General features: G+C 34.2%; 6 protein-coding genes, 1 long non-coding RNA gene and 1 other non-coding gene across 11 annotated transcripts; 2 read left to right on the forward strand and 6 right to left on the reverse strand.

Moving 5' to 3' along the window:
* Nucleotides 1-682: 682 nt before the first annotated feature.
* LOC122303654 (serine/threonine-protein kinase SAPK2-like) lies at nucleotides 683-3,915 on the reverse strand. The gene is made up of 9 exons (XM_043115523.1): nucleotides 3,423-3,915; nucleotides 3,208-3,282; nucleotides 2,357-2,458; nucleotides 2,170-2,223; nucleotides 1,966-2,058; nucleotides 1,777-1,869; nucleotides 1,546-1,650; nucleotides 1,344-1,442; nucleotides 683-1,265 (listed from the first exon to the last, which is right to left on the reverse strand). Exons 1-9 carry the CDS (start codon nucleotides 3,540-3,542, stop codon nucleotides 981-983), a joined length of 1,026 nt encoding a protein of 341 aa, XP_042971457.1. The 5' UTR covers nucleotides 3,543-3,915; the 3' UTR covers nucleotides 683-980.
* Nucleotides 3,916-24,674: 20,759 nt separating this feature from the next.
* LOC122303655 (lanC-like protein GCL1) lies at nucleotides 24,675-28,575 on the reverse strand. The gene is given in 6 exon segments (XM_043115524.1): nucleotides 24,675-25,195; nucleotides 25,292-25,762; nucleotides 27,422-27,533; nucleotides 27,962-28,016; nucleotides 28,019-28,148; nucleotides 28,259-28,575. Coding segments are annotated over 6 exon segments (1,266 nt in total). The 5' UTR covers nucleotides 28,415-28,575; the 3' UTR covers nucleotides 24,675-24,853.
* A 24,202-nt stretch (nucleotides 28,576-52,777) lies between these two features.
* LOC122305623 lies at nucleotides 52,778-53,646 on the forward strand. Its single transcript, XR_006241176.1, has 2 exons — nucleotides 52,778-53,225; nucleotides 53,321-53,646. It is a non-coding gene; the product is annotated as an uncharacterized LOC122305623 (long non-coding RNA).
* Nucleotides 53,647-54,328: 682 nt separating this feature from the next.
* LOC122305713 (protein FAR1-RELATED SEQUENCE 6-like) lies at nucleotides 54,329-58,139 on the reverse strand. Of its 2 annotated transcripts, XM_043118274.1 has the most exons (3): nucleotides 55,747-58,139; nucleotides 55,519-55,656; nucleotides 54,329-55,417 (listed from the first exon to the last, which is right to left on the reverse strand). In XM_043118274.1, the coding sequence occupies exons 1-3, from the start codon at nucleotides 57,223-57,225 to the stop codon at nucleotides 55,388-55,390; spliced, it is 1,647 nt and encodes a 548-aa protein (XP_042974208.1). In that variant the 5' UTR covers nucleotides 57,226-58,139; the 3' UTR covers nucleotides 54,329-55,387. The 2 variants fall into 2 exon arrangements, with proteins under 2 accessions (XP_042974208.1, XP_042974207.1); XM_043118273.1 differs by lacking the exon at nucleotides 54,329-55,417 and having other exon boundaries at nucleotides 55,468-55,656.
* A 3,554-nt stretch (nucleotides 58,140-61,693) lies between these two features.
* Nucleotides 61,694-64,463, reverse strand: LOC122303657 (putative WEB family protein At1g65010, chloroplastic). 2 transcript variants are annotated; one of them, XM_043115525.1, is made up of 2 exons: nucleotides 64,021-64,463; nucleotides 61,694-63,763 (listed from the first exon to the last, which is right to left on the reverse strand). In XM_043115525.1, the coding sequence occupies exon 2, from the start codon at nucleotides 63,740-63,742 to the stop codon at nucleotides 61,892-61,894; it is 1,851 nt and encodes a 616-aa protein (XP_042971459.1). In that variant the 5' UTR covers nucleotides 63,743-63,763; nucleotides 64,021-64,463; the 3' UTR covers nucleotides 61,694-61,891. The 2 variants fall into 2 exon arrangements, with proteins under 2 accessions (XP_042971459.1, XP_042971460.1); XM_043115526.1 differs by having other exon boundaries at nucleotides 61,694-63,887.
* A 15,079-nt stretch (nucleotides 64,464-79,542) lies between these two features.
* LOC122303658 (histone H3.3) lies at nucleotides 79,543-81,209 on the reverse strand. The gene is made up of 5 exons (XM_043115527.1): nucleotides 81,121-81,209; nucleotides 80,569-80,640; nucleotides 80,397-80,473; nucleotides 80,204-80,294; nucleotides 79,543-80,109 (listed from the first exon to the last, which is right to left on the reverse strand). The coding sequence occupies exons 2-5, from the start codon at nucleotides 80,638-80,640 to the stop codon at nucleotides 79,939-79,941; spliced, it is 411 nt and encodes a 136-aa protein (XP_042971461.1). The 5' UTR covers nucleotides 81,121-81,209; the 3' UTR covers nucleotides 79,543-79,938.
* A 4,337-nt stretch (nucleotides 81,210-85,546) lies between these two features.
* Nucleotides 85,547-92,929, reverse strand: LOC122303659 (protein SCAI-like). Of its 2 annotated transcripts, XM_043115529.1 has the most exons (9): nucleotides 92,239-92,923; nucleotides 90,737-90,943; nucleotides 90,373-90,615; nucleotides 89,611-89,677; nucleotides 89,330-89,521; nucleotides 89,076-89,167; nucleotides 86,985-87,167; nucleotides 86,762-86,898; nucleotides 85,547-86,187 (listed from the first exon to the last, which is right to left on the reverse strand). In XM_043115529.1, the coding sequence occupies exons 1-9, from the start codon at nucleotides 92,734-92,736 to the stop codon at nucleotides 86,001-86,003; spliced, it is 1,806 nt and encodes a 601-aa protein (XP_042971463.1). In that variant the 5' UTR covers nucleotides 92,737-92,923; the 3' UTR covers nucleotides 85,547-86,000. The 2 variants fall into 2 exon arrangements, 1 of the variants encoding a protein (XP_042971463.1); XR_006240786.1 differs by lacking the exon at nucleotides 85,547-86,187 and having other exon boundaries at nucleotides 89,072-89,167; nucleotides 92,239-92,929.
* A 15,971-nt stretch (nucleotides 92,930-108,900) lies between these two features.
* Nucleotides 108,901-109,008, forward strand: LOC122305916. Its single transcript, XR_006241348.1, has one exon. It is a non-coding gene; the product is annotated as a small nucleolar RNA R71 (small nucleolar RNA).
* The last annotated feature ends 35,171 nt before the right edge of the window (nucleotides 109,009-144,179 follow it).

Raw genomic sequence — 144,179 nt, forward strand, 5'->3', positions numbered from 1 at the left:
GAGTTTTGTAAAAATAAAGAAAAGATCAATTGAATAAAAATATTATAAAATTTATATATTATTAAAATATAATTTTATAATATGATTTTTATTTTGAGATTTGAAAAAATTAAATCGTTTTTTTTTATTTTGTATAGAAGTTTGGAAAATTTGAATTGATTTAGTAATGATTATATGAGAAAGTTAAAAATTAAAAATTAAAAAATAATTATACTTGTGATATTTGGATGTTGAGATATGATAAAAACATTTTACAATCCAAACAAGCATTAATACAAAATTCTTTTTTGTTCCCCTCTTTTTACTCAAAAAAGTACAATAGAACAGATAAACAAAATAATCAGAAACAATAATAAAAGTAATGCTAACTACAAATTTACGGTATACAAGTTTTCTTTTTAAGAAAATGTAAGATGAGCAATGCTACTCAACCTCTTCGGGTCAATTTTTACTTATCATGTTTTTTTAATTTTTTAATATTTTTTTAAATTATTTTGAATTTATTTTTTTAAAATTAATTGAATTATTTTATTCATTATTTATATATTAAATATTTGATAAAAGAAAAAAATCAAAAAAATTGTGGTGTGCGGAAGTTGTGTATCGTTTTTTTGCATATATATATAACTCATTTTCCTTTAGCCAACTTATATTCCCTTCGTGTGGACAAAAGAGAGAACCATTTGAACTAGAACTCTTGGCAACAAGTCACAGATGCTGCCAAACACAACTTAGATATATATAGCGAAAAACAGAACTGAAATAGTTACAAATTTAAACAGGAAAGAAAAAGTGGATAGCTTTGATCATGCTCTTTACATCTAGAGAGAAAGACAGCCAGCCTCCATGGACAGCCTTCAACATCATCCTCCATACAGAGAATCTGATTCCCCTTTAACGTGAAAAAAAGTGCCCCATCTCAAGCGCTTTTCACTCATGAACTTGACCTCCAAAGATGCATAATACAAACAAGCTACCAATCACAATGCGCAGACAAAATCACCGCTTGTCTCCATATCGTCTGTGTCACCATCTGCTTCTAGTTCATCAAAATCCATGCTGCCTCCAACAATATTCCCACCAACTTTGGGACCCAAACCTGGGTTCCTAGCCTCTTGAATTATTGACAGTATTTCTTCAATACTTTGGGATGACTCACTTTCTCCATTATTACAATGCAAGCCGCTTTCATTTTCTTCCATGAACTCTACTGCCAAGTCCTTCAAGAACCAGGGATGTTTCTTAATTTCTGGGATGGTTATTCTCTGCACAAAATGCAAATTAAATCATCAGCAAGAGGGGAGAATTATACATGAAGGACTAAAACATTGATCTGTTAATACCTTTTCAGGGTTAGCTACGAAGATTCGAGATAGAAGATGTCTGCATTCCGTGGATATACGAATATACTCTGGAATTGAATAGTGGACGCTAAGAATCCTCTGCCATAAAGCATGCAGTTAGCATATTATTTTTTCAAAACACAGCAAGGATGCATCTGGGATGGATGATCAACTAAAATACTTGGTATCAAATTAAACTAACCTGAAGGGTTTTTCTGAAATTACTTGGATCTTCAGGATCTTCAAAGGGATAAGATCCAACCAGCATCACATATAGGGTTACCCCACAAGACCAAACATCTGCAATCTATGTATTTTCAAGGACGAAAAAGTTATCACGAATCCATGATCATTAATCTAGTGACTAGAGTTGATAAAGCGAAAACGACGAAAACTCTAGAAATAAAGATCATCAAAAAGGAATAAAATTTACTTTCCCGTCGTATTCTTTCTTTGACAGGACCTCCGGTGCAATATAAGCCGGTGTTCCGACGGTAGATTTGGGTTGAGAATGTAATACAGATGACTGCGAAATGAGATACGTAGAATTTTTTAGTATCTTGGTTTAATGAGATTCTAATTATTCGATCACTGAAAATTTAAAAATCAGTTAGTTCACTGCCTTGGAATAGCCAAAGTCACATATTTTAAGACGCGGAGCCGAACTATCATCTAGAAGTGTGTTTTCCAGCTTCAAATCTCTATGACAAATTTCCTGGAAAAAAATTAGAAGAAAAGAAAATGCAAGAAACATATTATATTCTATTCAACAAGAGGTACTGCAAAGTTCATATTTTTCAAAACATAAAAGGTAAAAGAATAGTACCATCGAATGGCAGTAACTCACTCCCGAAATAAGCTGTTGAAAGAAATATCTTGCCTGATACAATCAAACATAAAGAAACATCAAATAATAACAAAACTTGCAAATACCATGCATGGAGCTAGAAATCCAAATTATAAAGAAATATCGATCTTCTCCTATCCTGCATATTCATTCCATAATGAATTACCTCATCCTCGCTGAATCTACCAGCATTACATATTCTGTCAAATAGTTCTCCTCCAGCAGCATATTCCATGACTATGGCTAAATGAGTTGGCGTTATCTGCACCTGCAACAAAAAAGGCTCTAATTAAGTTGACTAATGCTACTAAACATCGACCCAATTTTCATCATCCCAATTTTCTCGTATATTTTTTTTTTTTTTCCCTTATGGTATGAATTATACGTACTGCAGAATTTATTGTAGTTTATTAGATACTAAAGTAGTTGGGCATGCACTTGGTGCCAAGTGTATTAATTGCGAGGTATCTATCGACTGGTTATATATTATATGTTCCACGCACCAAACGTAAAGTGGGTGGGCCATTGGAAATGTGCCTAAGAACTCAATTATTATCAAGTCAATATGTGTGTGTGTGTGTGTATATGTATGTATGTGTGTATGTATGCATGCCAGTCTTTCGTTTCATGTCTTGCTTGAAAACTCAATAATTACGTAAATTCGTGAGTATTCGTTGTTTAGCAATGAAAACATGCATTAATGGGAATTGATCTAATACTTATTGAAGGGAAAAAAAAAAAAAAACAGATGCGTAATTCAAGATTAAAAAACAAATATCAGCGTATGCATGATTGTTCTCTAGCTAGGCACACATCACCATGTCAAGAGTATAAGCTTCTGTTCCAAATTAGGTTCTGCAATGTTAAAAGATGATAATATACATCCTAGAAAAACTCTCTCAGTTGAACTACAGGGAATAATCCTGATTAATGAGCAACCCAGATGTAGATATTTTAAAGGAAAAATGGCAAATCATAAACTGTACTGTTAAACAGTAATTATATAATTATATATACCTCCTTGAATCTTATTATATTTGGATGCTTCAAGGATCTGTGATTCACTATCTCCCTCTGTACATGCTCATCAATCTGCCCAACCAAGAGAATTTACGTGAAGAAACCAGAAACCCATTTCAAAACTCACAAAAGCAGATACATATATAGTACAGTAGAAAGCTTGTAAACAACGAGCACTTTGGTTTTCCAAAACAAAGATCAAAAGCCAACACCTTTTGGCCTCTCTCAATATACTTGACAGCGTAGAGCTCACGACTCCATTTATCCCTGACCAGCTTTGCCACCCCGAAGTTCCCTGACCCAATCTCCTTCAGTATCTCATATCGCTCCATTTTTAATTATCTTTTTCTTTTCAAAGAAACCTCTCTCTGTCTGTGTTATCTTTCACTCTCTTTCTCTTTGTTTGCTTCGAGAATCTTCATGATTTCAAATTTTCAAGGCTTCCATTGCTTAAAAAGCTGCAGAGACGATTGTCCTGGCCCGACTCCTTCGGAACTTTCAAATAAAGTCTTCAGAAGCGATCGAGGGACAAGGAGGACCAGTGAGCATACGTGGTTTAATGCTAGAGGCCAGATTTTCCAGCGGAACTCAATGATAACTGTGAGTCCTTATCTTCTGTCCCGCGTCTGCCGAAAGCTGTGTATAAATGACGCTTAAGATGTCAAGCAATGGCTGTATTGGTAATTAAGAACAAATTTCGTTGACAGAAGTTCGGTCACTTTTGCATACTAAAGAGCGGAGCTAAAGCGAGTATTTAAGGTGTAATACTCTCACATCTGTGGAATTTTTGGACATGTCCCTTTGATGGCCATCTCATCTGTACCGCACATTAATTTTATCTATTCAAACATCCTACATGATATTTTAAAATTTTAAAAATATCTTTTTAAATAAATAATAATAAATAGTATATAAACAATAAAAATCTAATATAAACAGTATATAAATAGTACATAAACAGTATACGAATAGTACAATCTGATATAAATAGTGAGTAAATAGTGTATGACCCGTTAGTAAACAATAGATAATTCGACTATCTTTATTAAATAGTGAGACCTACACTTTTTTTAAATCTTAAAATTTAAAAATTATCTCATCTTATTTTAATATTTAAATATATATTTTTTTATATAAACTATTTTATCTCATATTAATTTATTATTATTTAAAATATCTAATCTTATTACTATTTAAAATATCTTATCTTATTTAATAATATAAACTGTGTATATAAATGAGACTAAATTGAAAACAAAAGACCAAACAAAAGAGGTTATAATGACGGAAGGTAGCACAGAAAAGCGCCGTGGACGGTGGGGAGGAAAGGACACAGAGAGAAAAGTGGGTGCAATTTGTTGGTGGTCTCCACTTGGACTGTGATCTGCAGTTTTCGAACCCGTGGCCACGACCCGGACCACTCACTCTCAAGGTCGCTCATCCTTCTCGCAAAGCGTGCAATGCAAGCTAATGAACGATTTATGAAGGGATAAAATCAGAGAGGTTACGTGCATTGTATGCTCTGTGCTTTTGTATTCGTATAATATAATTTTTTAATATTAATTTTATTTTAAAATTTAAAAAAAATAAATTATTTATTATATTTTATATAAAAATTTTAAAAAATTATAATTATTAAATAAAATAAGATGAGATAATTTAATTTTTATTAATCAAACTAACCCTTAATCTCTTCAGATTTATTCCGTGTGACTGTTTGCATGGACAGTATATCACTTGTTTTTTTTTTTTTTAAGAAAAAAATAGAAATCTTTATTGATAGACTTCATCAAATGAATGGAAGAATACAAGATCGACTTCTGTTGGAAATATTTTCATAATTATATATATTATTATGAAATTATTAATAATATGTTGGGATTTATGTTTTGAAGTTATGAATTATTTTAGAAAGAAAAAAGTTATGAAAAATATATGAGGGTTATATTATTTTGGGTCTATACATATAGCATAAGCCATTCACTGGCGAGGTGGTATTAATGTCTCATTCAAATGAGTAATTTTTGTTGATTTATGTAGAGCCTGCTCCACGTAGATCATGGAATGTGGCCATCATCTAGGCGCTCATGCGCAAATCACTGCAACGCGTCAAGTGGCACAATGTTAGAATTCCATACTTTGTGGCCCACGGCCAAGCTACCAACCATGCCAGGACGAGTCATGATGGGCTCATGGCTAATAACCTAACACTGCCACAACCATACCTTAACACGCATGAGGCGCCCAACGAGGCTGTTGGCCGTGAGCCCAGAACGAAGGCTAGCATGCACATGCCCAGTGAGGTTAGTGACCATGCGCAGCCTAGCGCATGGCCAGACATGCACACGCCCATGCGCTGTAGGCTAAGTGTAATACCTCTTATTTACGTATATTTTTATTAATTAATTATTTAAATTATTATAATTAGTAGTTTTCTTATTTTAAATTAAACGTGTTTCTCTTTGTATTATTTTATGATTTTTAAGTTGTGAGATTTGAATAATCTACTTTCTTGATATTAATAATTATTTAGTATTTAAATTACTATCTAACTTGAATTATTTTATTGTTGGGTTTTAATTATTTTATTTTATTAATATTGAGTTGTAATATTTTTATTTGACTTTTATTTATTTTATTGTGCTCTTTATTTTAAATTAGTCTATTATTGAATTTTATTATTTTATTTAACTCGCCGTTTTAAAATTTATTTTTGTTAGATCAGTTTTGAGATCCTGAGTTGAAAAGACTGGATCTCATTTCTTTCCATTCCTTTTTCTTTTTCCTCTTTTCTTTTTGCCTTTTCTTTTTCCATTCCTTTTTCTTTTTCCTCCCCTGCTTCTTTCCTCCTGGATGAGCCACCCTCCCCCTCTCCCTTCATCACCGGCCTCCTAGCAACCCAAAACCACCAATCCCCAGTTCCGATCCGCCACTTGTGAAACTCAACCATCACATTTTTCGATTTGGACATTTTGGCCTTCAACCGCAGCCACCCACGGCCAACCACCACTACCATTAGCTTCACCAACACCTCTAAGCCCTACCCTAGTCTTCCCTAGTCTCCGTTTGTCTCCGTTCAAATTTGGGTGTTTTGAGACCCACGGCCATAGTGCATTTTGCACTGTAACGTTGATTTGCACCACCTTTTGCACTTCCATGATCTTCCAAAAATTATATTATAGCACTGTAAGTATTTTTCCTAAGAACTTTGAGATTTAATTATATTTTTGCGCTAATTTTTATTTACTATGAATTGGTTGGTTGTGCCAGACTAAATTCGAGGAGTTGGGGATCGGATGGATTGGAGGATGGAGTTGTTTGTGTGATTGGTTGGCTGTTGATTATTTGTGTTGTGTCTTGTACATTTCATAAGTGTACATATGTTCATGTTTGTAAAGAAAAATTGGGTTTTCTCATAATTGCATATATGTTCATGTGTTGGAAATGAAACTAGGTTTTCATATATAAATAGATTTTTGGGTGTGTGTATACCATAACCCCAAGCTGAAATGAGGTATTATCTAGGTGGAGCTCCTCTAGTCACTCAGGAGCGGAATATACTGTATAATGTCTCCTGGGTTATCACTGGGTGACAACAGGCTTGGACGATACAGTAACGTTATCGTGCCTACTCCGTGGCTCCTCTACTAGCAGGGGCTAAAGGATGCCTGGTCATGGTACGCGCTAGACGCAGAGTTGGGTGTCACTCGTTACGAAATCATATGCATAGTTGTTACCTGCAGTGTGGCGATGAGAGTCAGAGTGTGCGGATAATCCCTAGGGAGGATCGTGGTACATGCGGTAAAATTGGATAATTGGTTTTGATAATTGGATAATGTGCAATTTTCTGGAAAAGTTGCGAGTTTTGGTTAAAGGACATGTGAATCATTTTCTAGAAAAATTATGAATTTTCTATGTGGGTCATTTTTTAGAAAAATTGCGAGATTTGATTAATAGAATTATGTTGACCATTTTCTAGGAAAATGGTGGATTTTATGTTGGATAATTTTTTGAAAAAATAATGGATGTTTTATTGTATTGGTTATGTTTTGGGCCAAAATGAGATTTTGGTGTGCATTGGAAAATATTCATTTTCAGGAAAATGATTTTTGGGTCTCATACATAATCCATCATATGCATGCATGTTTGTTGGTTGCATCTATATATTTTATCTCGTGAGTTATTTGGATTATTACTTACCTGCGGTACCATTCCGTGGTACCATAGATTTTGATGAAGATGAGGATGCGGCTCCACCGAAGGGGTGATCAGGGATTACTTTCTCGTGGGTTGGGATTTATGTCCCACTTTTGATTATTATATTTTGGCTTAATTATATTTTTCATTGGATAATTGTAATACTTTTGTAACGCTTGTATTTAAATGAATTTGTATTTAAAAATTATTGTACTTCGTTGACTGACTTTAATTATTTCACTGCATTTTCATTGTACACTTTTTACTTCTGCACACACTTGACACTTAGCAATGGGATGCGTGACCTATGTTGTTATCATCCCGACGCCTCAATTTTCACGTGTCCGTACGTGAGAGTTGGCGGCGTCACAGATGATATTAGAGTTGTTCGACTCTGGATAAAACTACATGTCTCATAGGTGCAATACTAGAAAATTTTAAAGTTTTAATTTGAAATTATTTTATTTATTTAATTTGAATTGTTTTTATTTAATTTGATTCGGTTTAATTTGATTTGAATTTATTTTATTTTATTTTATTTAAATTGAATTGAAATTATGTTATTTTAGTTATGGAATTTATTTTATTTTGTTTTAATTTTTTTTGTCCGGAATTGAAATTGGGGTTAAGGGTTACACTATGGTAGGAAGATGATACTATCGAGAAACCATTGTTAGGTATGAATGTTTAGTGTAATAGACTTGAACTTTTATTGACTTGGGTCGTTTTTATAATATCGAGACTTGGAGGGAATGGTATAGTTTAGGCGATCTCTAGAGTAGAAACTAAAGTTATAACTAAGAAGGGGAATAGTTTTAAATTAATTAAGATACTTGAGTTTTAGATTCTGTAGAGTTTATAGAATGAGTTTATAGAATAGGAGGGTATAAGTTCGATAAACTTCAAGGATACATTTATGAGAATTTCATTTAAGGTTTGAGGCCCTATAGATTTCATGAATCAAGATTATGGGATTTATGGTGGTAGGTTCAACAAGCATTTGAGGGATTAATTAAATTGGAAGTTTTAGATTTTGCTGACTCAGATAAGCAATTTGGTAACGATTAGGGCTTTAGAATTTACAAGCTTTATAAGTTGAATGTTATAGATTTAAGGCCATCGATCTTGAGGATTTCAGAAAATGAATCTTATATATTTTAAGGTTTTAGAGTTGCTGGCTTGAAGGACTAATTGTACTAAGATCTGGTTTTTTAGCTTTGCAGACTTGGTATGCTAGCTTGATTTGTTCTTGAGGTTGATTAGGATGTAACCATTAAATGAGGTTGATCAAAGTTGAGTTATTGATATGGAAAATTTTCTGAAGAGTATTTCTTTGATGATTAAAGGTAATGATCTAGTTTGTGTATTACTTTTTTTAGGATTGAAGATGTTGATCTACTTCAGAAAATGATTATTTTAACTCGAGGTCGTAGTAGGAGGTTTAGGATTTGATCCATATCATTTTCAAGGATAATACATGGTGTAGATTTAAGAAATGATTCTTGTAGACTTCAAGGATATAGGTCCAAATGATGGAAATGGAAGTGATGGATCACTTGCACTTTTGGTGGAGTATTGATTTTGGATAGGATGCATGAGATCAACACGTAGTAGTTGCGAGTGTGTACGGATTTTGGAGAGTACAGGTCCTTGTTTCATTTTTGGCAGATGTGGTTTTGGTAGGTGCTGAGGTGGATTCGATGTGATAGTATTAGATTCAAGGGATCTTAGTTTTGGATTTTTGGCCAGTCGATTGAAGTGTTCAGTCAAAGCGTGATACTCAATGAAGTGATGGTTGGCAATAGTTGTTGTAAATGTCTTCAGAAATTAGTTGTGAATTGAGGTCGTATAGGAATTTAAATTTTTGGAGGCTATACTTTTCTTTGGAGATCGAGCGTCTAGTTGGGAGAATTATGGACATTATTATTTAACTTGAAGAGAATTTGTTGGGTCACCATGTGTGGTGTATGATAAAATCTTGGAAGTTGAAACTTAGGCATCGACGGTGGATAGCCTAACCATATTTATGAGGTAATAAAGTATTAGGATCCATAAGTGTTGTACATTAGTTTTGGTGGATTGAAGATTTGAGCAGTACGGCCTGCCCTAATGTTTAATTGTGTTGTGTGATTGAAAGAATTAATTGTATTAATACTAGAGCTTATGAGAGTATAAGCAGGTGGGCGAGTTACCAAGAGGGCTTCGATAATTTTTTGGTGAAGTCAATGGTGGTTCGTAGTGAGTTTAGTCATCGTCAAGTTAGATGATATTCATAATTTAGGTGATGAGCTTTTGGGTTTAGGTTGTTGGGTAGAAGTTGATAGGCGCTCTTTTTGGTTGGTCGGGATGGGTTCGAGCCTTTTAGGGATGTTCTTTATCTTAGATGAGACGAGCATATATTGAGATGTTGATACTTGTTTGCAAGTTGGGATGTTGAGGTTGATTGATATTGGTTTCTATCAATGATCATGAAGTTATTTTGTGGAATATTAATTTTGATTAAGTCAGCGAGAGCCAATTGAGGAATATGAGTGATAATTTATGAGCGAGTATGATGGAATCGCCTATAGGAGTGGACTTGGGAGAGCATTACTCATGCTTGTTTGGGAGTTGTTGATGGTATGTTCTTCTCAAGTGTGTTCGAAGTTGTATCTGGTAACTTGCCTTGACGTTAATGTTTAACCTTACAAATTTCAAGGACAAATTTTATTTTAAGCGGGGAGGATCTGATATCCCATATTTATATGTATTTTTATTAAATTATTATAATTAGTAGTTCTCTTATTTTAAATCAAACGTGTCTCTCGTTGTATTGTTTTGTGATTTTTAAGTTATGAAATTTGAATAATGTACTTTTTTATATTAGTAATTATTTCGAATTTAAATTGCTCTCTAGCTTGAATTATTTTATTGTTGAGTTTTAATTATTTTATTTTTTTAATATTGAGTTGTAGTATTTTTATTTGAATTTTATTTGTTTTATTGTACTCTTTATTTTAAATTAGTCTATTGTTGGATTTTATTCTTTTAGTTTACTAAATCACTGCATTTAAATTATTTTATTTAACTCGTCATTTTAAAATTTATTTTCGTTGGATCAGTTTTGAGACCCTGAGTTGAAATGGCTGGATCTCATTTATTTCCCTTCCGTTTTCTTTTTTCTCTTTTTCTTTTTCCCTCTCCCTTTTTCTTTTATCTTTCTTCTTTTTCCTCCCCTGCTCTTTCCTCCCGTGCGAGCCAAGCTCCTTTCTCCCTTTGTCCATTTCTTCGTCTGCCCAATGCGCGCATGCACCACCCGTGTGCCTCACTGCCCCTCCTATCTCTTTCCCCTTTGGCCGACGACCTCACCCACCCATTTTCAGCCCTCCAAACACCGCCGTTAAGCCCAAAATCATGTGCACTACCAAGCTGCAGCCCAAAATCATCCCCGCACAGACATCGCGCCACCACCAGCCACCATTTCTTTACCACATTATCACCGGCCTCCCAGAAACCCAAACCACCTATCCCCAGCTCAAATCTGCCACCGGTGAAACTCAACCATCACATTTTTCGATTTGGACTTTTTGGCCTTCAACCGCCGCCTATGTTGCCACCCACGACCAACCACCACTACCATTAGCTTCACCAATACCTCTAAGCCATACCCTACCTAGTCTTCATTTGTCTCCATTCAAATTTGGTTGTTTTAAGACCTACGACCATAGTGCATTTTGCACTATGACGTTGCTTTGCCGCCGCCTTTTGCACATCCGTGATCCTCTGAAAATTATATTATAGCGCTATAAGTAATTTTCTAAAGAACTTTTGAGATTTAATTATATTACTCTTATTTACTATGAATTGGTTGGCTGTGCCGGACTGAGTCTGAGAAGTCGGGAGTTGTTTGTATGATTGGTTGGCTGTTGATTATTTGTGCCGTGTCTTGTACATTTCATAAGAGCACGCATGTTCATGTTTGTAAATGAAAACTAGGTTTTCGCATAATTGCATGCATGTTCATGTATTGTAAATGAAATTGGATTTTCATGTGTAATTAGATTTTTGGGTGCGTGTGTACCACGACCCCAAGCTGAGATATGGTATTATCTCGTTGGATCTCATCTAGTCACTCGGGAGTGGAATATATTGAGTAACGTCATCTGGGTTATCGCTGGATGACAACGGGCTCAAATGATATGCTAATGCTATCGTGCTGACTCTGTGACCCCTCTGCTGGCAGGGGCTAAAGGATGTCTGATCACGGTATGCACTGGGTGCAGAGTTAGGTATCGCTCGTTACGAAATCACATGCGTGGTCATTACCTGTGATATGGTGATGAGAGCCAGAGTGTGCATATGATCCCGAAGGGAGATCGTGGTGCATACGTAAAATTGGGTAATTGGTTTTGATAATTGGATAATGGATCATTTTATGAAAAAATGGCGAGTTTTGGTTAGAGAACATATGAACTATTTTCTTGGAAAATTGTGGATTTTCTATGTGGGCCATTTTCTGGAAAATGATGAGATTTGATTAATGAAATTATGTGGACCATTTTCTGGAAAAATTGAAAATTTTATGTTGGGTCATTTTCTAGAAAAATTTTGGATGTTTTAATGGACTGTTTATGTTTTGGGCCAAAATGAGATTTTGGCGTGCGTTGAAAAATTCATTTTCTGGGAAAATGATTTTTGTGTCTCATGCATAATGCTTCATATGCATGCATGTTTGTTGGTTGCATCTATATATTTTATCTCTTGAGTTGTTTGGATTATTACTTACATGCGGTATCATTCCATGATACCGTAAATTTTCATGGAAATGAGGATGCGGCTCTGCCAGAGGGGTGATCGGGGATCACTTTCTCTTGTGTTGTGATTTATGTCCCGCTTTTGGTTATTATATTTTAGTTTAATTATATTTTTCATCGGATAATTGTAATACTTTTGTAATGTTTATATTTAAGGGAATTTATATTTAAAAATTTGGGTACTTAATTGACTGACTTTAATTATTCCGCTGCGTTTTTGTTGTTCATTTTTTGCTTGTGCACACACTTGACACTTAACGATGGGATACGTGACCCGTGTTGTTATCATCTCGACGCCTCGATTTTCACGTGTCCGTACATAGGAGTTGGGGGCATCACACCAGGCCAACGCCTAGGCTTTACTTAGGCCATTCTGTGCCATTAGCAGCAGCCGCAACAGCATGCCCTAGCTAGGCCCTTGCCTGAGTGATGGAGATGCAAAAAGGGTCATTCGTAATGCCAGTAGAAGGGCTAGGGTGGTTGCATTGGGGTACATACATGGCTCGGGTGATGTGGTGATGGGCGCCCAAGACAAGAGCAATTAGGGGAGTTTCAAGTGTTGGCCAATTCCTTAATTTTAGGGGTTGGATGACAAGATGACAAGGTTGGATGACAAAATGACAAATCCCTTAATTTTAGAGTAGTTGGTGCCGGCCATATGTCCTTTAAATTAGGGATTTATTTATTTTAATTTGTTTAAGTTCATTTCCTTTTTTAGGCACTTGATTTTATTTCCTTAAACTTAGGAGTTTATGTATGTTAAGATCTAGATCTAGTGTGGCATAAACCCTAGAGGACTACTATATATAAGTTTCGGCCATTGCATTATTGATAATAATTATTATGTTTTCTTTCAATGGATGAGAATTTTCTCTTTCAAAACTTTAGAAAGTTAAATACTAGCCCGAGTTAGTCTTAATTTTCACAAATGAACTAATTTGGATCTTTATATTGTCTTGAGGTAACCCTAGATCTAGCCATCCAACATGCCAAATACAAGTGAGTGAGAGTGAGGCTTCCATCACTAGGTCGTGCCAAGCCAGCACCAGCACCAGCAGTCGAATGCCCAGGCCACCAGCCTAGGCCGTGCCATGCCAACCGGGCCATGGCCCATGTTGTGGGTCAACCTAGGCCACCATGGACCAAGCCATGCCAAGAGCCATGTGGGGCCCATCCAAGGCCTGTTTGCATGGGATCACTCTAGGGTTTCTTTTTATGCTTTCACTATAAATAAGGCACTTAGCCATTTCATTTGTACCTTTTGACAATTTTCTTTTTGGAACGCTTGGGATTGTTCTTGAGGTCTATTTCAATGCCTTTCCGCTTGGGATCTTTTGGATGTAATTCGTGAATCCCAATAAGAGGATTAACACCATGCAATTCGTGAATAGGTGTTGTCCATTTATCTATCTTTGTTTCATCACTTTACAATTCTTGAATAGATGTTGATTCAATTATCAATCTTATGAGGTTTATTCATTCAATCTTCCATTGTTGATCTTTATTTTCCATTCTTGTTCATATATTTTCTCTTTGATTTTATAAACACTTTCATCTTCCCATCTCCCAATCATAAATCATGCACAACACATTCACACATCCATAGATTTATAATTCTCACATGTCATAGCCTAGATCTATAATTTCATATCCATTCCATACATTTTCTTACTTACCAAACACATATTTAGCCTCCATAAGACCCAAGTCCATATCATATCACTTCCATAAAGCCATAAAACCCTAGATCTAGCCTAGATCTTGTTCTCCAACAAGCCTAGCCGTATAGTCCATTATCCATAAGGATTCCTATATTTTAGGAAACCCTAACCCTAGCCTCCATACTCCAATCCCTAAATTTTAGGGTTATTACTAGAATCACTCATTTCCACCAAAAACCCTCCTCATCTTACCTTATCCAATCCCTAAACTCAAGGAACAACCCTAAGCTCATTCAAACACCACCAATTCCTCCTTCCAAACCCTAGCAACCCATCCTAGACTCCAACCCTAATCCATCACTTCCCAATTTCGTAATTCCCCTTAGCCACCACCCAAAACCCTAGCTACAATTCACCATACCAACCCTAAGCATCATCCAAGTGATGCCAACATCAAGGGCAACCTTCAAGTCATTCCACATTGTATCAAACACACCAAATCATCACTTAAATTACCCTACTACTACATCATCATCATCACTTCCATCACTCAAATACTAAACCTTCATCAATCTAGGCCTTCATTGCCACACAAGTCCAAGGTCAAGCAAGTTGGATAAGCACAATCGGTCATCATCACAACAAGGCGAGCTTGTGGACCTTAATATTTAGGACCTAGACTGAGGTCCCTAACACACAGGCGTGAGGCGCTGCAATGCATAGAAAAAATAAAATTCCCAAATCGCGCCAATTGGGACTCAAACTTGGGTAAGTTGGATGGAGGGAAGCAACATGACCATCAGACTAAGTCTAACTTTTGCATCATTTGATGACAAGTACGATAAATATACCGGTTCGTATCAGATTATAGAAAATAAAAAGTTACAACTTTTTCTTCACATTCTTTGGCCCTTTATAAATAGACCCATTGGCCTACAAATTGTATAGTCACAAAAAGGATAAAAGGCAATTTAGAAATTCTTTCTCACTCAAAAGTCTTCATTTCTTCAAAACTTATCATTAGGATCTGTTCATTTTGTAGAGAACAGATTTCTAATTTCTTGGTTAAATAATAAAATTTGAAGATATTCGAGATCTAATTTCGTGTGTGCATTACGCAGTTAAACAAATAAACTTGTTCTGGACTTCATTGTATCTTAGAAATAAATTCGCTTGTAACCCGTGTGCATACCATTATTAATGGGGGTGAATGTTGTCTTAAGGAAAGCAACATTGTAACACGCCTTGAAGCAGACTTTTCCTCACTATTTATTGTTTCGCAACCCCTTTTGCACCAACACTTTCCTCCAATTCAATAACATCCTCCACATATTTCAAAGCATTTTTAGCTAACCCATAAGTTGTAAATGTTAGCATTTCGTCTCACATGTTGGTGTACTCCAGTTATCAAAGTGTAACAAAGCTTGCTTAGCATCCCAAATGATAACCCCCGAGCTGTGTAGTTGAGAGTTAATTTGATTAAGGCTGCTAATGACTTGGAAAACATCCCCTTCCACTATTATCTCCCTCAAGCCAATGTCTCCTGCAAATATAACAGCCTGCATGCTTCTTAAGATTCTGTAGCAAAAGGATCAAGGAACATCTCCCTTTGCATACATTTTATGGCCACCACCTTACCTTCATAATCTCTTATAAAATTCCCTATGCCCACCCTAACAAGTTCTTTGTTAATTGCTGCATTCCAATTCACCTTATAGAATCCCTCAGGATGAGGCTCCCAACTACAGTGTGTGCTATCCTTGGTTGCTTCATAGCAATTGTTCTCTGTATAAGCTTTTTGATAGTATATGAGCAATTGCTTGGGTGCTCCATAACCACGGTAGGGTGAAGAAAATTGTTTTGAAAAATAAAAATGTTCCTCCACTACCATATTTTCTTAGCTACCATAACAAAATCTTCCAAAAGTTCTTAATTAAAACAACCCACCATAGCAACAAACATATTCAAAAAACATGTTGTAGATAAGACACACTACTGTATCTTTTTTGGATAGAGACACCATACGTCCTTGGCTGCAAGGCAATCCCATATGGCATGCTTAACTGATCTTCTTCTCTCAAAAAAATGGGGCAATCAGGGGAATCAACCACTCTCTTCTTAAAAAGGTTTGCATTTGTAGGTAAAGATTCCAAGCAGGTTGTCCATATAAAAACTTTTGCCGCATTTAGGATATTAAGCTTCCATAGTATTGACCAAAATTTTTTTTTTAGGATTCGAACTAGATCCCTGCCCTTTTGCAATTCCCAACATATCACTACACAAGTGATAAGCACTCCTAACATAAAAGTTACCATTCTTTAAACATCTCCATATAATTTGGTTTGGACAGTTGAAGGTACTTAATGGAATTCTTTTGATAACCTCTGCTTCATTACCAGAAAAAATAACTTTTATCAGTAGGATATTCACCACTTAGTCTCTAGTTCAATAAGTGCTACAACACAGTCATTAGCATCCAACACATTAACAGAACTTTGGATTCGAAAGAAGATGGTTGAGGAATATATCTGATCTTCCAAATTCTCACATGTTGGCCATTGCCAATCCTCCAAATGGTTCCTTCTTCCACTAGATTTTTAGCTATATACATGCTTCTCCAAATAAAAGAGGGATTGGATCCAAGTTTTGCTTCAAAAAAAGAAGTGTTAGGGAAACATTTCAGTTTTAAGATCTTGCTAGGAAGAGCCTCTGGTCTCTACAATAACCCCCAACCTTGTTTTGCAAGTAAAACCATATTGAAACTCTCCAATTCTCTAAATCTCAATCCACCTACAAACTTTGTTTTCTCCATTTAACTCCATGAAACCCAATGAATTTTTCCTTCACTTTGGTTTTGATTCCACCATAAATTAATTATGATACTAGAAATTATCCATAATTTGATTGGTTTCACTTTGTAGAGATCATGGAAGATTGAATACCCCCATGCAGTAAGTGGGAAGAGCTTGAACCATGGCCTTCAACAAAACTTCCTTTCCAGCTTATGAAATGAACTTTGTTTTTTAATTACTAATTCTACTCCTCATTTTGTCCAAAATACTGCTGAAAGCTTTTGTTCGAGATCTACCTATAAGAGCAAGCAGACAAGATATTTTTCATATGAAGTGAGGACCTCACACCTACTATGCTCAGAATAATTCTCTTACTCTCCTCATTTTTGTTGTTGCTTAAATGAATATAAGTCTTTTCTTTATTGAGTCTTTCTCCAGATGCTTGTTCATAAGTAGTTAGAATATCAATCAATCTGCTCCACTCCAAAGCATTAGATTTGTAAAACAACAAGCTGTCATCTGCAAAAAATAAGTGGTTAACAAAAATTTTGCCACTAGCTATTGGAATACCAGAGATAGATTTGGTTGCCTCAAATTGATTAAGAAGTGCACTCAAGGCTTCTGAGCATAGAATGAACATGTATGGTAAAAATGAATCACCTTTCCTTATTCCCTTTGTTGCTTGGGAAGAAGCTTGTAGAGAGCCATTTATAAGGATATAGTATGAAATGAAGTTAATGCATCTCATGATTGAGTACACCCATTTTAAATGAAAACCCATCTTGATCATCACTACTTTTATGAATTTCCATTCCACCATATCATAGGCATTGCTCATATCAAGCTTTAAGGCCATAAAACCATATTTTCCTTTGATTCTCTTATTCATAGAGTGCATAGCTTCATAAGCAACTATAACATTATCCATAATTAACCTACAAGGGACAAAGTTGCTCTAGGTGGGAGATATAACCTCTTGCAACACTCCTTTCAGTCGATTGGCCAACACCTTGGAGATGATCTTATAAAAAACATTGCAAAGAGATATTGGTCTGAAATCATAAACCTACTTGGAACTCTCCTTCGCTTGGAATAAGTACTATATGAGTTTCATTGATCTGTCTTATATCACCACTTGAGTTGAGAAATCAAGAAAAACTCTACATACCTCCTGTCCAACTGTGCTCTAGTGTGTTTAACAAAAAGTTGTAGGAAAACCATCCGATCTAGGAGAACTTAATGGGTTCATATGAAAAATTGCCTCTTTTACTTCTTCTGCTGTAAATTTCTTGGTCAAGAGTCTGTTCATATCTTCAGCAACTTTTGGAACCATTGGCTTGAGACAGTTGTGTATGTTAATAGGGTTTGAAGATAAAAATAACTCCTAATAAAATTTTGTAAACAACTCTGCAATTTCTTCAAAAGATTGAGCCATTGATCCATCTTCCCTCTCAATTCTTTTAATGGAGTTAGCCTTCCTCCTTTGATTTGCACATGAGTGAAAGTATTTAGTGTTCCTATCACCTTCTTGCGACCATCTTTGTTTAGCTCTTTGCTTCCATCTACTATTCTCTTCTTCCAACAATACAACTACTTCCATTTGTTTCTGCTTGATGTACTCCACATGCTCTCTTGTATTAATGCCTTGCAAATTCTAGATTTCGTTCAACTTACTAAGTATGGCTCCCTTTACATTATTGGCACCCTTTTTACTCCATGTGATAGGTGAAGCCTTACAGTTTTGGAGGCCTTTTTTTAACTAACACTAACTTCGAGTGAGAATATGTCTATTTTTTCCAGTTGTCTTCAATAATTTTTTGCACTCTTCTCTCTTTTCCCAACTAACTTCATACCTGAATAACTTCTCTTTATTAAAAATACCAGGCCTTTCATTCTTCATTTCAACTAACAATGGGCTATGGTCTGAAGTACTTTGTGCAGGGGGAGTAGTGACATTGGTGGATTCAAACATTGTTGCCCATGAACTATTCCTGAAAGCTCTATCCAACCTCTCTTTAGTGAACATATGACCTTCTCTATTGTTGTTCCAAGTAAATTTTTTGCCTTGAAAACCCAAATCACTTAAGCCACAATCCTCCACAACTGTTTTAAACTTCTCAATTTGTTGATAAGGCCTTAAAGCTTATCCAAAATTTTCATGCTGATGTAGTATTTCATTGAAGCCCACCCCCCCCCCCCCCCAACGCAGAGCCATGCTCTGTCATCATTAAGTTTCAGTAGATTAAGCATCCTCCAACTTTCATCACTTAATGCAGTGTTAGGATTCCCATAGAAGCCTGTCACCATAAACTGTTGTCCATCATCTTCTCTAGATATAGCTATTGAAATGTGGTTTTGTGAATAGGATTCCAAGCAAGCATTGCTTGAACTATTCAATATTAAAGCCAAGCCACCACTTAAACCCCTACTATCCACCACAAAACTATTATCAAACCCCAACTTGTTTCTCACATACTCCACCTTATTCCTTTTACATTTTTTTTCCATAAGGAAAATAAAATTTGGGCATTTAGCTTTCATTCACAGGAGAAGTTCATGAACTATCTAGGAGTTCCTAAGCCCCCATCAGTTTCAGCCTAGACAAATTGTGGGTGCTGGTGGCACAAATGTGTGGAATCCAAACCGCATGATAAGCCTTTATTACTTTATCTGACCGCACCATTCATCATCTATTCTCCCACATATCACATATTAAGGGTGACTTCTATTTACTATATCCTTAGAAAGCCACATCAATTATCCGTGATTGGACAAATATTCTTGCCACAATTAATTACTTAAACTAAATACATAAAACATGTATCGATCAACACTAAACTTTTATTAAGTACTTTATCTAAAGGTTATTCCTAAGGTTTTCCTTATTTATCTTATCAGTGACTTTACAAATGGTCATTAATTTGGAAAATTCCCTATAACTCCATTAATCTAAGCATTCCCAAAACTTCCTAAGTTATGTATATTAACCATGTGGTTACTTTACTCAAATATTTTCAACTCCATTCTAGACACATGTACTCTGAATTTCTCCATAAACAATCCGTTCGTCATTGGATCCGCTACCATCTCAGTTGAGAAAACAAAATTAACATTAACCCCACCTCTTCCACTATATTTAAAATATAATGATACTTTGTTTTTCCTTAGAACTCTATGCTCTACTTGTTATTAACGAGAAGGTAGACAGATTATTGCAAAGACATCGTCTAGTTTAGTGGATGTATCCAAACTTAAACTTTCAATAAAGTGTTTCATCTGAACCGCATTACTCACTTTAGTGTTGTAAGCAATATACTCTACTTCCATTGTGGACTTAACAACACAACCTTTTACTTAACCAAGAAATTGTTGTACCACTAAATAAAAATATATATATATATATATCCACTTGTAGATTTTCTATCATCTACATCACTTCTAAAATCAGCATACTATAGCCAATCAATTCTAAATTAAAGACTCTAAAGCTTGTAAATACCTTAATATATGTTTTACTACTTGTCAATGCTCCGTACCTATATTAGATCGATATTTACTTACCAAATCTACTGCATGACAAATATCAAGTCCCATAATTGTCATTGCATACATGAGGCTTCTTACAGCTTGAGGATAAAGAATTTTAAGCATTTCTCTTGTTTTCTCTTCATGTTTTGGACACATACCTTTACTCAAAGTATGGACCATTTCAAACTTGTGTACTTCAGGATTTACAATTCTTCAACCAAATATTTTTAAATTCCTATTTCTTGAGATTTTTATGCCAAGAACATATGTAGTCTCACCCATGTCTTTTATTTCAAATTTAGATATCATAAACTCTTTTATTTTATCTATTATATCAAAACAATTACTCGCTAACAATATGTCATCAACGTATAATGATAATATTGTTATTTTATTTTCATGTTTACATATATATACACATTGATCTAGCTAGTTAACTCATTTCATATCCAATTTTCAAAATTGTTTGGTGAAACTTCTAGTACCATTGTCTCGAATACTGTTTAAGTATATGCAGTGATTTCTTTAAAATTATACAATGATTTCTTTAAACCGTAGACTTTTTAGTCATGCCCTTCAATTTTAAATCATTATGGTTGAATCATAAAGATGTCCTCTTTTAATTCACCATTAAAAAAAGTTGTTTTTACAGCTAGCTGATGTAATTTCAAATTCATTTTTGCAACTATAGACATGATTATCCTCACGGATAAAAACTTCTTCATAGTCAAATATGTATCCCCAAACCCTAAACCTAGTTGTTGAGTCAATCATTTGGCCACTAATCTTATTTTATATCTTTCTAAACTTCCATTACCATTAAATTTCTTTATGAGAACCTACTTCCAACCATTAGCTCTTCTGCCCTTTGGAAGTTTTGCTAACTCCCAAATATTATTTTTATTTATCATTCATAATTCAGCTTTCATGAATTTAAGCCATTTATTTAAATCGACACTATTGATTGCTTCAGAAAAATTTTCAGAGTCATCTTCTAAATTCTCGATGGTAATATTAAGAGTATAAGGATCTCGAAACAATACTGATGGTCATTTGATTCTTTTACAATATTGGTTTTGATCAAACTTTCTTTTACCTCCATTACTCTATGTCCAACTAATGTCAGCATTTTTATTATCAAATTCTATAGAGATTTGTTAATTTTCAAAATCTGTCAATAAATCTAACTAATCATCTCCACTAATTAGATCGATATTCTCCAAGAGAGTGATAAAAATCGATAACAACTTTTGTTTTCAACTTTTCTACATACCAAATAAACATACATTCCCAGGTTTTACTTTTCAATTTATCCCTTACTTTTCAATTTCAAAATAATAATAATAACCCCTAAATTTAATCCAAGGCCTAGAAATCCTCCAATTGTACTTCAAACAATGAGAATATTGAAAATGGTGACATGATTGAATATTTCTTTGAGGCCTCCTTGGACTTTCTTGTCTTTCAAGGAATTAATGAGGATTATTATGAATAACAGTTGCTCTATAGAAATTTGGCATAGAGCCATGAGCATAACAGCTTTTGAACGAACCAAATCGGGCACAAAACAACTCAGAATGGCCAAAAATACCAAAATCAGACTAATTGGGCCAAAAACTTGAGTCAAACAGTTCAAATCGTTCAAGAGCGACATACCGATTTTTTACATGGTCAATGACGTGATCAATTACTTGGTGTGTGGCTTGGCGCATGGCTTCATGACACAGGTCTACTTGTAGGTCATGAGGCTTGATCTGCTCCTTCTTGGGCTTGGGCTTGGGTCCAGTCCATTATCAACTTAAGGGCCCTGACAAGATGGACTAGAATAAGAATCTGTTTACGGGATGTTTTGTGCCACTTGGGTCCAGAAGAAGCAACACTATTTGGTGTTGTACTGTCTTGGTTCAAAACAATGTTGTGTTGCTTCTTCTGTTCTGCCTCCAAAGTACTCGAAACAACATCGCTCAAAGCCTTGCATGAAACGGCATCATCCACTGCTGAAGTTGGAATCACACAAATAGGCCAAATGACGGTGTGGTTTTGATCAATTTCCCTCCCAATAGACTCAACGACAATTGTTGAATTTTGATTACCATTGGTCGAAACGGCAACGTATTGACCAACAGTGTCATCTTCTTTCCCACGTACACTAGAGCCCATTTCCTTAAAAATCAAACTCTCTCCTTCTCCCAACGTATTGGAAGTGATGATGCAACGGTTGATGTGTCCCCAATACTTTTGAACCGTGATGATAGTGGAGCACTTTGGTGGCTAGTCGAAAAATTTTCTTGAACTCCTCTGTTTTTCTCGATTTCGAACAATACTTCTTTCTCCCTTTGAGTGAAAATTCTCCATTAATTTTTCTCAAAGAAGTAACTAGTAATCACGTTTTGTAGATTAACAGTGCATGTATTCAAGCCCTCCACCGTGATTTGAAAAAGTTTCTGAGTTGGATCTGAAAGCCCTGTAAGTGATTTTAATATGCAAGTGTTGTTGACAAACCATGCATTTGCCTATTGATGATCTTCTCTATGCAAGAATACAACCCCTCTGTCATTGACAAGGCACTTGATATCGTTGTAGGTACCTTGAACGAAAATCTGTTGGTGATTTGCTAAAAAATGGATACAATCCCGTTAAGGTATTCGTTCCACAAGTTGGTATTTAATGGAGGAAATGCTAAGGCTTTAATTGTACACATTTGGTTCTTATTTATAGATCATAAGCACTGATTGGTAAGGGGCACAACCCTTTGATTGAAACGGTTGTGTCTCTCGACAATTTCTCAACCAATACCCACGTGAGAACCATCACCATAAAGAGAATGAAAATCCAGAGAGTACACCATTTGGTGTGATCGCCTCTCAAATCTACAAAAATGATATAAAATGTCACTTATTTTTTAAAAATTATGACCATATTTTTGATTGAAATCAAATTTTATAATCAAATAACAATGAAAATAATCTAATAGAATATGGTCATAATCTTTCAAAAATACTTTAATATGTAATAGTAGCCAAACATCCCAATTTTATCATTAAAGAAATTTTAAGACTATCTAAATACTTTTTAAATTTCTTAATGCAACTCCTGTGCGGCAATATTACAAGCTTGGGAGTTCTTTACCACTATGAAAAGTAAGAGTACATGGTGGGATTTTGTTTAGGGATTTGCTACCAAATTGGCTATTAGATACTGCCAATTGCGTCACTTCGTTTGCCAAACGACTTTAGAATGGATGTATCTTCTGAGCTTTCCAACCGTTGAAGTTCTGTAGGTGGAGATGATATCTAGCTTGGACTATTGGATGGACACGCCAATCTTCTATAATCATTGGATCATGAATGGATGTAGTGAGCATTGAGCTCCAACAAACTCTTCTCGAAAACTCTTTTAGAACTAGTGCTGCTAGTAAGCATATTTACATCTTTTTGTCCTAATCCAAATTTTGTGTTATTTTATTTTCAAATCGATACATAAAGTATATAATCAACTTGATCATTTAAATAATAATATTTAATTTATAATATTTAAATTTAAAATTTATTTTTTAAATCAAATATGTGATATAAGTCACTTTATTAAATATCTTCTACGCACCAACTTGAAAATAAAAATTTTCAAATTCTTTTGATAGGATGTCTCTATTTAATTTAAATACTGATTGTTTTGATAATATAACACACATTATTTCATAACTTAAATATAATAGCCTCATATGTAGCATTGGACAGAAAATTATTCTAGCGGCTAATTAAGCATTAATAGAAACTAAGAATTAGAACTGAGAAAAAATACAAGAAAAGGAAAAAAAAAAAAAAAAAATTTGAGTAAAGTTTTTTAATAAAATTTGAAAACTACTGATGAAGTCCATAAGCCGGATTTAAATAAATTTAAAATCTAAAATAGAAACACTACCGTCACCAAATTTTCCTATTGATTGTATTTTTATCTTTTTAAAAATCTTTTTTACTTAATAATTAAGTAAGTATTTTTTTAATAAGTTTGTAAATTTTATTTTTTTAAATGCTAATTTAAAAAATATTTGAAGAAAAAAGAAAGAAAACAAAAATTACACTGTACGAAACCTTCAATGAGAGTAGCACCGCTCAACCCAAAATTATGATAAACTTTTCCAGAAAGGAAAAATCTCAATTATTGCAAGAAAATCAAATACGTAATTAAATAAAAATCCTATAAAAAATTAGTAAAAATCTAAATCAAGATTATTTCCCAAACTTGGAACAAAATATTTTTCAAGAAGGTAAAAATGAACGTAAATATAAAATATAAAATAAATAAATAAATAAAAACCATCTAGTATTGCTCCAATAGGAAAGATTCATCAGCGTTTCTTATTATATTTGCACATATTGACTTTAAGGAAGTTCTATCAACGTAGAGTTTGAATTTACATAATTACGTTACAATTATATATAAACTAAAAAGAATACTACATAATAATACATATGTTATAATAACATACAAAATTATAAAATAAGATCTAACTCGATTATTGCATCTCAATGACATAAAGTCCATGAACGTAAGTGTATATATATATCACACACACAATATAACGCTAAGCCAAAGGTATGCGTTCACACTTCATATACGTACAAATGTTTGATTACTCCATATTAATTTAGATTTCCGCATTTTTTATATCCTACATTTCATATCCTGGGAACCTGGAGTTTTCAGGTGCAAGCAGATCAAACCAGAGGCAAGCAGTTCCAGCAAGTCCTTGGAATAGCGAGTAACCGTGGTCGGCCCCGCGACTGTTCCCCACGGTCATTAGCTTTCTAGCATTATGATACAAGGAGCTAGCAAAAGCCTTTGCTCTCTCCTTGTATATGCTCTCTCCTGTCAATCGATAGAGGGAAAGGAAGGCGTAAGCATTTCCTGCCACACCATCCGCAAGCCCTACCTTCTTCACCAGCCCATTTTTCCACACTACTTCACCGGCTTCTATTGCAGCGTCGCGGAATTCTCTATCGTCTGGAAACACCTGTTTAGAAAATTAAAGGGAAAAAAAAAATTGAATCTTGTGAATTCATGTATATATATTGAAAGCCAGATTGAAATGAAAATTTGGGTTACTAACCCCTGATGCCTTGCACAGGGTTATGGCCATGCCAGTGGCACCATGGGACCATTGCACCAACTTGTCCCTTGGATTCCCTTCACTTGAGGGGTAATTTCCACTGTGAGGGAACCGATTACTCATCATATACCTCAAAGTCCCCTTAACGTCCTCCACATCCTCTCTGGGAAGGGGAAAGTGGAGAAGCACTTGCAAGATTCCAGCTAGGCCATTGGCTGCACCCCAGTACCTTGTCCCATGCCATCTGTACATCAGTGGGCAGGCAGTGTTATCAGATGCCCCTGCTCTGCCCCCTGCTAACACAGCATCAACAACAGGCATGAGAAGTTCTCTGGGAACTGTTTCTTCTCCAAGATGCTTGTTTAGGAATAAAGCAGCCCATAAAAACCCAGCTCGCCCGTAAAGAAGATCATATGACATCCCAAAACCACCCTCCTCAGGACCAACAGGGAGAGCTCTCTCTTGTGCTACCTGTACATCACGATCAAATAGACAAATAAGTTACATACTTGTTTCTCAGTGGCATGACATTAACTACTTCATATGATAACAATCAAGTCAACACTACTTGCAATGAAATACCCTTCCATATAGAGCTCCATAAAATTTTCCCACTTTTATATGTAAACCAAAACTTAGGCAGCCTTTGTGTGTCCATTCATACAGAACATACAGAAGATTTGAAATTATGGCACTTTTGCTATCTTAACAAGTACCACCCGATTGAAATGATAAATCCCCCATTATACTCCTCGTCCGTCGCACTTGAGTGTGGAGATTTCTCAACCATACGTCACCGTCCCAAGTTTCATCTCTGATTTTGTATTCTTCATCATTACAATTACCGGCTAACAAACTCACAAGGACTGGAAGGAGAAAATACGAAAGGTGAAAGAACTTTTAAATCATGATAACCAAGTGTTTTCAATCTAAATCAGACCCAGCCAAACGACGGTATCCTTTCTTACTATTCCCTAGTAATTACTGACCATGAACTAAAATAAGAGATTAAATGAACAAAGACAGACACTGGCAAATCACACGTGATCTCATAATTACTAGTCCAAAAACACAGTAGAGTTGATGGGTGCATCGGAATTTTGGAGGGCCTTCGTAAAGAAAAAAATTAAAAAATTAAAAAAATAGTAAAATAGGAGTAGAATAGTGATAAGGCTATCATTATTTCCTTATAAATGCCAGGACTCTGAAAAACTCCTTTTATAGCTTTTTATATATCTTTACTCAAGACATGATAGCATCTGAACAAGTTCTTTGATTTCCAGCAATCAAATCTTTACACATAATTTGTTATCCCACCCTATGGCTAATGATATGTCACTATGCCAGCAGCCAAGGACTAAAGATAATATATATATATATAGGCTCTGGTCTCTTGGATCAAGTTGTCGTAAGAGCATGGCAAAACTTTGCTATATTTTGTTTTGGCACTTCAAAACTGTAAACAATGTTAAGCTCATAGCTGTACAGAAGCATACTGACTGTACCTCTTCTAACATACTAAAGGTTTTTAACGGGTTCACGCTAAGATATTCCCCCACATGTTCCTTAGGGATATTAACCCAGAAAAAGACAACTGAAAATTCTACGTACTACACTTTTATCTTATTCTTATTTTACTATGGTAAGGTGACATTGCTCGTTAACCTTTAAATAAATATTATTTCTTTATAGAAGAAAAATAAGAGACGAGCTCAGGTGATAAAGAGTGTCACATTTACAAAATGAGACAAACCAACAAAGATAATTTACCAGACCAGTACTCTTCCAAGAACAAGATATACTTTTTATACGACTGCGTTAGGATAGAAAATTGATCTACAACAATCGTCCAACTTAACAGGATTGTGTATAATATAGGCACTACATATTGCAGAAAATAGTGTCTTCAATAATACTCAAAGGGTAGTCAGTAAAAGAATCCATAATCATGAATGTGATCATATGCTACACGGAGCAGTAGATATGACAACGATTTTTCTTCCAATTAGATTTCTTTTTCTTCCTTTCTGCCGTACTCGCTCCAAGATATGAAATCATGTCACTTGTGAATTAAAAGTAAAACAGACTGAAACGGAGGACAGGTGGGAAGAAAATTAACAGTCATGTTACCTCAAGAAAAAGACTCGAAAACAGGTCTCGCCTCTGATGGTCCCCTCTGTAGTTGGCCACCACGGCTCCAAGGGCGTAAACTCCACCTCTACCGCACAAAAATGTCACGTGCCTGTCTCCACAAGGCCATTATAATTAGCTTTACCCCCACACAAATATCAAGAAAGAGACTCGTAGAATGTCTAACTAATAAAACAAACTACAACCAACAAATATCTTGGTAGCATCGATCCAGCAAAAAATTTCAGAAATGTCATACGCTAGCTTGTTGGGTTGATTAGGGTCTCCGTAGAATGATCCTTTTTCTGTAATCTTTCGAATAAGAGCAGTGTATAAATAGAAAATTTTTGAACGTCAACCCTGTACTTTTTACATCATTTAAATATGTGATTTTTTTTATTATATACTTAAAAAAAATTCTGATACGCTAGGTGTGAAGCTGCTGCAGAGCATCTCTCTTATAAATATCAGTTCCCAGAGGTTTAACCCAGACTTTGCAGAATCGATTAAATCGTATAAGAACCATAAGTAGTAAATTACCTGCTGGAGTCACGTGCGACAACAGCACACGCGTCGACAATCTCGGTGGACAAAGCAAGTCCTGCTGGCTACCGGTGGTCTCGTACGACCGCAAGCAGGTGACAGCTGTCCCGAGCAGACCCGTGTACACAGTTGGGTCCATACCCATGCCCATACCCTGTTGTCCTCTCCACGTCATTTGCACCACCTAAGGCGACACAATTACAGAACAGAAAAACCTCAAAACCTCCGGCTAACGTACGTACTCAGACGAGAGACACGGCTTAACCTATGCCCCCAAACCCAACACATGTATACCTGGTCCTTGAGAGAGACTGCCGCCGTCAAAAGAGTCTCGCTCAGAAGTGACAAGCTCGCTGCCATCGGATCCATGTGGTTAATCATATCTAGCCGCTCGTTGTTGCTCTCCTCGTGGCCCTCCTGGGACGATGCTAACTCCATCACCGGGGACATATACTCTCTCTCTCTCTCTCTCTCTCTCTCTAAAAGGCCCTGCGTCTGTTCTACGTGAGCGTGTCTGAAGCTTTGGTTTGCAATTGGAGGTACCGAGTATGTTTTGAAAGTGGGGGAAAAGCTTCTGCGTGTGAAAGGGTGCACGCTAGCTTGTTCGTTGTAAGAAATGGTGGGTGAAGCGCACTGATGGATGCCACGTGTTATAAAATATTGTACGAATTAAAATAATATGAGCTCGTTTACACCGCTAGTTACTTTTGCAACTATTTTTTTTATTTTTTATTTATACTTTTCTATATTTAAATATTTTTAAAATAAAAAAATATATCAATACATTTAAAATATTTTTTTAATTATTAAATTAAAAAAAATTACCAACGAATACGATCATCTAGGGCGATCAACTATGAAAGGGATACAAGCGGTTCTCACTAATATACCGTTAGTGCACGAGGATCTCGTGTCCCTGCAAGTACGGCAGTCGGCAGGTCATCCGAAATATGGGACCGGTTGGTTGTTAAGATTCTTTATCACTAATAATTATGGTGTTGATTTGATACGACTCCTAGTCCAAATGATGATATATGTTCTTTATTTGAGTGGCTCTACACCACATGGTATCCCAGTAAATTTTTTTTTTCTTTTTTCTTTTTTTTTTTTTATATATTTTTTTAATACTTCTTCAATCGCTAAATATAAAAAGAAAAAACTACTATTAGGATCTCAGTATTTTCACTTGTGGCTTTAGCATTTCTATCTTTATCTTTATCTCCAAAAACCAAATCAGCAAATGCTACTCCCACAGATTTTTTTATCAAGAATTCCCACTGGCTGACCTAACTCCTGCCACCTGGAGTTCAAAAACAAAGAAAAGAAAGGGAAATCATTCCGTCTCCCACTCAGCTCCCTCTTGTATATAACCAACATCTCATTGAAGGCATGAGCATCAGTGAGAGAGATAAAGAGGAATAGTGGGTTTAGTGTTCACAGTTTTGAATGCTATTTTCCATTGAAACATGACAAGAATAATTAGAAAATTGTCAATTTTTCTTATTTAATTCATGTTCGTGAATTTATATTTCCAAATAGATTTTATGATTTTGAGCACTTGATTTTCCACATAACATTTCTAGATCAAAACTCCACATCTATAGATCAAAAACCCTAACATTTGAGTAAAAATAGAAAAATAGAGACCTAGAAAAACTACTTCTCAGAAGAGGGGGGAGCAAGGCTGGCGGGAGGCAATCCAAAGCCAATGTATGGCGACGGAAATAAAGCTCGCCAGTAAGGACTAGAGGACTATCTTGGAAAAGGAAAAAACGATTTTGGATATATGTTGGATGATGAGGAAAGGGATGATGGGTAGATTTATTTTTCTTGATTTTGTTAAAAAAAACCCATGTGACATGTCGTGTGGCATGACATATCAATTGGTAAGAATTATCTATGGCCATCTTCTATGATTGTAGCATCACCCTTCTCTTACTATTTTTGCAATTTTAGGCCTATAACCTATGAAAAAATGTTATTCGTAACCAACTAAAGAAACTGCCAGAGAACCACATCCCACATTGCAAAATGAAACGACTACGTTTCATTCAATTCGTCAAAATGCACAGTTTCTTCTTCATCTTGTTAGACCCATGAATCCTCCATCTCACAAAGCCACAGAAGTCTTCATCTACTCCACAAAGTTAAAGCCAAAGCCACTCCCTCCTTTGTCTTCTCCACGAACCTAGTGAAGTCCCCTTCGTCTTCTCCACCTACATCTAAAATATATGAAACCACAAACCCACAGAGCCCTACATCAAGCCCCTTCGTCATCTCTTCATCTTCCCAAGCACTCAGATATGAAATCCCCTTCTCACGAATCGAGCATAATGTTCTCTTCTCTTCATTCCTTTATGATAAACTCCACCTTGTTGTTTTCTCCACGACCCATACTTAAATAGGTAAACCCTAAACAAGTAAACCCCAAGGACAAACATGCTCAAAGACCAAACAAAAGAGCTTAGAAAAGTGAAAGTAAAAGAAAAAGAAAAAGAAAAGTCAAAAACTAGGTTTGGAGAAGCAAACAGAGACGAAATCTACAATTCTCAGATTTTTTAGGGAAAACAGCAAGTGGGTTTGTGGCTAAAACTGCAAGTGTGGTCTGATCGAGCAAGGAGTCGCATACTTTAAGCAATTGAGGAATTCCTCTAAAAGTGGTGAAGGATAGGGAAATTTTTCTTTATGGAAGAATGAGAGAGAAAACAGTAAAAATGCCCCAAAAATCTACAACCAAATGGAAAATCAACAGTCAAAAGAGAGATACAGTAGAACAATCAGATTATGGATAAAAATTATTACAGGAACAAAGAAAGGAAAAGGGAGAAACAGAAGATGAGCATAACATAGAATAGAGAAAGAGTGTTTTAGATATCATTGAAAGCTTACAAAATTTGTACAATAGGTAAAGCTATGATTTCGGGCGTTGCAAACTACAGAACCAACCAAAGAGAAATTGCGAGTGTTTGGAGAGAGAGAAAGAGGGGGGTTGTGTTAGACCCTCTAGAAAAGTGACCCCGAGCCAAGCCTTAACACACTTACTAACATGCCAAGTTGGCACCACTAATGAGCCACCAGCATGCCATAGCCCATGTCATAGCAAGCCCATGCAGCAGCCAGCCAACGCCCATGGCTCTTACCATGGGCCATTTTCAACACGGGCCAGCACCAATCAAGACGTGGGCCCCCCATGGACCCCACGGCCAAAATAATATTATTATTTTATTATTTTATGTTATTTCCTTATTTTAGTACTACTAGGAGTTATTTCCTTATTCTAGTATATATATATTTCCTTATTTCCTTATTTTAGTACTACTAGGAATTATTTCTTTATACTAGTATTATTAGGAATTATTTCCTTATGCAAGTACCATTAGAATTCTCCTCATTGTAAGCCTATATAAAGGCCACCTTAGTCCCATTTTTATTATCTTTCGACAAATTTCTTTGAGGACGGCTTATTTGTTCTTGAGATCTCCTTTAGTGCTTGGCACTTGGGCTATTTGGGTGCAACCCGTGTGAATCCCAAATAGAGATTCAACACCTTGACGTTTGTGGACAGGTGTTGATTCACTTATCAATCTATGAGCAAGTTTGTTTCTCTTTTCCATTATTGAGCAGCATTCTTGTTATTTATTTGTTATTTGCATTATTCATTTTGCACTTAATATTATATATTAGCCTCCATACAACCATTCCAAACACATTAAATCTACTTTTCCAAGAAGATCTAGCTTTGTTGGACTTTTTCCTTCACTTTTCCTTCATTTTCCTATCATCTAAACACTATATTAGTCTCCATATAACTTTCCATAATCCTAAATCTAATCTCTTTCATCATAAAACCCTAGATCTAAACTAGATATAGTGCCTCCATAATTCCTATACAAAGCCCTAGCCTCCATAAGGATTTTCTATATTTTAGAAAACCTTAAACCCTAACCTCACTTCCATATTTACCAAAATACTACCCAAGAGGCGCCTATCCTTGCAAGATCACACCATTCGACCATCATCATCCCATACACCATACCATTCCATCAAGATCTCAATTCACAAACCACAACACCAATCATCCATATTTATTAAATCTCATTACTCAAGACTAGTACTCAAGTAAAAGGCAAGTAAAAAGAACAGGCTCGTCCGTCATAATTGGGTGAAGCGGATCTAGAGAACCATAGTATTTAGAGACTAGACCGAGGTCCCTAACAAGTTAAAAGTGGAATCTGTTCAAGGTTGAAGTTTATGTGGATTTTTTTTTAATATATTAGGTGACATATTCAACCGATTACTCAACGGTTCTCCATTGCCTGTTGAACGTAGAAGAACTCTAATCACATACTAATTTATTGAGAGGGTTAAAATTTTAAATAAAAAAAATAGTGACACTTAATACTTATAATATTGTATATAAAATTATACGTAAATATAACATTACCCTTGTAAAAGTCCAATCTATCCACGCTCATGATATTACAACATGTCTGCCTTCCCTTAGATTTTTTTTTTAATTTTAAATTTTTAACTTTTTTTATTTAATTATTAACTAATCATTACATTTTTCTTAAACTTCTAAATAAAATATAAAAATAATTTAACTTTTTCATATTCTAAAATAAAAATGATATTAAAAGTTTATATTTAAACAATATTTTAATTTTATAATATTTTTTTTCTCTTTTATCAAAACTCAATAAAATCTTAACTCAAATTATTTTACTACTATTCACAAATTATTTCAATACTATTTACAAGATTCTAATCTCTATTAACCATAACCAAGCTGAGGCACACTCACAGGCTATCAAGCAGCAATAATACACGTCAGCTGGTCTAGAAGATTCAAGAACTCTGTTTCCTATTCTTCTGTTATAACAAACTTATTCCTTTTCTGTTATTTTTCCAGCTCATACCTTCTGTAAGAATGCCTATATAAACTACTCAAGGCACTGTGTATTTGCAAGTCTAATGAAATGATACGAATGAGCATTATGACATTTATCTTTTTGCTTCATTTTATCATGGTATCAGAGCTGCTAGACTAGCAGTCTCTCTGATCCTTTTTTTTTTTTTTCATGGCTGAAAACGAAAATCCACCACCACCACCACCATTGCCACCCTCATCTTCGACCCCTATTTCCTCTTCTTTCTCTCATTTAACTACTCTAAAGCTCAACAAAGATAATTTCTTACTCTGGAAGGTGCAAATATCTACCTATCTAAGAGGCCAAGATCTATATTCATTTGTTGATGGCTCACAGATTATCCCACCCAAAACACTTCCTGCCACAAATGGCTCTACCCAGAAAACCAACCCAGCCTTTCTTTCCTGGCAACGAACAGACCAGTTTATTTTAAGTATTCTGTTTTCTTCGTTGACAGATTCAATTATTGGACATGTCATTTCTGCAGGTTCTTCTCGTGAGCTTTGGGTTACTCTTGAATCCATGTTCAGCTCCTACTCACAAGCTAATGAGTTCCAAATCCGGTTCTAACTCACTAACCTGAGCCGTGGAGATCAATCTATCTCCGATTACTTCAACAAAGTTAGAACACTTGTTGATACACTCACTGCTACGGGCAGTCATCTCTCAGAAAAAGAAATTGTCACTTACATATTAAATGGTCTGGGTTCCCCTTATGAGTTCTTCACAACCTCTATAACCACAAGATCTGATCCCGTGACCTCTCAAGAGCTATACCATCTCTTGCTTATTCATGAAAGTCATTTGAAACATGCCTCTCGGAGCACAAACCTCTCCTCTCCTTTTGAACCCACTGCAAATTTCAGTTCCCATACCTACCGTGACCAAAGAGGCAGGGGTCCCTATCGTGGAAATCGACATACCCATGGCCGAGGAAAATACTCCACTAACAGAGGCCGATTCTCTTCAAACTCCCAACCCAGTTTCTCATCCCAAACCAATCTCTCCAACCGACCAACATGTCAGGTTTGCAATAAACCTGGACATATTGCTCTTCAATGCCACTTTCGGTTTGATCATGCCTATCAATATGACCCACCCCGATCATTCTCTGCCAACTACACCTCCCCTTCAGCCATTCCCGATTCTACATGGTATCCGGACAGTGCAGCAACCCACCATATTACCCATGATCTCTCTCACCTTAATCTTTCTTCTGAACCGTATGATGGAAATGAGCAAATAAAATTTGGGAATGGAACTGGTCTTCCGATACAGCACATTGGTGACTCCTCTTTCTCTGTCAAATCCTCTTCTTTTCATTTACATAATCTTCTCCATGTTCCTTCAATTACAAAAAATCTTGTCTCAGTTTTGCAATTTTGTATTGACAACTCTTGTTTCTTTGAATTTCATGCAACCCATTTTTCGGTGAAGGACCAACAGAGCGGGAAGCTCCTCATCACCGGACCAACTCGTAATGGCCTTTACCATTTTCCATCTGCAATGCACCTGTCTTCTCCGTCTGCCCATCTTGGTGAAAGAGCTTCTCTTGGTTGCTGGCACCAAAGGCTCGATCATCCTTCCCTTGCCGTTGTCTCCAGAGTCTTGCGCACCACCTGTTTGCCCTTTTTCCCAACTGATTCATCTTTTATTTGTTCCGATTGTCCCTTGGCTAAGGCCCACCAGTTGCCTTTCTCATTAGGATCATCTACTTCTGTTAAGCCATTAGATCTTTTATGGGCTGATGTATGGGGCCCAGCTCCCCTCCTTTCACGAAATGGCTATAAATATTACTTGAGCATAGTTGATCATTTCACACGTTTCACTTGGCTTTTTCCCATTAAAAATAAATCAGATGTTCTCTCTACTTTTACTTCTTTCATCACATTTGCTGAAAGATTTTTTAATACTAAAATAATCTCTTTGCAAACTGATGCCGGAGGTGAATTTCTACCTCTTAAAAATCTATGCAAAACTCTTGGAATTGTACATCGTTTTTCGTGTCCCCACACACACCAACAAAATGGTCTTGTTGAACGAAAACACCGACATATTGTCGAAACTGGCCTCGCTCTTCTTGCTCATGCATCTCTTCCATTATCTTTTTGGGATGATGCCTTTGAAACCGCCACCTATCTTATTAATTTACTTCCCACTCCAGTTTTACAAAATCAATCCCCATATTCTATGGTCTATCACAAACCTCCAGATTATAATTTTTTAAAAGTTTTTGGTTGTGAATGTTGGCCTAATCTTCGCCCCTATAATCGACATAAATTGGGTTTTCGCTCAACATCATGTATATTTCTTGGGTACAGTTCCTCTCATAAAGGATACAAGTGTTTTGATCAACATCACAATCGTCTTTACATTTCCCGGGATGTCATTTTCAATGAAAAGAACTTTACCTACAAAAAGCCCATCTCCGTTCCATCCATTTCCCAGCCCAATCCCCAATCGGTTTCCCTTCCATGTTTTCCTCCCTCTATTCTTGGTCCGGTACCCATTACCTCATCTCGGCCCATCAGCTCATTACCCCTCTCTTGGCCCATCAGTCCCTTACCCCCCCTCTCGGCCTGTCAGTCCATCTTCAATGACCCGAGTCCATCCTATTTCCTCTTCATCTACTCTGCAGGTTTCCTCGCCGCCGTCCTCATCAATCCCTAATTCTCAAATTCCTTCAGAAAATCAAAGCTCCTCCATCTCTCGGTCTTCACCCATTTTAGTTCCTCCTCGTTCACCCATTATCACACGGTCTCATACCAACTCATCAAGACCTCGCATCTTCTCCGACGGTACAGTTCCATACCCATCTTGGCAGTGCTTCGTTTCCACTACTACGGTACCAGATGAACCATCTTCCTTCTCCATTGCCTCTAAATTATCCGAATGGCAATCTGCCATGTTACATGAATTCGAAGCTCTCATTAAAATCAACACCTGGACCCTTGTTCCCCCCACCTCCGTTTCTAATCTTGTTGGTTGCAGGTGGGTGTTTCGCACAAAGCTTCGTCCTGACGGTTCCATTGAAAGGAGGAAGGCTAGACTGGTGGCCAAAGGCTTCCATCAACAACTCGGTATCGACTATACCGAAACTTTCAGTCCTGTGGTAAAACCCTCAACTATTCGATTAGTTCTATCAATTGTTGTTGCACGTGGTTGGCATCTTAGACAAATTGATATACAGAATGCCTTTCTTCATGGCAATCTCAGTGAGACAGTTTACATGCAACAACCCTAAGGGTTTACTGATCCTACACGGCCCAATTTTGTGTGCAAGTTAAACAAGGCCATCTATGGCCTTAAACAAGCCCCTAGGGCTTGGTTCTCTGAGTTAAGCTCATGGCTCATTCACTATGGTTTTTCGGCTTCACAGGGTGACCCTTCACTTTTTATCTTGCACACAAGTGATCTCTGTATGTTTATTTTGGTATATGTGGATGACATGATCATCACCTCATCATCTTCATCTGCTGTTGACAAACTGATGGACTCTCTTGGTCATGCATTTCCGGTTAAAGACTTAGGCAAATTATCTTATTTTCTGGGTCTGGAGCTTGATTATCTTGATAATGGTCTCTTGATTACTCAAAGGAAATATATTTCTGATTTGTTAAAGAAAACCAACATGCTCGGTGCAAATCCCATTTCCTCACCCATGTCAGCTTCCACCAAACTCTCAAAATTTGACTCACCTTCGTTTGACAATATTACCCTTTTTCGAAGCATCGTTGGTAGCCTCCAATACCTATCCTTAACTAGACCAGATGTCTCATTTGCTGTCAACAAGGTCTGCCAATTCATGCATGAACCAAAAACTACACATTGGACAGCTGTCAAAAGAATCCTTCGTTACCTTAAGTCCACCGTTAATCATGGCTTATTCCTCTCAAAACATTCTGGTTTTACACTACATGCATACTCCGATGCTGACTGGGCAGGATGCCCAGATGATAGACGATCTACGGGAGGGTTTTGTATTTTCTTGGGTAAGCACTTGATCTCTTGGAGCTCAAAAAAACAGCACACTGTTGCCCGCTCAAGTACTGAGGCTGAGTACAAGTCCTTGGCCAACACAACTGCAGAGCTCATATGGTTGCAAACTTTAATCAAGGAACTTGGGTTTTCTATTCCTCGGCCTCCTGTTTTATGGTGTGACAATCTCGGTGCAACATACTTAACCTCAAACCCGGTATATCACTCACGCACTAAACATATGGATGTGGATTTCCACTTTGTACGTGATAGAGTTGCAGCAAAGACCTTGCAGGTTCTTTTTTGCAGCAATAAAGATCAACTTGCAGATGTCTTTACAAAACCCTTGGTGGCTGATCGGTTTTCATGTTTGAGATCGAGTCTGACTGTGTGTGACACCCCGCTAGACTCGAGGGGGCGTATTAACCATAACCAAGCTGAGGCACACTCACAGGCTATCAAGCAGCAATAATACACGTCAGCTGGTCTAGAAGATTCAAGAACTCTGTTTCCTATTCTTCTGTTATAACAAACTTATTCCTTTTCTGTTATTTTTCCAGCTCATACCTTCTGTAAGAATGCCTATATAAACTACTCAAGGCACTGTGTATTTGCAAGTCTAATGAAATGATACGAATGAGCATTATGACATTTATCTTTTTGCTTCATTTTATCAATCTCATTTCATTTTCAAACATCCTTAAAGTTTTTATATTAATTCTATGAACGAAATTGAGATTAATAAGATTTAAGTAGCTTTGGATATTTAATAGAGTGTGATAAATCTTCATGAGTAATAATAAATTTCGTAGATTTTATACGTAATATCTATTTCTCTATAAAATTAAATATCTGATTTATTATATAAAATAAATGATATATTATATTGTACATTTTTTTTTTTTTTGGGTAAATAGCTCTACTGTAAAATATTCAATTTGTAAATATATTTTATAAAATATTATTGTAAATTTATTCCTTATAGTTTATTTATTAAGAATCTGAGATATCTTAGAGATAAATTAATATACATATATTTTTTATTTGATTATTAAATCACGAGATTGGTATCCAAGGGGGGCAAACAAGGAGCAATCTCATTGATCGCCGTACAAAGGAGACAGATATCGGATAAGCCCACGTTGTTGGGGGATAAAGTTTGTCGTTGGTTATGTAATATTTTTAAGGCCGCCCCATCCTTACCGTGACCGTTCAGTGTTTTTTTGTTTTTTATATTTTTTTATATTTCTTTAATCACTTTCTTAAATATTAAATAAAAAAATATATCAAATCGCTTAAAATCACTTTCTTACAATACCGCTCAGGCAGTAAAAGAGTATTTCCCTATTTTTAATTGGAAAATATTTTAGGTCCCAAATTAGGGATCCAAAATGTGTCCTTGTCCCGAATTATTAATTTTTTTTTAATTTATTGATAAAGTAAAACTTTTTTTAAGTGATGTCATGATTTTTTTTTCATATTTAAAAATATAAAAAAAATAAATTAAAAAAATGACCTTTTTCAGTGGGTATTCGGTCGCCTTATTCGGAAGCCATAACAGTACTTTTTTTAATTAGTTTGGCCTGTTTTTATTTTATAAATTTTATAAATTATTTCATTTTATCTCATTTTAATATTAAAATATTATTTAAATACAAATAATTTTTACTTTCAAATTTTTAACTTTTTCAATTATCATTATTTAATCATTATAACTTTCTCAAACTTTCAAATAAAACATAAAAAAAGAGTAAACTTTTTCAAAATCCAAAAACAAAAACAAAAAAAGTATACTTTAACTATCTCCTAACTTTATAACTTTTTATTCAATTTTTTTCTCTCATTTTCAAAAACCCTATAAAAATCTTAACCCAAATTATTTCATTTCTATTCACAAATTATCTCACTACTATTTATAGATTTCTCATTTCATTTTATCTCATCTATACAACTTATATATATATATATATTGGAAAACCTCTTCAAGGTAGGCTCTTTGGACTCACCTCTGGAGAGTAAACATCAGTCCCATACATCGAACCATAAAAAGTTTCCCTGCACGGAACTGGTTAAATCGTTGACTTTTCACCAAGAGGTGTTGCCCAAAAGGATTATTTGCACTCATAAAGTGTTGAATCTTAAATCTTGAAGGGAGTGATACCTCAAGACCAATGGTTTCACCACTTGGGCCAACCCCTTGGGATTATCTCATCTGTGTAACTAAACGAGACATTAATGTTCCTTGAAATTCTAAAGGCCCTATTCAAATGTTGAGACGATCTCAACCCATTTCATATCATTTCATCTCAATATTCAAATACCATTCAAATAAAAATACTTTTGGTTTTCAATTTTAAATTTTAAAATTTTTCTTCTAATCATTACCTAATTATTATTAATTTTTCAAATCTCAAAATAAAAATAATATTAAAAAACTCTAACAATATTTTTACTTTATAATTGTTTTGCTACTATTTAACTTTCTCTCTCTCATTTTTTAAAATTCTATAAAATATATTAACTCAAATTATTTCACTATTATTCATATATTATTTTACTATCATTCACATATTTTTCATCTCAACATCCAAACGAAATCTAAATTTTTCCTATCCACCACTCACAAAGAGTGGGGTGGGGTGCCTTATTCCCAAGACCACTTGTCCTATATAAATTCCTTTGCACTGATTCTTCAATCGGGGTTATGGGTCATTTTGTTAGCCTCGCTCATATAATCAGTTATTATATTTTTAAATAGTAGTATAGAGCATAATATTTATATCATTTAAATAGTAAGATTTGATTAATTTAACTTTTATAAATTTTGACAACTTGCCATAATTCGATTCCCTTGAGGCTTGAGGAGTTATTAAATGTCTTTTACTATGAAAGAGATGCTCAAAGTTGTAAGGTGGCGTTATTTCTTAAAGAAAAATTCTGTCATCATCCTGATACCATATATTATATATTTTTTTCTCTTATTAAATAAGTGGTATATAGATGATAAGTATAAGAACTTAATTAATTTAGAAAACAAAATTAAAAGATAATATAATATATAATGCGTGAGAATGATAAATAATAAAACTATTTTATAAAACTATATTATGTATGCCTAAGCTTCTAGTAATATTCTTGTTTTTAATCATAGTCGCTTTAACTTCTCGTACACTTGGAGTGCCTGTCGGGCTAATTTCTTGCCGACATGCCCACTGTCCCACTACAAATAAACAATTAGAGAGAGATGGATGATATATACGAATAATATATTGTTCATGTAATGCACACATGGTCCATGCATGGAAAGAACTTAAGGGCATTATAAATTTAACAAGCCGCTTGTGATTCTCATGGTCCAATTAATAAAGTATCGATCCCTTTTTTTATTGGGTTTGTAATTGCATTTACAGGTTAGAATATGGTTCGAATGACAAATTGGAACAAGGCAAACGCCGCATTGAGGTTAGTGGATGAAGAAGAAAAGTTATATCTCGATTAGAATATCTCAATTGAACGATAGCAACTTATGCTGGGTATAAAATGTGTATCAGTATTTGGACAGTGAAATGAAAATTTTTAAATTTAAATTAAAGCTTAAAATATTATTTTTTTAATATTATTATTATTTTAAAATTAAAAAAATTAAATTAAAATTTAAAAAAAATTATAATAATAAAATAAAATAAAAGTTTTATACCTTATCTTACCTATAATCCATTCAAAATTTCATAATATTTTAAGGAAAATGTTTGTATACTCTTTCCATTTATTTCCTTAAAATAATTGCTGATAAAAAAAATTATTTAATATTTAAGAAAGTGATTTTAAGTATATTAATATTATTTTTTTAAAAAGAATGCGATACACTTACCAGTAAACGCTGAACGGCAATCGTCCATATTTAAAAAAAAAAAAATATAGTTGTAAGTATAATTATGTACTAATCCGTGCACTAATATGATGTGATTGGTCAAAAGGTAGATTTATTAAAAATAATGTTAATTTAAATTTTAAATATGAATAAATTAATATTGATATATAGATTAGTACGCGATTGTGTTTATATATAATAAAATTTTATTTTAAATTTTTTTATTAAAAGATGATAAGACTGGTGGGACAAGATATGACATAAAGTTGATAGGATGGATAAAACATAAGGCTACTATGAGTGGAAGACAAAAGTGGGAAAGAGGCAACATCGGTATCTATAACGAATAATTCTATTTGAATAGACTTATGTCTTTATACAATTTACATGAATTAATTTCGCATCGAGAATAATTGTAAAGAGCTTATAGAAGACTTGAAAGCTTGTATTTAACCTCATTTCTAGTAGATTTTGCATCCAACCATCATCGTAAAGAGAAGAGATGGTCAACCGAACCTACTGTAGAGCTTCTGATATGAAAAAATAATAATAATAACACACACCAACAATATAAAACCTTTAATTCATTATGAAGGAATTTGGGAAAATTCAAGTATACTATCTACCCGTATGTGAGGAATAAAGGAAAATATTAAGCTCACAGATGATTTCTACCGAATTTTTATTTTTTTCATTTTTTATTTTTACTTAATAATTAAGTAAACATTTTTAAATGAATTTGTAATTTTTTATTTTTAAAAAATATCTAAATAATTTTAAAAAATAGTGAAAGGAAAAATGGAAAATAAAAAATAAAGATTTATAGTGATCAATAAAGATTACCTGTCAAAATATTCTATGGACGTAGCAACGTCCTTTAATAAATTTACATTTACGGAGGCTCAGAGGAATGGTCACATCTTATGTTAGGTTTAAGGGAAGCAACAAAAGACTACATTGATTATAGGAATATGATATAGAGTTGCTAGTGATAAGATTTCTTACAATGTTTTAGAGTTAGAGACCATTTGAATTGAGAAACACTTTTAATCTATATCATTTTATCTCATTATTATAAATTTTTTAAATTTTGATATAAAATCTAATAAACAATTTAATATTTTTAAATCTCAAAATAATAATAATAATAATAATAATAATAAAGATAATATCATAATAATATTTTATTCAACTTTTAACTTTTATATAAAAACATCTCATCTCACTATCCAAACAATCTCTTAAAAGAAATAAACATAGTATGTAAATTCACTATTTTTAATATTGAGATCCGCATTACTCGAACAATATTTGAAATACACGAGTTGTCTATCTATTAGAATTATAGAAAATATTTAAATGAGAAAAATATAGAAAATCATAATCCATGTGGAACACATGATAATGCTAGCAACTCAATTACCTTTGCATCATATGTATTATCCTTGACATGGCATCCAGAATCAATTTTACTGCAGTTGGATCCCCAAAACCATGTTCCTTTATCTACTATTTTGAGTATTTTCGTAGTCTCTCTCGCATGTAAAAGCTTATCTGGTAACATCAATATTTTTTAGAGCTCGTTTGTTTTTACAATATATTCCATCTCATCGTATCTAATTTTTATAATTTTTTCAAATTTTTATATAAAATAAAATAAATAATTTAATTTTTTTAAATGTTAAAAAAATATATTTTAACAATATTTTATTCAATTTTTAATTTTTATCTCAACTCATCTTATTTTTAAAAATAAACGAGACATTAAACATCTCGTTTGAAACATATATCCTGACGATGAATGTGTCCGTACAAGGACAAATTTTGGGATATTGTCCCAGAACAAGAGAAGGGCTAGAAGGGCTTGTGCTATATATATATATTCAATTCAAAAGCGTTTGGTTATCTGAATTTATCAAAAATAAAATATGAGAAAATCTAGCCAACCCACGGTTCGTAAGCGCACGCCACACTCCTGACATGGCGACCCGGTCCGGGATACCCTATTGCCCAGATGACTAACACAAGAGAGGGGTTGAATTGAGTTGTATTAAAAAAAATAACAATTATAAATCAAATATATAATATAAAATATAAACAAAATATGAAATAACAATAAATATAAAGAGTAAAGGTAAGAGAGAAGCAAACTCAGTATGTTAACGAGGTTCGGCCTCACTGCCTACGTCCTCGCCTCAAGCTACCCCTTTAGGATTCCTAAATTCACTATTCAATCCTCCTTCAGGTGGAGATAGAAACCTATTACACCTTTGAACAACACCGCTACAAAGAATCCGTGTAGAACATCCTCTATACTTGCAATCACCTTACAAGTGGTGATTCAACTATTCCCCGTATAGAATACTTTCTACACGTACAAGGGTTTTACACACCCTTTTTTTGATACAAAAACTGATAGTGGGTAGGTTATCAGAAAACACTCCTCAATGAGTGAAATAAGAACAATACAGCACAAACTATATCTCTCAAAATGAATAAGGATTAAGGTTCAATGCTTAGAGAAGAGAGAATGAAAACTTTGAATGAATGTTGTATGCTCTGGATGTTGTGAATGTGAAGCTCTCAAATGATCTATTTATAGGCATATGAGACTTCATATTCAAATTTAAAAAGATTCACATGTCAAAGATAACATCATTCACTTTTTCAAAAAATTCAAATAAAAGGTTCTTCTTTTTCAATTGTCAAAGACAACATCATTCACTTTTTCAAAAAAATCAAACATAATCTTTTACTTTTGGCATATGACAAAATGAGCATACTTTCCTTTTCAAACAATTCAAACCTAATCTTTTACTTTTTGTATATGACAAAATGAGCACACTTTACTTTTCAAATTTTTTAAACAAAATCATCTACCTTTTGTATAAGTCTAAAAAAGCATCAATCACTTTTGAAAATATTCAAATAAAACATGCACATGTGAAAGATGACAATCAATCATCTTTAATATTTTCAAAGTTCAACCCTTTAATCAAAGCATGCACATGCAAAAGATGACAATCAATCATCTTTCAAAATTTTCAAATTTAATTTTCAAAAATATTCATACACATGTGAAAAATGTATTTTAATGTTTTATAATAAAATATTAATTTTGAGCATTAATCCTAATTTCGAATTTTAAAGAGCTTTACAACATTACTCTATAATTTTAATGTGAACTTGTTCCCTTCTTGCTCATGCTTATTTCCTTGATGTGCTTGACTTCATTGTGTAGACAACTTGAGCTTGAGACTTCTTTATTCTTTGAATTCATTTGTTATCATCAAAATCTATGTGTAAATATATAATTACACAAAACTTGAAATCTTGGGTTCAACAATCTCCCCCTTTTTGATGATGACAAATGCTTGATAGAACCTGAAACCTGTATTAATACTTAAGCTCCCCCTGAGAATGTGCGTTAGTTTTTCAAGCAAAAGTATAAATATAATTCCAAATATATATAATAAGTTTAGCAATTCAAACAATGTTAATGTTCTAGTCTAACACTTCTCCCCCTTTTGGCATCATTAAAAAGGATCCGCAACAAGTAAATGGACCTGAAGAAAACGGTGCGTTAGTAGACACTGTAGATAAATAAATAAATTTCATCCGTCCGTGACCCAACAAGTGCGGCTAGAGATTTGAAAAAATCGTCTGATGTTGTTGACAAACGAGATTGAAGGCTCCGAGTTTCTAAAAAATGTCATTTTCACCGATCGGGAAAAAATACATTACTCTTTGACTTGGATGATAGCTTGTCTTATTCTTTATGCTATCTCTATAAAATCAATCCCGAAGTTCATCCAATCCGCATCAAGTTTTCATCTCATCTCTATAACTCATCTATATTCCTTCAACATTCTCGTTTTAAGCCTTCTATTCTTTTCTCAATGGCTCATTCTTCTAACATTTCTCTAGATCCATCCATGAGGCATTCTGCATCTCAACCTCCTGTCCTTTCTGCAGCTGCCATTGGTGCCATGTTGCAGCAGGAAAATAATAATCTGACTAATAAGTCAGATTCTGATGCTATTTATGACTTGGTGAGTCTTGGGACTCGCTACTCTTCCTCTATTGTTGTTTTTTCTCAGCGGCTACAAGCCAAAAATCATGAAGTTGAAAGGCTCAAAGAACAAATTGTTGTACTTCAACGAATTGTTCAAGAGTCTCATATAAGGGAAGGAATCATTCGGCAGAAGAATAAACAGTTGAAATCTTTATTAGATTCTTCATTCCGCTTGCCGGTTCCCATGGATAAGTATGACATGATATTGTATGAAGAGAATGAGCGTCTCAAACATGAGGCTAAGAATCTCAAGTTTATGTAAAAGTATTTAAAAAATCTATCTCTATTTTTATTGATTCTCGTCTATCTTTTAAGAGATATTCATAGCATGTATCATACCTATTTCTCTTCTGATCATACATAATCTATCTTCTGGTAAAGGCTTTGTGAAAATATCTGCTAACTGATCGTGTGTGTTTGTGAATTCTAGTACTATATCGCATTTCTGCACATGATCTCGAAGAAAATGATATCTTATTTCAATATGCTTAGTTCTAGAATGTTGTATTGGGTTCTTTGAAAGATTTATAGCACTTGTATTATCACATTTGATTGGAATGTGATTATACTTGAGTTTAAAATTTTCAAGTTGTTGTTTCATGTAGAGAACTTGAGCACAACAACTACCCGCAGCAACATATTCTGCCTAAGCAGTAGATAGTGCAACAGAATTTTGTTTTTTACTAAACCAGGAAATTAATGCATGACCTAAGAAATGGCATGCTCCACTAGTGCTTTTTCAATCTATTTTACAGCCAGCATAATCTGCATCTGTGTAGCTAATTAGATCGAAAGATGTATGCTTAGGGTACCATAATCCTAAGTTAATTGTACCACTAAGATATCTAAGAATACGCTTAACTGCAATTAAATGTGATTCTTTTGGAGATGATTGAAAGCGTGCACATAAGCACACACTAAACATAATATCTGGTCTACTAGCTGTTAAATATAATAAGCTACCAATCATACCTCGATATATTTTCGAGTCAACTGGCTTACCGGATTCATCTTTATCAAGTTTAGTTGATGGGCTCATTGGTGTTCCAATTTCCTTAGCATTTTCCATCCCAAACTTCTTCAGTAATTTCTTAATATATTTTGATTGATTGATGAATGTCCCACTTTTTGCTTGCTTAATTTGCAATCCGAGAAAGAATGTAAGTTCTCCCATCATGCTCATCTCAAATTCTTCCTGCATAGTCTTAGCAAAAACTTGACACATATTTTCATTAGTAGCACCGAAAATTATATCATCAACATAAATCTGAATCAAAAGAATATCATCATTTTCATATTTAATGAAAAGAGTTGTGTCAATTTTTCCTCTTGAAAAACCTTTTTCAATCAAGAAACCACTGAGTCTCTCGTACCAAGCTCTAGGAGCTTGTTTAAGTCCATATAGTGCTTTTGTGAATTTGAAAACATGATTTGGAGAAATACGATTTTCAAAACCTGGAGGTTGCTCAACATATACCTTTTCATTTATAAAACCATTTAAGAAAGCACTTTTAACATCCATTTGAAAAAGTTTGAAATCTTTATAACAAGCATATGCAAGTAGCATTCGAATAGCTTCTAATCTTGCGACTGGTGCATATGTCTCATCATAATCGATTCCTTCTTATTGATTAAAACATTGGGCTATAAGTCGAGCCTTATTTCTAGTTATGACTTCGGACTCATCTTTCTTATTTCTAAAAACCCATTTTGTTCCAATAATAGTATGATTTTTGGGTCTAGGAACAAGTGTCCAAACATCATTTCTTTCAAATTGATTCAAGTCTTCTTGCATAGCTAGAATCCAAGATTCATCAAGAAGTGCGTCATCAATATTTTTGGGTTCAATGTGAGATAGAAAAGCAGTATAATTGCAAATATTTCTAAGAGATGATCGAGTACTTACACCTTGTGAAGGTTCTCCCAAAATTTGTTCCACTGGATGATCTTTCACAAATTTCCACTGTTTGGTTGCATCTTGTATTAAATTTTGATGATCTTTCCTGATGGCTCCATGTTGAACTTCCTCTATTGTTTTCTCTTTGTTGAGATTGAGACTTTCCGTATTATTTATACCTCCTGTTTCTTCATCAATAGATTTCTTGGAGAGTGGAGAATTAGATTCATCAAATACTACATGCATAGATTCTTGTACAGTCAAAATCTTTTTATTGAATACTCTATATGCTTTACTATTAGTAGAATACCCGAGAAAGATACATTCATCAGATTTTGCATCAAACTTGCCTAAATTATCCCTGTCATTCAAAATAAAACATTTGTATCCAAATACATGAAAGTAACCAATGTTGGATTTTTTCTCATTCCAAAGCTCATAGGGGGTTTTATCTAACTTAGACCTTAGCATAACTCTATTTATAACATAACATGCAGTACTTACCGCTTCGGCCCAAAAATAATTAGGCAAGTTGTTCTCATTGAGCATTGTTCTTGCCATCTCTTGAAGAGATCTATTTTTCCTCTCTACTACCCCATTTTGTTGATGAGTTCGAGGAGCAGAAAAATTATGCACAAAACCATTTTCATCACAAAAAGTTTCAATATTTTTATTAACAAACTCTTTTCCCCTTTCATTTCGGATACTTGAAATAGTATAGCCCTTTTCATTTTGAATTCTCTTGCATAACTTGGTAAAGGCATTATGTGCCTCATCTTTATGAGCAAGAAAAATGACCCAAGTATATCTAGAGAAATCATCAACAATAACAAATGCATAATATTTTCCTCCTAGACTTGCAACTCTATTTGGTCCAAAAAGATCCATGTGTATCAGTTACAATGGTCTAATAGTGGAAATATGTTTCTTAGTTTTAAAAGAAGTTTTTGTTTGTTTACCAAATTGACATGCATCACAAATTTTGTCTTTAAGAAAAAATGTTTTTGGTAAACCTCTCACAAGATCATTTTTTGAAAGTTTGGAAATAAGTTCCATGTTGGCATGACCTAATCTTCTATGCCATAACCAACTAGTTTCATTTTGAGCTGAAAAGCAAATAGCATCTTGTGAGGTAATTTCTTCAAAATCAATTGTATAAACATTATTGTTTCTAAAAGCAATAAAACAAATATTACAATCATGATCATTCAAAATAATGCACTTATCCATTTTGAAAGTAACTGTAAATCCTTTATCACATAATTGACTTATACTCAAAAGATTATGTTTTAGACCTTCAACAAGTAGAACATCTTCAATTATGAGAGAAGATTAATTACCAATTTTGCCTATTCCCAGGATCTTCCCTTTCGAGTTGTCTCCAAATGTCACGTGTCCTTCTTCTTTAGATCTAAGATCAAAGAACTTAGTCTTGTCTCCGGTCATATGTCTTGAACATCCACTATCTAAAAACCATTTATTTTTACTTGTGGAAGATTTCATGCATACCTATAAAAACAATTAAAATGATTTTTCTTGGTACCCAAGTTCTTTGGGTCCTTTATTTATTAGTATTAGAAGAAACAAGATTTTTAGGTACCCATATGGCCCTAATAGTCATTGTATGATTTCTTCTAATAGGACAAGTATGATAATTATGACCATTTCTATTACAAAAATTGCAAATAGCTTGTGACATATATGAAAAACTTAAATGATTATAATAATATCCTTTTTTGACAAAATTATTTTTATGAAAAGAATTTTGAATATTAGTCTTTGATGTAGAATGATTATCAAAGAAATTTTTATAAGGTTTGTATTTTTGTTTTGGCATATATCCCAAACCTGCCTTGTCAAAAAGACATCTTTGACTACCAAGAAGTTTTTTAAAATTTTTTTTTCCATTCGTAAAGTTTTCAACAATATTTTCTAAATCGGTTTTCTTCTTATTCAATTCAAGATTTTCATCTTTCAAAATGATACTTTCTTTTCTTAAAATTTCAATTTCGTTTGTTAAAGAAGAATTTTTCTTTTTCAAAGCAGTATACTTGATACCCAATTTTTCAAATTCCTCATATACCTCTTCTAAAACATTATGCAATTCTTCATATGAAGGATCTTCAATATTATCAAGATTTGTTACCTCAATGTCATCTTTAGCCATAAGACAAAGATTTGCTAATTCTTCATTGCTTGCTTCACTATCCGAGCTACTTGAATCATCATCCCATGTAGCTTTCATTGCTTTCTTGCCCTTGTTTCGATCTTTCTTTAGCAGAAGACAATCTGGTTTGATATGACCAGGTTTATTGCATTTATAACAAATTAAAGTATCATTTTTACCTAAATCTTTCTTGGAAAACTTTTTGAAGGATTTCCTCGGAGGAGTTTTATTTTTCTTCAAGAACCTCTGAATTCTTCTTGTTATCATCGCAACTTCTTTATCTTTATCTTCATTTTCCTCATCTTCATCATTTTCACTTTCATGAGGAACAGCTTTAAGTGCTAAGCTCTTCTTTGGCTTACCTTCTTCTTCTCCTCTTTTCAATGTGTACTCATGGGTGATAAGTGATCCGATGAGTTCATTGACTTCGAGCTTCTTGAGGTCTCTAGCTTCAAGAATCGCTGTAACTTTTGATTCCCAACGTTTTGGTAAAGAGTTAAGAATTTTTCTTACTATCTCCACCTTGGAATAAACTTTGCCAAGAGCTGTCAAACTGTTTATGATGTTAGTAAAACGAGTGTGCATACTAGAAATTGATTCATCATCATTCATCTTAAACATTTCATATTCATGAGTAAGAATATAAATTTTTGATTCCTTGACTTGCGAAGTTCCTTCATAAGTTACTTCCAAGTTATCCCAAATTTCCTTTACCGTAGCGCAATTCATTATTCTATTAAACTCATTTCCATTAAGAACATTATATAATAAATTCATAGCAGTTAAATTTAAAGTATAAAGTCTATCGTCTTCACGATCAAACTCTTCTTCTTCCTTTTTGACCTTTACTCCATCAACTACTTTTGTTGGAATATAAGGTCCATTTACAATACATTTCCAGATTTCTTTACCTTGAGCTTGAAGAAATATTCTCATTCTAACTTTCCAGAATGAGTAATTATCTCCACAAAAGAGTGGAGGCCGACTGCTAGATTGACCTTCACCAAATGAAGCTGCAATGTTAGCCATAAGATCTTAACTCAAAAGATAGTTAATCTTATAATAGAGCTCTTAGCTCTGATACCAATTGTTGCCCATATGACTAACACAAGAGGGGGGTGAATTGAGTTGTATTAAAAAAAATAACAATTATAAATCAAATATATAATATAAAATATAAACAAAATATGAAATAACAATAAATATAAAGAGTAAGGGTAAGAAAGAAGCAAACTCAGTATGTTAACGAGGTTCGGCCCCACTACCTACGTCCTCGCCTCAAGCTACCCCTTTAGGATTCCCAAATTTACTATTCAATTCTCCTTCAGGTGGAGATAGAAACCTATTACACCTTTGAACAACACCGCTACAAAGGATCCGTGTAGAACATCCTCTATACTTGCAATCACCTTACAAGTGGTGATTCAACTATTCCCCGTATAGAATACTTTCTACACGTATAAGGGTTATACACACCCTTTTTTTGATACAAAAACTGATAGTGGGTAGGTTATCAGAAAACACTCCTCAATGAGTGAAATAAGAACAATACAGCACAAACTATATCTCTCAAAATGAATAAGGATTAAGGCTCAATGCTTAGAGAAGAGAGAATGAAAGCTTTGAATGAATGTTGTATGCTCTGGATGTTGTGAATGTGAAGCTCTCAAATGATCTATTTATAGGCATATGAGACTTCATATTCAAATTTAAAAAGATTCACATGTCAAAGACAACATCATTCACTTTTTCAAAAAATTCAAATAAAATGTTCTTCTTTTTCAATTGTTAAAGACAACATCATTCACTTTTTCAAAAAAATCAAACCTAATCTTTTACTTTTGGCATATGACAAAATGAACACACTTTCCTTTTCAAACAATTCAAAACTAATCTTTTACTTTTTGTATATGACAAAATGAGCACACTTTACTTTTCAAATTTTTCAAACAAAATCATCTACCTTTTGTATAAGTCTAAAAAAGCATCAATCACTTTTGAAAATATTCAAATAAAACATGCACATGTGAAAGATGACAATCAATCATCTTTAATATTTTCAAAGTTCAACCCTTTAATCAAGGCATGCACATGCAAAAGATAACAATCAATCATCTTTCAAAATTTTCAAATTTAATTTTCAAAAATATTCATGCACATGTGAAAAATGTATTTTAATGTTTTATGATAAAATATTAATTTTGAGCGTTAATCCTAATTTCGAATTTTGAAGAGATTTACAACATTACTCTATAATTTTAATGTGAACTTGTTCCCTTCTTGCTCATGCTTGTTTCCTTGATGTGTTTGACTTCATTGTGTAGACAACTTGAGCTTGAGACTTCTTTATTCTTTAAATTCATTTGTTATCATCAAAATCTATGTGTAAATATATAATTACACAAAACTTGAAATCTTGGGTTCAACATACCCAATTCGGTTTAGTGAATTAAATGAAACCCAAAAGCCCTTCATTCTCCCCCGTCGCCTCAGACCCCTGTTCCCCTCACTCTTCTCTCTCACCAAAACGCGAAGACCTCCTTGTTTCCCGAACCCTAGAAAACCCATTACGGCTTCTCCCTGTCTCGAGGCTCTTCTCCCTGTCGAACCAGAACAGTTAGCTCGTCTCTCCTTCAGCCTGGAGCCGTGCGGACTAGAATCCTCGTCAAAGGTACTTTTTTTTCCCAGTTCTTTGTATCTCTCCGATTTTGCATTTTTGTTTTTGCTCTCTCACCCATGCGCTCTCTCTCTCAGCCCTTCTCCGTTTCATCCCCGAGCCGCTGGACCACTTCGGAGTGAAGGTATATTTTTTCTTTCCAGTTCTGTTCTATGAGAGATTCTGTGTATTTCCTCTTCTGCATTTTTTTTTTTGCTCTCTTACCCATGCGCTCTCTCTCTCAGCCCTTCTCCGTTTCATCCCCGAGCCGCTGGACCACTTCGGAGTGAAGGTATAATTTTTTTTTTCCAGTTCTGGTCTATGAGAGATTCTGTGTATCTCCGATTCTGAATTTTTTTTTTTTGCTCTCTTACCCATGCGCTCTCTCTCTCAGCCCTTCTCTGTTTCATCCCGGAGCCGCTGGACACATCTCCCTCACCCCCTTGAGCTGAAGAAATCGTCGTCAAAGGTATGTTTTTTTTATCCAATTGGTTTTAAAGTTTTACGTTTGAATGCTGAATGTCTGTCTCTCAGTGTTTCTGTATGTTTTTGTGGAGCCACACTTTAATGGGACTTACTTCTCAGTCGCACATGTTAAGGGCCTTTCCTTTAGAAATTAGGTTAAAGAGCCAAATTTTGGGAACTGCAAGTCTGTATCATTGTCCCTTTCCTTTCTTCAAATTTTGGGAAGTTCTGAATTACAGTTTTGGCAAGTCTGTATCGTTTCTATGGTACAATGCAGAAGAGAAAAATGAGCATTTTTTTTACTTAGACGATGCTGATTTATTACATTTTGTATCGTTTCTATGTATCCTCTAAATAAATTAGCATTTTTTTTACTTTTATTCCAAATAACAAACTTCGTCGAACTAGGTTTTTACATCCATTGTAAATTACATTTTGTTTTTGTAAAAGCTCTCTGTTATGAACTGTGTTAAGTGTTGAATGTAAAATAATTGCCAATTAGAAAGTTAGCAAATTTGCCAAAACTGTGTTGATATCAGATATGTTTGTTTAGTTGTAGCTAATGGTTCTGTGTGTTTTATTTGGTATTTTAATAAATTATATGCCTCTGCTTGGATGTATAAAACAATGGCTATACTGATCTCATTGTATGCTAGTTACTGCAATGGCTTACCATATATGAATTTTTTAACTCGTTAAGCCTTATTAATGATCGAAATATTGAGTGGACTAGATTATCACCATCATTCTGCCATAACATTATCATTTGTATATTGTCAATGAAAAATATTTAATTTAAAGGTGGCCTGGATGTCTCTCTTCCTTTTGTTGGCTTATTAAATCAATTTTCAAAATGCTAAGTTTAATTGATAGACACAATTAATATTTTAACACTGTTAGCTTTGAATTGAGCATTGACTGCATACAATGCTGATTTTGAAATCATGAAGGAAGATGTTAGAGATTGTCCAAAACAACGTCTATATTTTACCTGATTTCTTCATGATATTTTTGCTATTATATATAACCTGATTTTTTTGGCTGAAAGTAGTCATTGCGTTCGATATTGCTATGGCATCGAGTCAATCATCATCCTCTGTAATTAATTGTGATGAAATTGAATTACCGAGTTGTTGGTGTGATTTGAAATCGCCATTAAAGATCTCCCACACCCACAAAAATCCTGGAAGGAAATTTTATGCTTGTCCGAAATATTACACGGTAATTAACCTCTCCCTTTTTTGGATTGGATTGCTTTTGAATGCATGTACAAAAATATTTAGTAATTGAGCTTGAAATTCTTGAATTGTCCACAGCTAGAACCAAGATGTCAATTCTTCATCTGGGAAGATATATTTCAATCAGTGGTACATGAGAATGTAAACAAGATAAGAGAGAATGAACTTCGGAAGATGGAGGATGCTTTATTGTTGCGTGAATATGAAGCTCAAAAAGAAAAGGACAAACTAGTAGAGAGAGAGCAAATGCTTAACAAGCAAGAGGGCGAACTTGGGAGAAGGATAGTAGAGAATAGGATTGGTCGTATTTTCTTGTGTCTATTTTGGATTGTATCTCTTGTAATAGTTTGGTTCTAAATGTAGATGTGTCACGAAATGTTTTAGATGTAAATAACTTTATCTTATCCTCTCGGTGTATAATTATGACAGATGATTGTGGATATTATTTTTGCATCTTTGTAAGTAAGGTGGGGCAAGATTTTTGGACAGATAAAATCAACTTGCCAAGATTTTGGTTGTGAATATCATTTGGTTTTGTAAGGACTAAAATGGAGTGTTTTTAGTAGAAAAGCCTATTTATGAACTTGTCAGATACAAGCATATTATAATTTGAACTCATATTTGTGCCTGGTTTAAAGCTGTCTGTTTATTCAGTGGGGGCAAGGATACTACACTGTTATCATAAACCAGTTTTGTTCTACGCTACCCAAAAGTGTAAAAATTTTAATTTGTTGGTTTGCCCACCCAAGGAATGCTTTTGCCAACTCCTCAACATTGAAACCCATTTGCTCCAAGTAATAAAGAAGTCAATTTAATTTCATAACCTGCTACTATATATGTAGCATATATAACCAAAATTTACATTCACCCAAATTTGTATTTTTGCCAGCCTTCTCGACCATTATGCATTGCATTAGCTGGACAACCCTCTTTTAATACAACCGAATCCAACAAACCTGTTATTATACTCAAAGAAGCTTATCAACTCCAGGTGGTATTAATATTTGTCAAGTGAAGTTCATATGCAACATTCTTGCTACTTATTTGTAAGGAATGACCCAATTATGAATGAACTACCTGCTGCAATATTAGACTTTTCATATACAAATTTATTTACAAATATATTATCCATAGCCTCCTATACATCCATGTCCTAATTACAAATAATTTATCCACATATATACAAATTCCTTTACAAAAGTGAATCTCCTTTCAACTCCTCTGCCATAGCCTCCAAAATATAGCCAAAATACAAACACATTCCAGGAAGTAATATGAGGATCAAAAAGCAGCGAGTACCAGTACCATCTGCAAATAGATCAACAAAATATTAAATGCAAATATCTTAATTTATTTAGTTCCTACACATATATAATAAACTTAAATAAATAAAATATTCCTAACAAATTTATTATAAAGCACTATGGAATGAGAAGTCCAGCTTCTAAATCCCAATAAATAAAATATCTGTTTCATTTGTGTGTTATGTTTCACTCCGTATGGGTCGGACGCCGAGATAATATTCGTTACATTCCCTACATTTCAATGGTAGAAGACCAAGATGATGATGAGCATTCTCTCCCCCCATACAAAACTGCATGTGCACAACCAAAAAGATGTTAAAGAGCGAGATTAAAACGTTACCAACACCAAGGGAGTTCCTGGATGTGCTAGAGATAACTTGGATTATATAAATACACTTTCAAGAAATTAAAATAACATAAAGCATACACATCTACTTTTCTTACCCACCCAGTAATGCATTTGTTCACAATAAATTTATAACCAAAATTTATGTGGTATGTTATAACATCAGAAGGGAGATTAAAACTTGGGGATTATTGCCCCAAGTTCTGCTTTCGAATGCTGAGACCTAAAAGAAAACATGAAATTTTGTCATTCATAAATCCAAAAGTGCTGCTGAAATTTGATCTAACACCAATACCAATCTGATACTAATTTAATATAATATCAGATTATTACAGAAAATTAAATAACAAATAAATACAGCATTATCCAATGCCAAACCCGCTTACCAAGGTGGTAATACTTAGCTTTTGAAGCACATGCACTGCAAGGTACCCTAAATTAGTAACCAAAACGTATCAAAATGTTGTAGTTAAACCGTGTGGACTATCCAATGCCCTATCTTTCACATGGCAAGCTTGGCGTAGCCTATAGATATGCAAAATGTCTGTATTAATATACTATATATTAAAAATGGAACATTATTGGAAAATATAAAAATGCAGAATGGGGAAATCATGCAAAATAACCTCATCATTGGCTGGAATCGTAACTTGTGTTACATTACTTTGCTGGGTTGGAATAACAACCTCGTCAACATTAGTACCAAGTTCCGACACCGGATGGTCAACACTTTGTGATTCGTCGACAAATATTTTCCTATAAGTCTAAATTGGAAATTAAGAAATAACATCTATTAGGAATAACATATGTATGCAATTCAATATCTACACAACTGACGATGGAAATTGTAATACCTGTTTCTTCTTTCTCTTTCCTGTAGCCTTCTCGACCATCGGGACCTTTCTTCGCGTTGGCGGCCTCCCTTTCCCCCGAACAACCAGTGGACTTAATACCTTCTTACCCTTGTCGGCGTCCACATTTTCTCTGACCTTTGTTGAACATGACATCGGCTCCACTCCTACCAACTTCTGCTCAAACTCATCCAAAAAATGAAAGAATGCATTGACATGCTCTTCATTTCGAGATACACGTGATGCAAATCTTATACACATTTTAACAACAAGGTCATATCGTCGTGCATCCGCATTGACCCAACAATCGTCATAGCAACTCTTAACCAGTGTGTATCTTCTCTTTTTATCTTTCCTCCATCGTTCCAACACATATTTCTCTGGCAAAGCATGAATGTACTTCATCTGAAAAACTTTAAATGCATGTCTACAGATAATCCCCCTCATCTCGAATAGGGCACAAGTGCATTTAACTTCAAATTCTTCTACATTCAAGTAAACTTTATACTTCATAATTTTTGACTGTCCATCGGGGGTGGAAATTTCTTCAAAAACATCGAAGGTAGAAATGCTACCTTGTGTGCTGACAAGTGAAGGATTACATAAAAGCATCCCCCAAACCTCTGCTTGGACCTCTTTAAATTTTGCATTCGTGTACAGTGATTGAAACTGTCTCTCAATTTTGAATGGGGATACACATGGGATTGTTTGGTTATAGGACAGGAAATCGGTTGTCGTCTCCGTCTCAACCTTCTTCCTCAAAGCATTGTCGAATTGATCGACAAATTCTTTTAATGTCGTACCGGAACGCACAAATCTGTCGAAGAAGGCGTTCATGCTTTCAGATCGTTGGGTAGTGCTCATACGAGCCCAGAATACACCTTTCAAGTAAACTGGTACCCAAAATGACCTCTCGGTGTACAACCCTTGCAACCATGCATTATCAGTAACATCATACTGATGCATTAGCTGCCCCCACTTCTCCTCAAATTCTTCACAACTCTGTGTATCGTAGACGGCATTCTGAATGGCGTACTTCAACCCGTTGTATTCTGAATGGGATCCCAATTTTTCAGGTAGTTTCTGCATTATATACCAGAGACAATATCTATGCTTTGTGTCCGGGAATACAATGCCAATAGCATTTTTCATTGCCCTATCTTGGTCTGTTATGATAGCTTGGGGTGCCCGTCCATTCATACATTCTAACCATGCTTCAAACAACCACACAAAAGTACTTGTATCCTCGCTTGAAATCAAACATGCCCCTAAGAGTATGGACTGTCCATGATAGTTGACACCGACAAAGGGAGCAAATGGCATACCATACCTATTTGTGAGGTATGTTGTATCGAATGTGATCACATCTCCAAAATATTCATATGCCGCTCGACTTCTTGCGTCAGCCCAAAAGACATTCCGAACTCGGAACTCATCATCAACATCCATAACGGATATAAAGCCATCATTCATTTTCCTCATTCTCTTAAAATAGTCATTTAGTGCTTCCCCACCTCCTTTACCTATTCTTAAGTGTTTAGCTCTGTCAATAAAATTTCTGCAATCTTTCTCCTAGAAATCTAAATTCTCATACCCCCCCGCTTCAGTCACAAGTGCATGAAAATTTTTGTGCAACCGAATACCTGCTCTATCATTCAAGTCGAGCATCCTCTGACTGTATTCATCCAAATTTTTGTGAGATCTAAAAAATCTAGACTTTTTTGGACTAATAGTACAATGATTGTGAACAAGAGCTACACTGGTCAACACCCACTCCCCATTCACAAAGCGAGCATTTACCTTCGCCTTACAGTCCGTTTTTGTCGTAGGTCTCGGCTTTGATAAAGTACTATGGCTAGGATAGTACTTGCCGCCACATGCACAGGCAATCGTCACATACTTAGCATTCCCATCTAGATCTCTCTTCATCCTCTTTATAATAACCCCAAAACCCTCTTGTTTGGCATATCGTTTGTAATAGACTAAAACCTCTTTATCAGTACCAAATTTCATACCAGCTTTTGGAGGCTCAACTCTATTATTATCATCTGACTCTTCAAACATCCCCTCCGCATTTGGCGCTTCCTCTATCTCAGGTGAAGTTTCTAAAAAAGGAAGATTGAGTGGTTAGGATTATCATTTTTATCATTAACAATGGATGTTAACAAATATTGTTAAAAGTGTACCTCCAACATTCTTTTCACTTTCAACACTAAATGGCATAGATGATGAACCACTTGCGCAATTTGGATAGGGCATACTTGGTCCGCATGGCGGTATATTAGAATGCTGTATTTTCCTTGTTCTATTATTCATTAGGGAAAATATAGCATATGTAGAAAAAACCATGAAAAGTTATAGAAAATAACTACCTGGGTTGTATCTTCACCTCGTCTCAACTCCTCCAGATTACTCGACGGAGGGTATGACATGGTTGGCCCAAAGGATGGCATTGCCAGATGCTACAATTAACCACTGTGTTAGAATGACTCAAACCCACGCACGTAAAAAAATTAAAAATTAAAAATCGATATAGAAAATTTATATATCGGGCTTTGCCAAGTATAGGGATATGGATTTGGAAATGTATTTAGAGGCAATCCATATGGCAGGTTATTTGGATTTGCAGTACCATGATATCCCTACAATATACAAATAAACCATGGATGCTTTAAAGGCGTGGATATCTAACACTGCGATCATTTTCAAATAACCAATGTGGCTATCATACCTGGGTCGGTGAAGTCGATGTAGAAGGCATGGGTGGCCTTCCATCTTCCTCTTCGCCCATGACGCTATTTCAGGAGACATTTGAGAGAGCATATAGTTTAAGTGCAATGGCTACTTTAAGTGCAAAACTAAATTTTTAACCCAGGTAGACGAAATGGAAGGTGTGGAGGTTGAGTGAACAGTGGGTGGTTGGTGTGGTATAACTCATATAAAAGAAGCCGAAACTTCATGCAAAGCATATAGAATCCAAATTGGTTGTTTGATGCAAAACCAAATAATAAATTCGTCGTAAACCCACGCGACTTTGCGTGGTTGATTGTGATGTAATGTTAAACACGATTGATTACATATAGTGAACAGCAGATAAAAGAAATCTAACAAATATATGAAAATTTAGTGCACTGTTGATGCGATTAAAGCAAAAGTACACTAATATTAGACCCAACAAAGGCACTATCTAAAACATCATTATTCTCCATTTCACCACTGTGTTCATTTATAAACATGCTGCAGCTTGGTTAGGTGGGATTGGGGGAGTGTAGAATCTTTGAGCTTTTTCTTCTTATTGCAACCCTCTTTTCTTTTTTTCTAGTTCCCTATAACCAAGTTGCATTTATTCATGACATCTTTTCTATCTACCCTCACAGGTATTCTTTAGAGGAAATTGGAGAGAAACTCCTAGAAGGGATAGGTGGTGAGAAGAAAAAAAAAAGGTAGGGAGCCAACGCACGTAAAAGATATTTAAAAAGAACCACCTAAAAGCCAAATTTTTTACCAAAGGAAACAGGGTCGATAGGATTCAGCTCCAAATACACTATCCAATAATTTATGCTTTATTCCCTCCTGCAAATTAAATACAATAAAAGGGTACTGAGATTTTGTGTAGCTGAAAGACCAAAATGGTCAAACATGAGAAAGAACAATGGTCAGGAAAGGAAAAGAAAAGACCGAATGAGAGAATGTTGGTATACAGAGTTTTTAGGCGATAAGAATATTAATTTACACACACATGTCAAGCATATAGCATATTATAGAACTTATCTATGGTCATTCTTTACAAAAGTCATTGGAGTTGTAGAAGACTAATTTTTCAAAGGCTAATTAGTAGTGCCAGAACTAGTGTTAGGAAATTCAGTGCATCTTTTTGCTGTCAAAACACACTTAAAAAATTCAGTCTTCTTTTGATCTTTTATAAGATGTAAATCAGTGTATCTAAACTCTTACAACCCAATTACGATCAGTTTCATATAAGAATTACAAAAGAATTTCAAGTGAGCTTTTGATTAAGAGTTAAGATCATGCTCATGGATTGCAATGGTCGCTTCCTCTGCTTCTTTTTAAAAAGAAAAGAAAATGCTAACTAGAAAATTAATAAATAAATAGAAAAAGTATAGTTCTTGCCTACATTTGAGATAACAATGTATGCTTGTTTGAAAATAGAGCAAGAAAATGTGACCACCTTTCTTTCATAGTAAGCTCTTCGATCATTCTTTCTAATCATGACCATATAAGGTTGAGGCTATAAAAATATGAATTGCAAAAAGTCAAAATTATTTTCGGCTCAAGGAAATTATCTATTACAGTTTTGGTGTAAGGGCCTATTATTGTTTATGCAATGAGTCGTTGTAATTGCAGGCCTTTTATTATACACGTGATCTACTTGTCTAAAACCCCTCATGTGCAACATAACTGGTCAACACCCAGAATTAATCAAGTGGGCTCTCCTGTACAACTTCCTCTTCTCACTACTCTAATAAATGGCAGAGATTCTTGTTCTTATGCCTAAGGAATGACTGGGATTTACACTAAATTGATTCTCACACAACCCAAAACGGAAGTTATGGCTTTTAAGCTGGCAGGCCTGGTTAGACAACTGATGCAACAATCAACAAATAAGCCAAGTAGAAAATGAAGGCTTTCACACAATAAAATACCTTGGACGAGATCATCTCGACCGTGGCAATCATTCTCGTGTTGTTGTTAGGTAACATTGAAGATCAAAATGCATTTAAATGTTACTTAAACTTAGTGGCATTCATACAACAGAAACAACCCAAAAACCCCACAAAACACAGATCAAATAAACATCAAATCGCAGATCCATAAACACAAAAACACACAAAATGAGTTTTTCTAGAAATGGAGAGATTGAAACGAAAAGAGAAAAATAAAAATCATTTTCTTTATTTTCTTACCCTTGTAAGGCAACAGACAGTGGGTCAGCAAGCAGCTACAAACCACCGGAGGATTGTGCGAAACATGGGTCCTTTCATCCGAAGCCGTACGAATCTGGTGAACCAAATGAGAAAATACTCACGGTGCCGGAGTGATGAACTCACACTGTTCCGGCGTGAGGGAGCCACACGGGGCGGCCAGTGTGAGGCCGGCGAAAACCCACGACCTGGGGAGTGGGTGGAGGACAGAAACCGGGGAACGAAGAACTGAAGAAGAACGCGGGGGGGGGGGGGGAATTGAAATGAAATTGAAGACACGTTTTCAATTAAAAAAAATAAAATTAAATGCCACGTAGGCAGGAGTGCGGAGGTTGGAGAACAGTAGGGGGTTGGGTAGCATAACTCATAAAATATAGGCTCCTAGAAGTGTTTGTTTTTGGTGTGGAAACACATGAATCGATGCAACTTTGGGTATTGCACAATATAAACAAAAATTCTATTCATAAACCTCATACATTACATACTACTCTTTTTGTTATTTTTTTAATTTTTTTCTTTTATCAAATGTTTGGTATATGAATGATTAGTAGAAGAATTTAATTATTTTAAGAAGAATACAACTAAATAAAATTTTAAAAAATAAAAAAAAAAATATGGTGTGTGGTGTAAGGACTTATGAATAGCAAAGCTCTAATGTAAAAACCTGTTGATGCAATTTCGTTGACATTTTACATGTACCAAACTCCATTGTGAACTTGCTTGACATTGTGAATGCTAATTTTTAGGGATCTTTGTGAGCTAGAAGAATGCAATAAAGTTGTAGAAACATTGGAAAAATCTGTCTGTTTGAGCCCATAAAAAGCATTGAGTTTTGGGCAGCCGAATCAACGCCTATGGCAAAATAAATGAGATGAATTGGCAAATTTGAAAGCCTCCATCTATTATATATATATATATATATATAAGAAATTCTATTATCAAATTGATACGTAAATTACATCATTCATATCATTTAAATTATACAACTTTACAAATCGATCTAAGAATAGAAGAACTATAGGTATAAATATATATATATACACACACACTAAGTAAAACTGCGCATGCCTCGAGAGAGATGGTTGGGAGCATGTTCACATAATCAAAATGAACTGTATAGGAAGTTTGAAAAAGCTAAACTAGAATGAACATACACTGGAAGAATCAAAATTAAGTGGGGGAAAAACTCGTTTGCTCAAAGAGGTTTATTCAATGATGGTTTCCTTTCTCTGAAAATTTCTTCTCCTCATTAGATCTCCAAATCTTCGTAGTAATGCTCTCTTTTTTCTTGAGCTTTTATCATTGTCCAAGTCCTCAAAATGGGTTTTATCCAGACTATCAAAATCGCCTGGATGTACTGTTTCTCCACCATCTGTGAATACAGACGAGGGCTTTTTGCTGAAATGGGCTGTAGAATCCGGCAAATTTAAAGTGCCAAATACTGAACCTCTAAGTGCCCCATCCATTTCATGGTGACCGTCCAGATCCTTGTGTTTATTCGGAGGTTTCAGCTCCTTGTGATTCAAACTGAAAGCTCTGTTCATTAGGTTGCCATCTTTAATATGTTCCTTATTCGCTGAGTTTTGAGTATTGAAATCTTCTGCTTTTGTCGATTTATCCTTCTCTTCTTTTTCCAGCTCCTTTGTTACTGTCTCAGAAAGCAACCTCTTCAACCCTTTGATGTTCTCAAAAGCAGCGGCGTGGTTGATAGAAAGGTTTTCATTCTCTCGGGTAAGGAAATCCAAGGCATCCTCCTTCTCGGCCAGGCTATCCTTGAGTTGGGAATTTTCATCCCTTGCAATTGCTGCAGCTTCTTTTGCAACATTAGCTTCATTTAAAGCCTGTTTAAATATATCCCGCAGCTTTTGATTTTCTTCCTTGGATGCCATGGTCTTTTTCTCTTCTTCTGTGAGCAACTCAAGCAGTCTGCTGCTCTCAGCTTGTGCAGCAAACCTTTCCTCTTCTGCTCTTTTGATGCAATCAACAAAGCCGGTTTCTTTCGCATTCCATGCCATGAGCGAATCTTCAGCCTCTAATCTCAACCTCTCTGCTGTATTTTTATACTGATCGGCTTCTTTCATTGCCTGACCCAAAAGTTCTTCGTACTTCTCCTCCTTGCTCTTTAGCATCAATTTCAAATTCTCTGCCTCCTCTTTTGTGTACTCTAGCTCTGCTTGGGTTACGCCGAGGTTCTCCTTCTCCCGTGTTGCTTCTGCTGCCACTTCTTTTAGTGCCAGTGCTAAATCATCCATCGCCTTCTTGTCATTCCCTTCTAACTCGGTTGCCAACTTTAGTTCATTTTTAAGCAACTCCATTTCCTCAAGAAAAGTCTTTCCCTTCAAGGAAGCAATTTTCTCTCCCTCTTGGGCATGAGCCAAATGCTCTTTTGCTAATAGGAGCTCAGACCTGAGACTCTCCAACGCTTTTTGCATAGCAAGGTTGTCCTCCGGGCAACTTTGGGATGCAAATCCACTCTGCCCGGATGAACCCTCCAATTTTTTCATTTCTTCACGAAGAGAAGCAACCTCTAGCTTTGACTCTTCAAGCAAAATCTTGGTTTGCTCAAGCTGTTTTGTCTGTGCCACCAATGAATCGAACGTTTTCATATCCGATTCCTTTCCCTTCTTTATTTCCGCCTCCAATTCCTGAATTCGTATCTTACTTTCAGACAGTAAGGCTCGTGCATTAGCCTCAGAGGTTGTGACAGTACTCAACTCCATTTTTAACTTCTGCAATGAGGCGTTACTCTCTGCCATTTTGAGCTCCAACCCTTTTGCCTTTTCCAGTTCGAGTTTCAGAGACTCGATATCCTTCTCTTTGAGCTTTAGTTCTTGACTTGCAATCGACAATGAATCCTGTACTGAACTCAGCTCCAATTTTATCTCTGCGACCTTCTTGGGGGACATCGTTTCACTAAGCTTCATGTTGGCCTCCAAAGCCAGCTTTTGCACATCTTTCAGCTCATCAAGTGCTCGATCCCTCTCTTTTTCGGTGACCCTCAATTTCTCTGTTTTCTGCTTCAGCTCCTCCTCAAGATGCTCCCCATGCTGCTGCATCTCCCAAACTCTTCAACAGTTCTTTTGACACCAAAAATTTACATTAAAAAAATCTTTCATGTCTGATCAAAATCCATTAAAATTTCGGTTTGCCTTTTCTTTTGGTCCGATTATTGATACCATCCCATTGTTTATTAAAGAAAATCTAAGAAAAATAATAATCAATCAGATTCGTCGAAAGCAATCATCGTTTTGATAATAATTCACAAAATTATATTCCAAATCAACGAGAAAATCATCAAGGAAAAAAACAGAGAGAGAATATAGAATATCAATACCTCTGGTCAATTCGCAACCTCCAGGTGCTTTTGCTGGAGACACTACGGAGGACTTTCGAATAATTTCTGCTGTTACAAATTGTCAAAGGTACGACTAATAGGATTGTTTTGAGGAAATACAAAAGATACAGATGTAGAAAGAAAGAACAATAATTGTTCACAGATTCGATGCCAAAAGCATGAAATGGTTTACGAAACTCGAATAAGCAAATCCAAGTCAGGGTGGAAAGGGAAAATAACCAGAAAAGTAGAACCAACAAAAAATAAATTATAGAACTGTTGAGAAAAGGAGAATTATATACAACAGCGAGTTTGATAGGGCAGAGTGGAAGGAAACAAAGGACATTGGTTTTGAAGGCACTGTGTATTTTTGTATTTGTATTTTATCAGAGAGAGAGAGAGAGAGAGAGAGGAAAATCCAAGGTTGGCGGATTTGCCACTAAAGGAACCTACGGCTCGAGTGTTTGACGTAGCGGCAAATATGAGAAATTTGACGTTGGACCGGATCTCATTAATCTGACCAAGCCGGCCTGCAGTTTTAATAGAAATGTTCCAATATTGTTTCTTTTCCAACATGGCTTCTATTTCTGACCTGCTGATTGGGTGTGCATTTAGCCGGCTGAGGAAGTCTTGGCAGACTCTTCCAACATCGACCAACTAATGCCAAGCTCTTTCCAATTATCTAGAAACTAAAAACTAAAAATAAAAAGAATACTTGGGAATAACAGCCGAGTTATCAAGGCGAAAGACAAGATTGCTGGCGAGATACATGCGAAAGGGCATGATAAGGATCACTATGACCGAAAAATGGTCTCATAGGACTGAACAAAAATTTAAAAATCCAATTTTTCTCAGGCTGCGCTCCAATTTGGTTAAATTTTTTTTAACCAAAAATTTAAAAAATGTACCAATGCCAATTGTCCGATTCCGACTTTAATATTATACATATTTTATAAAGATATATATTTTTTATATATTAATCATATATATTTTATATAATTATAACTTATTTAGTTAATTAAATTTAATAATATACTACTATGAACAAATTATTATAAAATAATATGCTTACTCTATAATATATATAAACTAAATTGACTAATAATAATATATATAAACAACATACTATTAACAATCTATTACTATTATGTAACACTAATGTATAATAACAACTAATGTATAAACAGTTATATATAATAACATGTAATATTAATTATATAATATTTAATGTATAATAACATTTAAAAAAACTGAAATCTAAAAGTTCAAATCTAATTAGTAAGAGTTTAATATTATCAAATTAAAATTTCAAATAGGTTAATAAATTTCAAATGGGCTCAGAATCGGAGCCGGAGTCCAATTGAAAGCCATGCAAATCACATACAGGGCACTTCGCCTCTGACAATATCGGTGCTCAGTCGGCGTAGGTTCCTTTTACTGTCTCCAAGTTAAGCCTAAAGGCGAGGTACCCCGCCCACGGTTAGTGACTCGTAGAAAACGTTGGGCGCCACATTAAGAACTAACAAACTGGGTGAGAAGCATTAACGAGGAAGTAACTAGTCTGGATGGTTATTATTACCAAAGGTAACGAGGAACTGAGGCCCACACGTACTCACAAACATGAGGCATCACATCTAGCACTAAAAGATAAATTATAGCAATCTCATTAGAATAGTTAAAATTAAATATAAGTTTTACTTAATATGTCGTGGTTAGCCTATTCCATTCGCATACAATTTTTATAAAATAATATTAATTTAACTTTTTTATTTTTTAATTTATTTAATTTTATTATATATTATCTTTCTACCAATTATGTGTTAACTAAAAATAATATTATAGTCTTAAAAAGACTTCCAAAAAACTCAAGCCAAAATTATAACTAAGGGCGAGCAATGGGGCTGGGGCCTCGCACCCCGCTGCACAGTCCCATTCACCCCACCCCTGCCCATGCGAGTCAGGATTCTGTGTCAATTAGTGAGTTTGGTAGTTTGTCTCACTACCGATACTTGGACTTTCGTCTAAAATTATAATTATATGTCTTTAACTGTATATTTTGTTGATTCTGATTGGATTCTTTATAAAAAAGATTATTAAGTTTTATTGAATAACTGATTATAAGAGTGAGACGATTGAAAAGGCCTTGGAGGCCACAATAAAAGAATGGGGGTTGGCATGAGTTTTGACAATTTCGGTTGATAATGCATCGTTTAATGATATCGCATTGAGATATTTGAAGACTTATCTTAGAGAGGCAAATAAGACAATCTTGTGTGGTGAATATTTACGTGTTAGATGTGTTACACATATCTTGAATTTAATTATGACTAAGGGATTGAAAAATATTGATGACTCGCTTGCACGAGTTAGAATGACTATGAAATTTGTGATATCTTCTCCTGCTAGATTGGAGAAATTTAATATTGTTGCTAAGAATGCAAACATAACATAGAAGAATGGTCTTTGTACCGATGTTCCTACCAGATGGAACTCAACCTTCTTGATATTGGAGGCGGCCCAAGAATATAAGGTAGCCTTTCAATTATTGGGTAATGAAGACATTCAATATGCCAAGTACTTTTATGAGCACGGGAATTAGGAAAGCCTAATGATGATTATTGGGAAGTAGTTTCTACTTTTGTTGATTTTTTCAAACTTTTTTATGAGATTACATTGAAGTTATCTAGTTCTTTATACCCTACATCCTATGAGTTTTTGTCAACAAATATGTAGGGTGAAAGAAGAATTAGACAACATGTGTAGAGATTCCAATCTACGGGGATGACTTAACCATGAGGGTCAAATATGACAATTATTGGGGAGATTTGAGTAAACTAAATATTTTGTTATATGTGGCTTTTATTCTTGATCATCATCTGAAAATTAATGGCATGGTATACAGTTTGGGACATGCATACAATCAGCCATGGGTTGATCTTATTAGTGATATGATACGCGATACCCTGACTAAATTGTATGATGAGTTTACTACAATTAAGGGTGATACTACATCTACTACACCTACACTTACACCTACCCCTACGCCTCCTCCAGACACCATGTCAACAAAGAAGCATAGGTTGGCATGGAGTAAAATCCTCTCACAAAATCTCATACTAACTCGTTAATATACAGAGGCGGAGTCGAAGTTAGACAACTATTTGTCAGGTGATATTCTTCCACATGATGATGATTTCGATATATTAGGATGGTGGAAGGCGGCAACAAAAAAATATCTCATCCTTCTTGACATAATTTATTGTATTTTGATCATCTCTATTAGCACCATTGCCTTAAAGTCGACCTTTAGTACCGGAGGGAGCATATTGGATCCTTTCAGTAATTCATTGTCTCCTATCACTGTAGAGGCATTGATATGCACACAAAGTTAGACAATGGAAAAGGAAATTCATGTTTCAGATGTTCTAAATTTTAAGAAGACAAACGAGGAGGGGGGTGGTGATCAACTTGGATATGGACTACTTGGTAATTCTTGTTTTCTATTTATTATTTTGATTTCATCGGTATTAATTTTAGTATTAATTGTTGTAGCAACACATGAGACAACTCAGATGATGTTCACCACCGCTGTAGTGTGATTTCCTGTTAAAAGACCCACCATTGCCAATTTGCTATGCCACAGCCTATAGGTTTGTACAATTTGACAATTTGTAATTTGTATGCCATTATTTGATTTTTTTTTTTTTTGTATTTATATAATTGTTTTTATTGTACAATATGAATAAATAAGTGCAGCTCAAATCTTAAATCTCAATGAGTTAATAAAAAAAGACTACCTGTAACAACCCGCTAGAAATTCAATTGTGAAATTTCTATTAACTTTAGGAACCTCGTCAAAACTCCATAAGTTTTCACGAATCCATTAATCGTATAGGTTTTTGTCTAACTACATAGTTAGTGTTATTATTTATTATGGTATCAGAAGTGTGTTTTTTATTATTAGAGATAGTTAGAAGTGTCAAAATGTATTATGGTTTGTGCCATTAGACTCAGAGGGTTATTTAAAGTCTTATGGCGCAATAACATTTTTTCATATTTTCGGACAAAACGTCTGTTCAAAACTGTAGATATTATTGGATAAAAAGAAATATCTTGAGATAATTTTCGTAAATATTATTGGGTAAAAATATTTTGAGTTGATTTTTATAGATATTATTAGATAAAAATATCTTAAGTTGATTTTTTGTAGATACTATTGGATAGAATATTATGAGATATTTTTTTATAGATATTTTGGGTAAGAAAAAACTACACTCAACTCTCAAATCCAGTCTTATCATCTTCCTTATCTCGTCCATAAGTAGCTCCAGCCATCACCTACAAACTTATCTTTATTTACACGTTCCTTTAAAAGAATATCAAATACTTTCTCTCGGACAACTTTTAGGAGTTCTTTTGCACGCCCATTTCGAAGCTTTTGTAAGTATTTTATCATAAAGTCTCCTTCATATAAATTGTTCCTTTTTTAGTCTAGTTTATATGGATATATTATTTACCCCATTTAAAGATCATTTGGTCAGTCAAATATTATATAAACTATAGAAAAGTCATTCTGGGAGATAAACTGGAGAATATGTTATAGTTTGGAGTTTTTGACCAAGCTAATGGATAGATATTGGTCCGAAATTTTTGTGGAGTATTTTTAACATGTATATGTGATTATTGGTTAAGGATTTTTGCATGATTAAAGGTTTTGATGAAAGATTTTCTTAGATTTAGAAACTTAGAAACTGGAAGAAGAAAAACAGTTTCTGGTTTGAGAAAGTTTAACTCTTTGCTGGGCTAAACCTATTCTAATGACTTTAATAATTTTATTGGAGGATCCTAAGCATCTTATATACATGTTATATTATTACTTTGAAGATATTTGATGTCAGTTTCAAATATATGAAATTTTATGCAAAGAAATATTCAGATAAGCCAAAGTGTGGATATTCTTGGCTAAATTTATGTTTTGGTTAATTTCTAACCATGTGATCTTGAATTAGAAGCTTATATATGTTTTAGGACATCTTTTTAAACCATGTGATGGTTTGGTTTGAAGATCATATATTTATAAGTAATAGATCAAGAGATTTATCAAAACTAGTTGACGAAAAAGTTTCTGTTTTTGGACTAAGTGTAAAACCAAAAACTCTAAATGTTATTTTGTGATTTTGGTGACTTTAGTTTGATGATTTAAAGCATGGTTGATGTTGGGATGATATTATGAATATGTTAGAAGTAAGATTTGATTTTTGAAATTCTTGGAGATGTTTTGATTTAAGGTCAAAACTTGTGATTCAAGTGCTTGGATCTTTTTACAAAAAAGTTTGGTGTTAATTATTAACTTTTTCTAAATGGATGTTTTAAGTATGGTTTTGAACTTAGGATTGGAAGATATTTGTTGCAAAATTTTGGTTTAAGCATGAGTTTTGAAGTTGGAAGGAATTGCAACAAAAATCAAGGGAAATGGCCTATGAATGTTTCGGCCATAGTGTGTTCTTCATAGTTGTGTTTTGTTTTAAATTTTTCTGAGTTGATATTTAAGTTTAGGACAAAATTTACATGAGGAATATAAATTTTGGAAACTTTTGGAGTTAGTATGCAAAATCCTTAAGTTATGGGTAAAACGGTCATTTTCCCACATGTAGAGAGTAAAATGAAAATTTTAATCTTTAAGTTAGTATTTTCCATATTTCAAATTATTAGTGATTTAGTTCTAACTTTTAGAATCACTAATTACAGCTCCTCGTGATCGCACTTGAAGTTTTATAAGAAACGCGGAGATCGAGGTAAGTTAGCTTTTAACTTACTAGCAGTCTACTGTGTATGTATGCTAAGTAAAGGAACTACAGTGTATGTATGTGTGTTATAATATATGTCATGTCATACCAAGTCATCACATAATTGTTTGTTATACAGAATTTATTCTGTCATCAGTTTTTATCTGTTACATAATATATTCTGTCATGTATTGCTGTACATTACAAGTACATCATGCTAAGTATGCCATCTATTACATGTACGTCAAGTCATGTAATATTCACTGTTGTAAGTATGTCATGTTACGAAATATTTCTATCTCAAGTTGGTCATGTATTTCAAGTTATGTTCAAGTCACGTTATGTTACGTCAGGCCTTCAGTCCTTTCGTATTCCAGTCACGTTTCATCTTGATTACTTATGTATGGGGTCACAGCAATTGTGACACGTAGAATACATGGGACCACAACAACTGTGGAGTATGTATTTAAGCAGTTAAAAAATAAGTTTCCGTAGAATACATGGGGTCACAACAACTGTGGAGTATGTATTTACATGTAGAATACATGGGGCCACAACAACTGTGGAGTATGTATTTTTCATGTAAGTCAAGTTTGTGCAGAATACATGGGGCCACAACAACTGTGAAGTATGTATTTTTCATGTTAATTCAAGTTTCAAAGCAAGTTCACGCTAAGTCAAGTTTCAGATTAAGTTCATGTCAAGTCAAGTTCAGTTCATGTTTCAATTTAAGTTATGTCAATTATGCTATGTTGTACGCCAAGTTATGCTTTAATTACTTATGAATTTGATTATGCATTTATACTTTTACTGTCATCCATGCATTATTAGCTTGAGTGGAAGTTTTTTGTTAACTTACTGAGATTTGTAATCAAATCTCATTTTGGTAGTCTCAACTACCATTCTCCCCAAATGGTAGATCTTGTTACAGGACCTGAAAGAGAATCAGGAGCTGATCAACTAGACACAGTTGACTAAGCGACGGTGCGACATAAATGTTAATATAGTAATTAACGTAAATTACTACTTGTACGATTGAGTTGCATCTCTAATACTTTTTGGATCATAACCATTTTGTACCAGTGTTGTGATCTTAGTTGTTTAATGGATTTTTATGTATGAAGTATGATTTAAGCATTTGGGATATTTTCAATTTGGTGCATAGTATTGCTAAAGAAAAAATTTATCCGCTGCGAATATTACATATTGTTAGATGCATGTTAGGAATATTGCATCTTATATGTCATGAACGGAGGCAGGTAACCTTGTGTTGCATGTCTCGACACTTCAAATGTCCGTCCTATCCCAAACAGAATTTGGGGGCGTCACAGGGTGGTATCAGAGCAAATACGTCTCTGGGCAATAAATCCACATGTCCTTAAGAAATGCACCAAACATTAGGCTTGAAATTTTAGTCGTCAGTAGGCTTAAATTTCTTAAAGTATGAAAGGTAGTATGTGGTTTTAATACATATACTCGTGTGTTTCAAGATGGGACACATGTCTCATGATAGAATACCTTGGAATCCTAAGGGAGATAACAATCAAGAGGATCAGAATTTCCCGATAGATGAAAGATTAGTTGAGGTAAACATAGTTAACGTTGATCTGATTGCAATTGATGGTAGTATTGTATTATTGTTATTTTGGAGTAGGTCAAGTTATTGGGGTTGGTAAATTGTACATTGTTTGATTCAAATGAATCATTGTTTCTATTAATTGTGGTAGTGCTTGAGAATTCAGCTTGGAAACTGAATGTTACCCTAGTGGTAAGAGTAACAATTTTTATTAGAAGTATTATTGTTCATATCAATGTAGATATAGAATACATTTTAGTAATATGAGAAAGGATATGTAGGATTGATGAATGGTATTCCACATATTTGGAGAATTGTTTTGATTCTGAGAATACGATAGAAATTGTGTTTGGAATAGTAATTTGATTAGGAGAAACTTTAGCCTTAGTAGGATTCATTTATAATAATAGTATTACCACGCCGCCAGTAAATGATTTCTGGCAAAACACTATCTTTATGGATACATAGATCGATCTTCTTTTGAAGATTATTATATGGGGAGTAAAATCTTGGTCTTGAGGATTTATGTGAACATTAGGAACAAATCATTTAGAGTTAGAATAATTGATAACTCATGATAGATAGAAGAGTTATGACAATCATAAGAGAAAAAGTCTCAAGTTTAAGTTATTAACTGGTTAGTTATCGAAGTACCACCTAGGAAGATGACGGATTGTTGCGATTATAAAGAAGTAAGTTAGTCCTAGACCAATAGAACTCCTTGAGGTTTTTATTAACTTGAAGATTACTGAGAGTTTGGATATGCATGATTAAATGCATATTTATATGAGTCATTGGATCATGTCATATATATGAAAATCCCTGAAAGAAATAAAATGGAGCACATAAAACATCTACCAGAAGATAAAAACACAAATATGAATATTTGTGAAGTATTATTTTATTATCATAAAGCAAAATTACATAAATTTGAGGTTCTTTGCCTCAATCTTTAAACGCTCTTGCTCTTCAAAAATCTGCATGTCTTTCATATCTAAAGGAGTAGCCACTCAAAAAGAAGAGTTAAGCAAATATTTTAAATCTCTGTTCTCTCGCTTTACTGCTTCTATCTTTATGTTGGATTCCATAAGAAGCCTCTGAAGGATAGAAATATTCTCGTGGAGTTTGTCAACCCCACCAGTCCTGGATTGCAGTCGCTGAGAATATGCGATAATGGCTGATGAGTATCTGGTACCGAGACTCACAAACTCGTAGATAAGTTTATTATCTGACTTATTAGTCAGATCATTATTGGATTGTACTATAGCACCTATGGAAGAAGCATAAACAACTGGTGAACGAGGTGCAGAATACCTCATGTTTTGGTAATGAGAAGATTGCTGAGCCATTGCGAAGCGAGTAAGCAGAAAGAGATTGCAGAGTAAGAATGCAGACTAATTTCAGAAAAGTGAAGAAGATGAGATGAGAAAGAAGATTAACTGAATAATTCTTTTATAGAGAAAATTATGACGAATCATCTCTCGTGAATCATTTCTCTACAAGAGACAATAGCAATGTAGTATCATAGCTGCGGTGCCTGACAACTATAGAAGAACAAAATAGTGTCATAGCTATGCGGCGCCTGACAACTACAGAAGACCTATAAAAATCATGCGCATCAGAGTTGTCTGGTCTAAAACAGAGGGCAACCGATTAAAAAAAAAAAACAGAGAGAGAGAGGATAACGGTTTAATTTTGATGAATTCTCTACTAACTTTGGTATTTACAAAAACACTTAAAGTATATCGCCTATGTTTTTCTAAAGAAGAGTTTCGGAAGATTATTTACTTGAAGTTTTAGGTTTGGAGAGTGTGTCGATACAACTTGGCCAACCTTGTGGAAAGAAGTATAATATAATTGTTGATTAAAATAAGAGAGTTAAGGAATGACATAATCTTAAAAGCAAATATATACGGGATAGACACCAGGTTGGTAAGCAACACATATTCCTTAACTTGTTATTTCTTACTTACTTTGATTTCGAAGACGAAATCTTTTTTTTAGGAGGGGAGATTGTAACAACCCGCTAGAAATTCAATTGTGAAATTTCTATTAACTTTAAGAACCTCGTGAAAACCCCATAAGTTTTCACGAATCCATTAATCGTATAGGTTTTTGTTTAACTACATAGTTAGTGTTATTATTTACTATGGTATCAGAAGTGTGTTTTTGATTATTAGAGATAGTTAGAAGTGTCAAAATGTATTATGGTTTGTGCCATTAGACTCGGATAGTTATTTAAAGTCTTATGGCGCAATAACATTTTTTCATATTTTCAGACAAAACGTCTGTTCAAAACTGTAGATATTATTGAATAAAAAGAAATATCTTGAGATAATTTTCGTGAATATTATTGGGTGAAAATATTTTGAGTTGATTTTTATAGATATTATTAGATAAAAATATCTTAAGTTGATTTTTTGTAGATACTATTGGATAGAATATTATGAGATAATCTTTTATAGATATTTTGGGTAGGAGAAAACTACACTCAACTCTCAACTCCAGCCTTATCATCTTCCTTATCTCGTCCATAAGTAGCTCCAGCCATCACCTACAAACTTATCTTCATTTACACATTCCTTTAAAAGAATATCAAATACTTTCTCTCAGACAGCTTTTAGGAGTTCTTTTGCACGCCCATTTCGAAGTTTTTGTAAGTGTTTTATCATAAAATCTCCTTCATATAAGCTGTTCCTTTTTTAGTCTAGATTACATGGATATATTATTTGTCCCATTTGAAGATCATTTGGTCAGTCAAATATTATATAAACTATAGAAAGGTCATTCTGGAAGATAAACTAGAGAATATGTTATAGTTTGGAGTTTTTGACTAAGCTAATGGATAGATATTGGTCCGAACTTTTTATGGAGTATTGTTAACATGTATATGTGACTATTGGTTAAGGATTTTTGCATGATTAAAGGTTTTGATGAAATATTTTCTTAGATTTAGAAACTTAGAAACTGGAAGAAGAAAAATAGTTTCTGTTTTGAGAAAGTTTAACTCTTTGGTGGTCTAAACCTATTCTAATGACTTTAATAATTTTATTGGAGGATCCTAAGCATCTTATATACATGTTATATTATTATTTTGAAGATATTTGATGTTAGTTTCAAAGATATGAAATTTTATGCAAAAAAATATTCAGATAAGCCAAAGTGTGGATATTCTTGGCTAAATTTATGTTTTGGTTAATTTCTAACCATGTGATCTTGAATTAGAAGCTTATATATGTTTTAGGACATCTTTTAAACCATGTGATGGTTTGGTTTGAAGATCATATATTTATAAGTCATAGATCAAGAGATTTATCAAAACTAGTTGACGAAAAAGTTTCTGTTTTTGGACTAAGTGTAAAACCAAAAACTCCAAATGTTATTTTGTGATTTTGGTGACTTTAGTTTGATGATTTAAAGCATGGTTGATGTTGAGATGATATTATGAATATGTTAGAAGTAAGATTTGATTTTTGAAATTCTTGGAGATGTTTTGATTTAAGGTCAAAACTTGTGATTCAAGTGCTTGGATCTTTTTACAAAAACGTTTGGTGTTAATTATTAACTTTTTCTAAATGGATGTTTTAAGTATGGTTTTGAACTTAGGATTGGAAGATGTTTGTTGCAAAATTTTGGTTTAAGCATGAGTTTTGAAGTTGGAAGGAATTGCAACAAAAATCAAGGGAAATGGCCTATGAATGTTTCGGCCATAGTGTGTTCTTCATAGTTGTGTTTTGTTTTAAATTTTTCTGAGTTAATATTTAAGTTTAGGACAAAATTTACATGAGGAATGTAAATTTTAAAAACTTTTGGAGTTAGTATGCAAAATCCTTAAGTTATGGGTAAAACGGTCATTTTCCCACATGTAGAGAGTAAAATGAAAATTTTAATCTTTAAGTTAGTATTTTCCATATTTCAAATTATTAGTGATTTAGTTCTAACTTTTAGAATCACTAATTACAGTTTCTCGTGATCGCACTTGAAGTTTTATAAGAAACGCGGAGATCGAGTTAAGTTAGCTTTTAACTTACTAGCAATCTACTGTGTATGTATGCTAAGTAAAGGAACTACAGTGTATGTATGTGTGTTATAATATATGTCATGCCATACCAAGTCATCACATAATTGTTTGTTGTACAGAATTTATTCTGTCATCAGTTTTTATCTGTTACATAATATATTCTGTCATGTATTGTTGTACATTACAAGTACATCATGCTAAGTATGTCATCTATTACATGTATGTCAAGTCATGTAATATTCACTGTTACAAGTATGTCATGTTAAATATGTTGTCTATCATATGTTATGTCATGTTACGAAATATTTCTATCTCAAGTTGGTCATGTATTTCAAGTTATGTTCAAGTCACGTTATGTTACGTCAGGGCTTCAGTCCTTTCGTATTCCAGTCACGTTTCATCTTGATTACTTATGTATGGGGTCACAGCAATTGTGGCGCATACACTACGTGAGACATAGCAATTGTGACACGTAAAATACATGGGGCCACAACAACTGTAGAGTATGTATTTAAGCAGTTAAAGAATAAGTTTCCGTAGAATACATGGGGCCACAACAACTGTGGAGTATGTATTTACATGTAAAATATATGGGGTCACAACAACTGTGGAGTATGTATTTTTCATGTTAAGTCAAGTTTGTGTAGAATACATGGGGCCACAACAACTGTGGAGTATGTATTTACACGTAGAATATATGGGGCCACAACAACTGTGAAGTATGTATTTTTCATGTTAATTCAAGTTTCAAAGCAAGTTCATGCTAAGTTAAGTTTCAGATCAAGTTCAGTTCATGTTTCAATTTAAGTTATGTCAATTATGCTATGTTATACGCCAAGTTATGCTTTAATTACTAATGAATTTGATTATGCATTTATGCTTTTACTGTCATCCATGCATTATTAGCTTGTGTGGAAGCTTTTTGTTAACTTACTGAGATTTGTAATCAAATCTCACTTTGGTAGTCCCAACTACCATTCGCTCCAAATGGTAGATCTTATTACAGGACCTGAAAGAGAATCAGGAGCTGATCAACTAGACACAGTTGACTAAGCGACGGTGCGACATAAATGTTAATATAGTAGTTAACGTAAATTACTACTTGTACGATTGAGTTGCATCTCTAGTATTTTTTGGATCATAACCATTTTGGATCAGTGTTGTGATCTTAGTTGTTCAATAGATTTTTATGTATGAAGTATGATTTAAGCATTTGGGTTATTTTCAATTTGGTGCATAGTATTGCTAAAGAAAAAATTTATCCGCTGCGAATATTGCATATTGTTAGATGCATGTTAGGAATATTGCATCTTATATGTCATGAACGGGGGCAGGTAACCTTGTGTTACATGTCTCGATACTTCAAATGTCCGTCCGATCCCAAACGAAATTTGGGGGCGTCACACTACCTACCCAGGCCACCCTAAATATCACAATCAAAGACTTAAATAGCTCTCTTAATATCTGTAGAATATTAAAATTTGAATCATTTACAAGTATTATATATTCAGTGATTTGTAATGTTGATACAAATGCCTTTAAATGCTTTTATGTTTGTAATTGTTTAGCCTAAAATTTTGTATTAGCTTAGTTATTATTATTAGTTTATTAGGTAGGTAGTAGACTAGTAGTCCATAGTAGTACTTCATTAGTTCATTTGCTCTAAATTTGTATTTTCCATATATTATTTTTATTCATGTAATTTTTTCTTTAATTTGATTTTTAACCCCCCTTTTTTTTTTTTAACTTCTAATTTTATGGGCCCAAAAGCTACTTTTAGGCCATTTTAAGCCCATTTTACCAATGGCCCCTCCTAGGCCGAAGTTCCAGTGGAGGGACAAACAGATTGACCCCCCACCCACACCCCATTATCCGAGATGGGGAGGAAATCCTCACACCCCTTCCCATGCCATGCTAGAGGCAGGCGGGGAGGGGGCTACCTCGCAACCATGATTATAATTACAATATAAAGAAGATAAACAAGCTATAGTAACAGGTCAAATGACGAAGTCAAATCATGTAGCTCAAATTCAAGTTTATTTAGAAAAGTGTTTTTAATGTTCTATTAGGCAAATTTTTAACTTTGAGCTAGATGTCTAATCCAAAAGCATTGGCAATGGCCTAGTCAAATATTAATATAAGTTTAAACTTTAATTAGATGTAAAAAAAAGCTTCTACATTGGACTAGCCAAAAGTCTTAAGTTCAACACTTAAGCTAGTAAATTAAGGGAGCTCTCCATTGTTGGAGTTACTATTCAACCTCTATTCAATATTTTATTATTTTCATCAACTTCTTCATCTCTTTATCACATTGAAATAAATTGTCACATTGAAATAAATCATATAAGTACTACATTGAAATAAATTACCACATTTTATTTTTAATAAAATTATTAATTAATATATGAGGTTTATTTGTAAAATATAAAAAAAAATTAATCAAATAATATTAAAATATAAAATATTATATTATTATTTTACATTTAAAATGACTAGTCCAATCTGGACTTATTTAACTAAAAATTGATATTATGACCAAAATATGAAATTTTAACCAAATTTTAAATTTAGCAATAGCTAGTCATTGCCAATGCTCTAAGGGTTATTTATCTTCATTTTTTAATTTGAAAAATACGCCTTTAAAATGGTCTACATTAGTTTATTCATATCTATAATTATAAATAAATATGTATAGTTCTTATTCAAAGATGAAAACTTCTTTTTTCTTCTTCAAACTATATTTTATTATTTTTTCTCTCTCCTCCCAACTCTCTCTTTTCTCTCTTTTTCTCTCTTCTTTTTTCTCCTCTCTTTATTATTTTATTATTATTTTATCAAAAAATACATAATCCAATGTAAAAATTTTTCTTCATATTTAAAATCAATCTTCAAAAGATATAATTTTACATATAAAGATAAAAAATCCATGAACCAATGCTCTGAGTGCTCTTACAAACGTAGGCATAGGAGGAATGTTATACATCATCCCATACCACACATTTTATATATTAAAATATTATTTTTTATTTTTTTATTTCATTTTATTCTTATTAAACTTATTAAATTATTTTATTTATCATCTCCACACTATATATTTACTATAGAAAAAATAAAAAAATTAAAAATTAAAATAAATATAATGTGTGAAGTGTAAAGATGACAAAAAAAAAAAATTTAAATAAAATATTCAATCACAAACGATTCTGCTGGGATAAAGGCCATAGGCGTAGAATTAGCGATGGCATTTTTAGATTAGAATCTTAGATCACAAAAACGCTGCTAAGGTGCTTTCAAGCGAGCAGGCCAACTATCATAAGACACCATCCGCCTAAATCTTTGACCGTATGCATCCGCTTACCAAGCAAGGGAATTTACACTTCCACAACAATCGGCTTACGAGGCAAGGGAGTTGTCCACCACAAATTATTTAGCCGTAGGTGAGATTCTAGAGAAGAGAATTGAGAGAAGAAAAAGAAGGAATAAGTGCAAGAGAAAGAAGAGGCAAAGGGAGAGTAAAGAACATCGGGCGACGAAATAATGATGAAAATCAGATCTTTGAAACTTAAATAGTTGTTTTTGTTTATAGAAAAGCATATAAATGGCGAGCAGGATTGAACAGGTAGATTGGGCGGACGATACTAGTCACGGCCCCCATGATCCAGCCTTAATATATGAATGTATTTCTCCAAACGACCGGACTCGAATTAAAAGCCTTGGCCATCCACCTCTAGGCCGCTCAACAACAGCCCCGCCTGGAAACACACTGGCGACAACCTAAGATGCTAGAGGTTGGAGGACGCAGGACCGAAGCGTACTGCGAGGGGGCAAGGCTCTCCCCCTTCATTTCCTAGTAGTTGGCTCTCTCGATCGATACCAAACAGGCGCCACTAGCAGGTAACTCCAGTACCAGCAGCGTACACCAGCGCATAAACGATCTAAACGTGTCTTAACCTCTCCCGAAACAAGAAAACCCGGGAGAGCATAATGGAAATAGTACCGGGATAATTAAAACCATTATCAGAGACTGCATGAGTGCTTCATAATAAGAAACGAAACACCACAAAGTCTATAATCATTATTATCATTGCATCGACAAACATAACAATCTAAACAAATGTGATGGAAAAAATAACAAATCCTAGAAGATAACTAAAAACTAGATTAGATGAAATAGAAGCTGTTCAAACATTTACGTGGCTGCACGCATCCCAAAAAACAACAAAAATAAAACAGAATAGCTAAACACCCCCAATTTCCCCCTTCGACATCCACGGTTCCTTGAAAACAAAAAAAACCCATTGGCACACCACCAGGCCAAGGCATCATCATCATTGTATAAGGTCTTTGCCTGTTAACCATATAATATATATCGACATCTCAATATTAGACCTAAAAAACTATAGCAGCTACCCTAACAGAATTTAATGGCAATAACAAACACATACACATCTCTCTCCTACAACCACCGCGGCATATTGAATTCGCTCCATCGTGCGCAGCCACAAATCATGCCCCCATCATTCGGGGCACATATCTTAAGCACGCTCACCCCTGATCCGCCTAGCCAGCTGGATATCCTTGGGCATGATGGTAACCCGCTTGGCATGAATGGCACAGAGGTTGGTATCCTCGAAGAGACCCACGAGGTAAGCCTCGGCAGCCTCCTGAAGAGCCAGTACTGCGTGACTCTGGAAACGCAAATCAGTCTGCAATAATAACCACAAAATGATTAGGCTCCAAAGAATGATTAACCACCAAACCCGCTGAAATATGTAACACACGAACAAACACATCAATCACCTTAAAGTCCTGTGCAATTTCACGGACGAGCCTCTGGAATGGCAACTTCCTGATCAGGAGCTCAGTACTCTTCTGATACTTACGGATTTCACTTTATAAAATTGGGAAAAAAATTTGTTAGAAAGAACAAAACTTCGTACTTGAAACTAATGATTGCAGATTGAGAACACCTAAACAAGGACAACTGACTTACCGAAGGGCTACAGTACCAGGACGGTAGCGATGGGGCTTCTTGACTCCACCAGTGGTGGGGGCAGACTTACGGGCAGCCTGTGATTAATAGTAAAAATTTGAAACTATAAACACAACTAACACGTTAATGAACCCCAACTTCCAGAGAACAAATTAGAATACAAAGAACAAACCTTGGTAGCGAGCTGCTTCCTGGGAGCCTTGCCTCCAGTAGACTTGCGAGCAGTTTGCTTAGTACGGGCCATCTGCAAGGAACACAAGTACTAACATCAGCCTATTGGGCTCAGAAGTCTATACATTGAATGTTTGACTTTCTGTTTGGTTACCAAGAAAATTGAAGAGAATAAAGGGTAGACTTGATCCTCTTCGAAATTTCACAAAATACATAAGTATTACTTCTTTCCATCCTTCTTCGAAGCCCTAATGTTACTAATCGAGAAAGATTAACATAATTACAGATCTAATAATAACAACCCAATAAAACCTTTAACGCAAACCCTAAGGAATGTTCTCCTGAAGCCAAAGTCACATAACCCTAACTGTTTACGAATTCAAACAGGTAAATGATTTGCAACGAAACAGAACCAGAAATTTAAAGAAAACGTAAGTGATTCCCCAAATCAAAATCTCAAAAACGTTTTCCTCACACTCAGATCGATCTAAAGAACAACAAAGAAAAGAAATTCCCGAGACTAAAATACAATTAATAAATTGAGGCACTTTACCTCTCTTAGCTTCGCTTTCTGTTTTTGCTCTCTATATCTCTCGTTCGGAAATGGACCAAAGATTTAGTAACGTAAGAGGTCAGGTTCTATATATCGCATGCGACTAGAGGATCGGACGGATAGAATTCCCTATCCGTGTGTTTTCTCTGTAAGAAACCCAACGGTGGATGCGGCCATAACTTGTGTTTTCTCGGGTGGAGTGGACGACGAGGATGTGGTTGTGGAGTGGTGACGCGGATCCTTAGGCCTTAATATTCTTTTCCTATTGGTTGAAGCAACTACACGTTTTTTTTTTTATTTAATGCGTTCTCCATCGACAGGAGGCGGAAGGGGCATTTCCGATTCCAACTTGCTTATCATTAGCGAATTCGTTGGATTAGTTATTTTTATTTAGAAAATTTAATGATTTTTTTTTTTGAGAAATTAATGTTAATTATATAATCTATACCACCAATTTATTTACATTTCATTATATAATATGTGATATATTTATTATTACTGAATAATAAATAATCATCCAATAAAGACTCATCCAATACTAATAAATGTGATATAATTAAATAATATTAAATTAATAGAATTATAAATTTAAAAAATATTAATTTAATAATATTTAATTATTATATAGAGAATAAATTGCTAATTCTATGTAGGAATTAAATTTAGATTTAATAAGAAAATACAAAAAAGTATGATATTGGATAAATTTTAAATATGAATTTGGCCAAACTAATGAAAATACTCATACAAATTTATCATTTTATCTCAACATTCAAACGAGACATTTAATCTTTTGTTGACAAATGATACTTTGCATACACATTTTATGATATATGTTGTAAAATAAAAATATTTTTAAAAAATGATATTATTTTTATAAAATATTTTACAAAAATATTTATTTTTTTAAAATATTATTATATAAAATATTGTGAAAAGTAACGCATATTAATTATTTAAAAGAAAATAGAACAAGAAAAAGATGTTACAACTTACAAGAAGACAAATAAAGCAAGTCTTGCATATATTGAATTGGAAAAATTTAAGAAGACGCAAACTATACCCCCTATTGTTCTCATTCTGATCTTAAATCACAACACTCTCAAGTCTCATGTCTAGTTCGGAATCATATACACAATTTGCTGCATATAAATACCAATAAATTCAGAAAATCTCAGACAAAATAATAAATAAAAAGACAAAAGGGGGAAGGATTTAACCATCCAAGCAAAAAACAGTGCACAAAATTATTAGAGAACATTGAGGTTTGGATAGTGAGCTGAGCTAAAATGAGATAAAAATTAAAATTTGAATAAAATATTATTTTTTGATATTATTATTATTTCGAGATTTGAAAATGTTGAATTGTTTATTATATTTTGTATAAAAATCTGAAAACATTTTAATAATTAGATTATATAAAATGAGATGAACAAAAAAAAAACTTTTTACATCCAGACCTCCCTAAGCATAAGCCGATAGCTTATAGCCTTATATTGAACATTGAAAGTGTATATCTTTAATATTATCGACTTGTAAATATAACTTTTAATAAAGAAACCATCGCAATAATTTGGAGTTTTTCACAACAAAAAAAAAACAATAAATAAAAAAATTAAAGTATATGCCAACTCTTAAATATCTTTTACATCATGTAATTTGTGGATTTTTTGGAAATCTTAAATTATTATAAATGAGAAATGATATTTGTAATCGTAATTGTGTAATCGTCATGTAATTTTTTTAAAAAAGTGAATTAATACGAAACCTACATGAAAAAAAACTAACTTTTTAATCGTGGACCTCATTCTTTTTCAAAACAATTACGCGGTATTTATATACTCTACAACTATATGTAGTATTACTCATCATAGATACATGGACATTTGTCATTTTAGTAATAGGTCTATTATAGGTAGTGTCATAATGGACCGAACTAAATGATGCAATGTGGGAATAATGCATCAAAGTAACGAATTAGTTAGATTAACCACATCTTATGTGGGTAAATATAGAAATGATCCAATCATTAGTCTGGTTAATCCAATCTAGACTTAAAAGGTCGTTTAGAGTGAAAAATATTATCAACCCATCTAATATCATTTCATAATTATAACTTTCTTAAATTTCTACACAAAATATAATAAATAATTTAACTTTTTCAAATATCAAAATAATAATAATATTAAAAAAAAATATTTTAACAATATTTTTTTCAATTTTTAATTTTATTTTCATCTAAAATCATCTCATCTCATTTTACTATCCAAATAACCTCTTAATTAAGCACAATCCTAATATGTTTATTTCATATGATATATCTATTATATATTATAATAAATGGCTATCTAACTGTGAATAGTAACTTTTGTTATTTTTCCATTAACTTTTGTTATTTTTCTATTAAGTCATGTTTTACCAAAAGGCTCTTAAGACCTTTAAATATTTGATATGTACCTCCATTATAGAATTTAATGAATAACCCTATTTTATTAAAAGGTCTTTAAGACCCTTGACCATTTGACGTGTAGCACTTTTGTAGAATTTAATAAAAAATCATGTTTTACCAAAAGGCCCTTAATAGCCCCGCAGCGCACATGAATTGACGTATCTTTTTCATGTCTTTTTAGTTCTGACAGTATACTCATTTTCCTTTCTTTTTGTTTCAATTTTTTTAAATAAAAAAAATTAAAATGACTTTACACTTTAGAACAAAAACACTTTAGAGTATTCTTATTGTAAAATTTAACTAAGTAAATTTAACTAATAAAATACTTAAAACACTCAATATATAATATTAATTATTAATTTGATTAGAATATAATTATTATTAATATTTTAATTGGTAGAACTATAAAATGTGATAAATATAAAAATTAAAAAAATTATTAAGTTAATAATATTTTATTATTATATTAAGAATAATAGATAATCCAATATGAATACAGATCAATACCCATACTTTGCTAAAGTTTAGATTTTTTTTTGTCTTTATTTTTTGCATTTTTTTAACCTTGTATTTTCTTTTCCAAAACTTATTTTCCAAAACAAATAAGCTACTGACTTTTTCAATTTTTTATTTTTATTTAAATCATTATGTCAGGTGCACCCTGAGGCTAACGCACCTGAAGTCATTCCCTAGTGTATATATATATCTATTCAATTCACAAATAATGTCAAGTTTGTCAATTTTATCCTAAAATGTTTAAACATTAGGAGAAACTTTCCATCTTAATTAAACTTTATCTACCTATACATCTTAATTAGAGTAGTTATTAAGTGGAGTTAAGGTTATATTTAAGGAGAAAATCTTTTATTGAAGTTGTTAGACATGTTTCATGTCTATGTTCGTGAAAGTGACAACGATAGATTGAAAAGATTAGGTGATGTAAATATCAGATTCTTGTTGTTTTATTGGAAAGTGGTTGGCTATATTGAAAGAGTTTAATATTGAAATCTTTGATCTTGTTCGTTGGATTCATATAGAAGCTAGTAGACGGAATGCATATCTTAAACTTGTTTTGCACATGATTTAAATGTTCAAAACTTCAAATTGTGTTGCACATATTTTAGTATTTTCTTAATGCTCAAAACAATTTATTCGAATTCTTCTTAAATCGTCTAATTCAATAAAGTCTATCTTCATTTGTTAACAGGTTCTTACTTAATGTTAGAGTCGTCCCCTTTTTTGATCTTAGTAACATGTTAAATATTTTAATACCATAATTTTAATTTTTAAAAGGATATTAGAAAATCTAGGTTCCACAATATTAAATCTAATAGAACAGCATGGGATAAAAAAAGGTACTGTCTCTTCATTGTAATTCTTTCACCATTTTCACTGCTAATAATGTATACCAATTACTTGTAATATTTACTGATATAAAATACTGTAAATTGGAGAGGATCGTGCAAAGAGTTTCCTTGGACAAATTCAACAAAATTAAAAGATCTCGCGGTTGAAGGCAAGTTGATAACTAATTGGGTCCTCGAGGACAGACATGGTCTAATTTGACCCGCATCTAGTTGTACAACCATTGGATATTCATTCAACAAAAGTTGCTGAAAATATATTCAATCAAAGTCATTGACCATATTTCAGAAATTTCGTAGACTTATCCTCCGCGTGAAAACTGATTTTAAAACATCGTTGAAAGCGTGGTATAATTTGTCAACTACACGCATATAGAACGGTGGGCACCGACGGACTCGGCTGGTTTATTCCTTAATCAAACTTTTCTTTCAAAAAGGACCCCAACAAGTTTTTTGAAAAAAAAAAAAAAAAAAATATTATTTAAGGCATTCATTCTTATTGCCTAAAATTATTTATAGAAAAATAGTATTTCCAGTCATAAAATATGCAAACACCGCACACTTCTTTTAAAAAAAATATAAGATTCACATAAAAATTTTAATTTTTTAACAATTTCTCTGAAAAGAGTGAGATAATGTATATCATTTCACTGCCTGAGTTTCTTTTACAATATTATGAACAATTAGCACTAAATTGAAAGCCTCCAACAATTAACCTTGCATTGCTCAAACAAAACCTACAAATCATCAAACACCTTTCTGACCATCACCAAACCACCATACAAATTCAGCATCCAGACTGATATGAATCAGCGGGGTTGCATATAAGGCAATAGAACATGCAGAAGCAACCACACTCGGGACATATACTCTCTAGACTGCCATCTTAAGCCCCCTCCTCCTTAACCAATTATATTCCTCCAACAGTCCCCCGAAAAGCCCCTCGTATAAGTGTCCTAATAGTCCACGCCCACTAAACTGTAGAAACTATTAACGCCCTGAAGTCTTATAAAAAAAAATGTCTGCAATATACCTTTACAAGCTTGCTTTGACATTTGTTGTCATTATTATGTGTTGTCAAAGTGAAAATGGCCAGCAACCCCCAGGTGCTTTGCAAGCCGATGGACAGAAGACCGCACAACATCAGAACTTGGAGCGACGGAACTTGGCAGATGGGGTAGGCAAACAGGAACGTATTGATCAATATCTTCGGAATGGCAGAAGAATGAAAGCACTGCTCGGCAGAATATGAATCTGGAGATAACCAGCAACATATGACCATCCAGTAACGTAAATTAAACAAGGATTAAACACAAAAATTGTCCCCAGGTTTTCACGTTTATGTTTTGGAGATGAAGGTTATGGAGAAAGGATGGGGTTTTAGGATTTAGGGTTCAGATGGGTGGAATCACTACCACTGCCTTTTCTCCCCTCCAATGGGCTGACATGGAAGTAATTAGCTCAGGTCTGACCTGGAATTTTTAGACGTGTGGACTGCAAATCTCTAAAAGGAAAATACAAGTGTTGGCCTTTCATTGGTTTTACATGTGGCAAATATTCCATTTAGCAAACTTAACTGAAGATGGATGGAAGAATGAATAACTCGGAGGTCTAGGGAGTACTTTTGCATAACCCTAAAAATAACAATATTCAAACTCAGATATTTCTCATTGTTTTTCCTTTCATTATGGCAGGTGGTCTCATAAATGATTATAAGGTCAAGTTCAGTTAAGGTTGTGCTGTAGGACGCATCAGACCAATATGAAGCATAAGAAATAATAAACAATAACAAATGCTATGCTACTTTACTCCAATGAAAGACAAATACCTTAGAATAAGCCGCCTAATAAATGGATCATTTAAAACTTGTGCCCAAACTATATCCACGCTGGTTGATGTACAGAGTATTACTTCCCACTCAGATAAGGCAGTGGAGAGTATGTCCTCCGCATTATTGTACACATCCTAAAATATATAACCTCATTAACACATTGGAATAACTAGATTAAAATGATCTTAGTCAAACTTAAAAAGTACAGAAATTAACTTACCGTATCTGTATCAAAAGAGGAGAGGCCAAGCATTTGGCAAAATGCTGGTAGAGGAGCAGTCAAGAAAAAGGTAAACTGACTTCCATTTTGTGACAGATCAACATCAGATGGGTTCTTGAATGCTGGCCTCAAAGGTGAAAGAAGTAGAGCAGCTGTTTCTCCTCTCTCTGCACCGTGTAAAACCTGCAAATCATTTATCAGCCACATGTAAGCAACTTGACAGAGAAAGAAGAATCATGTGCAATCGTGCGTACTTGGTAAATCTTACAAAGAAAAAACAGGTTGCGTTCTGGAAAGCTATATCTTAATATTATAAAAAGGGACCTTAAAATATCTGGCAAGTTACAATTGATCTTTGCACATACTGAATGAAGGTGTAAAATATGTAACAGTTGAACATATGGTCCATGAGAGAATGAAATGTTAGAAGGAAAATGCTAATTGACCCCATGAGTTTGCCCCCTCAATCTTACCGCTTATGCATTTTATTCTCAATTTTTTTTACTTAATAACTAAGGAAGTGATTATTAGTGAAGTTGTGTATTTGTTTTTATTTTTTCTTAATGATTAAGGATGTAAAAAAAATGTTCAAAAGAAAATAATAACAATAATAATAATAAAAAAAAAAAAACTTTCAAACTAGTGGTACGCTCAATGGTAAACGCTGGGCGGCCTACTAGCCAGTGGCGAAACAAGCAATTGTGTTGAGGGGGGGCCAATTTATGTAAAGAGTAATGCTAAATACAATCTTAGGGTGTGCAAGATCTACACATTCTTTTTTCTACTGTGTAACATATTTATGTAAAGAGTAATGCTAGATATAGTCTTAGGAGGTGTGCCAGTTCTACACTCCATTTGAAGAAAAAAAGTGGGACTCACCATTACAAAATAATTTTTTTTTTCAATGTGGGTCTTAGATTTACCTACTTTTTTCAAAGGGAGTGGGCGGGGTTGACACATCCTATGACTGCAAATATCATTTCTCTTATATAAATTAAAAAGTGATTGAAAAATCATAAGAATATAATTAAAAAATATTTTTATATAGATCATCGACATTAAATAATTTTTCTTGTATTTTTACTTTGGATTCCATATTAAGAAATCCAATATTGTATAACAAAAAACTTTAGGATCCATATTAATAAGTTTATTATTTATCGTAAATTTAGTTTTAATTTTAATTTTAGAGAGGCCACATCCTCGAAAATAGATAATATATAAAAATTAAACAAAATTTTGGTACTATAAAGAAAAAAAAAAATTGGAGAGAAGCATTTCTAGTTATATTGAATTTTTTTTTTTGATAGGTAAACGATAGTATTAATACGAATAGGCATATCTCTTATACAAGAGATAAGACCTATCTGAGCAATGCTACGTACAGTCCCCAAGACTGCAATGCAAGCCTAGGCAATTTTATTTTTAAAACTTTTTAAAATCATAAAAATATCCCTCATTTATTAAAGGGCCTGCAAATAGAATTTCTCTTTCTATATTTGTAGAATTAGGTATAAAATTTAGGGGGCATTTTATATTTTCAGAAAGTTTTTTTTTTTTTTTTTGGGGGGGGGGGGGCAGTATAACGTGGGTCTGCCACTGCTGCAAGCAGGATCCATGTTAGAAACATGCTACTGGCAATGTAAGTGCTTGTTTTGGTAAATCTTATACCCAAACATATCCTTAAGAGAACAGGTTCTACAAATGTCATCAATGTAGTTGCAGTTACAACAATAAACTAGCAGAATTTTGTAAAATACGTTAAAAGTGAACATTGCTTGCATAAAGAAAGTAGTTACTTCAACCTATCAAAAAAAAGAAAGTAGCTACTTCAAGATTTTGACAGGTTTTTTTCCTTGAGATAAGGAAAACAAATATTTCAACCCAGTGAACTTTCCATGGGTTAATATCCAAGTCCCAATGTTAACATGTCAAAAATTACTCCAGTGTAAAATATGTATCATCGCCATGACAATAACCACAAAATATCATCATGTCTTTTAAGCAGCAAAACCTGATTTAGAAGCTATATACTTCTCTAGAATAAAGCATTAAGCCTAGCAAGTCATATAAAAGTTTTGACAAACCTGCCTTGAATGCATGGCTATTGTCACTATCAATAATCAAGAAAAGAGGTCTACGGGTAAAAGGAATTATATCACCGGGGTAGAGATTATTTGAACCTGAAATATACCACCACAAAAAAAAAAAAAAAATCAGCACACACAGATAGTATGGGGGAATCATTCCAATTATAAATGGAATGGAAACTAAATAGTACTTAAAATAACAGGTTTTGTTGAACAAATGTTTCCAATAAACAACAGAACATTAGAGATACCTACCACCATTTCCCCTTGGACCAAACCACAGATAACTATCGTAGTGGCCACTTGACTCTCCCTTATGATTAGTACTTGATTCTGGCAGATAGCTATTTTGCTCTTGCGATAACTGAGAAGTGACTTTGTTTTTCGAAGATTTCCATGATCCATCAGAGCTTCCCACTTGAGTAAAATTACTAGGACCAGCCTTCCCTGCATGGAAGATCATTAAGGTATCGAATCTAAGATAACAAGAGCTGATCAGTTAGTTTTTTCTCCAGAAATATAGATGTGATAAAAACCTGAGGCCGATAGATACACTAGCATAACACTATCTGGAGGGAGCTCCTCAGAAATTGTAGCCATAACCTGCCCATTCACCACGGAGTTAAAAATCTGCCTCGCTAATGAAAAAGGTGTGAGAGAAAGAAGGATAATTTGTTCACATTATATATAGGTACAAGTGCTAGATAAATCGGTGCTGTAAGTTTGGGACTAAGTAATTGCTAAACTACTAATTCTTGGATACTGGAACATAGAGTATTAATGCAAAAATTTGAGCCAGATAGCATCTACTTTTCACCAGAAAATTTACATCCCTGGCATATTAACACGGATAAATGCCAGAAAGTATGCTCAGGTTAACATTGTGTTAAAGGGCAAGCCACCCACAATTTATGCCTCAAGTTCAAGGTTAATTCTTTTTTTTTTTATTTTTTTATTTTTTTTTATCAGTAAGGTAGAATTTTATTAATGAGAAAAAGTAGGCAAGGCCCAAGTACAAGGGTAAAATCATATTACTCATGAAAAGAAATCGAACTTATCTATCATATATATTCATCCATGAAAATATATGATATCCAGATGTGCTTAGTCACTAGAGCATATACGATCAACTAGGCCACCTAAAGATAAATTGGCACTCCAATGATTTTCTTCTGGTCCTTGGATGAAAAAGAACTTAGAATTCCCTTCTAATCCAGAAGTAATAACAGCTTAGTTGACAACGAGAAACAAAGCAGGGAACACAAAATAAACATTTAAACAAGACCTTTAGAACTCACTGCTATCAAATGTGTTACAGATGGACGATAGAGAATAGCTTTCCTTGAATTTGGAGGTAAGGTTGGATCAGTCATGTCCACAGCCAAATTTATATCAATCACTCCAGAAGCTCCAGAATGATCAATTGAAGTGCCATTGCCATTTGATTCAACTGGACGCTTTTGATAGAAAGATCCACTCGGCTCCCATTCCAAACATTGCATCATTCTAAAAGTGTCCAAAGTTAGTTCTGCAAATTTGACCTGAAAATAACAATATGCGAAGGTTTGTTAAAATTTTCCCAATTCAGGAGTTAATTAAATATTCTTTTACTCAAAACCATATTCAATCAAGAAAAAGGACATTTAAACATGACTAATTAACCTCATTCCGATGATAGCTTGTCAGCAGTGCATCTTTAAACTTTAGAACCTTCTTTGCATGGAAGCGAGCAACATATGGAACAGAAGCTGGATGGGAATCAAACATAGCACAATAACGCAAAGGTCTGAAATTCATAAAGGCTGTATCAACTTTCATAAATCGGACAATCTCTTGCACCACTTGCCTCCATTCTTTAAAGTTAGTTTCCTGACAAGAGATAGTGTAAATGTCCTAAATCATGTCAGCGTACCACTGGAAGTGTTGATAGCATTTTAAAGAGAAGAAAATTCTAATCAAAGGTCTCAAACATAAGCCATTCAAATTTAAGAGGAATCAATGATGTCCATGCCAATAATCTTGTAAATTTTCAGTTACTTATGAAAACATCATGTAAAAAGTCAACTGAGAGATTTATATTTAAAAGACACATTTTAAAGTTATATTCCTAATTTTTAAATTGATAAATGCCTCAATTGACATATTTGTTTCATTGACATGTGTTGAGACAAAAACTTTATGACATCAAAGTTTTTACTTTTGGAAAGTAAAGTCTAAGCCCTAACATTGGGCTAGCAAATGGTATTCAATTATATAGATACTCCATAAGTCAGTCAGGTCAGCTAAGAAGAATCCGATCAGCAGTCCATTATTACTAATTTCTCGATGATAATGCTGTAATAATTCTTTCCTGAAACAGAATTGAACCAGTAGTTTCACATCGCCATTATAAGTAAAAAATTAGCGGTACCCACAGACTTGCTGACAGAGGGAGAATACCTTTTTATTTCTTTTTTCCCCCTTCCTACCCCTTTATATCTCTACCTCTCTGTGTGGGTTAGTCGCCTTGCCAACCTAGCCAGTCTACTGGACAGATCATTTCAACACATGACAACTCATTATTTAAGCCACATTTGGGTCAATAATGGAACCACCATACTTTAAATAAACATTAGTTCACACCCTTAGACCGCTTTGAGGAACTTCTGATCTGATCCATATCTCATTTATCATCTGACTTCAACTATTACACTACTTTACAGCTCAAATGTAGTCATACAGTTCATCTATAACCCTTATAATACGGAATATATATTACTTTCAATTACACGATACATCTTTACGTTCAGAAAAATGCGTAATACCAAATGTACTGTCAGCCCAGATTTCATAAATCTAGATCTCTTAGCTAGCGCAGCAGCTCAAATAATATTGCTTCAGTTATAAGTTCTATCGGATTCTTAAATCAAGGAAGAGAGACGGAAAACTAAAACCAAACGTTTGAACAATAGAAATTGGACAACGGCAACTCAAATCACCCCATATTTATATTCCTCCATTTTCCCAGCAACGAAACAAAGCCCAATGAGAGTGAGTAAATAGAACCAATTCCTTAAAGTTGAACACAAAAAGTAAAGACAGAAAAAATATAGTGAGTTATCCTAAAGTTAAGCTCCAAATTCACAAACCTCTGGTATAGCTAATAGAGAAAAGGAATAAATTACCCGAAAAGCAGCTTTGCTATCATCAACGACAGCCTTGAACCGGTCCACGAGAGCCTTCACCATCTCGGTCCGGTTCAAAATCAAGGCGACAAGCAAAAACCTGGCGTAGAACCTCAATTCCTTGAACCTTACCGCGAGATCCTTTCCCTGGCCTTTGGATCCCTCGAAATAGCTCCTACTGAGAATCGCTTCATAGAAGACGTATGCCTCGACCAAGAACCTGGCCTCGCTGGTCCGCATGTACTGTCCGAAGTAGAGCTGGCCGATCCGGCTGGCGATCTCGCCGATTTCCCAGCGGTTGAGGCCGGCCTTGAGGAGTTCCGGCCGGTGCTCCTGCTGGTACTTCCAAAGGCGTGTATACGCCTTGAACACCTTGTGAAAGTAGTGGTGACTCGTCACGCGTCCGTACGCCGGCACGTCCCTTACCCTGGCGAACTTGCGGTCTGCGCCCTCAACCAGGGCCCGGAAGGTCTGCGAAACGAGGTCTTTCTCGGCCATGCCGTGCCAAAAAGAGAGAGAGAAGTAGCAGAAAAATCAGTTATCGGAATCGGAATACTTTCGCGGCCATCGGAAACCGAGAAAGAGACTGAGAGGAAAGAGAAAGAAGCAGAGAGAGAGAGAGAGAGAGGGAGAGAGAGGTGGACTTTCAATGAGCTGTGGCTTTGTAAAGCTGGCGTCACTGCTTTTACTTTTTCTTTATTTAATTTTTAATTTCTGTTATTGAAGAATAATTTTGTACTGAATGGACAAACAGTGGCGGCGTCACAGAGAGAGAGAGAGAGAGAGAGAGGAGGGAGGGGGGCATGAGATTTTGGATGATTTGACGGTGCGTGCGGCTCTTTTTTACGGCGACGACGGGGAAAGCGGTTTACTGGAATTACGCATGCCTCGCGTCGCTCTTCTCTCGGAGAGACATTGCTGTGGTGAATAATTCTTGGGTATGATTAGCTTCCAATCTCCTCCCTCCTCCTGTTAATTTCATGCGAATAACAATTAATGTTCATATAAATAATTTTAACGATATTATAAATATTATATAAATAAAAATAAAAAATAAAAAATTATTCTTTATAACACTTCTATAAAGTTATAATTATAATATTAACTATTCATTTTCGAGTATAAATTTAAATATGGTTGACGATTGACGACTTTCTTGAATAGTTATAATAAAAGAGTATCACATCCTATGTTAGTACTATTTAATAATTCTTTTTTTTTTTTTTAAATTTAACCTATAGTTTTAACAGCAGAATATCTTATAGCTCGTAATCACGGGTTTTATCTACTTCATTTTGTTTACATCTAATCAAATCTATTGAATGTATATATTGAAATAGTTATTATATTTATTATATTTTAATTCCAATTAATCCCTTTATTTTATTTGCTCAATAGGATATATCTAAGAAGTTTTATTACTTAATTTTCAAGTATTTAAACATCAGTATTTATATTTTTATTCTCTGTTCTTTAAGAATAAAAAAAAATTATAGAATTCAAAATTAATGTATTTAGTGCGATTACAAATAAATTTATTTATTTTTTATATTATTAACTCGTTGAAAATTATTTATTATTTTAAATCAATATACATGCTTATTATTCTCTCATGAGTCTCATGATCTTCTCGAGTAGTTTTTGAGTACTCCAAAAGTGAAACTGTCATTGTTTTCCACAAACTATATCAACACAAAAAGGAATTTCAAGTTATCCACTCCAAACCAAGAAAAGAGTCGAACAATACAAGAAACAGAAAAATGACCACAGGCAAAGACAACATTGCAAACTGTAGGGAAAGAAACAAAACCAAAAACTCCAAACTATATAACATCGTCTCTGGCAAATGCATCACAATCATGTGATTCATCCCTTATGGATATAGCTAGGCAGAAAAATACCAGCAAAAGTTGTAAAGCTTGTACTTGTGGTCACAGTATTTTACGAAAATGAAATCATTTCAATAAAATTATTAAACCAAAGTTTTATTTTTTCCAGATTGCATTCATGTCAATAGTGTTGGATTGTCTCATATCGATTGTGAAAGGGACTGATGATCAGTTTATAAGTATAAGAAAAAATTTAACATTTTGAGTTAGCTTTTAAGATTAAAAGAGGTTCAAGACCACCTAACATTAGTATTAAAGCTCATATTTACCAACAATCCATGAAAAAAATAGATTGTCGCTGCTCCTATCCAAGACTCGAGTTGTGAGGAAAAAATTGTTAGAGCTGTCCTATTGGTTGTGAAAAGGCTGGTAATCAATTTATAAATGTGAAAGAAAATCTTACATGTTAAACTATTTTTTAAAGTTGAGACTCGAGAGAGACTTAATACCATTCAACAAACAGTTGCATGAGCATGATGTGCTTAATCATACATGCATACTAATATAAAATGCTAATAAAAATATTATTAATTTGGTTTTTGGTAAATAATTATAGGGTCATAAGTATCCTTTGAGATCTCATGATCGGGAGGCAAATGGGGTATATTCCTGCCAAAATGATGTGGGTGGGGCTAATATTCTTACGCGATTGGCTGGAGGCTAGAAAAAACTTGGCTTAAATGTAAGAAATAAATGGTTTTGACTTCCGTACCACAAGACAAAAGCACAGCAAATATGGTAAAAAAATTAAAAAAGCTCCACCAAGGTTGTCTTATGGGCATATTTTATGCATCTAAATAAAAAAACTTTCCAGCAAAATGACATAATGTACTACTGTTCAGTTGTATGACATGTCGACTGGCCCTCAGGGGTTGACCTCCATAAAGATGAAAAGCAACCTAAAACCTAAAATCTTTGAAGATGACAAACACTGAGGGTGGTGTCACAGTACTATGAAACCTAAACAAACATGCATGCATGATTGTCCTCTTGGAAAATAATTCATTTCTTGGCATCGTGGCCCAATATACACACACACACACAAGGTTCTCATAATTGATCCGTGTTGTTAAAATTAATGTTAACAAATCATGAAATTAATCAACTTTTGTTTTCCAAACTATATATGATGGGACAGAAGTTAAGTTCAAACATGATGAGAAAATAAATAATCATGATGTCAATTTGCTTACAAAACCATACTATAAATTTTCTTACTATATATGTTCACATTGAAAAGCATGGGTTTTGATTTTGATCAGTTGATTATGTCCGAGTTCTGCTTTATCAGATAAATATATTAAAAGATGCTGATCAAACAAAGAATAAAGAAAATGTATGCTACCGTCCTTCTAGGATAAATCTAAATAACATAAATAATTATCTCTCATTTTGTGTGAATTTTTTTATAAAGTAATTGAATAGAATAGTATAAAACAAAATCACACACACAGAGTCAATAATTTTTATGTGGAAAATCCTTCAATACAAAAGAAAAAATCACACAGCAATTAAAGCTTCCACTATCAACAATAATATGTATATAAGTGTTCTCTCTAAATAGTACTAGATATATACGATCAACAATGATCTCAAGAAAAAAAATATTTTCTTAATAATCAAACAACGCGATTAGTAGAGATCTCACCAAGAGACGTGTTACTATTCACAATCTTAAGTGCTAGAAATACTATTCCAAAACCGATCTTCACCCTTCATATCATAGAGTCTTGAGTCTAAATATACAAAGGTGGTAAATACGATCATATATTATTTGGGAGGGGGAGAGGCACTTTAACCTGTATCAAATGGTCCCAACAGTACAAAATAAGAGGTCCACATAATGGGTCCAATGAATTAGGAAGTTGCAGTTATCGTATCGCTTCCAACGAGATTAATATAGTAATTAACATTGGTTGAAGATATTTATCTCTTAAAAACCAGCGAGATACTCGAGATGTTTAACTTCGATATGTTAATCATTTTCTTCTAAAATCATATCCTAAGAACTAGTGATGAAGATCCTGAGATTTGAGAAAAGAATAAACTGTCCTTATTAGTAACAATTCACTCCTGTATAAGGGACCAATGCTAACAGTTCAAGATAACATTCAGATCCCTTACTGTCAAGCAATACACACATATATAGCTCTAACTTAGACATCGGAAATGCATCAGACACAGTAGGCTACCCTCTTTCTTCGTTGCAGGTTAGCAGTCGAGATTAGTTGGTAGGAAAATACGTCCAAAACAGGAGGAATAAATTATTGTCCTTTAAAATATTTCTAAAGAACTTTAATTCTAGTTTTATCTAATTCTTTTGAATCATAGTTTCATATATGATTTGAACCGTTATTGAATTGTTAAAGTATATATATTTGAGAGTTCTTGGACTACTTTGAAAAATAATTTCATGTCTGAGAAAAATAGTAAGTTTTTTCCCGAGAGATTATGATTTTGTTTTTCTTTTTTCATTCTATCGTCTTTCTTTTGGGGGCAATAAGCAAAAGCAATACTGCACGTAACATAAGAGTAGACCCAGCTTGGACCAATTAATCAATGGAGTAGTTGGATTTTAGATTTGAGTTGTCTGAATTGGGTTATCCTTCTCTAGGATTATGTAGCACAAAAGAATTTCTTGCAAATATGAAATGCATAAAGATAAAGTTGAGTGTCATTCTATGGCTACGAGCATGGCAGATATCTCTCTGTTTTTTTCGTTTTCAATTTTCAATGGATGTCATTTTCTTTTGCTTTATTAGGTAGAAGCTTTTCCCCATTATCAAATATTGCATCCTTTTTCTGGGACATACATGTCGTGTCATCCAGCAAGACAAAACAAAACTTCCATCCAATTAGAAAATCGGTTGGGTGCAGATATTCACAGTTCAATTTTGCAGTCCAAAATCGTGATGCATGAGATTACAATCTACACCTAAAAAATCCTTCCGCTTAAAACCGCAGGGACAGATTACTGTCCTTCATCTAGTTTTGAGGAGTTCAGATAGACGTCTCCTCTCTTCAATTCCGGCGGGTTGCTTCTTGTCCTTGATGGGCATGATGGTGGCTTTTAATTTTGGTGTTTGTTCTTTTTAGTAATGATTTATCTGTCCCTTTGGGTGTGAATGAGTTGTCCATGAGCAACACTTTTCAACTTTTAAGGCATCGCTCGATGATCGATCCTCCATGTCTCGTCAGGATATCTGAAATTTACAAAGCAATCTTGTAATCACAAAAGGTATTCGAGGTAGAATTATTCGTCTCGCCTTTTTTTTAAATAGTGGTAACGTTCTTCTATGTTTTTTTTTAATTTTTTTGTCCGAATCCATAAAAGCGAGTTAATTCTGACGGTATCTACCAGAATTTTATCCGATTGGACGTCTGTCTTGTATCCGCCCTTATTTATAGAATAATGATAGATTTATTATCATCTTATTATTTTTTTATTATTTATTTTATTTTATTTTTAATTTTTTAATTTTTAATTTTTATTTAATGGTTAAGAAAGTGATTATTAATAAAATTATATATTTTTAAATTTTTTTAAATAATTAAGGATGTTAAAATAATATTTAAAAAAAATATAAATTTCAAATATACTAAAATAGTAAAAGAGTGGTAAAAGAGTAGTAAATCTATCGTCTTCTCTATCCATAACCAAGTTTCACATTTCAAAATTTTTTTGCCTCATAGATAAAACATCGTGGTTTTGATTTCAAAATTACTTCTTATTGTATTCTTAATCTTCTTCTTTGAAACAGTTTTCATAAATCTACGTATTCGATTCAATTTGGATAACAAGATATCTAGATTTTTATAACCAAATACATGTCCCATTATAACCGGGTTGATCTAGGGCGGTATTCGGACCACATCATAAAGTCGGATGATGCCAAGGCTGTAATTGAGCCGAGCCGAGTCGAGTTTTGGCTTGTCGAGCTCGGCTCAACTCAAAATACTCTAACTCGGGCTCGAACTCAAGATTTTTTTTAATTCTCTGTTCGAGCTCGACTTGATAAGCTAAAATCTCAACTCGAGCTCGAGTTCGAGCTCATCCCACAAACGAATTCGATTCGAGACGAGCTCGAGTTTGAATTTTTTTTAATGAGATTTAATAATTAATAAATTAAATAAATAAATAAGAACTAATATTGAATTTATACAACTAACAAGTAGAACTTCTATTAAATTATAAAATTTTAAAAAATTTATAAATAATTAATATCTAACTAGTTGATATTTATCCAAAATAACAATATATTATATGCCTACATATATTATTAATACATACACTTAATATAATAGAATATATCTATTTCATATATGGTTCCCACATACTAGTATATGAAATTTTTAAATTTTATCAACTAATTATTATATAAATTATAAAATATACCTATGAAGTATATTTACTATATAGACATAAATAATTAGAATATATATTATATATTTAATTATAAAAGTGGTATACTTATATTATTAGCTAATATATATATATATATATATATGCATAGGTGTATGTATATATTTATCAATATATGAATGAGTTTTAATCGAGTTGAGCTAAAGAGTCGATTCGAGCATAAACGAGCGAGCCTAAACGAGCCTTAGTCGAGTCGAGTTTTGTCAAGTATGTGTCATTTACAAATCGAGCGAACATCTGCTTTAACGAATGAACTTTTTTTTTTCACGAGTCGAGTTCGATTCGAGTTTAACCGAGCGAGTACCGAGTGAGCTATCGAACAAACTGGTTCATTTACAGCCCTAGATGATGGTATAACCGGGTACCCAGACCTTGATCCAAGTTTACATCCCTAGTGATGTGTTTTAAGTGACTGTCATTTCAATTTTATCAAAAGAAACTTACACTTATTTATAAGTAAAATTACTTAAATCTATCATTTGGAAAATATACTTGAGAATGAAAAAAATTAAAATAAGATGAACACTTGGTTTGCAAAAAATACTTTATTAAAATAAATTTATAAATTGATATGTTTTAATGTAATACGCTGGATTATAAAATATTTGTTAATATAGAACATATAACATTAAATCATATTATTTTGTAGACTTTCATAAAATTTCTATGTAGATATATTTGCCATATCTTGACTGTTACTTGTAAAAAAAAAAAAAGATATCTCACTTCTCATATATCTAACATTTATGTGTACTTAATCATAATTAATTTTTAATTAATTTTTCTGAAAAAGATCTAACTCGATTAACTTGTAATAGTCAGCTCCTTATTGAGTCATTTTCACGTGTGGCATGATAGCCACCAATGAAGAAATAGGGTGTGGGATTTTAATTTGAGTACTACAACTTTGGGAAAGGGGCAAAAGGTAAAGGCGCATCAATGTCACAAAAAAGCAAGGACAAGAATCCAAGGGGGGCACCGAAGGAAGTGCAAAGCTTTTCTCGACCTTAGTATGAGAGAATCTTCTAAAGCATTCTTCCCCAATTTGATATATCGCGGGTCAAAAGAGGGAGGAGGAAGCAATCAAAAGCTATAGAAGAAATTAAAAAAAGTGGGAAAAAAGAAGTCTATCGAATGATCAATGGAGGGAAGAAAGCTTCAAAATTTGACAGTTTGTATGTGAATTGGTGCGCTCCTTGGAGTGGAGTTCCATCACCACCACGACTGTGTGTACGTGGGTGGGGGGGTCTTGTGGCCCAATCTGAAACTGAAAGCACTCAATCTGCTGGTGTGTGTGAAATAGTACACTGACAAAGATTTTGTGGTTGTTGAAAAGAAGCTTGCAGCTGTTAGAAATGGCAAGTGATAATTTGCTTGCTAAATGGTTGCGCATTTTTTTAATAAAAAAGTAAATAAATATAAGATTTATATAAAAAAATAAATTAATTTTATATTTTGTGTAAAAATAATAAGACATCTTCTGTTACAAATATCAATGACTAATATTATATGTTAATTTGACCTTCTCCCATCACATTTCATCAACTATGATGTTTTCAATAAAAAAATAAAATTGTTTATTTTTCCATTAAACACATCAATAATATAAAAAATCGTCTATTTATTCATTATTAAAGATATTTTTTTAATATTTATAATAAATAATATATTACTAACTATCACATAGATAATATAACAATGCAAGGACATTCTTGTTGGTCTCTTTATATTTATTTTTAATAAACTTTTGACAAAAAATTTATATGAATAATGCTAAATACAATTTTAAAATATTCAAGTCTCATATACTCCTTAAAAAAATAGATTTTACTATTACAAAAATAATATTTGATTATGAATCCAAAATTTACCAATTTTTTTAAAAGAAAATTACTTAAAATTTACACAATTTATAACTAAGATTGTAAATATCATTTTTGAAGTTATATAGAGTGGATGAAATATTTTGGACACGTAAGAGAGTAGCTTGTTTGGATTCAGAAAGTGTTTTATCTCATCTCATCTCATCTTATTATTATATTTTTTCAAATTTCTACATAAAATATAATAAATAATTTAACTTTTTTAAATATTAAAATAATAATAATATTCTAATAATATTTTATTCAACTTTCATATAAAATCATATAATATCATCTCTAAGTCCAAACCTACCATAAAATTATCATAAGTGGTGGCGTGGAAAAATTTGATTGAAATGAGTGCAATGGTACGCCAGAGTGGGGGAAAAACTAAAAGGATCAAAAGAGGAAAAAAATTAGGTCAAACTTGTCAATAAGCAATACTGGCCATTAAATTTTATAATAGGAGATGTTCTGTCACTTTTGCACAGGAGGCAAGCTAGATCCTAAAAAAATTAATTTTTTTAATAATGAATTTCACTCTTTTTCAAAAAGAGTATGTGATGTTTACTCAATTTATAACTATGTCTAATATTACTCTATAAAAAACTGCACTAGGATAGCAAATGTTGTTTGTGCTCTAGTGCATGACTTCAACCACTACATCATTCTCTTGTTTGATTGGTTTAATATATTTTAAATAATTTTATAAGTTAATTATTTGAAATGCATCACATTAATTGGTATAATTAAAAATCGTGAAATACAAAATGAATTAAGGGTGTGCATCTGAACCGGATTTTTTTCCGATTCAATTAAAAATTTGGAAATCCGGATGATCCTATCTAATAACCGCCTGGATTGAATTCAAGCAGATACAAAATTATTATATCTGCCTAGATCGGTTACGGATCTAGTATTTAACCGGTGAATATTCGTAACCGGCTTTAAGCCTTTAACAAAGGTTAAAGATAAAGCAATAAAGCATACTGATAATTTTCTCCCCTTCCCCAAAAATTAAAGGCAACCCGTAAGTTTCCCTTCCCCAAACAAAAGGACAAAAAGTAAGTTTCACTTTTTTATTTCCCCTGGTGCCTCTCAGGTTTAGTTTGGCCTAATAAAATTCTCATCCTAAACTCAAAATTTTTATCTTATCATTACAATTTTTTCAAATCTCCATACAAAATATAATAAATAATTCAATTTTTTCTTAACTTTTTTAAATCTAAAAAAATAATAATATTAAAATATAATATTTTAATATTTCATCTTAAAATTCAAAATTCTCACTTACCAAACCAAACCTCAAACTCTCTCTCTCTCTCTCTCTGACGAAACACAAGCATCCTTCATCAAATCCATCGCTGCCGGTGACTATGTTAAAACTCCTAGAAAAGTGGCATCGGGACAAGTCTCTATACTACCCTTGGGAGGCAAGGACAGCACCATGGCTAGCCTACACGCATGCCTTGGCCCGTGCCGTGACACTTATGGGGCACCCAGTATGTAGGCCAATGAGGTTGGAAGTCGCGTGCAGCTCAGCACGCGGTCTGGCATATGCATGCCCATGCTCTTGCACATGCGCAAGCCCTTATGCGTGTGCACCCTTGCATGCGCCCCACGCCGCACGCCAACTAGGTTAGTGGTATGCCTTCGCAGGCATGCCATCCAGCGCATAGTTTCAACCCGTGCCTTGCAGATTAGATCAGTGGCATGCCGACCAAGCATGCCATCCAGCGCATGGCTCCAACCCATGCCTTGCAGGCTAGGCTAATGACATGCCTCTAACACATGGCTTCAGCCCATGCCATGCAGACCCAACGCCCAGGCCACCAGCCTGGGCCATGCAGCACGCACACATGGCTCACCACCAGCAGGTCTTGCATGGCACCATACCATGCCCACCAGCAGGCCCTTGAATGGCACCATGCCATGCCCATCAGCAAGCCATGTTGTGCCATCTAGCCATGGACCAGACTAAAGGCCACCATGCACCATCCTAGCCGACCATGGGCTCATGCATGCCAAGGCCAACTTGGCCTATGCCACTATGTTATTTCTTTTTTATTTATTTTATTTTTATTTATTTATTTCCAATGAGCCTTTTAGGTGTTTCCAAGTTGTAACTCTTATAAATAGGATCCTTAATCTTTTCTTTCATATATTTTGGCAAATTCCCTAGAGGAGGATTATTTTATTTAGGAGACCAACAATTGGTGCTAGGCACTTGGGCATTTTGGGTGCAATTTGTGAATCCCAAAGAGAGGATTACACCTTGCAATTCGTGAATAGATGTGATTCATTTATCTTGATCTTGCAAGTTGGTGCAATTCGTGAATCCAAGTTGTTGTTATCATTGTTTTTATCCAGTTATCAATTCATGAGGTTTATTTCAACTATTGTGCAATCTGTGAATTATTAGTTGATTTGTTACCTTTTGTTTATTCAAGTTCTTAAGCATTTTATTTTGTTCTTGAGTGTTTATCATTTTGTTCTTGGTGTTCATGCTTCCATTGCTCATTTGATCCTTTCAAACCCTCATTCTCAACCACTAAAGTGTTTGCCACTTTTCATAATTCCCTCCCTCCACAAAATCTTTCCTTCTAGGAGTCTTGACTCCCTCCCATTTCAAATCTCATAATATAAGGAATTGACAATCACATTCAATCCCTTAAATCACTCTTCCTAAAATCTCTCTAGTTAACTATTGACTTGCCATCTTAGTCCAAATTCGAATTCCCCTCATCCATCAAAGATTCTCTCCATCTTGCAAACCTTCCATATCCATTTCCAAATCCCTAAACTCTAGGAACAACCCTAGACTCATTTAAACACCATCCAACCTCATCCTCTTACCATATCCAATTCCTATCTTCCTCATCTTACCTTAGTCAATCCCTAAAGTCAAGGAGCAATCTATTCTACACTCCAATCCTAATCCATCACTTCTCAATTTCGTAATTCCCCTTAGCCACCACCCAAAACCCTAGCTACTTTTCACCATACCCACCCTAAGGATCATCCGAGTGGCGCCAATATCAAGGGTAACCATCAAGTCGTTCCACATTGCATCAAGCACACCGAATCATCACTCAGATTACCCCACTACTCCATCATCATCTCCAACATTCCACCTCCCAAACACCTTCCCTTTGTGAAGGCCAAGCAAGTTGCAAGATCACTCTGTCACCAACATCACCAAGGCGAGCTCGTGGACTTAATGTTTAGGGACAAGATCAGGATCCCTAACAAACCAGCAGAGGTCATTGATTACGCCCAAAGAATAACGCGGTAGTTGTAGCACAGCTTTGGGGTGTCGATTCCACAGGAAGACAAATTAAAAGAATAGCAAGAGGAAAGAAACTAAAGAAAAATATTAAATAAGTAATAGAGAATAAAGATTAATTTTAAATGTAAATTAAAGTGAAGCAAAGTGATTAATAGAAAAAGTACTCAAATTTGACAAACAGTAGAGCGTCGGAAATCCCTTGCACAAATCTGGTATTTTAATTATTCTTAATTCATTGGATAACTCAATTAGGAACTCAATTCCCGCAATTTCCAATCGGAAGGTATAGGTTTATAAACCAGACTTAAATAAAATGTAACCCTTTGAAAAAAAACATTCACCACTTTTAAAAAACGTGAATTACTACCTCTATTGATAAAATCTAATGACGACAATATACTCAGGAAGCGATATTGCAGTAAAAAACTAAATCAATATAGATAAATAATTGATCCAAACATAATCAAAGAATTAATCCATTCAATAGAAAAAGTATGACTGAATCCATAAATAGAATAAATTCTATGATTATTCAGAGAAGAAAACATCAACGATGAATTGAGAATGATAAAACAAAAGAATTTTAGAAATTGAAAATCAAATACATGAATTAACAATAAATTAGAAATACCATCTAATGTGCAAGTTCATCCCTAACCCTACTTGAGAATTTAGTTACCCATAAATATAATGGACAACAAAAATCTCCAGAGAAAACTGAAGCGAACGGTGGCCATGGAAGTAATTTTCTCCTCTCTTCAGATCTGCCTCTTACTCTCCCCTATTTCGTACTAATGATAGCAGCCACGTACATCCTTCAGGAATTCGAATTTAGAAATTCTTATTAGAGACAAAGTTATAGCCCTTTAAGATATCTTTCTAATGCATCAAGAATCGCATTAATCCGATATGTGAATAAAAAGATACAGTTAAAAGACTAAAAGTATATCCAGATTGTCCCTAGCGAATTTCGGAATTGGACTTCTTGTGGTCTCATTTTGTGATTTTTTTTCTTTTTTTTTTCTTCCAAATTGCTCTCAAACTCCATGAATGTCCTCCTTTAAATTTGACTAGGCTTGACTTGCTCTTTTATAAACTCTGAAATTAGACATAAAAAAAAAACTGTTTAGGAGTATCCTAACGTAAATAGAAATTCAATTTAAGAATACACATTAATTTCTATGATTTCTATCCACATTTTAGTATTTTAGTCCAATAATAGGGTATATAGAGTGCACTTTCGCACACTCATCACACCTCCCAACTTACTCATTGCTAGTCCCTAGCAATTTTCATGTCAAAACAATGAAAAAGACCAAAGAAAATCACACATAAAGGCCATCAAGTTACACTTTCCAGATTCACATATCAAAACAATCTAAAGAATCCAATAATCCATCAAGATCAATCCACCTATAGCAATCCATAGAGTGTGTGTGTTCTCCAAGCCATAACCATTGTACCACTAACCTTGACACATGCAACATCAAGAACATCTCAAGCAAAAGGTTCAACTCCATAACTCACGGGTATAATAGTGTTTCGTGTAAGGGCTCTCTCTATGGAGTTGACAATGGGTGTATATACACTCTCATAGAAAATTAGGCAATTATGTACAAGCAACAAGCAAACATTGATCTTATGATAGGAACACTAATAAATGAGACTTCCATCAATCTTTCCAATAGCTTACTTAAGATTAGAATGGTCAACACAAGAGGTTGTAATGTGCCTTGGTTTTGGGGTTATATGAAAAAAAAGGATGAAATGGATTCAAAAACTTCCAAGTACATACAAAGGAAATTTTATTAAATATCTCGATAGACCACACTTCTCACTTGATATACTCTCCAACTTTTCAGATCATCAAATAATAATGCTTTTCCTTCTTCTTCTTATTTTTTTTTCAACAATTTGATGGACAAACACATGCCACTTTTGTATTCTTTCCATCTCTATCAACTTCTTTTTTTTTTTTTTTTTTTTTTTTTTTTTTGTGTAGCTCACTCAATTGAACACTTTGCAATTTGTACTCTTCTCTTTTTTCTGTCTTCTTCTTCTTCTTCTTAATTGAAAATGATAAAATTAAAGAAAGAAAATACAAATCCACACCTAGTATACACTTGGAAGTAAAATGGGTAAGAAAATCTGTGTATGGGTTATACTCCAATGTAGAGAGGTATGGATGATATGGGCATATGAAAAGAAAAAGTTACAAGTGTTTATTGGCTCAAAGTTGGCTACTAGGGGTCTATGATGGAAAGGATAGCTTGAAAGGCTCAAACGTTAATCCTAAGTTGACCTTCGTCATATCCCAAATATATCCACCATTGTACCGCAAATCGTGTAATGGTATTCTCAAAAGAAGTGCCCAATTCAACAGATCAATGAACGCTTATCACAATTTACTACATTTGTATGCTCTCAATCCTCTCCAAACTCACATGAATACTTAAACAAAAGAGTTATCTAGCTACATGTGTCAAACCACCATCTTACCACAAAACTTGGATAAGTGCATTAAGGATTCTGTGAATGTTTCAGCAAAAAATGATTTGGTGGGTTTGGTGAATTCACGAAGATGACTATGAATGAGAATGAGTACACATGTGAAAATGATGCACGTGTGATGCAAATTAAAAATTAAAAAAAAATTGACACATGAAAATATGCCACAGAGTTCCAACAAGCATTTTAACTACTGAATTTGCACCACCACCCCCAACTTAAATGAAACATTGTCCTCAATGTTTAAGAATCAAAATTGAATGAGGAGTAACTGAAAATGGTAGAATACACCTGATGAGTGACGTGGGTAGCTCACTAAATACCAAAGATGGTAATCTGAAATGACAAAATGAAACTATCCTGTAATCAAAAACAAAGAAAACAACAGCAAACAAAAAGGAAAAGAAAGAAAATAAGAAAAAATAAAAATAAAATAAAGCAAAACAAAATAAATAAAGAAACACATATCTTGGTGGTGTGGTCAAGATTGATAGACTGGATCCACAAGTGGAATGTCTTCCACTTCCGGAACTTGCCTATCAATTAATATTTTAAGGCGTTGACCATTTATTTTAAAGATCCGACCATCCTTAGGATCCTCTATTTCTACCACCCCATTTACAAAAATATTTTTCACTAGAAATGTGTTAGTCCACCTAAACCGAAGTTTTCCTTTGTGCTTGTGAGATCCAAAATCATATAAGCATAGTTGGTCATTAGGTTTAAACCTCTTCCTAAGAATATTTTTTATCATGAAACGTTTTCATTTTAACCTTATAGACTTTAGACTTAGGCAAAGATTTCAATTTAACTCTTGGTACTTTCATACTTACAGGAATCTGTTTTCCACATTTCTTAGGCAACTCCTCAAATTTCTATTGCCAAACCTGTGTGCCATAATCCTGAGTTTCATAAAAAATAGCACAAATATCAATAATATCAGATGAATCACTAACAGATGTATTAAACTCAGAATTCACAAGGGAATATTCAAGGGGATCAAAATCATGAGTTGTGTGAACTCCCTTATCTATGAGTGCATAAATCATATACGTTTGGTGGCACTCGTCATCTGTTGGCTACTTCTCAATATAGAAAATGTTGACCTCCATGGTCATGTTTCCAAAAGATAACTTCATCAACCCATTCCTGCAAATTATAAGTGCATTAGCCGTAGCAAGGAAATGTCTACCTAATATGAGAGGAACTTTAGAATTAGACTCAACAACTGATTGAGTGTCCAAAATTAAGAAATCAACAGGATAATAAAATTTGTTAATTTGGATCAAAACATCCTCAACTATCCCTCTCGGTTTCTTAACTGAACGATCAGCCAACTGAAGTACGACAGAAGTAGGCTTAATTTCACCCAAACCAAGCTACAAATAAATGGAATAAGGCATCAAATTAACACTAGCTTCTAGATCTAGCAAGGCTTGCCCAAACTCATGATTCCCAATATTACATGCAATGGTTGGACAACCAGGATTCTTGTACTTAGGAGGAATTCGCTACTCAATTAGAGCACTAACTTGCTCTGTCAGAAATGCTGTCTTCTTAATATGATGCTTTCTCTTAACTGTACACAAATCTTTAAGAATTTTTGCATAAGTGGGAACTTGTTTAATAACATGCAAAAGAGGAAGGTTAATCTTTACCTGCCTGAGGTTCTCCAAGATTTCATTACTAGGATCCAAAGTTCGTATACCAGATTTTAAAACTTGAGGAAATGGTACCTTAACTGGACTCTTGATTACCTCGGCATCCTTGGGGAAATCGGTGCTATCATTGTTTTGTTCCTCTTCAACATCCTCTTGCTTATCAGTTGTTGGGATGTGTAAGGACTTACCACTTATTGTCGTAATGGCATTGACTTCTTTTAAATTTTTTTGTGCCATATGCTGACCTTGGGGTGCGGATTGAGCTTGAGAAGGAAACTTGCCACGCTCATTCACACTCAAGGAGTTTATTATCTTGGATATATGACTCTTTATCTCTTTGTTTTCTTCAACAACCTGCATAATCAAATATTCAAATTTTTGATTAGTTTTGCTCTGTGCCTCAATAAAAGCATGCAAAGTGTATTCTAAAGGACTCCTAGAAGATGAAGGTGCATGATATGGTGCAGGATATGATCTAGGGGGTTGTGCAGGCGGTTGGTTTTCAGACTTCCAGCTAAAATTGGGGTGATTACGTCACCTAAGATTGTAGGTATCAGAGAAAGGTGCAACAGGCTTCATGTACATACCTAAGGCATTACATTGTTCCTCATACATCCCTCTCATCTCAGCAAATGTGGGACACTCTTGGGCAAGGTGATCTACCCCACCACACACAAAACATCATCCAAAAGACTCTGCATGATTAGCCACGTGTGTTGGCTTTAAGTTTTTATTCTTCAACACCTCTAGCTCCCTAGTGAGCATCTCAACCTTAGCCTTTAGGTTATCTTCTTCCCTGAGATGGTAAATTTCACCACCATTTAGGTTTCCTGCAGGTCGTGACCTATTTGTGCTTTCAGTAGCACTAGGTTCAGTCCAAGTGTGAGCTTTTTCAACAAGCTCATTGAGGTATTCTATGGCCTCATCAGGATTTTTCTGCAAGAACTCACCATTACACATCATCTCCACAAATTGACGCTCTCTAGGTGTAACTCCTTCATAAAAATAGCTCACTAAGCGCCAATTCTCATACCCATGGTGAGGACACATACTCAATAGCTCCTTAAATCTCTCTCAAGACTGATACAAAGTCTCACTGTCCTTTTGTACAAAGCTGGAGATTTGCCTTTTTAAAACATTGGTCTTATGTTGGGGAAAGTATTTATTAAAGAAGACCTGAGTCATCTCATTCCATGACCCAATAGATCGTGGTCTCAATGAGTATAGCTAACTCTTAGCTCTATCCTTCAAAGAGAAAGGAAAGAACTTAAGTCTCACAATGTCATCAGTTGCATTTTGACTATGAAAAATTGCAACTACTTCCTCAAACTCCCTAATGTGCACATATGGATTTTCATTTTCCAAGCCATGAAAAATAGGGAGTAACTGTATCATCCCTGTTTTAAAATTCAATTGGTGAATATTAGCTAGAAACATGATGCATGATGGTGTGGCTGTGCGTGTAGGGTGGAGGTAATCCTGAAGGGTCCTAGTGGGTTGATCTTCATGTTCACTCATTTTCTCAGAATTAGAAGAATTTTCAAACAAATGATCAGAAAAGTTAAACTCAGACTCTAACACTGGTCTACAAGCAAACCGACCAAAGGCGTCTCTATACCTGTGCATGCAAGGTAGAGAAAAGCGCAACACTAAAAAAAAACTACAAAAAGAAATAGAAAATAAAAAAAATGCAGCAAGTTAAAAGAGGGAACGAAGTTACCGCCTTTACAAACTGTTGAAAAGAAAAACTCTCTCACAATTCTTCTACCGTCTCCCCAGCAACGGCGCCAAAATTTGATTACGCCCAAAGAATAACACGGTAGTTGTAGCACAGCTTTGGGGTGTCGATTCCACAGGGAGACAAATTAAAAGAATAGTAAGAGGAAAGAAACTAAAGAAAAATATTAAATAAGTAATAGAGAACAAATATTAATTTTAAATGTAAATTAAAGTGAAGCAAAATGATTAACAGAAAAAGTACTCAAATTTGACAAACAGTAGAGCGTCGGGAATCCGTTGCACAAATCTGGTATTTTAATTATTCTTAATTCATTGGATAACTCAATTAGGAACTCAATTCCCGCAATTTCTAATCGGAAGGTATAGATTTATAAACCAAACTTAAATAAAATGTAACCCTTTGAAAAAAAACATTCACCACTTTTAAAAAACGTGAATTACTACCTCTATTGATAAAATCTAATGACGACAATATACTCAGGAAGCGATATTGCAGCAAAAAACTAAATCAATATAGATAAATAATTGATCTAAACATAATCAAAAAACTAATCCATTCAATAGAAAAAGTATGATTGAATCCATAAACAGAATAAATTCTATGATTATTCGGAGAAGAAAACATCAACGATGAATTGAGAATGATAAAACAAAAGAGTTTTAGAAATTGAAAATCAAATACATGAATTAAAAATAAATTAGAAATACCATCTAATGTGCAAGTTCATCCCTAACCCTACTTGAGAATTTAGTTATCCATAAATATAATGGACAACAAAAATCTCCAGAGAAAACTGAAGCGAACGGTGGCCATGGAAGTGATTTTCTCCTCTCTTCAGATCTGCCTCTTGTGCCTCTTACTCCCCTCCATTTCGTGCTAATGATATGCTTATATAGGGTAAGAAACAAATCCTAATGTCCTCTTGATTTCCGCATAAAAAAATCGCCTAAAGTTTAGGACTTATCTTGGCAGCCACGTACACCCTTCAGGAGTTCGAATTTGGAAATTCTTATTAGAGACAAAGTTATAGCCCTTTAAGATATCTTTTTAATGCATCAAGAATCGCATTAATCCAATATATGAGTAAAAAGATACAGTCAAAAGACTAAAAGTATATCCAGACTGTCCCTAGTGAATTTCGGACTTGGACTTCTTGTGGTCTCATTTTGTGATTTTTTTTCTTTTTCTTTTCTTCCAAATTGCTCTTAAACCCTATGAATGTCCTCCTTTGAATTTAACTGAGCTTGACTTACTCTTTTATAAACTCTGAAATTAGACATAAAAAAAAACGTCTTAGGAGTATTCCAACGTAAATAGAAATTCAATTTAAGAATACACATTAATTCCTATGATTTCTATCCACATTTTAGCATTTTAGTCCAATAATAGGATATATAGAGTGCACTTTCGCACACTCATTAGTCGTCGTCCGTTAACGTCACTTTCTTCTCTTTACTTGGTAGCTTCCTCGCTCTCTCTCTAAAAGTTTGTGTTTGTGGATTTGAGATTTTGTGTTTGTAGATATGCTTTTTGGGATTTTTTATTTTTAAAATCTTCCAGTAAAACCGTGTTTGTCGATCTACATGCTCGCAACACTATAAATTTTGTAAAACTGCGTGTAGTTTTTTGTGTCTGAAAAATAATGTTATGATGTGTTCTCAGTTTGTATATCACTTTCATTTCTTGTTGGTTGTTTACCACTTTGGCTAGATCTATTTCTGTGTTTTTAGATCTGAGTTTTTATGCTTATAGATCTAAGTTTCTGTGTTTGCAGATCTGAGTTCCTGTGCTTGTAGATTTAAGTTTATGTTGGTATGGTACCCGTATTTGTTGAATCCCAAATCTGTTGGCTTATCTATGTTTTTTTTTTCCCCTTCCTTCCTTTGGGTCTGGGTCTGTATTTGTGTTTGTTTTGTTTTTTCTACTGAAAATATTTTTTGTTGTTTATTTACAAATTTTTCCTTAATGTCACTGATTATTAGATTATTAATAATGAGATCTCATTTGGGGAAAACCCAAAATATTTTCTTGGATTCTAACAATAGATTATTAGATATCCAGTGAAAAAAATTATTTTTATGAATTCTTCGAATGAGCTTGATTTCTATAGTCTATGCTAGTGAAATGCATGGGTTGAGTTTGAAATGTGTGGATCTGGGATCTTGGTGGAAAAGGCTTATATGAGGTGGGTGGAAATGTTTAGGTACTCCTGATTTGGTATTCACATCCTACCATAAACTGTCACTAACTTTCAATGGCATGACATATTGTTGACATTCTTGGCTTCACTACCGGCGAAAAAGGAAAATCATTTCACTCTTTATTTAGCTTTTACTTTGTCGATTATGTTGTTAACTTTCTAGAATATCAAACTTTTTTTTTTTTTTTTAATAATGGTAGGGGGATTGAATCTAGTTTTCTCACTTGTCCAAAGTACTTTGGCAACTTTCTATAATATCAAACTTTGATTAACGTGGATGCTTATATTTTGCGACGGCCATGACTCTGTTTTTATGGATTGCCAGCCTCTTTACTGTTAGCTCTTGATTTGTCATTTTAGCACTCAATCTTCTTAGTGAAGACGAACGCCAATTGACACTCAATCTTCTCCCTCTCTCTCTCTCTCTCTCTCTCTCTCTCTCTCTCTCTCTCTCTCTCACACACACACACACACATTGAGGAAGTTGATCATCTGGTATAAGTTCTTCTAACTCTCATGTTATCAGATTGTTTATTTTGAGTTTGGTTTGTATTGAATGATTGAATTAGCCAAAATCCACCGTTTGAATTTGAGTTTGATTCTCTTGTTAATTTATTGACTTTTTTTTCTCTTTTTTAGTTACTTTTATCAAGGTTCATGTACCGAATAAAAAGTACCTAACATTTGATATTGAATAAATATTCACCAGAATGTTAGAATGATCTAGAAAATATTCAATAATGTTATTTACTTTACATTGTTATGTATTAGTTGTGAAGTATTATTATTTATTTTGTTATTTGTAAATTTATATTTTTCATTGTGATGTAGCAACAATATTATCTATTTTGATTTTTATTTATTTTGTTCTTTAATTTATTTGTTTTATAAAATTCTTTAAAAAGGTGTTTAAGTTAATTTTAAAAAAAAAAAATCTGAACAATTTAAACATGATATCATTTAAAAAAAAAAACAAAAAGTGCTATAATTTTGTTTTAAAGTTAATAAAGTTATTTTTTTTAAAAAAATTATTACAAAACCCAGATTCAATCCTGTTGAACCCAAGGTTTTAAGTTTTGAGTAATTATATATCTACACATGAATTTTGATGATAACAAATGAATTTAAAGAATAAAGAAATCTCAAGCTCAAGTTGTCTACATAATGGAGTCAAGCACATCAAGAAATCAAGCATGAGGAAGAAGGGAATAAATTCACATTAAAGTTATAGAGTAATATTGTAAATTTTTTCAAAATTCGAAATTAGGATTAATGCTCAAAATTAATATTTTATCATAAAGCACTAAAATATATTTTCCACATGTGCATGAATTTTTTTTGAAAATTAAATTTGAAAATTTTGAAAGATGATTGATTGTCATCTTTTACATGTGCAATCCTTGATTAAAGGGTTGAACTTTGAAAATATTAAAGATGATTGATTGTCATCTTTCACATATGCATGTTTTATTTTAATATTTTCAAAAGTGATTGATGCTTTTTAAGACTTATACAAAAGGTAGATGATTTTATTTGAAAAATTTGAAAAGTAAAGTGTGCTCCTTTTGTCATATACAAAAAGTAAAAGATTAGATTTGAATTTTTTGAAAAGGAAAGTGTGCTCCTTTTGTCATATGCAAAAAGTAAAAGATTAGATTTGAATTTTTTGAAAATGAAAATGTGCTCATTTTGTCATATGCCAAAAGTAAAAAATTAGGTTTGATTTTTTTTGAAAAAGTAAATGATGATATATTTGACATGTGAATCTTTTTAAATTTGAATATGAAGTCTCATATGCCTATAAATAGATCATTTGAGAGTTTCACATTTACAACATCCAGAGAATACAACATTCATTCAAAACTTTCATTCTCTCTTCTCTAAGTATTGAGCCTTAATCCTTGTTCATTTTGAGAGATATAGTTTGCGCTGTATTGTTCTTATTTCACTCATTGAGTAGTGTTTTCTGATAACCTACCCACTATCAGCTCTTGTATCAGAAAAAAGGTGTATATAACCCTTGTGCGTGTAGAAAGTGTTCTACACGGGAAATATTTGAATCACCACGTGTAAGATGATTGCAAGTGTAGAGGGTGTTCTACACAGATCCTTTGTAGCGATGTTGTTCAAAAGTGTAATAGGTTTCTATCTCCACCTGAAGTAGGTTGAATAGTAAATTTGGAAATCCTCAAGGGGTAACTTGAGGCGAGGATGTAGGCAGTGGGGTCGAACCTTGTTAACATACTGAGTTTGTTTCTCTCTTACCCTTACTCTTTATATTTATTACTGTTTCGTATTTTATTTATATTTTATATTGTATATTTGATTTATAATTGTTATTTTAAATATAACTCAATTCACCCCCCTCTTGTGTTAGTTATCTGGGTAACAATTGGTATCAAAACTAAGAGATCTATTATAAGATTAACTATCTTTTGAGTTAAGATCTTATAACTAACATTGCAGCTTCATTTGATGAAGGTCAATCTAGCAGTCGGCCTCCACTCTTTTGTGGAGATAATTACTCATTCTGAAAAGTTAGAATGAGAATATTCCTTCAGGTTCAAGGTCGAGAAATCTGGAAATGTATTGTAAATGGCCTTATATTCCAACAAAAGTGGTTGATGGAGTAAAGGTCAAAAAGGAAGAAGAAGAGTTTGATCGTGAAGACGATAGACTTTATATTTTGAATTTAACTGCTATGAATTTATTATTTAATGCTCTCAATGGAAATGAGTTTAATAGAATAATGACTTGTGCTACGGCAAAAGAAATTTAGGATAATTTAGAAGTTATTTATGAAGAAATTTCGCAAGTCAATGAATCAAAAATTTATATTCTTACTCATGAATATGAAATGTTTAAGATGAATGATGATGAATCTATTTCTAGTATGCACACTCGTTTTACTAACATCATAAACAGCTTGACAACTCTTGGTAAAGTTTATTCCAAGGTGGAGATAGTAAGAAAAATTCTCAACTCTCTACCAAAACGCTGGAAATCAAAAGTGACAGCGATTCTTGAAACTAGAGACCTCAAGAAGCTCAAAGTGAATGAACTCATCGGGTTACTTATCACCCATGAGTATACATTGAAAAGAGGAGAAGAAGAAGGAAAGCCAAAGAAGAGCTTGGCACTTAAAGTTGTTGCTCATGAAAGTGAAAGTGATGAAGATGAGGAAAATGAAGACAAAGATGAAGAAGTTGCGATGATAACAAGAAGAATTCAGAAGTTCTTAAAGAAAAATAAAACTCCTCTGAGGACATCCTTCAAAAAGTTTTCCAAGAAAGATTCAGGTAAAAATGACACTTTAATTTGTTATAAATGCAATAAGCCTGGTCATATCAAACCAGATTGTCTTCTGCTAAAGAAAGATTGAAACAAGGGTAAGAAGGCAATGAAAGCTACATGAGATGATGATTCAAGTAGTTCAGATAGTGAAGCAAGCAATGGAAAATCAGCAAATTTTTGTCTTATGGTTAAAGATGACATTGAGGTAACAAATCTTGATAATATTGAACATCTTTCATATGAAGAATTGCAAAATGTTTTAGAAGAGGTATATGAGGAATTTGAAAAATTAGGTATCAAGTATATTGTTTTGAAAAAGAAAAATTCTTCTTTAACAAACGAAATTAATATTTTAAGAAAAGAAAGTATCATTTTGAAAGATGAAAATCTTGAATTGAATAAGAAGAAAACCGATTTAGAAAATATTGTTGAAAACTTTACGAATGGAAAAAGAAATTTTGAAAAACTTCTTGGTAGTCAAAGATGTGTTTTTGACAAGGCAGGTTTGGGATATATGTCAAAACAAAAATACAAATCTTATAAAAATTTCTTTGATAATCCTTCTACATCAAAAACTAATATTCAAAATTCTTTTCATAAAAATAATTTTGTCAAAAAAAGATATTATTATAATTATTCAAGTTTTTCATATATGTCACATACTATTTGTAATTTTTGTAATAGAAATGGTCATAATTATCATACTTGTCATATTAGAAGAAATCATACAATGACTACAAAGGCCATATGGGTATCTAAAAATCTTGTTTATTCTAATACTAATAAATAAAGGACCCAAAGAACTTGGGTACCAAGAAAAATCATTTTAATTGTTTTTATAGGTATGCATGAAGTCATCTACAAGCAAAAACAAGTGATTTTTGGATAGTGGATGTTCAAGACATATGACGGGAGACAAGACTAAGTTCTTTGATCTTAGATCTAAAGAAGAAAGACACGTGACATTTGGAGACAACTCGAAATGGAAGATCGTGGGAATAGGTAAAATTGGTAATGAATCTTCTCTCATAATTGAAGATGTTTTACTTGTTGAATGTTTAAAACATAATCTTTTGAGTATAAGTCAATTATATGATAAAAGATTTACAGTTACTTTCAAAATGGATAAGTGCATTATTTTAAATGATCATATATTTGTTTTATTGCTTTTAGAAGCAATAATATTTATACAATTGATTTTGAAGAAATTACCTCACAAGATGCTATTTTCTTTTCAGTTCAAAATGAAACTAGTTGACTATGGTATAGAAGATTAGGTCATGCCAACAAGGAACTTATTTCCAAACTTTCAAAAAATGATCTTGTGAGAGATTTACCAAAAATAAATTTTCTTAAAAATAAAATTTGTGATGCATGCCAATTTGGTAAACAAACAAAAACTTCTTTTAAAACCAAGAAACATATTTCTACTACTAAATCATTGCAACTGATACACATGGATCTTTTTGGACCAAATAGAGTTGCAAATCTAGGAGGAAAATATTATGCATTTGTTATTGTTGATGATTTTTCTAGATAAACTTGGGTCATCTTTCTTGCTAATAAAGATGAGGCACATAATGCTTTTACCAAGTTATGCAAGAGAATTCAAAATGAAAAGGGCTATACTATTTCAAGTATCCGAAGTGATAGGGGAAAAGAGTTTGTTAATAAAAATATTGAAATATTTTGTGATGAAAATGGTTTTGTGCATAATTTTTCTGCTTCTCGAACTCCTCAACAAAATGAAGTAGTAGAGAGGAAAAATAGATCTATTCAAGAGATGGCAAGAATAATGCTCAATAAGAACAACTTACCTAGTTATTTTTGGGCCGAAGCGGTAAGTACTGCATGTTATGTTATAAATAGAGTTATGCTAAGGTCTAAGTTAGATAAAACCCCTATGAGCTTTGAAATGAGAAAAAGCCAAACCTTGGTTACTTTCATGTATTTGGATATAAATGTTTTATTTTGAATGATATGGATAATTTAGGCAAGTTTGATGCAAAATCTGATGAATGTATCTTTCTCGGGTATTCTATTAATAGTAAAGCTTATAGAGTATTCAATAAAAAGAATTTGACTGTACAAGAATCTATGCATATAGTATTTGATGAATCTAATTCTCCACTCTCCAAGAAATTTATTGATGAATAAACAGGAGGTATAAATAACATGGAAGGTCTCAATCTCAACAAAGAGAAAACAATAGAGGAAGTTCAACATGGAGCCATCAGCAAAGATCAACAAAATTTAATACAAGATGCAACCAAACAGTAGAAATTTGTGAAAGATCATCCAGTGGAACAAATTTTGGGAGAACCTTCATGAGATGTAAGTACTCGATCATCTCTTAGAAATATTTGCAATCATATTACTTTTCTATCTCAAATTGAACCCAAAAATATTGATGACGCACTTCTTGATGAATCTTGGATTCTAGCTATGCAAAAAGAGTTGAATCAATTTGAAAGAAATAATATTTGGACACTTGTTCCTAGACCCAAAAATCATACTATTATTGAAACAAAATGGGTTTTTAGAAACAAGAAAGATGAGTCCGGAGTCATTACTAGAAATAAGGCTCGACTTGTAGCCCAAGGTTTTAATCAAGAAGAAGGAATCGATTATGATGAGACATATGCACCAGTCGCAAGATTAGAAGCTATTCGAATGCTACTTGCATATGCTTATTATAAATATTTCAAACTTTTTCAAATGGATGTTAAAAGTGCTTTCTTAAATGGTTTTATAAATGAAGAGTATATGTTGAGCAACTTCCAGGTTTTGAAAATCATATTTCCCTAAATCATGTTTTCAAACTCACAAAAGCACTATATGGACTTAAACAAGCTCTTAGAGTTTGGTACGAGAGACTCAGTAGTTTCTTGATTGAAAAAGGTTTTTTAAGAGGAAAAATCGACACAACTCTTTTCATTAAATATGAAAATGATGATATTCTTTTGATTCAGATTTATGTTGATGATATAATATTCGGTGCTACTAATGAAAATATGTGTCAAGTTTTTGCTAAGACTATGCAGGAAGAATTTGAGATGAGCATGATGGGAGAACTTACATTGTTTCTCGAATTGCACATTAAGCAAGCAAAAAGTGGGACATTCATCAATCAATCAAAATATATTAAGGAATTACTGAAGAAGTTTGTGATGGAAAGTGCTAAGGAAATTAGAACACCAATGAGCCCATCAACTAAACTTGATAAAGATGAATCCAGTAAGCCAGTTGACTCGAAAATATATCGAGGTATGATTGGTAGCTTATTATATTTAACAGCCAGTAGACCAGATATCAGAAAAATGGTGTGTATAACCTTTGTGCTTGTAGAAAGCGTTCTACACGAGAAATAATTGAATCACCACGTGTAAGGTGATTGCAAGTGTAGAGGGTGTTCTACACAGATTCTTTGTAGCGGTATTATTCAAAGGTGTAATAGTTTTCTATCTCCACCTGAAAGAGGTTAAATAGTAAATTTGGAAATTCTCAAGGGGTAACTTGAGGCGAGGACGTAGGCAATGGGGCCGAACCTCGTTAACATACTGAGTTTGCTTCTCTCTTACTCTTACTCTTTATATTTATTACTGTTTCGTATTTTGTTTATATTTTATATTGTATATTTGATTTATAATTGTTATTTTAAATATAACTCAATTCACCCCCCTCTTGTATTAGTCATCTAGACAACAAATCCTATTATAACTCGAATATCTGGGTTTTATGGCAAAAAAAAAAGAAATCTGGATATTTAATTACAATCCAGACAATTCGTCTGAATTTTGGAATCCGAATCCGATTATGGCAGGATATCTGGATTTGGATAATCGGATCCGGTTGAACACCCCTAAAATGAACAGTATTGATGCATTTTTCAACCTCAACAATATGGTCGGATAACTCTCACCTTTCTCATTGTGATTCTTGATGGTGATAAGTTTGGCATGTTTAGTATGATTTGCTTGATGATAAATTACTGAAAATATAGAAGACAAGTATTTACGTGGTTGCTCATGTCAACGGGTCTAGCTTGAGTGAAATATCCACTATAAATAGAGTTTAATACAAATTCTCAATTCTAACTAAACATTCTACAATTTCTCCCATGGAGGTCTCTAGGAAAAATAGTCTGGCCGCTCTTTGGTTCTCATTTCCCTTCCTACATCGAGACCGGCTACAAAAGAAGTATTTCTCTGTATTGCCTCTCACCTTCTTCGAGTCCCTTCCTCCTGTTTTAAGTGTTATCACCAACTTTATGTCTAATCAATTCTTTTTCATTGTCAAATCTTCTATTTCTCCCTTCCATTTTGAAACAGTAGACTTTAATCTTTCATGACTTTTGGTGGGCTTATCCCTTGCCGATTTTACCCTCAACAATTAACATTATCATTCGCTCAAAAAACCAATCCTTTTTGGAACTCTCTTTTCGAAGAATTTTTTTTTTCCTTGAGAGTATTAATTTGTTCGTTTAACCTTTGAGCTTGTAGACTATATACTTTTCAGCTATGCTAGATGATTTGCATTATCTAAACCCAATCCCCTCCCCCCTTCCCTCTCTCCTCTCTAATATGTATCTATGGCACTCTAGGAAATTGGAAGACCAACTTCATTAGTATATATTCAATTAATTAATGAGATAAAACCCTCAAGGGTGGTTAGATAAGTGAGGTTTACATTTTGGGTAGCACTACAGCTACCGCTAGTTATCTGATGTGTTTTTTATTTTGATTTTTTTACATGTATTTTTTTTAAATTCACAATATTATTAAAAATACTTACTTAATTATTAAGTAAATAATAATAATAATTATAATAATAAAGGACGACGGTAGCCCTCAGCAGGCTCATAAGCATTTACCTTACATTTTATGGTATTTTTATTAAGAGGTTAAATTCTAATAATCTATCATCCAAACGATGGCTATTACAAAGTATATAGTCGATTTATTGACAGCTTTTGCAGACTGCAAGAATCTATTTTTATCCAAAAATTGAGTCCTCACCTGTCTTTGTTATTATATGTTGGTGAAATGTTTTAACAAAGTAAGATAATGTACGAAATTCCCCCATATAATATGTGATCAAGTGGAAATAATAATATAAGCCGACTACCTTTTTGTCTATAGAAAAATGCTGCGGTGCCGTCCCATTTGTACCTCTACACACTACAATAAAAAACATATTTTGGGACGAAAATTTTTATCCCAAAATATATAGATTTCGTTCCGAAAGATTTTTTGAGACGAAAAAATTTTGTCCCAAGGTCGTCCCAACATCACTGTCCCAGAAGATATATTGGGACGAAAATCACAATTTCGTCCCAAAATATATCTTTTGGAACGATTTTGAAATTGACCGTTCGATACCGTTCGAACGATGGATTTTTTTGTCACGGTTAAAATTCGTTCCAGAATAGCGTTCGAATGCTTCTCATATACCGTTCGAACGTTAACATTTCTTTTGAACGGTTATCAAGATACGTTCAAACGATCAGTAGAAATACGTTCGAACGTTAAATGAGACGATCGAACGGTATAAGAGATCGAACGGTGATGATCAACGTTCGAACGATATGGTATTGTCTTGCGTTTGAACGGTTTTTGAGCATCTGGTATCGTTCGAACGGTTTGCGCATTGTTGTTTGAACGGTACATTATCGTTTGAACGGCATGCCCATTAATGTTCGAACGTGACTCGGTCGTTCGAACGGATATTATTTTTATTAAAACCAATAATTATAAAAAAACTAAATAGACATCCATATTATTTGAAAAACATAAATTAGGAACTGTTTAATTACTCACAAAAGTTTTATAATAAGTGCGAAGAAATAAATAACCATAAAACTAGCATTGTTCATACATAATTAGATAATGTCATAAGCTAGACGTAAAAAACCATCAGTTGGTTGGAGGCTTGTACTGTTGCATAAGCTGTTGCATTTGGAGTTGCATATCTCTCCTGAACTCTGCTTGTTCTTCTTCATGTTGTTTGAGGCGCATCTCCATGTCTCCTTGTCTCGCCAACTGAGCCTCTAACTCTTGTTGTTTTGCAACCAATTCTTCAATTCTACGATTCGCATTCTCTTGAGCTATAGAGGCAGACCCGGAAGAAGAGGAAGAGGGAGAAGGTTTTACACAGTGACCCAAACCCCTCAAATATCCTGAACGTTCACCCAGAACTTGTGTAAAAATCTCAACATCTGTATTTGAGGAATTTTGATCTGACGCAGATTCAGCACGCAGGGCAACCATTTTATCCTACACATAAGATAAAGAGTTAATATCATCATAAATATTCAAATATATTCATTTAAAACAAATTATAATACTTACATAATTTTCACGGGCATCAGGATGACTCCACTCTCCATTACGATTAGTATGTGATGCAGCATATAATTTTGTCAGATCATAATTGGCATCTGAATCTTGCTATAATAAAGATTTGTTAAGATATAAAGTTATTATGATTGATATATTCAGTTAACTATATACAAATGAAAGAATAGCAATACCAATTTTTTAGAGAGGCGGTGGAAAGATCTTGAGCCTGCATGATGAGTAATCTTCAATTTTGATCTATTTGTTTTGTTTATAGAACTTCGTTCCTACATAAGAATTGAAAATATTAGAAAGCGAAATTAAAAATAGGACTAAAATAATTAAATTAATTATACCTTATATGATGGATCCTCAAACATGTCACAAAGTTTTTCCCAATCAGAAGGTTGCACATCTTGAAAAGGATGTTGGCGTGCTTCTTCACTATTCTCAAACTTATTATAATGCTCATGACACCTCGCCTTATACTTGCGGAATGCATTACTCATAAGCTCTTCCACAGTTTTACGCTCCTCTCTTCGACCAAAATTTAATTCGAAATCATCCTTACAGAAAAAAGTTTGGACAAAAATATTATCATTTATAATATTCTAACTTTAAAGTAAAATAAAATTATAAGTCCAATTAAATTTCATTTATTAAACATTACCAAACAACGCTTCTTGATAAGGTCCTTAACATCTTGGGGGACTTTCTTCCATGAACTTGTTGCCAAAGGTGCATAAGTTCGTGTAAGAGCACCCACATGCGATGCAAGCCAAGCTGCTGGTTGTCCTTCGCCTCCGGTATGTTCATCAAGAATGTTAACTTTGATCTTACCCACCTTACGATATTTTTCCAACGTCACGCCTCTCGTAGTGCCTCGACCTTGACGAGATTGTACTGTGAAGTCATCATGATATATAATATTATAATCAATTTTCTATTATAATCTTAATTAATAACTTTTATGACTATTAGAATTTTACCTTGTTCTGTAGAGTCAATCTCTAATGGTGAGTCTGAAGGAGAGCTAGGAACAGGTGGAGATGAGTTGCACACTTCCATTCTCTTCGGAGGCATAATTTAAAAAAACTGATACAATATTCATTAAATAAAATAGTGCTCATCATCACGTAATGTGAAAATATAATTCGTCAATCACTATCTGTATTAGTATCATTTGACAATTCAGTCTCATCTTCTGTAGATACTTCAGATGAATCAACACTTTGCTCAAGTGTCGCATCAACAATTTCAGCCTCAATATCTTCTCTATTCAATGGAATCATCTCATACTGGCTCAAATCCACAAACAAATTAAAGACGGGCTGACTCTCTTGGTATGCTTCTTGAGTAGAGGCATCATCTTCTTCTTCATCTCGCCCTTTTGCCTGAGGGATAACATCATATATATTTCTTGGAGCATATTTTTGTACTACTCGCCATTGAGTTCCCAACTTCGGATCATCTAAGTAGAATACTTGAGATGCTTGAGAAGCTAAAATAAATGGATCATCCTCGTACCATTTTCTTGATGTATTAATACTCAAGAAATATTCATCATCACAGACTCCAGTTCGATGATTGCTTAAATCCCACCAATCACACTTAAACAGATACACTACAAGCTCCCCCAAATATTTCATTCCAATTATATCAACAATCACTCCATAGAAATCAATATTTTCTCCATCATGACTTCCCTCAACTAGTACACCACTATTTTGTGTTTTCCTATAATGATCTCGATCTATTGTGTGATACCTACTACCACGAGAAATACATGCAGAATATCTTGTAGCCCGTCTCGATGGGCCACGCGCTAATGCATACAATTCATCTGATATATCGTTTGGATTATTGGCATGCATTTGTACAACCTACATATTAAGTAAAACGTCTATTATATCAATAAAAAAAACAATCAATATTTTCTATTTGTATTGAATGAAGTGTCGCATATGTAATGTCATTACCCGTTGTTCAAACCATCTCGGAAACTCCTCTTCATGTTTCCGGTCTATATCATTTACTCCTAGTTCCTTGAGCATGTTAATATGATCACTGAAATTGATGATTACCACATGTATTTTATATTATTAGAATTTTGCGAAAGTAAATGAGCGAATACTAAATTAAGAAAAGATTAATACTTACTTCAAGTAAATCTCTATTTCAGGGCAATTGTTCAGCACGTACCACTGAGCTTTCTCAAACTCTCTTCCACATAAGTCATAACCACGCACTGCACCAAGTGGACGTACTTGTTGGGAAAACACGGAAAACACATTTCGTTGTCTTGCTCTGTCAACGTCAAAGTTTCTTTCTGGCTGATCAAACCTAGTGTCAACTCCGTGGAAATATTTGGAACAGAAGGTATGCCACTCATCATCAATATATGCTTCTGCAATTGATCCTTCTGGGCGAGCTTTATTACCAACTGTTCGTTTCAACTTCCCAAGAAATCGTTCAATGGGATACATCCATCTATACTAAACTGGTCCTGCAAGTCGAGCCTCACGTGGCAAATGGACGGCCAGGTGAACCATGACATCGGAAAATGACGGTGGGTAAATACTTTCTAGCTTACACAATATGATGGGAATTTCCCGTTCCATTCGATCCAAAGCTTCTACATTTAATGTCCGTGCACATAAGTCTTTGAAAAATAAACCCAACTCAATCAAAGCCACGCGCACGTCTTTAGTCAAGTACCCACGTATACCAATAGGCAAGATACGCTGCAAAAGGACATGACAATCATGACTTTTTAACCCAGTTATTTTCCAGTCATTTGTTCGCACACACCTTGTCAAATTCGAGGCATAACCATCCGGTAATTTAATTTTCATTATCCACTCACAAAAAGTAGCCCTTTCATTCCTTGACAATGTATACCACCCAATCGGCATGTAAACGGACGAACCATTTTCTTGCAACTGCATTTCCGATCTTATTCCCAACCGCTTCAAATCCTTCCTTGAGTTTAATGTATCCTTCGTTTTTCCTTCAATTGACATCAATGTTCCCAATACGGATTCGCATATATTTTTTTCAATATGCATAACATCAAGACTGTGCCGTAATTTTAACTTTGACCAGTATGGAAGATCAAAAAATATACTCTTCTTAGTCCAATTCAACTCAGATGTAGCTCGTTTTCTCTTTCGTTGTTTTTTACCAAATTCATTACAACCAACATCTACAAATTGTGCAAGTAAATCTTCACCAGACAAATATGGTGGAGGTTGGCCCCATTCAACAGTACCATCAAACATTTGTGAATTTCCCCGCCATCTATGATCACCAGGTAGAAATCGACGATGACCCATGAAACATAATTTTCTCCCGTAAGTGACACATTCAGATTTAGTATGTTTGTTACAAGTTGGACATGCCATTTTCCCCTTAGTACTCCAACCTGACAAGTTTCCATATGCTGGAAAATCATTTATTGTCCATAAAACGGCAGCATGCATCTTGAACGACTTGCCTGTTGATGAATCAAATGTGACAACCCCATTCTCCCACTAATCTTTCAATTCTGCAATTAATGGCTGTAAGTGTATGTCTATATCATTTCCCGGCGATCTCGGACCTGGAATGAGCAAACTCATCATGAAATATGGATTTTTCATACACTTCCACGGTGGTAGATTATACGGCATAAGTACGACTGGCCAAGTACTGTGACTAGTACTCATGTTCCCAAACGGATTAAATCCATCTGTTGCCAACCCAAGTCTCACATTACGTGGTTCTTCTGCAAACCATGTATGCTCCTTATCAAATTCCTTCCACACCTGAGAGTCAGCAGGATGTGATAAAATATCATCGTTTCTAACTCTGGCTGATGAGTGCCATATCATGTCTGCAGCTGTTACACGTGACATATATAATCGTTGTAATCTAGGTGTCAATGGAAAGTGGCGTACTACCTTTTGCGGCACATTTTGTTTGTCAGATGTCCATCTTGACTCGTGGCATATGGGACATTCGTTCAACTGCTCATTCTCTTGCCAAAATAATATGCAGTCATTCTTACATGCATGTATTACGTTGTAATCAAATCCAAGTCCTCGTTTCAATTTTTTTGCTTCATAGAAGTTACGAGGAAGTGTATTATCTGATGGCAGTGCCTCCTTAAACAACTCGAGTAACATATTGACAGCCTTAATTGATAATCGGCGCATTGATTTTATGTGTAGCAGTCTTACAGTAAATGACAACTTACTGTGTCTTCTGCATCCTGGATATAGCTCACGTTGTGACTCATTCCACAATAGTGCAAAAGTATTATGACCCCCATCATTTGAACTTGATGTGTCCGTGCCACCTTCATTCATAAACATTCCCGCACCGATGTCACCTAACATTTCTTCCATATCCTCATCATACTCATCTCCAACAACATCTGGTTGTACATCTTCATCGATAGCTTCTTCTTCATGTGGAGCATCGAATGAAGTTGGATATGGTTCCCCATGTAAGACCCAATCAATATAACCCTTGTCAATACCTTTTACAAACAGATGCTCTCTCACCAAGTCTATCTTATGAGAGCGCAAATTCCTACATTCTTTACATGGGCATCTAATACGTCCATCACTATCACATGTACCCAATGCAAACTCTAAAAATTTCTTAACACCTTCAGCATATACGTTGTAATTCTGACCCAAACGATCGCTAACTCGCATCCAACTCTTATCCATGCTGACTATCTTCATTATAAACAATCACGTGTGCATCAACAAACAAGCATGTATCATGTATCAATCAAGGAGTATGCCACCTTACACCGGGTAGTTGGTCCTATCGCATTCGGAATTGTAAGATCATAGTCGCAAACCTATCCTCTATAATCTGTCACGCCCAACAAAATTTTGGCAGCATCTCCCCATAGTTCTCCAAATATGCTCGTCTGGTTGTGTGCACCGACTTATCCATCGTCGATACAACATCACCGAAACTGCATATCCGGAGAATAAAGGATAAATCTGCCAAAATCTTAATGCTGGACGTATAATAGATATAGATCGATAGTTTGCGAGAATGATCTTACAATTCCAAACTTTCCACTCTGGACAATTCAAGAGTTATCAATCTTTCAATTAAGGCGGATTGATAACTCTCGAACGGGTCTAAGGCTAATATTGATGAACAAGCAATATAAGATATGCCAATATTTAACATGTATCAAACAAATAATTCAACATCATAAATAATTAAGTTTTGTAACAAATCTTAGATGATTTGTAAGGTAAATTCATTCTCATTTGATTATTTGAATCTTTTAAGTATTTAAGTATTATTAAATGTAGATTATAATTAATTAATTTTTAATTACACTCCTGCATTTAAAATATTAATTATTTTAACACTGCCCAAGAAATCGTTCAAACGGTGCTCGTCACCGTTCGATCTAATATATTACGTTCGAACGGAACATACCGTTCGAACGGAACAAGAATACCGTTCGAACGGATTACTTCCAGAAATCACTCGTCTTCAACCTCCGAAAACCCCAAAATTTACAGTCCATATTACATCAAAAGATAGCAAACTATATGACGAACTCATGTAAGCAAACGAAAACACTTATATAAAAACTAAAATGAGGTCAAATTTAAGGAGAATACCTGATTTGGAGAGATAAAGCGGAAAATCCACCAAACGGTAAAAACTCTTCACCAAATGGTAAAAACAACCTCTTAATCCGAAAATATAAGAGATTGATAGGAGTTAGTAATATTTGAGGGCTATATTGAAGAATAATGGCGTTGGTTGGAACAAAATGAGCGTGGGAGTGATGCTCGGTCGACTGGAACGAGTGCGAGATTGTGAGGTTCTGTCGTGTAAATGCAGAACATTTACGTTCGAACGGTTGTTTAATGAACGTTCGAACGTCAAATCGACAAGCGGGAAAAATTTCCCCCGCTAATTTAACGTTCGAACGTGAAAATATACGTTCGAACGTTTTTATTAAACGTTGGAACGGTTATATTAGACCGTTCAAACGTCAAATCGATTAGCGGGAAACATTTCCCCCCTAATTTAACGTTCGAACGTTAATATAAACGTTCGAACGCATTCTTAAACATTTGAACGCCAATAGTAAACCGTTCAAACGTTTAAGTTATATTGTTGATCCAAAGTATTTTTTTGAATTAAATATACTATAGTTTAGAGCCATAGTAATATAACTATATAATATATAATCAAACATATATTATATAGTTTAGTAACATATATAGTATAAAATATCATATTACATCTAATGTTATAGTCAAGTACATATATTAACCTATTATATATAACATATATATGGTATCATAGCATAGGGTTATATGTATCACATGCATATATATATAATGTTTAGTACTATAATATTAATAGTAGATATTTAATAATAGAATATCTACTATTAATATATATAGTGTCATCTATACTAGTATATATATGTGATACTAGTCAATATCACATATAATATATATGTTATATAAATACATGAACATAGCTTCATGTATATAGTAGTCTATATTAGATTAATTATACTATATAATATAACTTATACTATATACTATATAATATTCAATAGTATAATATATTTTAATTAAATATAATATAATATATACTATATATATAAAAAATTATATATATAATACATAGTGTTTAATAATATATAAGTGCATTAAATATATTGCATTTAATATATTTAACAATTAAAATATATTATAATTGAATTAATTATTATATTTAATATAATTAATACCGAATATTGCATTTAAATATTATTTATTATCATGAAAACCGATTAATTAGGGATGTATATTAATATTCAGTTAATACGTTCGAACGGTATTAACTTACCGTTCGAACGGAACTGGATATATAAGCCCATCCCGACGTCATTTTCACGCATTTCCTCCGTTCCAAGCCTCCAAACCGTCGATCTCCGCCGTTGAACGCCGTCTTCGCCGCCGTCAACAGTGCCCACTCGAAGCCCCTACCTCTAACTACCGGTATTTTTCATTTTTAAAGCATTTTACCGTTTAGATTTAGGTTTTTGATAGATTAATTGTTTAAGTTAGGGTAAACCGATTTATACATCAAAATAATCGGTAGATTTGCATAAATCCATGTTAGGAACGTTTATTTAGGTTTCTATTGCATTTATTTTGGTGTAAAATCCAGGGAATCGAAGGATTCCATGGATTTCAATGGCCGAGTCGACTCGGCCTGGAATCCCGATCGACATGAAGATATAACTTAACGGTCGAACGGTTTGTCTTTAACCGTTCGACTGTTACAGTAAACGTTCGAACATTTTTTAATAATTTATTAGTATTATTAATATTGATATTGAGAAATATATTTATTGTTGATAATGTTGTTCAGAATATCAAATATTATTAAATTGCTGTTTGTTTCAAACTACTGTAAATAGTTCTTTATTGTATTTTTCTTGTTAATGTTATATATCTAGTTTGTAATTATAAATTTCAGGTTGATTATAATGTCTACTTCTAGACCGGCACGTAAGCGACGCAATCTTGGTGAGAGTAGTAGTGGTCCAGTTCGGGAGAGGACAGTTTCACTGGAGCGACCAGTGAAGATTTCTGATTTCCAGAGTCTTCTCTGGGAGGGTCATTCATTGCCATCAATATTCAGTGATCGTGGTTGGGGACCTATCTTGGATGAACGGGAGGAAGCATGGGAGCCAGTCTCCTACATTGACATTGTTGCTGAGTTCTATAGAGAACTCGGCAGTGCCAGCGCAGATGATTCTAGGGCCTACAGTATCACTGTCCGAGGAGTACCCGTTGTATTTTCACGAGATGGACTTGCTGAGCATCTCGGTATTCCTAGGCTGCCAGATGCATATCCGAATGTGGTGCCTAGAGAGTCTGATCCTTCAGTTGAGGCGGAGACAGCTGAGGAGGAGGCATCAGTTTATACTGATGAGGTCGATACCCTTGCTGATCATGAGGTGAGGGATTTGGTTGTCGGTCCAGATGCTCCACCGTATGACGGGACGAAGAGCATCAAACAGGCAGATTTATCTTCTTTCTTTAAGATATTAAATTTGATAATTGCCAATAACATTGACCCTCGGCAGCACAAGACAGAAGTTGGCATTGATTGGACGAAATTTATGATACGGGTCGCTCGTGGCATTCCTATCGACTTGGTGGGGTATATATTCGATAGGATTCGATCAGAATCTCGGTACATTTCGATGGATATACCACCATTCGGAGTCCTGATCACCCGATATCTACTATGTGCTGGTGTTGTGCCAGATGTTGCTGAGCGTAAACGGGAGCCGATGGGACCGATAAACAGCATCACCCTCTCACGCAGCACGGGACACTCGAGACTGCGTTTTCATGCACATGTTCCAGAACCAGTTGATCCTCACGGAGATGCACAGCCGGGAGATCATGGAGTCTCAGCTGCAGCTGCAGAGACATCTACACGGGCCGAGGCATCAGTCCACAGTGTTACTCGTGAGGAGATGGCTGACATAGTGCGTGCAGCGATCAACGAGCAGACATCAGCAGTGATCGATGCAGTGCGTATGGAGATCCATTCTGCTGTGTCTAAGCTTCGTACAGAGTTTGCTGCCATGTCTGCGACTCAGGTCACCATCAGTACTCGACTGACACAAATAGAGGAACATATAGCTGCAGTCGAGGAAGTGTGCAAAGACTTGGGGTCTTAATTTCTTTATAATTTTATTTATTTATTTCCTGTTTTTTGTATGGACAATATTTTGTGTTTTGTAAATTCAGTATTTAAGTTATATGAAATAGTATTGTTTTATATTTTCTAAACTAATTCTTAATTTAGATTATTCATATTATTTAATTAACCAATTTTTTATAATTACTAGTTAATCTAAATATAATTTGGCAAAAAACTTAAAAAATTAAAACTCTGTCACCGTTCGACCGATTCAAATAACGTTTGAACGGTGAATATGCATCATTCGAACGGTTAATATTAACCGTTCGAACGGTTTATCTATTTCCCTCCAAAATATTTTTGCCTATCGCGCCAATATTACGTTCAAACGGGAAAAATTAAACGTTCGAAGGGTTAGTCATTAACGGTCGAATGGTTAACTTATTTGGGACAAAAATTTTCGTCCCTAAGAATACCGTTCGAACGCGTTCGAACGGTCTGGCATAACCGTCGTCATTTTGGAACGAAATTCAAATTTCATTCCAAAATCCCACTTTTTGGGACGATTTCCAATTCGTCCCAAAAAATGTTTTTTGTTGTAGTGACAGTGTACGCTAGTTTTTTTTTTTTTATTTACTTAATAATTAAGAAAGTAATTTAAAATATATTGGTATATTTTTGTTTTACTTAATAATTAAAAAAGCGATTAAAAATGTGAAAAAATGAAAAAAAAAAAAAAAGTAGCCGCTTCCCTTTGTCGATAACATGTTTGTCTTCTTTGCACATGTAAGAAAGCGCAGCAGAAAGTACATCAAGCTCAGCTTATAAAGTTGCTTCACAAGTTTCTCCAGATCGACAAATCTCAAGAGTTTTTACTTAGTGGTAAAGCGTACTACGTAGTATAAAATTAGAGTAACGCTTTAACAAATCCATAGCCTAAATACTATTTTAAAAGAGAATAAAAGAGAGAGAGTTTTTTTCTATTTTTTCAGATGATTACCAAGAATCAAAGCAATGGGGCTATATATAGCCCCCTACACGGCTGGCCTTAAAGGCCAGCCTTAATCTGCCATTTATTTGGCATAAATGCGTGGCTTTAAGCCATGCGTTATAAGCAAATAACGCATGGCTTAAAGTCATGTGTTAGGCAGACTAAAGGAGGGGTCTGCCCCACGTGGGCGCCCCTCCAATTAACATCTCCCACTCGCACATAGTGGGCATGAACCCAGATCAGCATCTCTCTAATGTTCTCAATCTTATTCATACAAGTAAATAGGCCGTGCGACCACCAAGCATATCTATAGAAAGGTGGGAGTACATATACTAAATCTCTCCCAGAGAAGACTAGCATAGTAACATCCCTAAAGTGTCTGGTTATATTCTAGACTCATTTGATCACATCAGTTTCAAACATTTTCGAAACCCTCTTGAGTTTCAGAAAACTCAAAACAATGTTTGACTATCTCTAAATCATTTCAATATGTTCACAACCTTAGTCGCTACCAGTATGTAGCGTCATAGTTTGACGTCAGCAAATACTATCGAAGATGCGATATCGAAGAATCTTCCATTTGCACTCATATCATTCAATTTTGGTCAAACCGCTTTCCCAGCAATGCCTCTTTAGACCGTATTGATCATGGCCATAGACAACATGCCAAAGTAGCAGACATCATAACCTCCATCTTGTGACATAGTCAAAAGTAAAGGACACTTAAAAAAATGAGACTCACACAGTGAGAAAGAGGGGAACCATTTACTCACTTACTCATTTGGTCGAATAAGCACATGTAGTATGAAACACATACTACGGTGGATTTCTCTTTCTTAAAGAGCATATGTCTATATCAACACCGTACAGATCTTAGTCTAGCCGCTCCTTAAGTGTCTAACCCGAGTTCCTCTATTTGCTCGCCTCCAAGGCGTCAAATAGGATCTCACATCTGGCTAATCACTGGCTACATAGGTTGTGGGGTAACCTATGCATAGTCCTCTCATTGGACCTGATCTTAGCTCCCACTAAAACGACATATCTTTGTGTCAACTAACTTATCCATTTGGACAAGTATCTAAGAACACAATGTCTCATCTCTACTCGCATCTTAAGCGCTAGAGGCGATCGTTCGTGTGAGTGAGCCGATCTAAGCTTGTTGACATATCTTATGTGCGAATTAAAAAGACAATACGATAAAGACAATAACTAAATCATATTGTATTAATATCCCAAAGGAAAGATTACATCTCAATGTCATTTGAAACACAAAAATCATTTACAGTCTACGCAGTCCTAGATTCCTAACATGAGCCTCAAAGACATCTCTTGCTATGGGCTTCGTTAAGGAATCAGCAACCATGCGACTTGTAGAGAGGCGTTTCAGAACCACTTCCTTTTGCGCTACCATGTCTCTGATGTAGTGATATCTGATATATATGTGTTTGGTTCTTCCATGGTACTTAGAGTCCTTAGCATATGCGAGAGCAGCCGTGCTATCGCAGAATATTGTCACCGGATCTGAAGAATCCGTGCCAATGTCTAAATGCTTGATGAATCTTCGTAACCAAATAGCTTCTTGAACCGCTGCAGAACAAGCTATGTATTCTGCCTCCATGGTGGATAAAGCTATACATGGTTGTTTCTTGCTGCTCCATGTAATGGTGCCATTGTTGAGCAGAAAAACATACCCAGTGGTTGATTTACGCTCATCTAGGTCACTGCCCCAATCAGCATCGCTGTAACTTTTTAGCTGCAAATCTGAACCTTGATAGCACAACACATAGTCTGCAGTTCCCTTGAGATATCACATAATCCTCTTGACTGCTTTCCAGTGAGCCAGTCCGGGGTTAGATTGGAATCTACTCACTAAGCCAACTGCATAGCATATGTCAGGCGGAGTATACATCATTGCGTACATAAAACTACTCACAGCATTAGCATAAGGGACACGGGCCATCTTTTCCTTTTCTATTTGAGTTTTAGGACACAACTCTTTAGATAAGTTCTCGTTTTTTGCAACAGGGGTGTCAATGGGTTTACATTCATTCATTAGGAAACTCTCGAGGACTTTCTTTATGTAAGTCTGTTAGGACAAACACAAAAGTCTCTTTGAGCGATCTCTGTAGATCTTAACTCCCAGAATGTATTCTGCTTCACCCATATCCTTCATCTCAAAATTGAAGGATAACCACTTTTTTGTGGCGACTATCAACCATTTATCATTTCCAACTAGTAGTATGTCGTCAACATATAATGACAACATAATGAAACTCTTCTTGGACCTTTTGACATAGACACAATGGTCCTCTGTGATCATCGTAAACCCATTCGAAAGAACGGCTCGATGGAATCTGAGGTACCATGGCCTAGATGATTGTTTTAGGCCATATATTGATCGTTTGAGCTTGCACACTTTGCACTCTTGACCTTTGACCTCAAAACCCGTTGGTTGATCCATATAGATCTCCTCATCTAGTTCTCCATTAAGAAATGCTGTCTTAACATCCATTTGGTAGAGTTCCAAATCCATATTTGCTACTATAGCTAGAATCAGGCGAATTGAAGCAAATCTCATCACTGGTGAAAAAGTTTCCTCATAGTCTATACCCTCCTGTTGGGTATATCCTTTCGCCACTAAGCAAGCTTTGTACTTATCTATCGATCCATCCGACTTGTGTTTGACTTTAAGAACCCATTTGTTCCCAATAGTCTTACGCCCTGTCGGTAGATCAACCAGATCCTAGACCTGGTTAGTCTTTATAGACTCAATTTCATCATTAAGAGATTTCATTCACTCATCTTTAGTTGAAGATGAGAGAGCCTCATGAATTATCCTAGGCTCATCATCATCATGCGGAGCTACCATAAAAGCTTCCCCTTCAATCTCAAAACGACGACGAGGAATACTTTCACGTGTGCTTCTACGCGGCTGAGATTGTTGTGATTGATTGACAAGCGGTGTGCTCCTACTCGAATTTAAGTCCCTTTTATCATTTGTAGGAGCTTGAAGAATTTCTTCCTCATTCTCAACTAAATTCCTTGGAGCACTTTCCTCTTGTTCCACAATCTCATGAAGTTCTAAACTCCTATCAATCTCACCTCTACTTGGAAATTCATTTTCAATGAAGTCCACATCTCGTGATTCAGTCTCAGTTACACTTCCATCAGTTTGTTCACCTATCAACACATACCCTTTAGAGTGTTCTGAGTACCTTATAAAGATACACTTCTTCCCTCTAGGGCCTAATTTCCCATACTTATGAGAAAGATCATGAACAAAACCCGTTGAACCCCATGGCCGCAAGTTAATCAAATTGGGTTTCTCGCCAGTCCATAGTTCATATGGGGTGGAAGTTACTGATTTGGAGGGCACTCGGTTAAAAATGTAGGCAGCAGTCAAAAGCGCATCCCCCAAAAAGAAATTGGTAGGTTTGCTTGCACCATCATTGACCTAACCATCTCAAGCAGTGTTCGATTTCTCCTTTCTGCCACACCATTTAGTTGTGGCGTACTCGGCATCATTAACTGTCTTTTGATTCTTTTTTCATCACAGAGCCTTTTAAATTGCTCAGAGAGATATTCTCGTCATCGGTCAGTTCTTAGAGTTTTTAAATTCTTATTTAACTGATTCTCGACCATTCTTAAATATCGCCTAAAACATTCCAATGCTTCAGACTTATGGGAGATTAAGTAGACATGACCGTAACGTGAAAAATCATCTATAAAAGTGATGAAGTAGACACCTCCGCGTCTTGCCCTCACACTCATTGGACCACAGATGTCTGAGTGGACTAATTGCAGTGGAAAAGATGCCTTAGTGGCTTTTCCAACCGGTTTTCTCTTAGCTTTTCCTATTAGACAATGTTCACACGTGGGCAAGATGACCTTAGCGAGATTGTCTATCAGGCCTTCTCTAACTAATTGAGTCATTCTATTTTGCCCTATATGGCCAAGCCTAGCATGCCATGTGTATGAATCCAAATTATCAATAGATGAAGAAAGAAGAGCAATAGATTCATTTATATTAGAATAAACCAAATCCAATATCATAAAACCGTCTTGAAGAAAAACATTGTCATAAAACACATGTCCCAAATGAAAGGAAACATAATTGTTTTAAAAAACAATCCGAAAATCAAGTTTTAATAGAGTAACAACTGAAAGTAAGTTTCGTCGAATTTCGGGAGCATATAGCACATTGTGGAGGAAAAGAGTGCGGCCGCCCCGCAAGTCCAGCTTGTAGGTACCTAGTCCTAGTACCTCTACGCTAGCTCCATTTTCCACCTTGATATCATGGCTCCCAATTGGAATTCGGCGATATTCCACAAATCCGACTCTATCTCACGCTATGTGCTCGGTCGCTCCTGAATCAACAGTCCACAAAGGATAGGAGTCAGCAACCATCACATGGCTAGTTACAAAAACAATGCGAGAAAAGTCAGAATGTACCTTCTTCGACTCAGTGTAGTCATGAGCGAAGTGGCCAATCTTTCTGCAGTTGAAGCACTCTAATTTTGACTTGTTTTTCCCGCGCTTGCCCCTCTTGGTGCGCTGAGAAGTTCCTGACACTTTTTTAATATGTCCAGCAGCCACTCCATTCTTGGACTTCTTGCGCTTAGGCCTTGATGCCTTGCGCGAACCAGCATTAGCCACATAGGCCGTATGATTGGGCTTAGCAGCCTCTAATTCCAAATGACACGAGACATCATCAAAGTCTTTGATATTCTCGTTATGCGTCAGGTTTTGGCTCATATTCTCCTAAGAATTCGGTAGTGATCTTATCACTGCCAGTACTTGCTGCTCATCTGTCAAGTTGTTTCCTGCCGACCTAAGTTCGCAGATCATAGTTGACATAACCCTAAGATGTTGCTTCATCTTGTGGTCAGAGCGCATCTTATAGGAGTCGAATCTCATGGTTAATCCACGCAACCTAGTGGCTGAAGTTCCACCAAACTTCAACTTCAAAGCCTCCCACATGCTTTGGGCAGTATCATAGACCTCGAACTCACACATTAGATCATTGTGCATGCTGCTTAACATAATTATGCGCGTGCACTGATTTTTCTTGGCCCATTGGATATAAGCTTGTTGATCTATCTTATGTTATTCCGAGTTTCCTTTCTCAGGCATAGTAAGGGTGTGAGATAAAGCCTCCAAGACCTCTTGCTCATCTAAGACATATTGGATCTTGCGATGCCATATGTCATAGTTTTCCCCATTTAATTTCTCCCCTTTGTTTAAGTCGGCAACAATATTCTTGGATGCCATTTCACTACAATACGCAAAGAAGTGATATTATTCACACACCTAAGAAATCTGCCTCGTCCTTTCAAGTTAGAAAAAGAATAATTTAGACATGTCACAAGATTGAAAAATCGCTAGACTTCAGAATCATCTCTTGCGCCACAATATCCAATTATTAGATTTCTATCTCAATTCCCGCACAAATTTTAAAAAACAAATATGGGAGAATTTATCATCATAAATCTCAACCATACTCCCACTATCTTAAGTAGTCATCTAGGCCTAGTCACATGTAAAGACATAACCTACTAAAACCGCAGTAACCTTTTGGGCCAGTCTACAAAGACAGCTACCCAGACCATAGCAACCTGTTGGGCCAGTCCACAAAGACAACCAGACTACAGCAACCTGTTGGGCCAGTCTACAAAGATGGTTCATATAAGACCATTATAGTCCATTTTTCTTGTTCCATCAGTGCATTTACAGTTTTTACTGGGGCCACTATAGTCTTTTTGGCTATGTAGTGCATTTACAGTTCTTACTGGGGTCACCATGGTCTTTTGGCTATACAATGTATTTACAGTTCTTACTGGAGTCATTGCAATTCTTTCAGCCTATCATTCACACTAACAATTCTAACTAAGACTAGTTAGTGGGATTTTCTATTTTATCACTAAAAAAAATAAAGACTAATGTCTAAACATTCAAGTCTAACATTCATAGATGATAAAATAATCATATTTCCATATGTTCAATACACAAATACATGTTATTACATTTAATCTAAAATTAAATAAAAGATCACATGTAATAGAACATTATGGAAAAATAGCATGAAAATAAACAAATATTCACATGTTATCACATTTAATCTATAACATTAAATAAAAGATCACATATAATATAACAATATATCTAAACATATATTAAATCATGCCAAAAAAAATTTTTATTTTTTATTTTTTTTAATTTTATTATTATTTAACCAAAAAAAATATTATAAAGCCATTTAAAACCCCCACCTAAACCAAAGAATATTCACAGTCTAGTGGTGCGCCCTCTCCTTAGTTTAGTGGTAGGTCTTGGGTTCAAAACCCATTGCACCACTTTTTTTTTTTTTTTCGAATTTTAATAAAAAAAACTTACAAAAAAAAAAAACAATGGGCTTAAAAGCCCAGCCCCTTTTTTTCTTTCTTCTTAAACCCAAAAAAAAAAGTGGGCCGAAGGGCCCAAGCCCAACCCGGCCCATCAGAGGGTAGATGACTCAAGTCATCTCCTTCCTCCCGCAAGTTACTGTTTACGTGAACAGTAACTCGAAAAAAAAAATTTCCAACTGCCGTTTATGGACGTCACCGGTGCCGCCGATCGCCGGAAACTGCTTCCAGAGGAAGCTGGGTGTTGCCGCAGCACCGAGGTGGTGCTGCTCTGGTGCTGGAAGCACCCCTCTGGTGTGCATAGCACCGAGGTGGTGCTGCAGGTGCCTCCACGGTGCATGGAGCACCGTGGGCACCTGCTAGTGCGCGCAGCACCCTCCGGTGCGCGTTGCACCTCCCACGTACAGGTGGTGCACGCTGCACCATCGAGAGCAGAGGTGGTGCTCGTTGCACCATCGTGTGTGGGTGGTGAGCGCAGCACTGCTGCACCACGGTTCAACCAATTTTTTTTTTTTAAGAAAACACTGCAGCACCACATGTGCGCGAATGAAAAAAAAAACACAGTTTATATGCATATGCCAAAAAGAAACTGGAAGCGATTATAAATGCTCTGATACCAATGTAAGAAAGCACAGCGGAAAGTACCTCAAGCTCAACTTATAATGTTGCTCCATAAGTTTCTCCAGATCGACAAATCTCAAAAGTTTTTACTTAGTGGTAAGTCGTATTACGTAGTATAAAACTAGAGTAACGCTTTAACAAATCCACAGCCTAAATACTATTTTAAGAGAGAACAAAAGAGAGAGTTTTTTTCTACTTTTTCAGATGATTACCAAGAATCAAAAGAGGGGGGCTATATATAGCCCCATACACGGCTGGCCTTAAAGGCCAGCCTTAATCTACCATTTATTTGGCAGAAACGCATGGCTTTAAGCCATGTGTTACAAGCAAATAACGCATGGCGTTAGGTAGACTAAAGGAGGGGCCTGCCCCACGTGGGCGCCCCTCCAATTAACAGCACCGTATGCATTGTTTTTCACCATTGTTTTTGTAAATTTTATACCGCATAAAATGTTTATACCGCATAAGATTAGGGTATCATTTTAATAGTGTTTATATTGATAATGATGGGAGTTATGCATAATTAAAAAAAAAGAAAGAAACATTATTATTTATTTTTTAATTTTTTCATCTTCACTTCACTCATACTAATGTAAGAGAAATGCTTTAACTATAACAAGAGAAATGCTTTAACTACAACGAAATTTTATAAAAATAAACTTACAAATTGATATGGTTTAGTACGGTACGTCAAATTATAAAGTTATACTTTTATTATAAAGTAAATCTAAACGTATTACATAAAACTATTTTAGTTTATGAATTTACTTTTATGAAATTTTTTTGTGGCTATTAGAAGGGATAAAATATGCCCGACCCAAAGTAAGCCCATTAAGCCTAACTCAAGTGGAGATGTCCCACCACTAAAAGATAAAGGAAGAGAGATGAATAAGAGACCATAAGGGGACAAGCAAAATGAGGGTGTCAAGATATATAAGAGGAAAAATAAAGAAAATAGAAAGTAAAGGAAGATGTTAGACACGCAAGGAATTCAGCAATTATTATTACTCCCTAGGGATGCACAAAAAGAGGAGGCACATAAAAGGAAACGATCAGATGATTTCGAGGGACTTCTTCGACTTCCTTGACGATTTCTTCAACATTTTCAATCTTATGACAGAAGTTCTAACGACAAGAGATTCTCTGACAAATATATTTAAAATCTCTACTATATAGTGAGAAAATAAAGGCTATAAGAGACCGTAAATAAACATATTATAATAGATTCTCCACTCTAAAAAAATCTCATGGACGTAGGCAATATGCCAAACTATGTAAATATGTGTATCCATCTTTCTTTTACATTCTTAAATATTTATTTTTCAGTAACTGCCATGTACATACACACAATTGCACTAGATCACACCAGTGGTTTCATAGCGAGTTGGAAATGACTATTTCTCTATTTTTAGACTGTTGTAAAATTTTCAACATCTAACAACTATAGCACTTCTCAAAATGTAATATTGTATTGATTGGTATAAATAACGACTAAAAAACGAAAAGTAGCCTTCTCTAAAACAAAAAAAGTCAGCCAAAGAAAGATAAAAATGAAAATAAATAAAATTGGTTGATGCATTGCACCGCAATGCCACTAACATTGTATTTATATATTCAACAATTTTGTTTGGAATAACAAATCGAGGGTCCACGCCTTACTTGCTTGCAGATCATATGTTTTTGCAGCTGAAAAAGTTTGAATAAATTCTCAAACCCCCTTGCCAAAATTTTGTAATGTCAGATAAATTTATAATATTATTAAAATACGATATTTACACTTGTGAGTATATAAATATCGTATAATTTTTTTAATAAATAAATAAATATAAAATCTATATAAAAAAATATTTGAATAGTAAATTTTTCTTTTTTTTTTTTAAAACGACTATACGATATTTATATTTTAAAATTGTATATTGCATTACTTTAATATTATATAATACAATAGTCTTCCGCGTTGTTGGATCCAGCCAACCCATGCACGTTGATGTCAACATATCTTTGGACTTTCTATAACTTTCTTTTGCCCTTCGCCTAGCCTTTGTTTTGAAATTTATTGGGCCGTTGCTGTCCTAATTCAGGCATATTTTTTTAGAGTTTTGTTATATACAAATACAGTCGCATATTAATTTATATATCAATATTAATTTATTTATACTTAAAATTTAAATTAACATTATTTTCAATAAAATTTACTTTTTAACCAATCACATCACATTGATGCGCAGATTAGTGCATAATTATGCTTGCAACTATATTTTTCCATTTTTTTATTGTCTAGAAAGTTAATAATAATAATAATAATAATAATAATAATGTTATGAGATCCGGTTTTAAATTTGTACCCATTTTTTCACTTTATATGTATGATCTTTAAGATATGTTTGGTTTGCAAAATGCAAACAAATTAGTTAACTTTTAATATTGCCAAGAAAACTTGCATGAACAATTAGGGGAGAGCAGCGGCCAGTCCAGACAGGATAAACTGATCGGATTGGTCATTTTGGTCCGGTCCGGTTCAGTTAAAAAATGGAAGGACCGAATTCATTTGGTCCAGTCCGCGGTCCAACAATTTTCACTTCGGACTAGACTGAATGAAAAATAAAAAAAAAAATTATATATTATTTATATAAATAATTGTATAAATTAATTATATATATCACAAGATTACATAAGTATTATATTTTTTAATATATAACTATAATATATAGTACTAGTATATATTAATATATTAACATATTATAAGAGTTATAGTATAAATTATAGTATATGTATAAATTTATAATAGTATGAGTATAGTTAACTTAATATGTTAGTATTAAATTACTATAACTACATAAAGTATTATTTAATATAGTATTACCAATTTATCACTAACATATAATATATTAGTAATACTACTAGTATAGTTATTAGTTATAGTATTGGTATTAAGTCTATAACTATATATATTTAAATCAATATATTATTATATTCTTTAATGTATAACTATAATATATAGTATTAATATATATTAATAATTGTATAATTTATTATGTAATTCTTATTTAATAAATCACTTAATTTTAATTTAGTATTTTAAATAATTTTTTTATTAATCAATTTTTTTAAAAAAGAAAAAAAGGTTGGACCGATAACTACCGGTCCGGTCTCTAAGGATGTTTGGTCCGGTTTGGAAAAATGATGGACTGAAAATTTTGGTCCATCACCCAGACCAGACTATGCTCTCCCCTATGAACAATATATATATTTTTTAGGTGGCCAGCCTGCAAAATGTTGGACCAACATAGACATTGGAGGTGGCTTAGGCTATTGGCCAAGGGTCAAAATCCCATCCTAAGAGTAGTTCAATCACCTTTGATGGCAGTATGGAGTGATTAAACACGAATTTTAGTAGTCTTAATTCCCTCTAGAACCAGCTATTTTTTGTACGAGTCATATTGGTTAAGGCTGCAATCCGGCTAGCTCGAGTTAGATTTGGGCTTGCTCTAACCAGTTGAGTATGCCAAAATTGAGCCGACCCAACAAAAAGGGATCAGTTTGAGATTGGAATCGGTCTGGTGCATATTTTAGATTGTGCCACAAATTAAACCACTGTAAAAGTTTGACATTATATACATAGAATGTGAACAGCAAAGATCCTAGTGAAATAAATTTCATAAAGTTCAATAATATCAAAGCCTGAAATTATAAACGTGTCCTTGTTGGTGATCCTGTTACTACTAATACTACCAGTATTTCGAGTGAACAACAAATGATCTTTTCTAATTCTATTGACAACAACAAAATCTCAAGAGCCAAGAAAATTTATGCAAACAAGCTTTTGAATATACGAGCAACATGGATTTTGGAGACAGTTAAACAAGGAACGAAAGCTAGCTCAGCAAATATACATACATTCAAATGTTGTACAATCTCCAATTCAGGAATTTGGTGAACTCTACACCCAAACAACCAGTCAACTACCAACGTTGAATGAGAAGACTCCACCTCCACTATTACATGACAACTAAGTTTTGCTGCACACACAACAATAAAGTCTTTGTTGTAATTCTTGATCAACATTGAGGTCTCTTAAATGTTGTACAATGGTCCTCCTCCAATAAGATTTCATCAACACTATACCAATAAGATTTCAGAAAGTAGATAGGACATGTGCATGCATTATCTAAGATTATATGGCTAGAAAAACAAATACCAAGCAATTTACAAAGAACTTTAGGGCTTTTGAAATAGTATACAAATACCAAACAGTAAACTAATACCAACCTTGTCATGTGTTATATTCTCATGAATAAGCAAAGTCTTGTGAAGAGTATGAAGATTTTGACAAGGAGAAGGACAGCTAAAAACTTGTAGCAAAGCAGGGTAGCAAGTGAAAACTATGTGCTTCGACGATAATTACAATGTTACATTGACATATATGATCAAAATGTTAAATGGATATTGATCCTTCTACTGTGCTGCCTAACTCTTACTTTCTTACCGCTCGATGTGACCTTAATGCAATCTCACTTTTTTGTTCAATTTTTTTCTTCAAATACTTTTAAATATTAAAAAAAATACAAATTCACTAATAATAACTTACTTTTTTTTTTTTTTGAAATTTTTTTAAAAATACATTAGCCGTCAAACCCATGGGCAAATCTAAGGAATAAACTATCATATTCTTGTAGATATAAGTTAATTGGTCCCTCTCTCTTTAGATCTTTCTCATTCTCCAGAACAAAATATATGGTAAGAGAAATCAAACTAGGCCCAAATTAGTGAAACCAATATAAGTGTGCATGGCCGTTTGCATTTCTCTTCCAATTTTACTAATATTGCTAAAAGCTAACGGCTAGAAAGTTTAAAACTTAACTATAGTGTAACGCCTTGCCCCCAGATGTCCGGAGAGTTAGTTCTTGTCATTTAAAATCATCTCCCATAACATATTTATAAAACTCCAAATTTCCCATAAAATATGAATTCACTTAATCAAGTCAAATGTATATGTTCCTGCACCAAGACATCAAATCAATACGTCAATAAAATAAATTAAAATCTTCACAAAGTCTCGGAAAGATCCATGACTTAAAATACCAAAATAACATAAAATAATAACTCTTCTAGTAAGACTCTCCAATAAATACTTGTACCATTTGACACTTATTTCTCTACGATTATCAACTGTGCTAACACCTCATACTCTTGGCTTCTAGCTGATGCATAAAAACTATCTGAAAAATGTTGTGGAGATAAGAGGTGAATCATCAACTACTTAGTAAGCAGTGAACATATACTACTAGTATGTAAGCACGAGCATTTTCAGAGAGTTTAGAATATAGAAACAAAACATTTCAGTTTCAATATATAGATCTCAAACGTGTTAGAAAATCAAAGCGACATTTCAAAATATATTCATATTCAAAAGTATCATTTGGCATAACATGACTGAATATATTCATCTTATCATATCATATTATAACAGAGTATCATGTTAGAACAAAGATCATACTTAACCCTCGTGGTAGGGTTGTGTATTATGCGGAAAGTCAAGAAGAACATAAATCATCATGATATGAAAGTGATTGCACTCAAAATAGAGACCACTATTATAGCTCGTGATGGGACTGGATGTCACTATTATATTCCGTGACAGGGCTAGAGCTCACTATTATGTCTTGCGATAGGGCCAAAGGTCACTATTTTATCCCGTGATAGGGCCATAGGTCACTATTATATCCTGTGACATTGCCATATGTCACTATTATATCTTATGACAGGGTCAGCGATCACTATTATATCCTATGACAGGGCCATATATAGAGCAACATAGAATCAGAATCACCATATCAAAACCAGAATCAGAGTCAAAACAAAATCATAAAATCATGCCAAAAGTTTTTCATATACCATATTATATCAAAACAGAGTACTTAAATATATTGAAATCATTTCACATATTCAAAAACAAATTTAAAACATCTTCGCATCACATGCACAAATTTTCATAAATTTCATTTCCATTCTTTTTGCATAGTTCAGAA

Source organism: Carya illinoinensis, chromosome 3 (genome assembly GCF_018687715.1).
Source record: "Carya illinoinensis cultivar Pawnee chromosome 3, C.illinoinensisPawnee_v1, whole genome shotgun sequence".
NCBI classification, from domain to species: domain Eukaryota; kingdom Viridiplantae; phylum Streptophyta; class Magnoliopsida; order Fagales; family Juglandaceae; genus Carya; species Carya illinoinensis.

What these genes read in the sequence shown, in the direction of transcription:
- LOC122303654 (XM_043115523.1), bottom strand. Translation starts at nt 3,542, where the DNA reads ATGGAGCGATATGAGATACTGAAGGAGATTGGGTCAGGGAACTTCGGG. An exon ending in ATATAATAAGATTCAAGGAG is followed by an intron (nt 2,459 to 3,207) that starts GTATATATAATT and finishes TTTTTGTTGCAG; the next exon opens with GTGCAGATAACGCCAACTCA. An exon ending in ATTTCAGAAAAACCCTTCAG is followed by an intron (nt 1,443 to 1,545) that starts GTTAGTTTAATT and finishes GCTTTATGGCAG; the next exon opens with AGGATTCTTAGCGTCCACTA.
- LOC122305713 (XM_043118273.1), bottom strand. Translation starts at nt 57,225, where the DNA reads ATGAGGAAAATGAATGATGGCTTTATATCCGTTATGGATGTTGATGAT. An exon ending in GAAAGAGAAAGAAGAAACAG is followed by an intron (nt 55,657 to 55,746) that starts GTATTACAATTT and finishes TTTCCAATTTAG; the next exon opens with ACTTATAGGAAAATATTTGT.
- LOC122303657 (XM_043115525.1), bottom strand. Translation starts at nt 63,742, where the DNA reads ATGCAGCAGCATGGGGAGCATCTTGAGGAGGAGCTGAAGCAGAAAACA.
- LOC122303658 (XM_043115527.1), bottom strand. Translation starts at nt 80,640, where the DNA reads ATGGCCCGTACTAAGCAAACTGCTCGCAAGTCTACTGGAGGCAAGGCT. An exon ending in GGAAGCAGCTCGCTACCAAG is followed by an intron (nt 80,474 to 80,568) that starts GTTTGTTCTTTG and finishes TATTAATCACAG; the next exon opens with GCTGCCCGTAAGTCTGCCCC. An exon ending in CCTGGTACTGTAGCCCTTCG is followed by an intron (nt 80,295 to 80,396) that starts GTAAGTCAGTTG and finishes AATTTTATAAAG; the next exon opens with TGAAATCCGTAAGTATCAGA.
- LOC122303659 (XM_043115529.1), bottom strand. Translation starts at nt 92,736, where the DNA reads ATGGCCGAGAAAGACCTCGTTTCGCAGACCTTCCGGGCCCTGGTTGAG. An exon ending in ACAATAGCCATGCATTCAAG is followed by an intron (nt 87,168 to 89,075) that starts GCAGGTTTGTCA and finishes AATGATTTGCAG; the next exon opens with GTTTTACACGGTGCAGAGAG. An exon ending in CCTCTTTTGATACAGATACG is followed by an intron (nt 86,899 to 86,984) that starts GTAAGTTAATTT and finishes TATATATTTTAG; the next exon opens with GATGTGTACAATAATGCGGA.